At 39.3% G+C, this 144179-nt stretch overlaps 3 protein-coding genes across 3 annotated transcripts; 2 read left to right on the top strand and 1 right to left on the bottom strand.

The window, feature by feature from the left end:
- The first annotated feature begins 31692 nt into the window (after positions 1-31692).
- On the top strand, positions 31693-59760 carry ARC6 (Chaperone DnaJ-domain superfamily protein). Its single transcript, XM_077390347.1, has 8 exons — positions 31693-32100; positions 32547-32777; positions 33175-33399; positions 40302-40562; positions 49820-50453; positions 50737-51063; positions 52524-52648; positions 59169-59760. The coding sequence occupies exons 1-8, from the start codon at positions 31783-31785 to the stop codon at positions 59457-59459; spliced, it is 2412 nt and encodes an 803-aa protein (XP_077246462.1). The 5' UTR covers positions 31693-31782; the 3' UTR covers positions 59460-59760.
- A 2198-nt stretch (positions 59761-61958) lies between these two features.
- Positions 61959-93862, bottom strand: LOC143886390 (kinesin-like protein KIN-7F). The gene is made up of 13 exons (XM_077390346.1): positions 92987-93862; positions 92207-92296; positions 91994-92094; positions 91794-91907; positions 91625-91706; positions 91480-91547; positions 91311-91376; positions 91069-91193; positions 79819-80155; positions 77663-77767; positions 76641-77549; positions 63144-63475; positions 61959-62533 (listed from the first exon to the last, which is right to left on the bottom strand). Exons 1-13 carry the CDS (start codon positions 93222-93224, stop codon positions 62212-62214), a joined length of 2889 nt encoding a protein of 962 aa, XP_077246461.1. The 5' UTR covers positions 93225-93862; the 3' UTR covers positions 61959-62211.
- A 7645-nt stretch (positions 93863-101507) lies between these two features.
- LOC143886124 (calcium-transporting ATPase 12, plasma membrane-type-like) lies at positions 101508-105976 on the top strand. The gene is made up of 2 exons (XM_077390090.1): positions 101508-102669; positions 103601-105976. Exons 1-2 carry the CDS (start codon positions 101848-101850, stop codon positions 105881-105883), a joined length of 3105 nt encoding a protein of 1034 aa, XP_077246205.1. The 5' UTR covers positions 101508-101847; the 3' UTR covers positions 105884-105976.
- Positions 105977-144179: the final 38203 nt, after the last annotated feature.

Below are 144179 nucleotides of genomic sequence, written 5' to 3'. Positions count from 1 at the left end.
CCGAACTATGTCTGACCTGATCCCTTTCTATAGGGTACGTAGGCAACCTGATCAATTCAGGTTCGGTCAACCTTTGGAATAAAAGTCAAATTATTCCCTTTCAACCTTTGAGCTTAAAGCCAAATCATTCTGTTCCAAACCCCAGCGAACTACGCAGACCTGATCCTCCATTTTTTGAGTACTTAGGCAACCTGACCAATCCAGTTTCGGTCGAAACTTTGAAATCCAAAAGAAATATCCAACCCTTTTGAACCCAAGCCCGCCTAGAAAGTCCTTCTGGTAAACAAGCAGAGGTTCAAAGTCAAGAAGAAAAAACGATGGAGTTTGAAGATCCGTTAGGCTGAAAACCCGAGAGGGCGGTCTAGGCAAAATTTAGGGTCATTCACCCGCTAAGTTGACAACTGAAAAGTCGGCTTAGGCAAAAATTATGGTATCAAGCCCGCTAGATTGAAAACCCGAAAGGGCGAACCAGGCAAACGTTAGGGCAAGCGGTCCGTCAAATTGAAAACCTGAAAAGGCAATCTGGTCAATGGCAATGACTTCCAACAAAAAGCGAATCATTGAGATGGAGAAACAGTCTTCAACCAGGGTAAAATCTTGGAGTCCAAGTAGTGCCAGCAAGCTTACTTTGACATTCCTCTGAACTAGGGGCATTGAAATCGAGCAATCCGAAAGGGATAATAACCATAACATAAACACCGAAAAAGGAGAGTAGTGCCTCTTGACACGGTCTTTGAAATACTCTAAGAGTGGCTAAGTCATACCCTTAAAAAATGACGCATCAGATCCAAGAGTGAGTCGAAAGCGAGTCGAGTCCTTCGAACAATAAGAACTTTCTTTGATTGAGTCCTTGGAAATCTGATTTGTGTTCCCTTTCATTGCAAAGTCCAAACTGTCGGGTGCTGGAAGAATGGGAGTGTGTCCTCCAAAATGCGAAGAAAATTCAGAGTAAATCCTGGTTTAGGTATCAGAAGGGGCGAGAGATCTTGTTCAAACCTGCCTAAGACCTTAAGCCTCCAAAAGTGAGCAATGCGAAAGAAGGGATTTTCAGACTCAGCCATCATGGTGATTGTCCTACTCTCTCCATACAAAAAAAATTGTGCAACTTCAAGCCTTCATGAAACAATGCATCTTTCTTCAACCATCATTGTCCTGCCTCCTTAAAACTCTTGTCATGGAAACACAATATACTAGGGGCATCTTCTATGACTTGCGTCATAAAAGATGTCAAGCACACAAAGGCAATCAGTAATAATGTCTCCAGCAAGTTAAGATAAGAGGGGTACGAGCACATCTCAAGCCAAACCTCTAAACTCCTCAGTTGAGTCCACTCTTCAGAAGAGTCAATTCTCCAAGAAAATCAGTTTCCCCAGTGGAATCTAGAATTTGCTCCCACAACCTTCAATCCCCAGCAGAATTCAGTTCTCTCAGAAAAAATGATCTACTCAAAACCTCAGCAAGTTACTTGTGTCTGGTTCTCAGCAGAGATCGCGCACTCCTAAAGTTCTCGGCAAGAGATAATCAATCATGTAATGGAATCGATCAAAATCTCGGTTTCTTGAATCAAAATTGTTCCTTCTTGAGTTTCGTGTTCTTGATTAGTTTAGTGAGAAACTGTCTCACAATTTTAGTGCGTGCTTGGTGAGAGACTGTCTCACAAACTTGAGTGGTTGTATGATGAGCAACTGTCTTATCATTGCAATTTATGGTATGATAAAAAGCAAAAAAAAAATCTTTCAAAGCTGTTGAAAAGAAAAAGAAAAAACTTTCAAAAAAAAAATCTTTCAAAGCTGTTGAAAAGAAAAAGAAAAACTTTCAAAAAAATATCATTGAAACCCAAATTTCATGAAAGAAAGCTTGAATCTCTTCGAGTTTTGTTAAGACTCCTGTATTGGATGCGAAATTATACTCGGGGCAACTTCTATGTCCTGATGAAAGTCGGGCCATAAAAGATACCTAGCATGCGATGCTAGTTGAGATAGCAGTCTTAACAATTCAAGATTTGAGAAACTTGAGCGCGTTTTCCAAGTCAAATTTTCAGTTTAGGGATGATCACGATGATTGTCTAATCATTCCGCTTTGTTGATCTGTCAAGGTACTGTCTTCTCAGATCCTAATTTAGGTTTGATCATGATGACGGTCTAATCATTCCGCTTTGTCGATCTGTCAAGATGCTATCTTCTCAGATCCTAATTTAGGTATGATCATGATAACTGTCTAATCATTCCGCTTTGTCGATCTGTCAAGATGCTGTCTTCTCAGATCCTAATTTAGGTTTGATCATGATGACTGTCTAATCATTCCGCTTTGTTGATCTGTCAAGATGCCGTCTTCTCAGATCCTAATTTGGGTATGATCATGATAACTGTCTAATCATTCCGCTTTGTTGATCTGTCAAGATGCCGTCTTCTCAGATCCTAATTTAGGGATGATCATGATGCTGTCTAATCATTCCGCTGTGTTGATCTGTCAAGATGCTGTCTTCTCAGATCCTAATTTAGGTTTGATCATGATAACTGTCTAATCATTCCGCTTTGTCGATCTGTCAAGATGCTGTCTTCTCAGATCCTAATTTAGGTTTGATCATGATAATTGTCTAATCATTCCGTTTTGTCGTTCTGTCAAGATGATGTCTTCTCAGATCCTAATTTAGGTTTGATCATGATAACTGTCTAATCATTCCGCTTTGTCGATCTGTCAAGATGCTGTCTTCTTAGATCCTAATTTAGGTTTGATCATGATAATTGTCTAATCATTCTGCTTTGTTGATCTGTCAAGATGCCGTCTTCTCGGATCCTAGAGTGGTTTGGTCATGATGATTGTCTAATCATTCCGCTTTATAATCTCCAAATCCCTGAGTGGCTTAATTAGAGGCTGTCTAATCATTCCATTCTGCAATTTGTGAGAGTCTGTCTCACTATCCCTTGAGAGTCCATCTCAGTTTTCTGTTCGAGAATTTGTCTCGTCAGTTCATCTTATCATTCCTTCTCGATGAGAATCTGTCTCGTCGATCCATCTCGTCGCCCCCTTGCATCCCTTCCGTTTGAAGCCTTGGGCCAGTCAAAATGTGTTGTATGTTCGGCTTTGGCTTCCGTGCGACAAGCACACTCTGCCAAAGAGGGGCATCTGTAGACACCTCATTTTGACCGGACCCTAAAAATCCCAAAATCGAATAAGTTACCGAAAAAAGAAACCCGAATATTCAAGTAACCCAAGTTTTTAGAAGCTTACCTTGCTCATTGGTGCGTACAAGGATCCCGAAAAATCGTTATCATTCCAGGGAATGTACTCGCAAAATTTCGCGCAAATCGGACAATTTCGCCAAAAAGACAAGTTGAGTTGTGCAAATATCAAAATTTGGTGTGTTGATACCATTTTCCTTATTCAGGGCGAAAAGGGGATTTGCTATCTTTATATGGGGAATTTTGGAATTATGATATCACTTAAGGTGTAAGCAACCCCTATTGGCCTTTGGATCGACTTAGAAGGTTAGGATCATTTGAAGAGAAGAGAATTTTCGCCCTATCTTCTACCTGGGGCCCCCTTTTATAGATACAAGAGCAGTCATAAATCAAACCGTGGGGCTGTCCATGGAGGATGGGGGGGGAATTATTCATTCCCCTTTATATATGCATCGAATTAGGGCTTTGGAGAAGCCTCATTTTTTTGCAAGAGAAAAATCGAAGCAGAGAGAGGGAGGAGAAAGAAAGGCCGCCGGCCATCCATCTTTTCCGGCAACCCCCATCTTCCACCACCTCCACCTTGCCCTCATCATCCACCACCACCTTTTCCTCCTCATTTCTCCACCTCATCCATTTCCCCTAAACCCATTTCAGAAACCCACGGCCGCCACCTTCTTCCTCCCCTTTCATCTCTGCAACTCCGACCAACATCCATTGATTCCGGCAAAGACCATCGGAATCCGACCATTATCCACCTCCATTCAACTCTCTCTCTCAGCCACATCAAACCCACCCATTCATCATCATCTCCTTCTTCACAACCCACCTCTACCCAAAACCCATTTCTAAGACCAAACCCTCTTCTCCATCTCAGCCGTTCTCCCCAAAACCCATTTTCAAAAACCCATTCTCTCTTTCTTCACAACCCACCTCTACCCAAAACCCATTCGATTTCCACCACCACCACTAATTTCTCAACCTCCACTACCAAACCAATACCCCATCTCCGGTGAGCCATTTCCGACTCCCACTCCCTGCAACTCCAAACAGACCCTACAAATCTGAAGTTTTCTCACAGAGAGAGAGAGAGAGGAGAAGACCCTTCTTCTCCGGCAAGTTGTGCTGGAATCTCGCACCCATTCCGTCATTTTCGGACCCTAAACCTCTCAAACCCACTTCATTTTCTCCACCTCCTCTAACCATACATCCTATGCCAAACCCTAAGTCAAGAATATCTCTGCTCGGATTTATCCGTTACCAACTCGGGTGCGAGCATTGGGGATGTCAATTCCGATCATCTCCTCCTCATTTCCATCTTCTCCGATTTGAAGAGTAGTGGAATTTCTAACGTTTGGGAAAAGGTCGGAGTAAGTAAGGTTCTCAGATCTGGACAATTCTCTTATTCAGGTGAAATGCTTTACTTCATTTTCAAGTTCTCACAGAAATAAGTGACCTGATGTTTAGTGCTGTGATTTTATGACCCATGAAATTTGGCTTTCCATTTTTCTTGTTCTTACGAATTGTGCCATGATTACTCCAGATTAAGGTATGCAAATACAGATCACACATTAGGGTCATGTGTGCTAAAAGGGGATAGTGCTTGACTTAAAATAACAGGTTATCGTGGTCAATCATACTCTATGGTCATTGGCATTTGTCTGTTTATATCAACTTCTTTGAATGAATGATGTTTTTTTTTGTTACAAAAGAGACTGGGACCAAATAAGATACTTGTTGTTTAACTTCTCATCTATGCTGACATGCATGTGAGGCCTTCTATACAATTTACTCTTGTTGGGGTCATAGCATAAGTGTATGTAGGAGATTGAAATGAGTTAGGGAAATGGCCTTGTTTTGGCAGCTGATGCTTATAGTATCACCTTCTTGCATAGACATGCTTTAATTGTTATGTGATCTTAGGACTGTCGTTAATGTCAAAGCTTGATCAGATTTAAAAGCCCAAATTGGATTCTCTTTACAGTTGTTGCATGTTCTCCGCTTACTGCAATAAAGTAATTTTTGTACCTGCTGCATGTCCCCTATGAATTTGCTGATTCAGAATCTGTAACATATGGCTGAATGTGATAGTCATGGGCTCATTTCTTATTTTACATTGTGTAGTAGACAATAGCTATTTGTCTTCATTATTATTATTCGAACCTCATTTCGAATGTCTCAAATATTCTCTTGGTTCGGACAACGAAAGAGTCATCTTGAGCCCGCCCTTCTAGGAGACAGGCTAAGTCTCGTGTAGAAAAGGTCAAACCCTCCCGAGACAGGCCTTGTCTCATTGGTGATGAGTCAATCCATAGGAGACTACCTCAAGTCTCATAAGCCGCCCGCATTCTATCATTGCAAGGGCAATGATAAGGTTACTTGGAGCCCATCTCTGTGTTTAGGAGACTTGCTTAGTCTCAATGACACCCTTATTTGTCCTCTCAGAGTTTATGAGACAGGCCATGTCTCATAATCATCAGCTGTCAGTTTTCTTTTAGGAGACTAACCTAGTCTCATTAGCACTCCCCTCTTAGGGCTGTGCACTAAGAATCAGTCTTCCAAGAGTCTGTCCTATCATCATAGGGGTTAGGATTCTGTCCAACATCTCATCAAGTCATGTGATTTTTATCCGCTCCTGCAAGGTATAGGATGCTGTCCAACCCTTGCAGAGTCGTGATTCTGTTCATTTCCCCCGCAGAGTATAGGATGCTGTTCAACCTTTGCGGGATATCTGGAGTCTATCCTACCCTTATGATGATAGGATTCTATCCTCTTAAGTCAAAAACATCAAAAACATTTGAAAAACCAAAAATCTCAAAAATTCTTGAGTCATTAAGAGTGTAGTTAGGAAAATCTGGTCCGAACTACGGATGGCTTAATCCCTAGCTGAGGGGTACGTAGGCAGCTCAGGCGTGCAGCTGGCATCCTGAGTTCAGTCACAACTTTCACAACTTCAAAAACTTCCATAGCTTTAAAACCTTTAAAACCTTCAAAAAATACAAAAATCCTTCAAAATAACCTTGCAAATCATTTTCAAAAGATCTTCCCATAGAGTTAGGAATCTGTCCTAGGCGTTTGGGGTGTCTTAGAGTTAGGAATATGTCATGTTTGTGTTGATATGCTGAGTCTTGTCGTGTGAGTGTCCTCAGAGTTAGGAGGCCTCGAGTCGTGGTCGGTTAGACATTTAGTCGAGCCGATGGCTAGACTAGAATGCGCTTAGATAGCCCATGGGTTCTCTTAGGACGTACAGCCTAGTCACACATAGGTGTAGGGCCTACCTGCATTAGTTAGGGCATATAGGGAGTCCCAAAAATTACCGTTCACTTGAACTTAAGTAATGGTGCAAGAAGCTTTAAAAATTAGTCAGGTCTAGTTGATTGAGTCTAGGATAGCGGTCCAAGAGGGTTAAGCATTGTAGTTTAGCATAGGTCGCCGAACTACGTTGACTCTGATTCTTCCCGAGGCCAGAATATGTAGTGCAGGCGGGATGGACGGCCATCCTGGTCCGAGTCAATTATCGCATTAGAGTCTAGGATTTGTCATATTGTATGTTTTACTGTGTTTTCTTACTTTCATGTACAGATCCTATACTTTTAGCTGTAGCATGCATGTGTTTGTCCACCAGAACATAGACACCAATTAGGCATGACACTTATAACCTAGCTATTCTTAGGTGTCATGTCTTTCATTTCTTTTTTGTGTGTGCTTCTTATTCATCTCCGAGATATGCATGATTAGCTAGACGTTATCTCGGGGATATTCGTTCCCTTTTCGCATGATTTTCGCCCAAAACTCTTCAAAGTAAATAATAAATGGCATAAGAGACCAGGTGCTTGCACTTGGGCGAATTGGGGGCGCCTAACCCCTTCCCCATTCGTCATCAGGCACGGACCTTTTGTATCTCTGGTTATCTATTGCAACAGAGCACAGCATGGGATCCAAGGCCTACTTCCTTGGATGGCGACTCTTCCTTTGTTTAAGGTGCGTCTCGAATCCGGGCTAGTCCCCGAATCGAGAGGTATCTCACTTTACATCGCCACTCATGCTGTGAGGGGCACTCTTTCGAGAGTTCCTTGGCGGAGCTCTCCTTCATGTGGATGATCCTGAGACTCGCGTGGGGGCCCGTCCCCCCGCCTCTCTCGGATCGGGGTCCACAAAGGTCGACCGGCCACATGGCGGTCGCCCGGCGAGGGCTAACTGTTTGCTAAAAAATTTGGCTCATAAAACCTATCCCGGTCGACCGACCCACGGCGGTCGCCCGCCCAAACCATATAGGATTGTTCTGTTCTGAAACAGACACATATCCGCGGTCGCCCAAATTAACCCTTTCGACCAGCTCGATAAAATTCCAGATGGCCTAGATTTTCAGGTTCCATCCCGCGGTCACCCAACCTAGCCCGGTCGACCGGCCCTGGTAAAAATTCCATTTTAACTTTAAAGATCAGGGGCTTTTGGGCTATGGTCTTTGGGCTTAAGTCCAAGGTTTTCAAACACATTTTTGGGTGTGTTGATGGTTTTCAAAGATGTAAAATGTTAAGTATAAAAACCATTTGAAAACCTTTTGAAAGTGCATTTAAACATAAAATCAAGAGGACTCCAAATACATTCTAAAAATAAGAACCTTGAGTCTTCTTAGAATGTCTTAGCTCCGTTGCACTTTCTTGGACTTCTTCAGCTTGGGTGAACATCTTGTTCTTGTCTTGGCTCTAGTGACTTGTCCTTCAATCTTCAATGCATGTTGAGGTGTCACCATGGCATGTTCAACTCCAAGCCCCTTCTTGACACTTGCTTAGGAACTTGTGGGATCTTCATGTTGAGCTACTTTACTTGAGCATCTTCAAATGAGGATGACTCCGATGTAGGTGCAAGCTCTTGGTTTCTTTGATCCTTGATCCACAAGTCATGTGTTGTGAAAAGTTGTGTAATGACAATTATGACATTAAAATCCTGTATACAGCAAAACACCTCAAAGCGACACATCAGTCCATAAATGTTAATCAATTTAGTTTGCTAGCATCAAAACAAGAAGGTAAGGTGAATGATTAACCCATGAAAACCCTTGGGCTTACATTCTCCCCCTTTTCTATGATGGCAAACAAATTGATTAGGGAGGCAGGAGATATTTAAACAAATATATGAATGAGCATTTAAACAGTATAAATAATTAAGCAATGCTCCCCCTAACTATATGCACAAGTGTAATAAATGAATATAAAGCATCTAGTGCATTTACAATTGGACTACCTAATCAATTTTTAAAATTCTCCCCCTTTTGGCAACATAAAAAAGGTTGGGATATGCAAGTTTGAGTGTAAGTGGGGTGTCAATATGAAGAACAACTCATAAGAGTTATTCAAAGTGTATATGATGTGACAATGAAGCTCATATGATGCTTATCAAAATGAAGACAGAGTGAAATGCATGATAAGCAGAGTTTTTTTTTTTTTTTTTTTTTTTAAAGATATGTAAGTTAAGCACAATTATGGGGGCGGTAGACTATGTCAGCATATCACAATGGTCTATATAAATATGAAAAAGCAACCATTTAGCTCTCCCCCCTTTATTTGTCATTTGCCCTAGGTGAAACCTATGTGGTAGGGCATGACCAGGCAGAATTGTTTAAAAGGTGAGTGATTTAAACACTTGGGCTTCATTTGCAACTTGTAAGAAGATGAGTCTCTACCTTAGCAAGGATATACTCAAGTATTAGATATAACTTTCAAGTTCACAAGTTGCATTGTGTAGGAGATCTCTTGACAATAAGCAGACAAGTCTCTTCCAGAGCATTCATATGCTCTGAATTATAATATAATATTTTTGAGATGACTTATTTCTAGCTCATAAAGATTTACACATGTCAAAGTGAAAGCTCCCTCTGACTATGTGCATCTAATTTAAATGTAATAGTTCAAGGCACATACAACCCATGATTTAATTAATCACCTTTAACCATTCGGATTGTTCCATTCATAAACCAATCACACTTTTAATATGAATGGATGATTATTAGACATAGAATATGATAAGAGAATGAAATCAATGAGGTACGTATCCATGGCAACCAAAAGATCATGTATAAATAGATGAGAACCATAAAGCTCAATATACATGATCAAAATGGAAGATTAATACCACATTTCTTTTATTACTTCAAGAAGTGATAAAAGTGGTATTTGGAAATCTCCCGAAAGAAGTAAAACTAAACTTCTTTTCTTCTATCCATAACTCTTCTACTGATATATGTTTAGAAGAGCTTAGATCAATGCTTGACCCTTTCTTCCATGTAAGGGAGCATCATTTGACAAATCTTTTCAGATTGAGAGATTGGGTACTTGTTTTAAATCTTCTCCTTCAACAAAGGGTCATCCTTGAAAGGATGATCATGAAGTACACATGCCAGCCTTTAGACAGAGTCTTCAATTTTCTTAGTCTCTGTTCATCATTCACTGTGGAAGAATGTAGAGATAGACAGGGAAAAATTGAGTACATCTATCATCTTATTACATCTGGCACGATAGAAGGAGACAAGTACCATAAATAAGCTACGAAGGACATGATCTGAGTGGGGTCCTTCGAAGCTAAAATCTTGGAAGAGATGATGGGACATGACAAACTCAAAAATATTTAAATCATCCCTCTTCCAAGAAATTGTCATTGGCCTTAGATAATTCTTATAATGCAAGGCCTGACAATACACAATGGCTATAGATAAGAATGTAAAAGCACAGCCATTGGAACTTATCATGAAACAAGATGTTCTTAGGATTAAGAGGACATGATAAGAGATTACTTCATAGACAATGAGATGATCATCTCAGGCATTGTCCAATGGAGAAGGGTTCTAGAGATTTTTCAAACTCTAGAACAAGATACTTATCATTGGCACAATTCTATAGGACTTAGACATTATAAGAGGGATCAATAGAATTCCATGTCTAAGAGAGACATCCATGGCTCATCCAATGAGAGCATTCATGGATAGTCTACCATGTTTGGACACACGAATCATGGTCCAAACATCTATGCCTATATCCACAAACCACCATATAAAGATAGGGCATTTAAGCACAAAGCGCAAAAGGCCCATGAAAAATCAAGATGTGTGGGATAGAAGTGTTCCCATCACCATGTGTTACATGATAACCACTACAATGATAAACTGCCCAACAATGGTACTAGATTCCTATGACAATTTTAATTTTACTCAATTGAGTTTCATACATTGAATCTAGACTCATTTTCAATTCTCTACACAAACAAAGATATTCATGCAGGACTGTAGAGAATAATCCAAGGACTTCTAGAGAATGTCAAGTGATGAACACCTTGGAGACATGCATTCCAAAAACAACTACTATGACTAGCTAATTTTATCTTAGTTATGAGAGGATATTCATTTTAGGCATTTTTGGAATACATCAATTTAACCCATCAAGATTTCTTATGCATTTAATGATAATCATTAAGTGCATAATAAGGATTTAAAGGACAACTACGTGCATAAACATACTTACTCACCTAGAGTAAGAGATGTCTAAGAAAGGGTTTGAGCGGATTTTCTTAGACATGGCTTTTAACACTCAATTTTGCTAGAAATGATATTCTTTATAAGTTGAATATACAAAGATCTAGCAAATGCCAACATTGTCCTAAATAAAGTTCAAGAATGAAAGAAATGAACTTGAAGGATCAATTTGAACTCATGGGCAAAAATTATGGTTAATTTTCATGGAAGCACACATATGGTTTTCACATTTGAATTTTCTATTGTGGATTTCTTGTGGATGCTAAGTGCACAAGTGATTTTTATTTGCACTTAGATAGGCTTAATCAAGAAAGATATTCAATAATGCACAAAACTATAATCTATGACAAAATATATCATTGAATTATACTTAGATTATAGAAATACAAAGATGTGATCATTTAAGCTCAAATGAATATAGATACATTGCAAGTTAAAAGCATCACACATATGAGATCTATATTCATGGATAGAAGAATATGACAATTAAGCTCAAATAATCTAGATACAAAGAATGAATCAATGAATTGAAGCATCTAGAATGAATGTGAATGATATGACAATTTTAGCATAGCCCCTAAACTAACTCATTCACTAATTAGTTTAGAGGGAATCTTTTGGAACCTAAATCCCTTTGGTTTCATCCAAGTTTGTTTGTGGGAGTGTACCTTCTTATCCAAACAAATTTGTTAGATTTCACAATTCTAAGCTTACACTCAGAATTGTTATGCTCAACTCTACCACAATAATTATGATTGGTAGATGATGAGCAATTAGAATCATAAGACTTTGAAGTATGTTTATCTTTTTCTTCATGAAGTCTTTGATTCTTAATGGAGAGTTCTTCATTCATTTGTTCTTCATTTTCACAAACATGTTTATATTTTTCAACAAGTTCAATGTTTGTAATTTCAAGGCTTTTAATTTCTTTCTCAAAGGCATTGCATCTTTGAAATAAGTCAATATTTTTATTTATAAAAAATATGCTCAATTGACTTAATTTTTTATTTCTTTTCAAACATTCATTTATTTCCAATTTTAAATTTTCAATTTGAATTTCCAAATCATAAATTAAATGTTTGAAAGAGACTTCATTTGCAAAAGATTTTTCTGAAATCTCTTTTTGTCTAGAAATTGTATCATTTGAAAAGAGACAAACATTTTTCTCAAAAGTGTTTTCTAATGAAGTCCAAATATCTTTTGCATTGATGCAATTTGAAATATTGTTAAAAATATTTGGAGTTCAACCACAACACAATAAAATCATAGCCTTTGAGTTCAAGGAAAACAATTTAATATCACCTTCAGTGCATTTCCTTGAAAAAGAAATTCTCTCTTTAATGACATCTAAAATGTCATTATCTATGGATTTGAGATAGGCTTGCATTTGTGCTTTCCAAGCTCCATAATTCGTTCAATCAAAGAATGGAGGTAAGGTGGATCGGCCTTTCTCAAAATCCATAGGGATTGTCATAGATCTTTTCTTTTGTAGATTTTTAAAATTAAAAATCACTTTAAGAGCCTAAGCTTTGATACCAAATGAAATACATGTGTGACAATCCAAGAGGGGGGTGAATTGGTCTATTAGAAATTTTAGGCTTAATTAAGGGAGATTAAAAATTAATCTTCTAATTAAGCACTAATTAGTTTAACCCTTGTTCAAATAGGTATATCAATAAAATTTAGGGATTAAACTTTCTAATTATGCAAATTTAGCTAACCCTTGTTCAAATAGATATTATAATGCAATTTAGGGTTTAGACATTCAACTTAAGTGCATTCACTAACCCTTGTTCAATTAAAGCATAAACATAAGTAAGGCTAGAGATTACCAATCACAACACGTGCGAGAGAGAGAGAGAGAGAAGAGCAAGCATCCACAAGGTACAAGATTAATAGTGGTTCGGTCACAACTTGACCTACTCCACTCTTCCAAGTTTACCTCCTTGGGATCTCCACTAAAATGATAAAGCCGTACACCCGACTCCTTCATCTCCAAAGGGAACAAACCCCTGCTTTTCCATTCTCAAGGGCCAAAGGGAAGCCCCTCGCATGAAGCCTTGGCAAGGGAATCAAACCCTCACACATGATTCACCTTTCTTCACGGGCCGAATCGGAGACCATTTTCTTCACCGTTCTTTACGAGCTGAAGAGACGACCCTCACATGAAGAACAAATAAAATAAAAAATACTCAATTCCTCTTGATAGGTGGATTACAACTTTATAAGCTCACAATCACTCCCAAGAAATAGCAAAAAAAAGCCCTATGGAGTGCCTCTTGATAACATGTAGAAATAGAAGATCAAAGAGGTTTTTCCTTTTGAAATAAAACTTGAAGCTCAAAGAGAAATGGGATTTGATCTTTCTCAAATGTTCAAAAGCCTGTAGAGATAGGTTTTAATCATGTATATATAGAGTATTTGAAAATATGAACGTTTGGGGTAAAACTGTAAATTATTGGCTTGAAAAAGTCAAGAAGAAAACGCCCAACGGCTAGTTTGCTCGACTACGGCGGTCGACCGGGCTACGACGATTGCCCGACCCTATCGGGCACCCTATTCTATTTTCAAATTTCTTACCTTCGAGGTCGCCCGGCGAGGGCTAACTATTTGCTAAAAAATTTGGCTCATAAAACCTATCCCGGTCGACCGACCCACGGCGGTCGCCCGCCCAAACCATATAGAATTGTTCTGTTCTGAAACAGACACATATCCGCGGTCGCCCGGATTAACCCTTTCGACCAGCTCGATAAAATTTGAGATGGCCTAGATTTTCTGGTTCCATGCCGCGGTCGCCCAACCTAGCCCGGTCGACCGGCCCTGGTAAAAATTCCATTTTAACTTTAAAGATCAGGGGCTTTTGGGCTATGGTCTTTGGGCTTAAGTCCAAGGTTCTCAAACACATTTTTGGGTGTGTTGATGGTTTTCAAAGATGTAAAATGTTAAGTATAAAAACCATTTGAAAACCTTTTGAAAGTGCATTTAAACATAAAGTCAAGATGACTCCAAATACATTATAAAAATAAGAACCTTGAGTCTTCTTAGAATGTCTTGGCTCCGTTGCACTTTCTTGGACTTCTTCAGCTTGGGTGAATATCTTGTCCTTGTCTTGGCTCTTGTGACTTGTCCTCCAATCTTCAATGCATGTTGAGGTGTCACCATGGCATGTTCAACTCCAAGCCCCTTCTTGACACTTGTTTAGGAACTTGTGGGATCTTCATGTTGAGCTACTTTACTTGAGCATCTTCAAATGAGGATGACTCCGATGTAGGTGCAAGCTCTTGGTTTCTTTGATCATTAATCCACAAGTCATGTGTTGTGAAGAGTTGTGTAATGGCGATTATGACATGAAAATCCTGTTTACAACACAACACCTCAAAGCAACACATCAGTCCGTAAATGCTAATCAATTTAGTTTACTAGCATCAAAACAAGAAGGTAAGGTGAATGATTAACCCATGGAAACCCTTGGGCTTACAAGGCAACCCGGGGACACCTTTCTAGACTTGCTCAACATGCCCGAAGTGGGCCAAAGGTTTAGTGTATCCCTATTTTGGATGACGCTCACATCTCTCGAGAGTAACTGGTAGGCTTGCCTAACTCTAAGCTCAACATGCCCTGTCCGGACATGGTAAAATCTAAGTGAGTATATGCTGGGCTATGCAGGGGATGAAGGCTTGAAGGTTCCTCTTGCCAATGTGACTAAACAATCCCTTCCCAGTGTTCCCGGACGCGGCGGGAAGTTAATACATCATCGGTTTAACGCCACCACAAGGGTGACGTGCAAAGAGGAGGTGCTTTCACCTCAAATGGATGCATGACCAGCAGATTCGGGTGATGAAATCCCAAATACAACCGAATCCGTTCCAAGGGCTAGTCACTCCCGGGTAAATAGGTATGCAAGTGGGTGATGAAATCCCTTAAGGTGTGTGCGTGAAAAATAGAAAAAAGGGTAAGCCTAGGTGCCACCCAGGGCATTTTTGCACAATTTGGCGGCAATTTTGAGCATTGGCTCTTAGCAATCCCTGTAGAAGATGTGTAACAAGCTATAGTACTAGAAAGTAAGTCTAACACTTGTTTTATTTTGCTCGTCTGGAACGTTCGCAACTGTAGACACCCCCATTTTTGCTCCGCTTTAATCAACAAAAAAGTCAGTGTTTTTCTATCGGTTTTCTAGTGTCTCTCCCTTCTGCGTCTGTCTCTTACATTTTTGTCAATCTTTTCGGCCTCCATGTTTTGCATTTTTCCGTCAAGTGTTGAGAAGGGTTTATTCACAAGAATCCAAAGAAGGGAGAATTTGGACCCATTTCGTGCGCCATCATTGAATATTTTGATCAGATTTGGATCAAGCACGGAGCCCGCTGAGTGTTTTTAATGTAAAACTACAAGTATTGGGAAAATGTTCAAGTCTTATGAGGACCCCACCCATTTTGTTCCAGGCTCATTTACAATTTGTATCTCATATAAAATAGAGGAAAATGCTTTATCGTTTCAATGGTTTAGATTGCCCCAAGAATTAATTAAGGCGGCGGCGCACCCAATTTAATTTGACCTACCAAATGAATTGTTTCGATCATCATATGGATATAATTTAAGGGATGTGACCAAGTTACATTGCAGCTTGTCAAATTGAATAATTCGGATTATCCTATGGAGGCGATTTGCGGGGGCCTAACCTGTTTGCGCCGCGATCCAATAAATTGGATGGCTCGGATGAGCCTATGAAGGTGGCTTTGGAGGGATAACTAATTTATGTTGTGACGCCTCATTTGGGCCATTTGGATCTGCTCATAGGACTGATTGAGAGGGCACAACCCATTTACACTATGACCCAACAAATTGAACGGTTTAGTTCATCTCAAGAAGTGGGGCCACCCATGTTTTCTATACCACTTGGCTAATACTAATGGGATTATGCTACTTTGGGTTCAGTCAAAATTGGTGGGGTCTACAAGTGTTGAATAAAACACAAAGGATGGTATGTAGAAGGTTTGAAAGAATAATGAGATGGCTGCTTTGCATGGTGCATGGTTACTAATATGGGTTTCAAGTCACGTGAAAATGGGGTATTGAAGATGAGTCGGTTCATGTCATAGTAATTTCATATATAAAGATATTGGCTTTGGAAATTTAGAATTGATCTATTTTGATCAAAATAAATATGGAGATGTGTGGTGCATGTTTATCCGAATTCTAAGGAAAGAAAAGAGACATTACGTCACTCATAGAAAGAGAAGTTGGAATGAGACGAATATGGCAACTTTCTCTCTTTAATCCTTTTATGCTCTTATTTCAAATCCCATGGCTTTAATTTGAGAGATTTTTAAAGTATCCTTCGACCTCTCTTTCTAAAAATAATTTTGGCAACTTTCCATCACTGCTTTAAAAAAAAAATATATATATATATATATATACTTTCTTTCCCATGATATATAGTAGGAGTGCATGTTGAGAAGGTGGCAATATCCTCCTCCTCCAAGAAGAAAAAAAGAAAGATATGAGTCATATCCCTCAAATTTTGGCAACCCTTTTCCCACTAAGCAACAAACAGATCTCTTTTGCGTAGAATGAAGAACGCAATGATTTTTTTTTTTTTTTAAAGGAAAGAAATTAAGCATCTCACTATAAAAGAAGGAGGGACGTCCATTTTTAGGGGCTGGCAGATCTCACGTTTTTTTGGGACGTTTAACTCTCTCTTTCCTCTCTTTCCTCTGGTCCCTCTTGATCCTTCTACAGCAGCTCTCATCTCCCTCTCCACAAGCTCTTATCTCTATCTCTCCATCTCTCAAGCTCTCATCTCTCAAACTCTCCATCTCTCCCTCTTCATCCTTCTACAGCAGCTCTCATCTTCCTCTCCACAAGCTCTTATCTCTATCTCTCCATCTCTCAAGCTCTCATCTCTCAAACTCTCCATCTCTCAAGCTCTCATCTCTCAAACTCTCCAACTCTCAAGTTCTCCATCTCTCAAGCTCTTATCCCTATCTCTCCATCTCTCAAGCTCTCATCTCTCAAACTCTCCATCTCTCAAGCTCTCCATCTTTCAAGCTCTCATCCCTCACCCTCCCTACAAGCTCTTATCTCTATCTCTCATCTCTCAAGCTCTCTCTCACCTCTCTACAGCCCTCTCATCTCTCAAGCTCTCTCTCACCTTTCTACAGCCCTCTCATCTCTCATTCTCACCCTCTCTAAACACTACCTGTCTCTCGGATTCTCCACCCCTCTCATTCTCTATCTGTCTCTCTCATTCTCTCTATCTACTCTCAGTTATCTTTCTCTCTCAACTCTCTCTGTTATCTCTCGCTCCCCACTGCAACTCTCACGCTCAACGGAGCAGCGGCTCCTCTGTGGTGAAGAAAAAGAAAATAAAAAAGAGAAAGAAAGAAAGGGAATTGGATCGCATCGGCAAACTTTTTCAGATTCCTCGGCTCTCGGATTCGGCAAAGATCTTGACCAAAGGTAGGTGCACTATTCTCAGATTTTTCCAGAATTGTTCTGTATTTTTTTTTATATTTTTGCATGGTCTTAGCATTTATTTGTATTTAATTCAATATTATATGGGTATGCTCAAAATCATGTTTTACATGAGTGTTTCAAGTCTGATTCGTCTCGAAATTTAATACGCTGATCTATTTAAATAGACTAAAAGAACCATGGATCGGATCGGACATTGGATCAAAGGATTTTGAGAATTTGAGTAAAGAATGGAGTTTCATTTAAAACAATGACTGAGAAATTAAGAAATTGGAAAAAATAGCTATCTCAGGATGATCTATTTTTCGGAATATCAAAAAAAATTTATGTTCATCACATCAGACCAATGTTAAAGGGCATTTTCCAAAGTCATAGTTTTCTCGAAAATCATGTTTTAAAAATAGAAAACTCTTCAAAAACATCTTTTTGAAGAACAAAAATGGAAAATATACCAAATAGGTTCTAAAATTAATGAAATTTTGTAGAAAAATAATATGATACTGATATATTCTACCATGAATTTTTAATGATTTTAGGATTTTATTTGGTATATTATTTGATACTTTCTTTGGAAACAATCAGATTTTGTGAGATTTTTTATTAATATCAAATCATAATTAAAATTTTCAACCTTTTTACAGTAGTCTTATATTTCATATTTCATGCTGCTGTAAAATTTTCAAGTGATTTGGAATTTTTTTCCTAAGAGATGTAGTATACATTCATAATCTGGTCTGAAAATTAAACAATCCAAAATTGATAGTAAATAGTATCTACAATTCATGAAAATTTCACAGCGTACTATGATCAATCATATCTTATTACTATAGAAATTTCAATGAATTTAGATTTCTATTTCTAAAGGTTTCTTTGTTATTTTAACAATCTGGTCTCATTGTTATTAAATCAAATATTAATAGGAGATTAACATAAAAATCTGTGAACGTTTTCCAATAAGCTACATTCCTTCATATCTTGCTGCTGTAGAAATTTCAATTTATTTAGAATTTGTTTGCAATAAGTTCACTTGTAAAATCACTCAGGTAGTCTGAAATTGATAAAATCCATTAAAAATTAAAATTAATCAAAAATCATTATGAAATTTTTTTAAAGAACCTTAAATTTCTATCACATATTCACTCCTTAATCCATAGAAACAGAAATCTTAGGAGTCTTAGATTTCCCTTGTAAAATGGTCATAGCGTCCATAATCGTATCCCAATTGCAATCGATCCTTGACAATTTCAGTATTTAAGCTATAGCATGTTATTGGCTCCGAGGTTTACTGTCCACGGAAATCCTGAGAGATATGCCAGGCAATAAGGTGCTATAACTTAAGTATTAAATTGCACAAGGAAAGAGCGCACGATTCCCTTCCGTGGATGCTATTCGAGGCCGAAATTTGTGAACCTTAGAACCTTTGGTATTCCTTAAATGTCCAGAAACCGAAAATCCTTGAAATCTGAAATTCATTAACTTCAAGAACTTGAATCGATTTACCTCATGTCTTTCGGAACCGTTGGATTACGGTTCCCGTCACAAGAACCATTAGAGCCCTATTTAGGAACACTTACGCCGTGTCGTGTCCTAGGTTTTAGGGAGTCCTAGAGTTAGGAGTCCAGCCTCATCACGGACATTTGCTATGAATAGCAACTGTGCCATAGGTCTAGTTACACTAGTCACCCAATCTTTTCCTAGGATGTAGGTTAACCTGCATTAGTCTAAGGGACAACTTGTACTTAGATAGGATCATATAGCATCTTAGATGAAATCCTAGGATAATAAAATCTTCAACTTGAATTAAACAACTTCTTTTAAAACTGTTGAAACAGTCAATCCAGTCTAGATCGGTGTCTTAGATGAGTTAGGCATAAGTAGCTTAGCTTAGGTGCACCGAACTACGTCGACTCTGATCCCAGTGAGGCTTGGGTACGTAGGCAGCTTGGATGCTTGATGGCATACCAATAACGAGTCGGCTCCACACATAAGTGGGGTTTTGTACATTAAGCCTTAAATTAAAAGTAATTAAATCACTTAGGACTTTCCATGAAATTAGAAGTTTAGGAGAACTTTCACTTAGATTGAATTCAAACAAATTAAGAAAATCAAGATACGCATTTAGGAATTATATTGAAATTAGATCTTAGGATGCATGTCATATAGTTCGCACATTAATATAGAGTTAAATGAGCCATTTAAAAGAAATTCGAAAGAGTTAACTTTTGGAATTGAAGACCGATTAGCGGGCTGGAATGGTGCATGTGGTGGTAACTCCCCATACCTTCCATTCTCGTAACCAGGTAACGAGTCTAGATTTCTGGTCAATTATGGGTCCTAGATCCCACATCTAGGTGGCGACTCTGTCACTCTCTTTTGTGTGGAATTCGGATTGCCTTAGTGATCCCAAGTTCACATAAAAGATGAATTAAAATCAATAATAAAAGAGCACACGCCAATCGCGTGGGTACGAGAGACCATGAGAGAGCGTGGCGCCTCGCGCGCCCCACCCCTCTCGCGGGATCGGGTCCCACAACAACTTGCGACATGTTCGCAATTTGCGAATGCCCCATAAAGGCTACATCGGGTTAAGGATAAGCCTAATAAAGGAAAAAAAGCCAAATTATTTGATTTGAATTCTTCAAAAATGCCAAGTGAGTTATACAGAGTTATAACCTTCTTTATTTTTATAAGCAGTTCTGCTGAGAATGATTATCATCTTTTCAGAAATCCCCAGCAGAGTCGCCAGCTGTGGTATCCGGGTTTTTTCTGTGTTGCGCAAGACGACAGGGAATCACCACATCAGGTCTTTGCAGGAGTGTTATTTGATCTGAGCTAATTGCGGACTCGGGACCGTAGTCCCAACTTCGCAAGTTATAGAAACTCAGAGTCGCCACCTAGGTTAGGGCCTGGACCCGTATCTATTCTTCCAACGAAATGAGTAATGACTCGAATTTCGTTGGAAGAATAGTAATCAGGGGTTCCTTTGCTCTGGGCCTAGAACCTTATATTTTTGCTCTATTTGCATAAAGCCCGGTCCTTACAGATATCTGGGTAAGGGTTATGGTGACAACAGGGGAAGGTCTTAGGCACCCCTCTTGACCGGGTTAATCCGGTCTCTTAACTTGGATTGGCATTTTTCGAAGGATTTGAATCAGGATAATTTATCTTTTTATCCTTCATTTTTTGTTATGCTTAATCCAACCGTCCAATACCGGCAAGCTTCGGTATAGCCAACTAAAAGCAACTATATGAATCAGGAGCCTTCATTGGAGAAATTTGGTGCGGGAGTTCAAGGTCTAAAGCCCAACCGATTGCAAAGAAAAGCTCAAGTAAATTACTCATCTCTTCCTTCATTTAACATACATGGTAATGGGGTAAATTGTGCTTATTGTGATATATGTGTTTGACATTCATTTCGATTTCCATTGCAAGATTGTTGGGATCAGTTTCATGTGTGAGATAGCGTAGAAATTTAAAGGGTTTAGATCACATCCTAGGTCCAGATCTCTAAATTCCCATCTAGGAATTGTTGAAGAAACCCTCCTCTTCCTTGCTTTTGAGGATTGATTTCACCACAATCATAATTGATTCTTGCACAAACTCTGCTTGTCTTTTTCCTTCTTTGGACTAAGAATTACAAAGACTACGGATGATTACTGAAATGATCAAACTCAAGATGAATCAATTGTAGGCCTAAAAATAAGGCTATGGTGATATTATTCCCCTAAAGTAGATGTAGAGGACTGATAACTACACTACCATGTTTTGATGATGGTCATATATTGTCCGCCCCTTTGCAATTAGTATTTTAATGATAGTCTGAAATTAAATGTCTAAAGGGGAGAAGACATGATTAAGTTGGTATTACTATGGTTAAGGCATAGTAGTGTGGTTATCGGTAAGTGGTTGTTGATATTAGACTACCAAATTTTCATATTTGCATGAAACCAGCTTGTCTTCTTAACTTTAAATGGATTTTGTGATATTCCTTGTAGGAACTGTAATATTTCTTGATAACGGCCATCGTAATAAGAGACAAGAAGATTAGTGCGATTATCAAAATGGGTAGTACTCATATTACTAGTTGTTGTCTCACCTGTTTTAACTAATCAAAAATCATGTATTAACACTAGATAGGGTATTCGACTCAGTTTCTAGTTTGTTTCTCGTTGTATGCACTTTTATTCTCATTTTCATCAATAAGAAAATCATTCTTAAAAAAAATGTTTTAAAGCATGACTTTTTTTTCCTTTCTCTTTCTCTCCACTCTAGGGTTTGTGTCCATATTCGGATTTCGTTTTGGATTTCCAGAGCTTCCTCTTGTTTTCGAGATTTTTCATTGGAGTTTGGGGTTGTCCCTAGTTTTTTATACTGTCATCGATTTTGGGAACACATTGTCGGTGATAGCGATCGGCGATCTCTTAAGCCAAAACCCCCTTTCAATCAAAAGGGATTAAAAAACCATAAAAATTACAAAACACTTAAAAATCAAAACGCATGAAAATCATAAAAACAATAAAAAAACTCAAAAAAACAAAACGTTTTTCGAAAATGCTATTTTTGAACTACGCTGACTTGATCCCCTTCCACGGGGTACATAGGCAGCTTGAGGTCCTCACCTTAGGTCCATTCACCATTGTGTAAATATTTTTCATCATTTTTTAAATAAATAAACCAAAAATCTTTAAAAATCCTTAATAAATTCAAAACCCTAAAAAAAGTAAAAAACTCTTAAAAAATTAAATGTTTTTGAAAAGCTCTTCCCCTTAGATTCCAGGATGGTGTTAGAGGGGGTTTAGATTGTCTAGAGTCTTGTTTGGTCATGTTTGCTATGTCTCGTCGTGTGAGTGTCCATAGAGTTAAGACGCCTCGAGTCGTAGTTTGTTAGACACTTAGTCGAGCCGATGGCTAGATTAGGATGCACTTAGCCCACTTTCTAGGGTCTCAGCCTAGTTGCACATATGATGTAGGGCCTACCTGCATTAGACTAGGTTGACTTTCATTAGTTTAGGACCATATATGCATGTCTAAAATACTTAAACAACTTAAACATGAGTCGAGTCGTGTCGTGTCGAGTCTAGTGTGGTCTAGGCACATTTAGGCATCGTAGCTTAGAATAGGCCACCGAACTACATTCACTCTGATTCTTCCCGAGGCCGGGATATGTAGAGCAGCCAGGATGGCCATCCTGGTCCGAGTCAAACTTCACATTAGAGTCTAGGGTTTGTTGTGTCGTGTCGTATATGGTGCCGGGTCTTGTTGTGTATTTTGTTGTGTTTTCTTACTTTCCTGTACAGAGCTTTTACCTTTAGCTGTAGCATGCATGTGTTTGCCCACCAGAACTTAGACACAAATTAGGAATGACACTTATGACCTAGCTACGCTTAGATGATACTTCTTTCGTTTATTTTGTGTGTGCTTATTATTTCCATCATCGGGTCATGCATGATTAGGTAGACGTTTTCTCGGGGATGCCCGTTCCCATTTCACACAATTTTTACCAAAAATTCTTCAAAGTTAATAAAGATGGCATAAGAGACCGAGTGTGCTCGGGCGAGTTGGATGCCTAACACCTTCCCAACTCGTAATCAGGTACAGACCTAATTATCTCTGGATTTATCCATTGCACAGAGCATATTATTGGTTCCATGGCCGTATTCCATGGATAGCGACTCTTTACTATTTTTAGGTGCGTCTTAATTCCAGGCTCTGTCTCGGAATCAAGAGGTATCTCATATATCGCCACTTATGCTGTGAGGGCACTATTTCAAGAGTTCCTTAGTAGAGCTCTCTATTCATTGTGGAGATCCAAAGGATGGAGAGGGATCCATCCCCCGACATTCTCTGATCGGGGTCCACAGGCTGGCGACTCTACTGGGGAGTTCTTGAAACAATGCTTAACTCTATAAAAATGTCATTTTTACTAATTTTGAAGAAATTTGGGGCAAAATCAAATGAAATGGGAATTTTATCGTTAGAATCCAGGGGCACCAAGTAGGTGCGTAATAAAACAAGGGATTCACACACTTCACTTCATGTTTTATTTTATATATTTTTGTTTTTGATCTATATATATATATATATATATATTTATTTATTTATTTATTTATTTATTTGAGTCGGCCTCCGGATATAAGTACAGTCAGGCCTGGCAAGAGGTGATTACCTGTACGGGGCACTGGGTGAGACTTATATATAGGGCTATGCAGCCAATGAGTGTGATCCATTAACTCTGTGCATTGCTTAGATCATTTGTGATGTACAAGAGCATGGATGATAAGCATAGTTCACCCTTTTAGTGTATAATGGGGCCATATTTTGACACAAATAGATATATATATATATATATATATATATATATATATATATAGGACGTACATGTGCAACTAGCACATGTAAGCCTAGTTACAACCTGGCCTTGACCCATGTAGTATACTAGTAGTTCGCCTTATGTGGCTACTCGCCTCCGCTAGATTAGATTTAAGGCTGGTGCCCCTGGTTAGGATATATATGTATATATATGTATGCATATTTAGTTGCTGAGACCCTTCTAGTATAGTCGTCATACTGTCGGATTTTCTCTAAAAACCTTGAGCATAATCATTATCTTTTTGGGTTTGTTGACGAACCATGTGCTTACCTTACCACATCTCCTTGTACAACCGTTATGCTGCCGGATTTTATCAAAGGGAAGAATGTATTTGTACTATCTTTTGCAAACAACTTGCACATTACATTGCCATGTGATTACTTCTTATTGAGCCCTAGTGTTTGTGGTGTCCGTGACAGGAGTCTGACCTAGTCTGCCATCATATCTCCCAAAAAAGCTTCCATTTCTAAACTCGCTTGGTCTCACCAATTTTGCCTCACCGATTTCACCCTCAACCCACCCAGATGGCTGAGTCTCTTGAGAGTCTTGCTATGGCCGAAATAAGGGAGATGATGATGAGATCCAGGACCTGATAGACAGGGATCCCCTCATTCTTCTCGAACTCAAATGCTTCCAAAAACCCTGCACCTAACCATGTTGCACCTCTTTCACCCACCATGGGAACCATTCCACCCATTCAACCCTTCATAGATCTTACCACCTTTACCTGTACCAACCTGGGGCTGGAAAATGAATGGGAAGGAAAATGAAAGACGTCATAGCTTGAACTCCTTGAAAACATCATAACAGAGAAAGCCTTGCCATTATCAGGTGTTGAAAATCAGTTTGAGCCAAGTCAACAAGACATTATAGGGCCGTCCCTTCTAAGATTCTAACTCCATGGTCAATTTCTCCAGTCACAATGATCATTGAGGAAGGCGTGTCGCCCATGCTCTTTTAGTGTCACTTGACCTCTTTCACAAGATATCTTTTGTATTTAGTTTCAGTTCCATGCGATTTCAAGTTTGTCGTGTGTCATTTTTATACCAACTCCCTTGTCAAAGTTGGTAGGTCTAAATAATCATGTCAGTGTCAAGTCCAAGTATTTTGTGTCCGTTGTTCTCATGTCATTGTGAGTCAATGCTCAGTCCTTTGTTGCGTCTGATGTAGAGTCTTCTGGGGCGCGTTGAATATCATTGATGTATTTCAAACTTTCTATGAAGTGAACATGTGATTCCAGTGTTGTCAATATTCTTGTGTATTCGCTCTTGGATCTAATGTTAATAAACAAACAAAGAGACCCTCCTCGGATCAGGATGCCGACGAAATTTTCCTCGTGATCTAAAAGATAGTCAAACGAGAGGAAGAGCGTCGAGCAAAGCAACTTGAAGACGAAATCGAAACCGTGGATAAGTGTATCGAAATCCAAAACTCGAGAAATATGGATTGGCAAAACTTTATCTCCCGAAGAGCGCAAAGAACCGATAAACGTATTCAGAGGGTTCAATGAAGTTTTGCTCGGTCTTACGAAGATAAACCGGGAGCGTTCCTTGATATTGTTCAATATAAGTCTCCCTCAACTTTAAACATCAGGTTGGAAAGGCAAAAATTTCAAAGGAGGAACATTAGACATCAAGTGAAGATAATGAAAAGATTGAGAGAAGCTTTTCGTACAACAAAGTCATAAGCATAGAACATGAGCCTCAAAAAAAAAACTTAGGCCATGTATTCTGATGGAATTTCAAGTTAGCGCTCTCAAGGAGTAAGGGCCTTCCCGACATCCAAGCAAAAAAAAAGAAAAGAAAAAAGAAAAAGAACAAAAAAAAGATTGAATGCAGAGCAAAAAAGGAGAAGAGAACATGCCCCTGCATTAAATCCTTAGAAATATCGGAATCCTAAGAAGTAGAGTCGTTCTCAAATTGTCTTTAACATTCAGAGAAGACCCAAAGTCATAGAATCCTGAATATCAGTTCAAGATCCGAAAGACAAAGTGTGAATTCAATCAGACAAGCACGCGCATCACAATTGAAGTCTTGCCTGGAAATGCCGCCAGACTCCTTAAATAAAAGAGAGAGAAAAAGTTCAAAGATGTTGAACCTCAGTTACTAGAAGTTTTATGTCGGAATACCAGAAGGCCACCCTTGGCCGTTTGAACCTTCAAAACTAAAAATTCCAAGTTTGAAAAATCCTTTTGCAAACACCTTCGAGACTCAACAAAATCGAACATTCTTTTCAAACGCCCACACCAGGGGCATTTTTTGTTCTGAACTACGCAGACGTGATCCCTTTCTACAGGGTAGGTAGGCAGCTTGGTCTTCCAGGTTCGGTCAACCTTTGAGCTTAAAGCCAAATCATTATGTTCCAAACCCAAGCGAACTACGCTGACCTGATCCTCAATTATAGGGGTACGTAGGCAATCTGGCCAGACCAGATCCGGTCGAAATCCTAAGAACCAAAGAAATATCCAACCCTTTTGAACCCAAGCCCACCTAAAAAGTCCTTCTGGTGAACAAGCAAAGGTTCGAGGCAAAAACAAGAAGAAAGGAGAAAAATGATGGAGTCTGAAGACCTGCTAGGTTGAAAACCTGGAAGAGCGACCTAAGCAAAAGTTAGGATTATTTACCCGCTAAGACGACAACCAAAAAGTCGGCTTAGGCAAAAGTTAGGGTATCAAGCCCGCTGGACCGAAAACCCGAAAGGGCGATCTAAGCAAAAGATAGGGCAAGCGGTCCGCCAGATTGAAAACCCGGAAAGGCAATCTGGTCAATGGCAATGACTTCCCCAAGGAGCGAATCAATGAGATGGAGAAGGAGTTTTCAATCAGGGCAAAATCTTGGAGTCCAAGTAGTACTATCAAGCTTACTTTGACAATCCTCTAAACTAGGGGCATCGAAACCGAGCAATCCGAAAGAGGATAATACCATGACGGAAATACCGAAAGAGGAGATTGGTGCCTCTTGACACGATATTGGAAATACTCTAGGAGTGACTAGGCCCTACGCTTAACAGATAACACATAAGATCCAAGAGTGAAAAAAAATTAGTCGAGTCCCTAGAGCAATAGGAGTTTTCTTTGGTTGAGTCCTTTGAAATCTATTCCTCTTTTTTGTTCGTTTTTCTTTTCCTTCGAAGTCAAACTCGCTAGCGTTGGAAGAATGGAAACATCCTTTCCAAAAAAAAAAATCAAAGTAATTCTTGGTTTAGGTATCAGAAGGGGCAAGAGACATCCTGTTTAAACCTACCAGAGACATCAAAGCCTCAAACAGTGAGCAGCAACAGAAGGAGTTGTCAGTTTAAGCCTTCAGAGTGATTGTCCTACTCTCTCCATACAAAAAAAAAAACCTGTGCAACCTCAAGCCTTCACAGAGCAAAGCATCTTTTCATCAAACACCATTATTTTACCTCCCTAAGACTCTTGTCATGGAAGCACAATACACTAGGGGCATCTTTTATGACTTACGTCATAAAAGATGTCAAACACACTAAGGCAATCAGTGCCAATGTCTCCAGCAAGTTGAGATAAGAAGGGTACAAGCACATCTCGAGCCAAACTTCTATACTCCCCAACTGAGCCTACTCTACAATAGAGTCAACGCATCAAAAAAAAAAGTCCCCAGTGGAGTCTAGAGTCTACTTCCCAGAGAGTCTGTTGTCAACTGCTCAAAGCCTTCAATTCCCAGCAAAGCATTCAATTCTTTCAAAAATGATCAATACCCAAAATCCCAGCAAATCACTTGAGTTTGGTCCTCAGCAAAGACCTCACACTCTCAATTTTCTCAGCAAGAGACAAACAAATTCCCAAATGAATCAATCTAAATCAGTCAATCAATAATTCAAAATCAAGAAATTATCAATCTTTTCAAAAAAAATCACCAACCTTTGTTAGCGTGTGATGGTTCCGCGTAACTAATCAAGAATATTTTTTGAGTCCCCTATGGTGTCCAATATTTTGAATCCCCTGTGGTATCCAGTCATTTTGAGTCCCATGTGGCATCAAATCATTTTGAATCCCCCGTGGTATCCATCCAATATTTTGAATCCCATGTGGTATCCAGTCATTTTGAGTCCCCTGTGGCATCCGATAATTTTGAGTCCCCTGTGGCATCCAATATTTTGAATCCCCTGTGGTATCCAGTCATTTTGAGTCCCCTGTGGCATCCGATAATTTTGAGTCCCCCATGGCATCCAATATTTTGAATCCCCTGTGGTATCCAGTCAATTTTGAGTCCTCTGTGGCATCCGATACCATTGAGTCCCTCGTGGCATCCATTATTTTGAATCCCTTGTGGTATCCAAACATTTAGAGTCCCCTGTGGCATTCAGTTAGTTTTGAGTCCCTTGTGTCATCCGATAGTTTGAGTCCCCCGTGGCGTCCGAAATTTTGAATCCCCCATGGTATCCAGTCATTTTGAGTCCCCTGTGGCATCAAATCATTTTGAATCCCCCGTGGTATCCATCCAATATTTTGAATCCCCTGTGGTATCCAAACATTTAGAGTCCCCTATGGAATCCAGTTAGTTTTGAGTCCCTTATGGCATCCGATAGTTTGAGTCCCCAGTGGCGTCCGATATTTTGAATCCCCCATGGTATCCAGTCATGTTGAGTCCCCTGTGGCATCAAATCATTTTGAATCCCCTGTGGTATCCATCCAATATTTTGAATCCCCTGTGGTATCCAGTCGTTTTGAGTCCCCTGTGGCATCCGATAATTTTGAGTCCCCCGTGGCGTCCAATATTTCGAATCCCCTGTGGTATCCAGTCATTTTTAATCCCCCCATGGTATCCAATCATTTTGAATCCCCCGTGGTATCCAATCATTCTGAGTCCCCTGTGGTATCCAGTCATTTTTAATCCCGCCATGGTATCCATTCATTTTGAAACCCCTGTGGTATCCAATATTTTTCAATCCCCCGTAGTATCCAGTCATTTTGAAACCCCTGTGGTATCCAATAAGATAAAAAATCAAAATTCAGTCTTTTCACACCCATCGTCCAATATCTTGGGCCTATCAAAATGTGTTGTCTCTTCTGATTTGGCATTCGTGCGACGAACGCCCTCTGCCAAAGAGGGCCATCTGTAGACACCTCATTTTGGCCGGAACCTTTTCCCCAAAATTGAATAATTTCTAAAATCGAATAAAATCCCGAAAGTCCCAAAGTTGAGTCGAAGTCCTGAAATCGAATAAAAGTTCCGAAACTAATCCTGAAATTCCCGAAGAATCGAGCCCAAGCTTCTTTAACTTTCTCTATCTTTTTATCTTTAGGGTTTTTTATAACCAAAGGAGAAAGGAGGAGGGGTTCAAAAGGCTAAAAGGGTGTTATTATAAAAAAGGGGGTACTAAATGATGAAAGGGGTGTGATTATCAAAAGGGGGGAACCAGAGTAAAGTGAAAAGGCATGAAAATGAGAGGGAAATGGGATGAAAGAGGGATGCAAAATGAGGAGGGAGAGGGGTCCCTTTAATAGACTTTCCCCACAAAGTCGCAGCTTGCGACTTTTGTGGCTTTCCAAAGTCGTAGGCTACGACTTAAAGTCGTAGGATGCAACTTCGGGTGCTCCCAAAGTTGCAGGGTGGGTGGGTCCCACCTCCAAAAGTGGTTCTAGGTCTTCGGTTTGGGTTTCGAGGCACTGGGAATGGGTTTTGGATTTTCGGGAGCGGATTTTTTGCTTCGGGAATGCTTGTCAACTCCAAAGCAGTTGTTTTGGTGACCCAAACTGATCTCCAGTTGTCCGGAAGTGGTTCCGAGCAGTGAAAAAGTAACTTTTGGTTGTTACTTTATGGTTTTTGGTGACATAAACGCGGTCAATTACTCTGAGTTGATGGTAAGTGGTTTCTGATTTTCCAATGAATTATTGTTGATAGCCAAATGTGATCTTCGGTTCCTAAGGAGTATTTCTTGGTAATCGAGGGTGGTTCCCGATTTCTAGAAAGTAGTTTCTGGTGACCGAAAGTGGTTTCTGAGTCTTAAAAATGGGTTTCGGGTCCTTGGAAGTTGGTCCCGTGTTCTCGATTTTTTGTTTTGTGGGTTGCTTGAAAAGAGGTTATTGGTGCCAGGAAGGTTGTTCCTAGTAGACAAAAGGGGTTTCGGTTCTCGAAAGGTGGTTTCTGGTGACCCAAATGTGGTTCCGGTTCACAGAAATGTCTTCCGGTGGAGCTTTTGCTGAGTTTGGTGGTTGGAACTTCGGGATGTTGTGTTTGCTGTAAAAAGCAGGTGCCGAGCTATTAGGCTTTATCCTTGGGATATATGTTTGACCAATTCAAGGCTCTTTTGGAAGGTTTTGGTGAACTCGGATGGTTCTTGATGTTGGTTTGGTTGTCGGTTGTCTTGGGTATTGAGTGTCTGGATTGTTTGGGTGCCATTGTGTTTTTGAAAACCTTAGAGAAAATATTGAGAGATATAAAGGGAAAGACCTAAAAAAGCTTCGGGACTCTTCATAGGATTCATCAACGCAACAACCTATCATTAGTTTAGTCTTGACAAAATGGGGTGTCTACAGTTTATGACCAGCACCATACATAGAAAAACAAACATATCTCCGCTTAAACTAAGAATTACAGGTAGTTCTCTGGCCATGGTCAAAGTTGTTGGCGTTATTCTTTGGCGAAAAAATGGTTCGGCATAACTGGGGAGAGGCGTTGGTCGGTTTGTAGGTCAACGTCGCCTGATAAAGGGCTAGATTTGCAGGTTCGGTGGTCGATGATGTTTAGGTCTTGTGGGGGCGTCGTCTTGGGCTTATGTGAAATTGGACCATAAGAGAGGGAGCTGTGTAGATTTAGGCGCTTCTGCTGAGAGAGAGAGAGAGAGAGAGAGAGAGAGAGAGAGAGAGAGAGAGAGAGAGAGAGAGAGAGAGTGGGATTTTGGAATGGGTATGGTGGGAGGTGCCGTCCGAGATATGAAAGGATATGGTCGTGAGGACATTCGTTCCTTATTTTAGCTTATTTTTGGGAGAAAAATTTAGGGAACGAAATGTACTGGTTTTTTAGACAAAATGTGCCCATACGAAAGAGGTACGGGTTTTCTTTTTCTAGGGAGAAAAATCAGGGAATGAAATTTGCAGGATTTTTCTATTTGCTATCTAGATTTTTCAAGCTATGGGAGATTTGGGGATTTCATTTTTTTCTTTCTTATAATTTGCACTTAGGAATTGAGATGCCATGCATGAGGGAGGAAGGCTGTGCCACCTTAGAGTGCATAGTGAACCCTCATTCATCTTGATATGTATAATATAAATATAGATATGTGTGTGAGTCTACATTGTACATGTATATATAGAGAATTGCTAGCGTCCATCGCAAAAGGCATTTCACGGCTGGTCTGTCGCACGTCTGACCAGCCACTTCATACATGGAGACAAAAGCTGTTGTCTTCATTCACGAGATGGCTGGTCTGACATGCAACATACCATTCGCGAAATGCCTTCTACGATGGACCCTAGCAAATCCCGTATAAGGTGTGAAGATGTACTTTTTTTATTTTTAGAAGGGATGTGCTAGCCAATTTTGTGGAAAGCAAATTCACAGTTGGCTTTTGCACTTGAGAATTGCCACCTCAGATGAATTAAATGAATAAGACATCCTTTTTCACTTTGTCTACAACCATGGTTTTAAATTTCGACCGAAATCCGAAATTTCGGACAGAAATTTTGAAACGTACCGAAACCGAAATTTCCAAAATCTACAAAATTTCGTTCGAACTTTTGGAAATTTCGTCGAAATTCATAATAAAATAATATTTTCTCGAAATTTCGTCCCAAAAAAATTGGAATTTCCGTACGGAATTTCGGCTAAAATTTCGGTTTCAGATAAGTATGAAATTTTAGCCGAAACCGAAATTTAAAACCATGTCTGCAACTAATATCTATTTTTCATCAGTTTCTACCAACTAAATTCTACATAAAATAAGTAAACGAAAAATTACCGTTAAAAAAATATATATATAGTTGTTAAAATTTACTTTCTGTCGCCGAGACTTGAACCCGGGTCTCTCGGGTGAGAGCCGACTATCCTAACCAACTAGACTACAACGGATCTTAGTTTTCGGAATCAACATTTTACAAATTAAATTGATTATATATATATATATATATATATATATATATATATATATATATATATATATATATATATATATATATATATATATATAATCCAACAGCTGAACAGAATCACAAGGATACCCATCCATCATCATCATTGTCTTCCCTATTTTCTTCATCCTTTGTTTTCAGATGTATAGAAATGGAAGTGTTCCAACACCTCGGTATTGGTCTCTCCTCCCCAACATTGCTTCCACAGAGAAATTCCCTCTACAGACCCAATACCAAAACCACCAATTCTGACCATCACCGTCCATACAGTGGTAAAATAATATCATTCTCTAAAGGGGTTAGTAGTGCTCAAGATAGCAGCAACTCTAGCAAATGGGCCGATCGCCTTCTCGGCGATTTCTACTTCCTCCCCACCACTGATACCTTCTCTTCTTCCCCAACCCTACTTTCTTCTCCTCTCCCACAAACTCCTGAAAGAAAGATTCCTCTCCCCATTGATTTCTATCAGGTATTCTTTATTCTATTCTATATTGTTCTTTCTCATAATTGTTTGCACCTTCTCTGGGTGAGTTGAAAATTTTCTTATTCCAGGTATTGGGGGATGGAACCCACTTATATTTTAGGGTTAGGGTTTAGGTAAATGTATGCTCTCATCTTTCTTCTTTCTGATAAATGTATGCTCCTCCTCTTGGTGAGCTGATTTTTATTATTATTTTTTTCATTCCAGGTATTGGGGGATGAAACCCACTTATATTTTAGGGTTTAGGGTTTAGGTAGATGTATGCTCATCTTCTTGGTGAGGGGTTCTTTTTTTTTTTAGCCTTTTCTTTGTCATTGCAGGTATTGGGAGGTGAAACCCACTTCTGTTTTATATTGGGTTTTTGATAAATGCATTCTGCTCCCTTGTTGAGGTGTTTTTTTTTCTTTATTGTTTGCCTTTTTTTGTCATTGCAGGTATTGGGGGCTGAAACCCACTTCTTGGGTGATGGGATAAGGAGAGCTTATGATGCTAAGATTTCCAGACCACCCCAGGATGGATTCAGCCAAGAAGCTCTCATCAGCAGAAGGCAGATTCTTCAGGCTGCTTGCGACACCCTTTCCGATCCCCGCTCTAGAGGCGACTACAATCAGGGCCTCCTAGAAGATGAAGATGCCACTCTCTTGACCGACGTTCCTTGGGATAAGGTTCTCCTTTTGACATTCCAATTACATTCACATTTGTTAAAGTACAAAAGATTAAATAACGCCATCTCCAACGGCTTAAGCTTTTGGAGTAATTGGTTGTTTCTCATGGTATCAGAGCAAAGGACCAGGGTTCAGAACTCCTTGATATTAAAAATCCACATGTAATGGCCAACTCAAAAGAGTGGCCACATGTGCCATGTGTAGGCCAACCCTAAAAAGAGGGGCCACACGTGAGGGGGAGTGTTAAAGTATAAAAGATTAAATAATGTCATCTCCAACGGCTTAAGCTTTTGGAGTAATTGGTGTTTGTCAACATTCTCTGCTTCTTCTTTTTTTTCGAGCTTTTTGTAATGGGGAATCACATGGGTGGTTTTCTTTTCTTTTTCTGCATCTTCAGGTTCCCGGAGCTCTGTGTGTGCTCCAAGAAGCTGGGGAGATGGAAATGGTGCTTCAGATTGGTCAGGGCCTGTTGCGCGAGAGGCTTCCCAAATCATTTAAGCAAGATGTTGTATTGGCAATGGCACTTGCATATGTGGATCAATCGAGGGATGCAATGGCTTTGTCCCCGCCAGATTTCATTTGGAGCTGCGAAGTGCTGGAGAGGGCTCTGAAGCTTTTACAGGTAGTGTTAACGATCGTTTGGTATATACTTATATGATACCCAATTTGTAGAATTTGCCCTGCAATCTTTTCGGTAAATGTTCGTCTTGGTTTTAAATATTTCTAGAGTATGGAATGTAATACATATAATTCGTATTTCAGTTGTAACCATCTTTGCTCAGGCCACAACTGGTAACCAAAACAATGATTATTGCATTGGAGCTCAAAGTTGATTGATTTACCATCATCTATGATTTGCCTAGCTTTTTCTTGAACATCAGATAGGATATTTATCACGTCTCATGGCACATGGGAGTTGTTTTTTTGATAATTGGAGTTATACAAGTATCCTAGGAGGGAGTTGTTTTTTGATAATTGGAGTTATACAAGTATCCTAGGAGGGAGTTGTTTTTTGATAATTGGAGTTATACAAGTATCCTAGGAGGGAGTTGTTTTGAGTAACCTAGGATTTCTCCTATTTGGCTTTCGTGAATCTTTGACCATAGTGTATTTTATGACAACAAGATGTTAGCAAGTTATCTGTGAAAATGGTGTCATAAAAGCCCCTTTAACTATTATGCTGGAAAATCTCCAAACCTACCACGGTATTCTTTCTTTCGTTGTCATTGGATCACACATGGTTGCCCTAATTGTTTCAAACCTTTTTTCTTCTTGTGGAAATGAGAACATAGGCATGGGCTGGTAGATTGTAACACTATCTAGCATTTCTACTCTCCCACCTAATCAAAGCAACTTTGCATACCTAATGAATGTAACTTTGCATTCCATCCAATTATATGCAACACATCTATTGTACCGTGTTGATGAGTTGACTGATGTACTTTCTTTTGTATCTAATTAACAAGATATGGTACAATTCTGCCATATTCATTAAGGACCATTAATGCACTCCTTTTTTCCATATAACAGCCACAATATTCTCTTGACACTAATACAATGCAAAGTAACTCGAAGCAATACAAAGGAAATGGGAAAAATCACATTTTATTTTCAACATTAAAGCTAGAAAGAAAATCTTGAGAAAAAGGGTGTTTTCTGCTCACAATTACATATTGGCTAATTCTCCACTAATGTCACGTAAAAAAAGTAGATCTTGATGAGAGAAATCACCTAGAACTGGCGAAATTTGGTAATGTTGAGCAATTGTGCAGTAATCATAAAAATAATGATTCTACAAAACCTACCTCTCAAAACTCAATTCTATATATTTTCTCTTATGAACCTCTCATTTCCTTTTCCAATCTCGTAAAAGAAAGGCCCAAATTTCTACTAACAACCATAACATGGAAGTCCACAAGATCGCTAATTTCTTCCTACAATTTGTCTACAGCAAAGCTTCGATCATCATTCGACTCTATCCAATCCAACTGTCTGATTTTATCATCCATTGCTTTAACAATTGTTAAATCACTTAGATTCAAATCCCTACCTAAAGCTTTAGAGTCTATTTCTTGATTATTATAGCGGGCCACACTATTCTTCAAATTCGTATCCAACGCAGAGTCCAGAACAATAACATCTGGATCGAGGTGGTGAAGCGGGATGGTCCATTCTTTCTACCTAGACATCATGTCCACTTGTGCAAACTTTTGGTAACACAGAAACATGAGAACATCCAACCAAATTTGTACTAGAGTATATGCTTACTTGAGATGATTGAGGACCTAGAGGTGGTGGCTTTCTCCACGTTGGAGGTACAATGGGATGATAGCAATCTTCTATGGCTGTCGAGCCTCTAAGATGGGATCGCCTAGGTGTCGAGGTGCGTTTCTCCGTCTCAAAAGATGAACACTTGTTGGGGGTTAGGGGATCGTAAAGCTGTAATGGCAGAGAAAGGTGGAGGAAGACACACAGGTTCACTGCCACTCCCACAGACAATGAAAGGCACCTAGGTTCCAAAATAGGAAGTTGTAAAGGTCAACTAGGTCTGGGACCACTGTTTTTAGATGCCCCGTCCCCCCAATACGCACGGCCATAGTAGATTTAGTCCATGTCAGGCCAAAAGATAGTAAAACTTTGCTTGTCCAGGCCCAAACCCAGCAGAGGAACATGCCTCGGGTAGCTACGAACTGATCTAAACCACCACTGCATGAGGGAGTGGGGGTCTCTCGGGGCCACTTGACGATCATTGTGATCCTCCTGCCTGCGGTCGTAATTTAAAGTTGCCACAAATACACCGTCATGTGCAAAATGCGCCGACGAAGATAGTACTTGTAGGAGAAAACCAGACGAAAAGGCAGGAATCGGGTGTTGAGATATAAAATTTGAAATCAAGCGGTAGCCATCCTATACCAAAGGATCTCTGAATACACAGGACGCAATCGCCCCGTTCGTACCTTGATCATTATTCAAAGCAAAGGTGGTTGGACCCACCTGTTCCATGGTCTCATCCTCGATCAAAGAGTGACCCAACTTCATAACTATGGTCTTTGAGAGGGCCTCCCTTCCTTGGGCTGATTGATCTTCTTTCTCAACTTGTCCCTGCACAACCTCAACTAGCAACTATCGGCCATCTGTCGAAGGAAAATCTCTGAGGCAGCTATCTCTCCTACCCAAACCAGAACTCTCTAGGGCTTAAAGCAATGAAGATCGCGATCTTCGCCCAAACCCAGTTAGTCTCTTCGTTGACCCTTATTGGGAAAACCTGGTCGCTGGGGTAGAATTCAGAGGTTTTGGTACAGAGCCGACTGACCTCGAACCTGAAACCAAAGCTACATGATCGGTCGTGAGCCACCACTCTCCTGAATCTTGTGCCTCTCTTGGCAAAGGCTTCCAAATACCAAGCGTGAGGGACTCCCACCAAACATCTTTAATAAGGCCATCGTGTCTGTTCTTCTAGCTATCTAAAACTGCGAAAGGGAAATTAGGCTTTAGCTTCCCTAAGTTTATAACATCACACTAGTTGACGTCCCCCAGTATGTTAATGATCAGGTGATCCGACCTGGTGTATCCGAATGCTGAGAGACGTCGACCATTGATTTTCCAGAACATCCCAAATAGTTTCCTTGAAGCACTTTACATGCTTAATGCTCTGAGTGATCTTCGGTCCAATCGAGGGCAAGGTCGAGGGATTCGGTCTAACCGGAGGCCTATACGAGCTGTTATGGTCAACGATCTGAACCAAAGGGGGAATCCTCGGAGTGGGTTAGCACGGGAGATGGAAGAGAAGCCATAGTTGCTGTCGAGGTATCATCAAGGTTCATACCATTTCTCTAGGGATAGTTTTGGTCGGTGCTTGACCAGATCTTTCCGTAACACTAGCAGGCAACTCTCCTACAAAATTAAAAAAATCTGCACTTTGAGCATCGCCAATCTCCCAGAAGCATGTGATTCCTTTCCTCTACCTCCTTGAAAAACCTTCTATCCCTTCTGTTACGTTGAACATCCTATATTCTTTCTTCTTTCATCTTCTCCATACTTCTTGCATAATTTCATTAATTTACTTGCGATTATCTAATGTTTGGTTGGATTTACTTGGCCAATTTTTTATCTATTATTGGAGTTTCTTACTAATAACACGATCTTAACCATCTTGGATTCATGATTTCCGATCTGTACACAATGTGGGTGTCATTTAAGGATTGGATAGTAGTTTCTAAATCAATTGGAAAATTTTCTGCACTTTATCTAGGTGGAAGTCGAGAACAAGTTTACGCCAAATTTCCGGGTGGTTTAAATGCGGAATCACTTCCAATTACTGTGGGTTTTAAATCTGAATTCCATATCATCCTTTTATTGTGAAGTCCATATCTAGAATTCGAACTAGAGAGAAATCTATTAATACCTTGTTTGAGCATGGGAAAGGTTTGTCCTGAACAAGGATTCTTATTTATGAACGACAACTGAACATAAGAGATTGCTTGGATTCATCATGTGACAATGTGGATTATATTCCTGGATTTTGTGTGCAATAAGACTAGATCTCAGCAGCCTCTTTGATTCTCTATAATCGTCCTCAAATGGTCATAATATCGCAGTTCAAGTTTGTTGTTTATACTCGATAGCACAGTTGCCAATGTGGGAAGCGAGGGCACTCGGGAAGGGAAGAAGCGAGGAGCGTCAAGGGAAGTGACGGGGAAGCACAAGTGAGTAAAAAAATACAAAAAATGAAATAATTGTGAAAGTTTAGTGACACTTATAAATAAGTTTTAATAATTTATTTTCAATGTTTCTCAAATCTAAGAACAAGCAAATCTAGGTTCCAACCCCAAACAAATATAAGCAACTCGAATGCAACCAGCATATAAACCAATCCAAATTCCAACCAACATTAAATCCAAATTGCAAGCAACATATCCAAATTACATGCAAATCCTACTTCCAACCATAAATCAATTATCAAAGTTGATACAAAATGCTTCTCAAGTCTAGAAAAACTGAGTAGTACACTAGGTTTTATTGAAACATACTTTATTCTTGGTTTGAGTCGCCTAACTCCAATGTTTCTCACGGAAATATTTGAGATTTTCTAAGATCTAAACAGAAACTGCAATTTCACACGCTCAAAGGACTTCCGAAGGATTAGTCCTCTCAAAACCTAGCTCTACTGTTACAATATCTTCTCAAACGCTAGATTTGCAGGAACTTTCATTTCCCTTGACGCTTGTTGGTTTTCAAGATTAATCCAAACAAACCTTCATTTAGCATTCACTGACGCTTATTCTCAAACGAACTTTCATTTCCCGCAATCAAAGTCTAAATCTATAGTTACAATATCTACTCAAACATTATATTTGGAGTCTTTGATTCCAAGGTTTTAAATTTCGGTTTCGGTTTCAATTTCAATTTCGGACCCCACGGAAACCGAAACATTTTAGTCTTGGCTGGAAATGTTGTAAAATCAAGGAAGCATATGGAAACTGTTGTGCAAATGTCTAATATTTTGGCATTATATAAGACATTGATGGATTAATGTGCGTGACGTGCACATAGGTCGAGATGTGCAGTCAACTCGCTGGGGGTGCAGGGGGCCGTGTGCCCCTACCGGGGTTTCCGAGGCAGCGCCCCAGAAGGAAAATTTAATTTATGGTATTGCGCTAAAGGGTATTTCGGTAATATTCTGCATGTAGTGGCATTGAAATATAAGCTACGTGTTAGGGTTACGAGTAGCTAGGTTTTCTTTGTGTTTTCTTGGCCAAGAAGTTGTAACCCTAGATCGAAATAGTGAAAATCTTCTCATGTGGATGTGGGCATGCTGTCGAACCACGTAAATCATGTCTTCTCTTTGTGTGATTGTGTTTTCTTGCATTCTCTTTTTACATTTGGTGAAAATCATGTCTTCTCTTTGTGTGATTGTGTTTTCTTGCATTCTCTTTTGATGTTTGGTGCAAATTGTGCTTGATCCTTCTTCGAGAAGGCATTTGTTTTTCTACGGAAACATATGCAAATGATAGAACTTAAAGATGAAACTTTAGTAAATGCTAGATTAAGCTCAAACACCCACTTAGAAACCATCACATAAGCAAGACATCTATCCATAATGGTTTAAACCATTAAATACCTTCAGACATTCACTGTTGTGCTTGTCTGATAATTTAATGCATATCAAATTTCATAGATAACTCATATAAATATTTATACACAATACACACTACATTTTGCATGAAATTCATATAAATATAATTATGTAATTCATATTAATTTAGTGTATCACTATTGTACTAATGATTTTGGTTTATGCATTTCGGCCATTTTAGTGGGGATGGAAACAAAATTTTTTTGGCCATTTCATGTCGGTTTCGGTGGAAATTTAAAATGATGTTTGATACTGATTGGTCTTGAGAAAGCTTTAACAACCATCCCCGATCATGTCTGAGCACACCACGAATGCTGGAACAACTTACCTTAAACAATTAGGAGTTGAAGGAGCCCATGTACCCACCATTTTTCTCTTTACTTAAATGGCTCCTAGCAGTGTCCTTCCAATTACTGTGAATCTCCCAACTGATAAACCCCAAAATTCCATCATGATACCCCATTGCAAGGTTGCTAACTTTATATCGCGAGCCAAATGCCATGGACAAGAACTCTTTTCATCAAAGATCCTCTTGCTTTGGCCATTCCATAAGCTCCCAACAGCTTCCGTTGCAGTGATCTTACAAAGAAATCTTGTCACTTCCACCGCAGTCCAACATTCCATCCCATTAAAAAGCTCAAAATGGTCACCGGCATTACCCACACTATGCCAAAGCAACTGAGGAAAGAAAGACCACACCCTTCTCGCCTCTATTCAATGAATGAATAAGTGGTTTGCCAATTCCTCCTCTTTCCTGCAAATAAATCATGTGGATCTTACGATTCATTATTTTTCAAATGAAAAAGGTATTTTTGTAACGGGTGTGCACTGAATAAGCTGACCTTTTATGAAGGTATTTTCATGACTTTTAGGGAATCATCTAAGGTTTGATTACTTTGCAGGCCTTTTATAATCACGCATTCGTTTAAATGAATTGGATCAGCCTAATTTGTGTTTCCATCTTAGAAATCGGTGATGCTTTATAAAATCGAACCTGAGTATTAAACTTCTATCATTGGCTGGTGCAATTCCCAACAAGCTATCAAAATCCTGCTACAGAAGTTCAAAATAGATAAAAGTACCAATATCAAAGCAAGGGAGTGCGGGCATCATTTCTTTTCTGGAAACCTAGTTCTGCTAGATACATAACCATTTGAAACATTAAGTTATACATTCTTTGAGACTGGAAACACCAAGGGAAAGAGATGCAAAAGTTGGAAACTTTGGATTATATCTGATTTTGAAATTTCCAAGAGTGGTTGAATTTTTTCCATCTCACTGATTTACGTGTTTAATAAATATTCAACATTCTATGTTGTGTATTTCTTTATTCATATGAACTTTGTGACTTTTGTTCTTTTATGACTTCGAGGATCTTTCTCATACAGGAGGAAGGAGCCAGTAACCTTGCACCGGATCTACAAAAACAGATTGATGAAACACTGGAAGAGATCACCCCACGTTGTGTTCTCGAGCTTCTAGCTTTACCCCTTGACGAAGAGCACAGAATAAGACGAGAGGAGGGGCTTCAAGGTGTTCGCAACATATTGTGGGCTGTTGGAGGAGGAGGTGCTGCTGCAATTGCTGGAGGATTTACCCGTGAAGACTTTATGAATGAAGCCTTCTTACGTATGAGAGCTGCTGAGCAGGTCTGTAATGGGTTCTTCTAAACCAATGTCACAAATATCTCCGATATTTTCAAAATATCACATTTTTATCGCTACATTTTAATAAAACGACAAAATCACGAACTAATCCCTAGATTTAAAATTATAGCAATATTTTCGTTTTTGTCATAAAATATTGTGATATTCACCAATTAAAAGAAGAAAAGACTGCTGGCTAATGCAGGGCAAGGTGCGGAAGCGTCTCTTTAAGGTGGTTGGTGTGGATGTAATCGGCCAACATGACACAATTATAAGTAGTAAAACAGTGAAAGCCTCTGATCAAGCTAAAAACATCACCATGTTATTCAATTCACCAAATAATGAAGTGAGCTTACAACGATTCCAATAAAAGATTCTAATTGATACTAGGCTGCCAACAAACTTGATCTCAGTCAAAGCATCTAATGGTTAGCAATCTTCAAAATATCATACTCGAATTGTAGAACTTCACGGAAAGGGAAAAAAAAAAAAGCAGCTGCTTTCATAGCCATTTTATCAAACAACAAGCATGCAAAATCATATCAATCCTTAGGAGAGCTCATTTGCTTATCAAATCTCTGTATCTAACTAGCAGATTCCTAGAAAATGAACTGATCTGGACAAAGATAACACTAACAACCAGATCTATTCTTCTGTGTTAGCAAATTAAAGCATGAACAGATAACATATGAGGCTTGTAGTAGTTCATTCAGTCACACTAAATTCCAGCCCAAACAGCTCTCAAATCTTGAAATTTCGATCCAGATATGATAGATCTTACCAAATGTGGAGTTGATTGAAGATTAACGGAATGAAAATTTGCAAAAGTCCACTTGCCATGACAAAAACACACAAAAACAACACTAGGCACAAGTCAGCAGCTTGAGATCGGAATTTCCTTACAAAAACTCAGAAATCAAGCCTTGGATGGTGATGCTTGGCTTCATTGCACAACTACAAGATGATGAGCTGAAGATCCAGAGCTTATGCTTGAATAAATCAAGCTTTTGGGCTCCTTTTCTTGAACAAATTCAATCGAAGAAATTTTCCCCGAAAATTGGAGTTCCCTCCAAGAGCGTGAATCTCAGATCCCCAATTCTTATTTTCAAAATTCAATCGTCTGTTCTCTAACTAAAATGAACGTGGCTTTATATATCAGCCATTACAACATGAAAATTCCAAAATACCCCTAACTATTAGCAACTGTCTAATGACCCTATCAAGCCACTAAACTCATTATTGTCAAATGCAATCCAAATGAAATTTCCTACCAGCCGTTGATTGGACCACTAACATAGGTTCGAAGAGATGATGCCCAAGCCCTTGCATCACTCTCCCCTTCTTGGAAGAACTCGACCTCGAGTTCAAAGTCCACCATTTCAACTTTCTTTCTTACCCTCTTCTTAGCAAAACCCCTCTCAAACAATGTAAGGTGCCTTCTTGATGTTTTCTGCTCTTTAACCCTTTTCTTGGCATGGAAACAGTCGATAGAAGTAATATCCACATACACATCAGTCCTTCTGGACATCTTGTGCCAAGGAAATAAGGAACTCCTTTCCGGCAAGGGGTAAACTTCATATAAGTCATCAAGGAGCGCTCTAGTGCCCTTGGGAAGGATCCATAGACTCTCCCCTTCTTGGAAGAACTCGACCTCGAGTTCAAAGTCCACCATTTCAACTTTCTTTCTTACCCTCTTCTTAGCAAAACCCCTCTCAAACAATGTAAGGTGCCTTCTTGATGTTTTCTGCTCTTTAACCCTTTTCTTGGCATGGAAACAGTCGATAGAAGTAATATCCACATACACATCAGTCCTTCTGGACATCTTGTGCCAAGGAAATAAGGAACTCCTTTCCGGCAAGGGGTAAACTTCATATAAGTCATCAAGGAGCGCTCTAGTGCCCTTGGGAAGGATCCATAGACTCTCAAGTCTTTCTTCTTCAACTCTTTGTTCATTTAAATCAAAGAGTGCGCTCACTATTTGCATATCGATAAGCTTCTCCTTTAAGTCCACTTTATACTGATCTTCAATTTCAATGCTTTTGCTTGGAACTAGCACCTTCTTACTAGCATTAGAAACTTGCAATTCTTCCTTCACTTTCTCTCTAGAAAGTGTCACAATGCCTTTCATCTTTTCACTCGCACTATATCTCTATTCATTCTTAGAAGACACCAAAACAAATTTCTTATTATCAATGTGGAATGTGTAGGTGTTGCCAAATCCATCATAGATTGCCTGCCTATCATATTGCCACGGCCTTCCTAAAAGGAGATGGCATGCATCCATGGCTATGATATCACACCACACATTGTCTTCATATGCATTTCCCAATGAAAAAGACACCAAACATTGGTTAGAGACTTGTACCTCATCCGAGTTGTTGAGCCAAACCATAGAGTAAGGAGAAGGATGTGGAACGGCTTGCAAACCGAGCCGATGGACTGCATCATTGGTCACTACGTTGTTGCAACTCCCAGAATCAATTATAACCTTGCATAGCAGCCCACTGATAGTGCATTTAGTGGTCAAAATGTGGTGGCGAAGTGGTTCCTCTCCTCTTTGTTTTGAAGTCAAATACACCCGCCTTGTGACCAAACTAGGTCCCATTTCATCTGGTTCTAGTATGTATGTCTCCTCGGCTTCGATATCTTCTTCTTGTATATGTTTCCCATCATTTTCCTCAACCAAAATAGTCTCTTCTTGCATGTAGAGGTGCTGTTTTTTTTTTTTGGGCTCTCTCTCAAGTAGTGTCCAAGCTCACCACAACCAATGCACCTAACGGGTGGTCTAGGTGCTGAATTTTGCATCGGTATGCCTTGTGCGGCTTGGGAATGAGTGAAGGGACGATTGACACTCGTTGTAGCCGTAGGAACAGCAGTAGGTATATTTTGGGGCTGTAGAAGATGAAGGGACAGCTTGTTTTACCGGTGTGGCAGCCTCATAATTGGTAGAAGAGGAACTAGCTCTATATGGTTGCTTCTTTTGTGATCCTTCTAGCAGTTTAGCCTTGGAGAATACAGCTGAAACTGAGGTGAACTCAAACACTCGTAAAGTGTCAGATATCGAAGGCCAGTCCTCCCATATAGCGGTATAGTAGCTGCTCTTGTGTTTCTCTTAGGTTATTCCGTGCAACAAGCTTGTGAAAGTCATTTGTGTACTCAATCACTGTCTTGTTTCCTTGTTTTAGATTTTGGAGCTGATGATAGAAGTCCATTTGGAAATTAAATGGGAGAAATTCACGTTTCATTTCCCACTTTAAGTCATTCCAACTTGGAAAAATTGGCTCACCCATTTCCCGGCGGTGATGCTTCAACGATTGCCACCAACGCGCTGCCCTTCCCTTGAATCGTGGGGCACTAACGGCACTTGTTTATCATTGGGTACACCCTTAAAGTCAAACAATTGCTCAGCTGCATCTATCCAATCTAGAACCTCTTCGGCATCCATATTTCCATGAAATTCCGGAATTTCTAGCTTAATCCCAGCTTCCCAACGTCGATCATCATCAGGATGCATGTTTTGCCTTGGAGCTGCCCTCCTCGGCCATCTATTCTCATGTTCATTGTGCTCCCCTTGTTGGATGCCTTCTTCCACTATTTGTGGAGGAGGACTAGCTCGTTGGATGGTTATTTTTCCATCCTTTGTCCCAAATTCAAAATGGCTGCAAGTAGATCTTGCTGATTTTTCTGACTTTGCATCATAAACTCAAATTGATTTTTATCCACATATCTGGAAGTCTTAGAAGGACCGGTGGCTGCAGATTTGATCTCTTGATCTCTTCTAGGCGCCATGTTAAACCTCAACAAGAAAATGTCAGAAACTCACAAGAATGAAGCAATGCATTGATCAACAAAGTATTGGCAGCAACTAGCAAGTATAGCTTGTAATTTCTTGCTAACACCCTGCAAATAATTATTCCCGGATTTGTAGCACTGAGAAGCCCTACAAGTTAGCTCTGATACCAAGTTGATGCAGGGCAAGGCGCGGAAGCGTCTCTCTAAGGTGGTCGGTGTGGATGTAATCGGCCAACACGACACAATTATAAGTAGTAAAACAGTGAAAGCCTCCGATCAAGCTCAAAACATTACCACGTTATTCAATTCACCAAATAATGAAGTGAGCTTACAACGATTCCAATAACAGATTCTAATTGATACTAGGCTGCCAACAAACTTGATCTCAATCAAAGCATCTAATGGTTAGCAATCTTCAAAATATCATACTCGAATTGTAGAACTTCACGGAAAGGAGAAAAAAAAAACATAGCAGCTACTTTCATAGCCATTTTATCAAACAACAAGCATGCAAAATCATATCAATCCTTAGGAGAGCTCATTTTCTTATCAAATCTCTGTATCTAACTAGCAGAATTCCTAGAAAATGAACTGATCTGGACAAAGATAACACTAATAACTAGATCTATTCTTCTGTGTTAACAAATTAAAGCATGAACAGACAACATATGAAGCTTGTAGTAGTTCATTCAGTCACACTAAATTCCAGCCCAAACAGCTCTCAAATCTTGAAATTTCGATCCAGATATGATAGATCTTACCAAATGTGGAGTTGATTGAAGATTAACGGAATGAAAATTTGCAAAAGTCCACTTGCCATGACAAAAAACACACAAAAACAACACTAGGCACAAATCAGCAGCTTGAGATTGGAATTTCTTTACAAAAACTCAAGAATCAAGCCTTGCATGGTGATGCTTGGCTTCATTGCACAACTACAAGATGATGAGCTGAAGATCCAGAGCTTATGCTTGAAGAAATCAAGCTTTTGAGCTCCTTTTCTTGAACGAATTCATTCGAAGAAATTTTCCCCGAAAATTGTAGTTCCCCCCAAGAGCGTGAATCTCAGATCCCTAATTCTTATTTTCAAAATACAATCTTCTGTTCTCTAACTAAAATGAAAGTGGCTTTATATATCAGCCATTACAACATGAAAATTCCGAAATACCCCTAACCAATGAAGCACGGATACGGGTACGACACGATACGGGTACGTGGATACGTGATTTAAAAAAAAAAAAGGATACGGGTACGTTGGGGGTACGTTGAATATAATATATATTTTTATTTTATTATATATTTATAAAATAAAAAAAATAAATATTTTGTTAAAGAATTCAAACAATTTAATTGGAGAACAATTAAATAGCAATAACATTATCAAAATCTAATATTACTTCTAAGTTGTTAAGTTTTTAATTACGGGATATATATATATATATATATATATATATATATATATATATATATAATAGATATTTTGATATATTCAACCCCCCTTTTGTTAATTGCGACATCCCCTCTATTGTAAATCTGAAATTTTCGATTTAATTTGAACCGGGTGCGCACCCGATACGTACACAAACTCGGGTGCGTACCCGGTACGCACCCAAAGAGTACACAAGAGCACCCGCACCCGACACGGGTACGTGGTCCTCCGGAGAGTACCCGCGCTTCTTAGCCCCTAACTATTAGCAATTGTCTAATGACCCTATTAAGCCACTAAACTCATTATTGTCAGATGCAATCCAAATGAAATTTCCTACCAGCTGTTGATTGGACCACTAACATAGGTTCGAAGAGATGATGCCCAAGCCCTTGCATCACTGGCTTTGTCCAAATATCAAAATACAGTATTGAGATATACTCCGGCGACCGCTGTTTGAGGGCGAGGGGCTTGGTAGAGAGAGACTGTTAGAAAAAAAAAGGATGACTATTCAAGATGTTTTTAGAGGTCGTCAGATTCTTCCTCCGGCGACCGCTAGCTCTGGATTTTTGGGGGATCTATTATATGGTCGTGTGGTTCCAACCTTGATCACACAGTAGTCCATTTTCTTAACTTTATAGAGTCAGGATATCCCGCTTTAGAAGCCTTTGAATCTTTGGGGATACTCAACATTTGTTGTCGAAGGACTTTAAGTTTGGTTGGGCAAGGACATAAACTTGGGTCGGCCCCTATGGGCTTCCCCCAGATCCCACTCGGGGTCCCTGTGAAGTATCGAGGATAAGGACACTAGAGCAAGACGGTTGGAGTTCGGGGCTCGAAGAATCCCTGGTCGTCGTCCCACTGAGTCTAACAGACGCTTGCACTCCAATGGCAGCAATTGGATGTGCTTGAAATGTCAATACAAAAACTTCGGTTCGCAGGATGTCTGTAGAAAATGCTCGGAGCCTAAAGCCTAAAGCCGGCCCCTCTCAGGCAGATATTCATGTAGAACCTTTGGCACTTGAAGTCCCAATTACCCTGGTGGAGGAGAGAAAGAAGAGTCTTAAGAGATGTCTTATTGGGAGTTTGAAAACTGGATCATGGTTGTTAGAAGACGTATGGGAGTGGGCTAAAAAATGTTGGGGCATTCAGGATCTGCCAAAGCTTTACTCCATCAACTCAGTGGATAGCCTCTTTTGCTTTGAGACAAAGTTGCAGGCGTCCGCCATTTTTAGTCGTGGAGGTGATGCTTTTGGGGGGGGGGGGGAGGGGTATCTTTCCGCCCTTCAACCCTGGTTTCCGGCATATAACACGGGTGCTAGAACCATTAGGGTCAGATTTTATGATATCCCTCTTCACGCATGGTCTTTGACAACTCTGGAGACCCTTGGACAGCACATGGGCCAGGTGATTCAGTCTTAACTTTCGGGTAATTATGATCATTGTATGACCTATGCCTCGGCTCTGATCTTAACTTCACTTTGGAAATCTATCCCCTCATCCATTAACCTAAGAGTTGAATCTAGCATTTACTCTGTGGGAGTTAAGGCGATTACTGAGGATAGAATTAATAGTCAGGCAATGTCGGTAATGGGGAAGTCCAGCAGTAAGGATAATTTGGCTGTTTGTGAGGGCCCTGAGCAGAGTTCTGTTATTCGATCCCCGACGAGGGCGGTCCCACCAAAAATGTTGACGAACGCTAATCCCGAGGGTGGCGATACGGCCAGGGAGACGTTGGTGGGCCCATGTTTGAATTTTGAAAAACCCTTCCCTGGCCCTGCATCCATCATGTGGCCTAGAATGTCAGAAAGCAGAGTGGCTGCTGCGTCTGGAAGGTGGGATCAGCCTAAAAGCAAATAATCTCCGAAAACATTAAATGCTTCAGCTCGAGGCGTGAAAGGAAAGGCCCTTCGGAAAGATATCACTGACAGTTGTATACTAAATTCAGCTAAGGAGAAAAGAGCCCTAAAAATAAAAAAACATATTTAATTTTGGAAGTAAAAATTCTAAGGAGCAGTCCTCGCGTATAGGAAAAGGTAACCTACCGCATAAAAATACTATTTCGAAAGCTCGGGTGCTAGCCACTCGAGGTGGTCTTTCTGTTTTCACAAGAAAATTGAAAGGCATTTTTAGGAAAGAGGACCACAGAAAGAGGAGGCTTGTCGAAGACTCTCAGAAGCTTTTTCGAGATTTTGATAATATTTCTTCGCCTGCCATGACAACAAAGGGTCCGAGTCGGGGGGAGATACCCCCAATGCCGAGGAATTCTCTTTTGAGGCCAGAGCTATTGAGTTGTTGAAGGATCTGCGTTATAATGAAATGTTAGCTAGGAAGGAATCTCCCACCCCCTGCGAGGCTTCACTTAGCCCGCTAAAGAAGCGTTGGGCTACGCTAGGAAGGAATCTCCCACCCCCTGCGAGGCTTCACTTAGCCCGCTAAAGAAGCGTTGGGCTACGCTAGGAAGGAATCTCCCACCCCCTGCGAGGCTTCACTTAGCCCGCTAAAGAAGCGTTGGGCTACGCTAGGAAGGAATCTCCCACCCCCTGCGAGGCTTCACTTAGCCCGCTAAAGAAGCGTTGGGCTACGCTAAGGAGAACCTCTTCCAGTTCTGCCAGGATCGATCTTAATCACTTTGAATCGACGAGTGATATGGAATTGCACCTACCCCTCCTTGAGCTTCCCATGTTTAGCAAAAAACTAGAAAAGGAAAGGCGCACTTGTCGGCGCCTGTGGGAGGAGGGAAGAAGTTCTGTGATCAGGGACCTGGAGATCAGTCGGTCTCAAGCGGATCCTATCCCGGACTTTGTAGGGCAGGAAGAAGATCACCTCTCGGAGGAAGAACCTCAAGGGCTCGATGGGGTCTCAAAAGGTAAGGAAAAGCGGGTTGATGGTAATCCAGAAGAATTATTGAGTGAAGCACCAGTCCCAAATGAATTTGCTGATTTTTTTATCAATGGGAGATTTTTTGGGATTAATTATAATGAGAACTTGGAAGCAACCAAAGATATGTTTCTAGCAGTGGCGTCAAGAGATAAGGAAGAAAAGGAGATTAGAGAAAAAGAGGCGGGGAAGAAAGTTAGGGAAGAAGCATGAGTAGTAGCTATCGTATGAGGAGTGCTCAGGTTTACAAGGAGGATTACTGTTGTTTGGATCAGCTAGGATTTAAAGGAGGAATATAGGGGAGGGGGTAGAATTCGTCGAAAGATCCTAAGCATGGAAGGCCACTGATAAAATTCGAAGATGGCAAATCCTGTTAAGGAACATTATCTGCCTATTCCCAGAACAATATTCAATGGTCATGGCTTGAGAGATTCTATCTTTCGCTTAGACTTCCTTGTCTGGGTACCCTAGTTTTGTTAGTCCCTCCTGGAGGGTTGCGCTAGATCTAGAAGTTTAGAAGTTCAGGGTGCAACTTTGGTCCCTGGTAGAAAAGTTGTTTTACCCGTAAAGTTTAAAAAGATACTGATGTAACGGTACAAAATCATTATGAGAGTTGTAAAGACAAAAGGTGGTGGAAAGGAAGAGAGTAGTAGTTAGGTCATTTCAGTTTCTGTATTTCAAATTGGCTCGGGTATGCCTGGGTCGTTACTTGTTAATATTCTGTAAAGCAGGATGGGACTCCTGGTCCCGATATTTTTTCTTAAATTTTATATTTTTTAAATAATTTTATTTTTCCGTTTTTCCCGATATATACCCGAAAAATAAAGAAGTTTAATGTGTCCCGAGATTTTCCCTTGCCGAGAAATTCCCGAGATTGATATTTGTGACATATTCCTAAACATGGTGCCAGTTTTTGTCCTGCCTTTTTCTCTAAGCATTCTCTTTTCGGCCAAATTTCATTTTATTTTATTTTTTTAAAATTGTCACTTTTTGCCGAAATTTCAGTAAAAGCTGAATTTTTTTTAACTAATTTCGGTAGAAACCGAAAAAAAATCAGTTTCGGTTGTGGCCGAAACCAAAATTTCTTTCCACGCTCCTAAACATGGTTCCTGTTCTTGCCCTGCCTTGTTTTCTAAGCATTCTTTTTTTATATGCTGTGAAGGTGGATTTGTTTGCCGCAACACCAAATAATATACCAGCAGAAAGCTTTGAAGTCTATGGGGTGGCACTTGCTCTTGTTGCCCAGGCGTTCGTGGGTAAAAAGCCTCATCTAATCCAAGATGCCGATAATTTATTTCAGCAACTTCAACAAACAAAGGTAACGGCACTAGGCACGGTTTTGGATTACACCACAAGAGTGGACCGTGAGGTAGACTTTGCACTTGAGCGCGGGCTGTGTTCACTGCTTGTGGGAGAGCTCGACGATTGTCGCTCATGGTTAGGGTTAGACAACAATACCTCCCCTTACAGAGATCCATCTATCGTTGAATTTGTATTGGAAAATTCAATGGACGACAAGGATGATGATCTCCTTCCCGGACTTTGCAAATTATTGGAGACTTGGCTAATGGAAGTGGTATTTCCTAGGTTTAGAGATACCCAAGATATACAATTCAAGCTTGGAGATTATTACGATGACGCCACTGTTTTGAAGTATTTGGAAAGGTTGGAGGGTGGTGGTGGTTCCCCTTTAGCTGCGGCTGCGGCCATAGCTAGAATTGGGGCTGAGGCTACGGCGGCACTTGATAATGTAAAAACAAGTGCTATTAAGGCATTGCAGAAAGTTTTTCCATTAGGTAATGTGTAAACAACCACTTACTCCAAAAGCTTAAGCTGTTAGAGATGGTGTTATTTAGTCTTTTATACTTTATCACTCCCCCTCGTGGCCCCCTCTTTTTAGGGTTGGCCCACATGTGGCACATGTAGCCCCTTTTTTGTGTTGGCCATTACATGTGGATATTTAATATCAAGGAGTTTTGAACTCAGGACCTTGTGCTCTGATACCATGTAAAACAACCAATTACTCCAAAAACTTAAGCTGTTAGAGATGGCATTATTTAATCTTTTATACTTTAACAGGTAACAAGGAAGAAAGGGTAAGAATAGAGGAACATAGCAACACGGATAATTCTGTTTCAGTCATGGAAGTTGAGGATCATGCGGAGAAAACTGATAGAGATAACTCTGGTGCTTTGGCTGAGATATCTGGGAAGACTTATTCCGAAGAATCCAGTGACCAAGAACTGATGACGGAGAGAATAAAGGATTTAAGTCTCAAGATTATGTGTGGTGGTGTGATGGTTGGACTATTAACTTTGGCAGGGTTGAAGTACATGCCAACTGTCCGTGGGTTTTCATTTAAACCAAATGTAGGATCTGCAAGGGCTGCTAATGTCATTAATTTGGGTAAGATCAGATACTGATTATTATTATTATTATTTTGAATTGTAACAAATTTTATTCATATACCAAAAACAGAGATACATCAAAGGGGCAAGATGCCCCCATGGTAGCCTAGCTAAGGCTCTGTTCATTTAGGCCCTGTTCGTTTGAGATTATGACAACCGATTGCCACCCTAGTTCGATTATTGGACCCAAAATTAATGTGATTTGGGGTCGAATAATCAGATTGGAGGGTGGGAATTGGTTGACATAATCTCAAACGACCAGGGCATTAAGATTGTGACAACCGATTGTGACTACCAAACCGATCAATGGACTCAAAATTAAACATAATTTTGAGTCCAATAATCGGTTTGGCACTCACAATTGGTTGTCATAATCTTAAACAAACAGGGCCTAACAAAGATCAGATACTGATTTGTTTGTTTGCTTTTTTTAATTACTAGTTGAGTTGAGTTGTACTAAGCTCCACACACACACACACACACACACACACACACACAAAAGGAAAAGAAAGAGAAAACGGCTATATAATTACTACTCTTCGAAGTGAACAACTCTTTAGAAAAACCCACTGTAGGTTCCTTATCTGTTCTTAATCCCTAGATTCCAGCCATTGATCACCAATTCAGCATGCCCCTTCCTCTACTCGTGGCTCAACTCAACTCAACAAAGCCTTTGTCCCAAACTAGTTGGGGTTGGCTCCTCTACTCGTAGCTACGCTATGAAAAAAAGCTGTGTTCTATCACTGGGCTTGAAATTCGTCACTTTAGATCTCTGACCTTCCCTTGCTGTATCTATTAGTTTTTTTTTTCCCCTTCAGGTGCTGTATTTTGTGTTCTCACTGTGTTATTCGAAGACATGCAGAGAAATAGTTTTATTCATTTTTTGTGCAATCCATGGTATTATGTGAATGTGGGAGCTGATTGAGGAGTATTTTATTTCCTTTAATTTTATGGTGGATTGAAATATACTGGGCACTTGATGATGAGCTGGCATATCTATGTGAAATACGCATTCCTTTCTGTAGTTTATCTCTTTTCATTGTTCTTTCTTTCTTTTCGCAAAGGTTAGAGATGGTCATTGCTTTTTGGAATCTGAAGGCGGATAGGTATTTTAGGTCCATAGAGTGGAAGCATCTCTTGGTGAGTCACAGGTGTTCACGGTTCGTTGTGCTCCTGGAGATTTTGGGGTGGAGTTTTTGTTTTGTATAAAGAAAAAGTCAATTTATAGTATCTATAGATAAGAGGGGTTCTGGGGGTATTTTTTGTTTTGTTCTTTTGGTTTAGGGTTCACCCTGACCTATCATTCTATGTAAAAGCAAGCGGGGACGCCTGGTCCTCGGCGCCTAATGTAATTCTCATGGTATGAATACAATTGTCATATTTCCAAAAAAAAATTATTCTTTCTTTCTTTTGAAGTGATAGTTCAATATAACTCTTGCTGGCTATATGCTTCTGCAGATGAAAATTCTATGGAGGAAATACCCAGAATGGATGCAAGGTTTGCTGAAAATTTAGTTCGCAAGTGGCAGAACATAAAATCTCAGACTCTTGGACCTGATCATAGTGTTGCAAAATTGCCCGAGGTGAGTGTTTTTGGTATTTTTTTACTTTTAGTGCCTTTTTGGATCAAATGTGTGATTCTCTATTTAGGAAAATTGCAAAGGGAAAAATGTTTTTTGTTTTCCGGGTGTCGGTGGCTCTAATCCAATACAAGTGCTAGATGTTAATGAGGTATGGATTGCTTAATCCAGTGGGCGCCAATGTGAATGAGGCTGACTGGAGAGACCTTAAGAATGCGAACCTTTCTTGAGCATGAGTGTCAACAATGATTTTGTGTTAGAAAATAAAACTTTTTAATTAATGATCAAGGGTTTTATAGAACATATTTCTCCCTTCAAGCATGTTCTGACCTTTTTTTTTTGAAAGATGAGAAATTTCATTGATATTAGAGAAGCATTGGGGACCAGGAGTCCTGTTGATGCAGGATCGTGAAGAAAAGTTGAGAAAAGTGGAGAGAAATAGACGAATGGGGAGAGAAATAGAAGAATAAGGGAAGAAGAGACGAAAACAACTTGAAGAAGAGACGAATTTAGGGAGAGAAGAGAATAGACGAAGAGAGAAGAGACGAAATTAGAGGGAGGAGAAGAAATCAGAAGAGGGAAGAAGAAAACCAGAATTAGAGGGAGAATAATCTTTATTCAATATCAATCAAAGTTAATAATCTCTACTACATAAGGCCTATATATAGGCAATTAGAAGTCCTTAAAATAAGGAAACTGCCTAATTTAAGAATCCTTAAAAAGTAAATTTTGAAATAAAATTCCTAGAAACTAAAATAACATGGAAAATAAATTCCTAAACTAAATAACATGGAAATATAAATCCTAATGGGTAAATATGCCACTTATTGGCCTATTATCTGCATCATTTTCCCCCTGTTGAAAAGAACGCGCCCTCGAGTTCTCGTCCGCCTGGGTCAAATATGAAAATAATCCAATGAAGCAGAATGAGGCGCAATCCGTCTGAAGCAATCCTGATGGCTAATGCTCCAGACAGCAATGAAAGCGATCTGAAAGGCTGGCGGCGGAATATGGAAGAAAGCATCCATACAAAATCATCAAAATACATGCCTTTCGTGAGAATCAGGGAAGGTGGGAAGATGGCAATGTACTCGTCCTGGATTGGCGTGATCAGCAAAACAGCTATGGGTGGTATCAATCGGGGAACATCTTCCACATAATCAACATCAACTGGTAACTCAGTAGGCACAAGAGAATTTACATGGAAGTCATCCGCAATTATCTCATCAGGCTCAGTAGAATCAATGATAAAATCAGAGTCTAGGACTGAAGCTTGGGCAGTGATGTCAGGCTGATGGACCTCATGATCAATCTGCGGAACAAGTTCATTTGTGTCGGCACAAGTCTCGGCAATCTGATTAATCAGCGTAAATATAGGGCAATCCTCTGTAATATGCTCGCGATCATCTGTCTCAGGTAATAGATCAACAGTCATGTCACTCGACTCTGACTCAGGACGATGCTCGATCAACTCTGTTAAGGAAAAAGCCTCACATGGATCTACTACAATATCTGCCTTAGAAGTGTGAAGCTGTCTCTGCTCATGTATACGACGCACTGAATTTTCAGCTATAATTTTAGCTTCGCATATATAATGACGGTCTTCTTTTAGTTGTTCAAGGAGGGCTTCGACTTTACTTTCAACACTACACAATGCTCTATATTCTGGCTCACGATTCAAGCTCTGTTGATTAAAATAGTCGAGCGCATAAATATTCATAAACGCATCACGAACATCCTCTCAACTACAGATTGGCTGCTCACGTCTTCTACGACGGTTCGTTTCAATATGGCTCCATGAGCATCGGGCTTGTCGTCGCACAGTTTCTTTAGCCCAATGGATAGTCTGGCGGTGATCATGGCCATTGTACTTATGGTATGCGTCTAGAGCATCAATCCAACGTAAACATGCATCATCATAATAGCGAAAGTGAGTGCGGCCATTCCAATAGCTTTCGTCGTACCCATAAAAAAACGGTATAAATGGTGGAGTCATAGAGACCGATGAAACTGAAATCAACCGTCTGATTTGTTTGTCATGTCGAAAGGAATACAACGCCTGTCTCAGATCTCAAATCGGATGACAGAAAGGTTTTGAGGATGATGGCACGTAAGCGACACTGTGATTGCTCCTGAAACTGTGCTAAAAGTCACTGTCTGCTGCTGAAACTGATACGGGTGTGCTCTACTAATCAAGTACTTCAACTTTCGTGTTGAAGTCGCAGGCTAATTTCGAACGGAAATAGTCCGAATGAGGAGAGAAAAAGAAACTTTATTTCTTTTCTTTTTTTCATTTTTTCATTTTATTTGGGGGGGTGCCAAAAGGTTAAAGGAGGGGGGTTAAATTGGCTTGCACTAACTGGAGGGAGGGGGGGTGTCCAAGTAAAGAAGGGGTATTGGATAAGAGAAACAACTTATCTTTTCTTCTCTTTCCAAAGTGGTCACGTCACTTTCTTGCACCTTGCCTTTTTTAATTGTTATAGTACGTTTGCCACAATAAAAAAACAACTTTTTATCTTCTCAAAAAGCAACTTCTCCAAAAAAGTAACTTTGACTCACCAATTAGCAAAAATTAACTTTCTCTCTCTTTATAAAAGGCACTTTCCTTCTGCTAAAAGTAACTTAGCAAACTAAACTTTCCTTTTTTTTTTCTCTAAATAACTTTTAGGTAAAAAAAATCAGTGTACCTTTGCCTGTTCCAGTTGCTTGCCTTGAAAGGCAAGTATTAGATGTAACTTTCCAAGAATAACTTTACACAAAAGTAACTTTCTGTGTACGTTACTGAACTTGCCAATAGAGACACCCAATTACGCTTGCCTTTCCTAAGTTGACATGCAACGGAAACTCAGTGCGAAGTTTCCTTCTCCTTCGTGAAATCAGGAGATGGCGGGGATACGACTCGTGGCAAACAAGAAGTGGCCTGAGCAGGTTCGATTGGTGATGATTTCTCCGGCAAAGATTGATTTTCCTCTTTCTGTGGTTTTCTCCTCCGCTGATGTATTTGTTCTGGGCTTAGGAAAAAGGAGACTGAGATGGGTTAGGGCAAAAGGAAAGTTTTAGCGTGAAACTAGGGCTAGGGTTATTGTTTTCTGTGAGAACTAGGAGCAGGTTTGGAATGGGTTTGGATGGAACTAGATTAGGAAATTTCTAGGTTAGGCTACTTTCTGGGTTGACAGTTGTGGAAGCAAAGGACTGCTGATATGATGATTTTGAAGGAGGTAGAGGCTGATTTGGTAAGTGTCTGCAGCAAAGAAGATGATGTTATTCTCAGGCCTTTCTCTATTTGGATGAGAACACAGATCTTGGGGACTGAAACAATGGGTTATATGGGTGAGAGGACAGGATTTTAAGGGGGTGTAAGCAAGGTGTCTCGGTAGAGAAATAAGGGGGTTGCAACAAAAAGTTTTGACATTTGTTCTTGCGGTTTTATGTGCAAACCTGCAGCCTGGGACTGGTTTGGATCGAAGTTCTGCGTCACCGCTTCACAGGTGAACGGTGATGCCCTCTTTGCAAGATGCCTGGAAATATGCAGCACAATTGTTGTATGTGAAGCTTTGGACTGATGGAAAACGACTTGGACAACTTGGATCTTTGGCTCTGATACCAAATTGATGCAGCACCGTGAAGAGAAATTGAGGAAAGGGGAGAGACATAGATGAAAGGGGATAGAATTAGAAGAATAGAGGAAGAAAAGACGAAAATAACCTAAAGAAGAGACAAATTTAGGGAGAGAAGAGGGTAGACGAAGAGAGAAGAGAAGAAATTAGAGGGAGGAGAAGAAATCAGAAGAGGGAAGAAGAAAACCAGAATTAGAGGGAGAATAATCTTTATTCAATATCAATCAAAGTTAATAATTTCTACTACATAAGGCCTATATATAGGCAATTAGAAGTCCTTAAAATAAGGAAACTGCCTAATTTAAGAATCCCTAAAAAGTAAATATTGAAATAAAATTCCTTGAAACTAAAATATACATGGAAAATAAATTCCTAAACTAAATAACATGAAAATATAAATCCTAATGGGTAAATATGCCACTTATTGGTCTATTATCTGCCTCACCCGTCCTGTGTTACAAAATATCAATAAGACTGGACCGGGCATACCCAGAACCAGATAAGGTAAACCTAACAAAACAAACTCACTACCAAAACATTATCCTTTTCCTTCACCATACCACTGCCAGTCTTACCTATGGGTTCCCCAAAAAAATCCCTACGTCAGTCCTTTTTACAATCGAAATCCCACTCCTTTAGCACCAATATTAACAAGACACCAGAAATTCGTAGAACCAGAATCCAAAGCACCCAAAAAGGCTCCTTCTCCATCGATCCATACAAGGTCAAAGAAGACATAAAAACAGACTTCCTTAACCCAAACATTTCTCCAATTCCTCAAGAATGGATTTGATTTCATTGAGAACCGAATCTTCTTCCAATACTTGTTCTTCTTCATTTGAAGTCATATTCTCCGAAGCCTCCTCTCTTAAAATCCTATCCTCCAGCTTTCGAAGCCCAACTTCATTCTTCGCTTCTCAGTCCAGCCTCATTTCTTTTCTTTCGTCCATCATGAATTTGACAAAGAAAGGGTGTTTATGCATGGGCTTATGAGATTCTTTCACATTGTAAGTCCCAGTTAAGTTAAAGAAGACTTCCCTCCTAATGGCCTCTCTTTTAAAGAGAGTCCATTCCTTGTTAATGAATTCACCAATTCTCTCCCTGGGCGTTGGAGAGGATTTTGATGCCTGCTCTTCGTTGTAACTCAAGCCTCTAAGTCTTAAGAGAAGCTCCTCCCGAGCCAACTTGTCTGAAGGGTGTTTCCTTTTCCTACTAGGACCTACCGAGGAAGAGGGAGAGATTGGAGAAGATTGTTTCTGATCCATTCGCCTAACTGTCTGAGAGAACCGGCAAGATGCTTCCATGGTTCTTAAATCACAGAGGTAACCAAGGAGGTTTAGAACCCAGGTACTAAAACCAATAACCGCCCCCATAACACGTAGAACGAGGACGACAACCTGGAATTGAACTCATTTATGACGCCTGAAACCTTCCTGACTAAGGATTCTACCTTTTCATTTTCCAAGGGTAATAAGACAAAAATTCCTGAATTAATGTAAACATCGATAGAAGATTCCTAGCATGGACTCTGACATATTGCTAATCATCCCTTGACCTTTCCGATGATTAAAATCCAGGTGGGTAGCGCACATGTCTAGCTTACTTTTTCAGATCCCAAAAAACCAAAACCATCTAGAGTTCGTGAGAAACTCCTGCAGATATAGACCTCTGGGATTAGATATCCAAGCACGTAAGGGGCCCACAGACTTCCTTGAAGGATAGTTCGGCGGGAGCCCCTCCACTGATTAATTTGCCAAGACAGAAAAATGGGGACGAGATGGCAAGGCCAAAAAGGGAAACCAATTATGGGGTTTGAAATTTGAATTCAACCGAGAGAGGTCCACAAGATCACCCGAGTTTTTGCCCGTTGCCTTCTAGGTAGACAAATCCCGGAAACCACTCCCCTTGTGTAGAACCAAAGGCGACGACCCAGAACGATGGACGCTGGGGCGATTCAAGGGTGGCAATTCTAGAGAATTCGGTGATGAAATATGGGAGATCAAAGATTGTCCCTTGCAAAGTTCTATACCTATAGTAAAAACCTCATCCAAGACCCAGAGGAGGACAAATGAGGAGAATTTCCACCCGTGGGCAAGTATTTTAGCCGAGACAAAACTCATACACTGCCTATGTTCTCCTTCCATTCTAATATCCAAAACTTGACCAAAGATGATTCCCAAAGCTTCCACAGTTAACGTTGCCCATGCATGAAGGGGGATTCCATAAAAGTTGACCCAGGTTTTTTCAGCTCCCTGAATGAAATCCCGAGACCATGCTGAAAGGGAAAGTAATTGATTGCCACATGCCTCTCTTCCTTAAGCCAGGACTTAAGATGCCTGTTAAGCAGATTCGAAAATAAAGAGGATCTCATCCTCCGCTAGCAAACAGGGGCATGAAAGGGAAGGAATGTTCGAAAAGCTTTTTGCCCACGACCATAGTTCGTCTAGAGGCCCGCTTGGGACAGATCTTCTGCCGACCAAGCATGCTTTTAAGATATTCATTCGAGATGTCACTTCCTTCCCCGCTACCGATAAGGACAGGATCCCTTTTTCTCTCTGGAATGAGATTTCTGCGGCATCTGGCCATGGTTCCTTCTTATAGTTCTCGTTGGCCCAAGATTGGTTATACCCAGGAAAGAAGGGTTCCGATTTCTTTCTTTCTTTTTCGGTTGGGAACACCACCGGCAATTTGTACGCCATTTGAAATTATGATAGTGACAAATAAGAACAAGTCCAATCTCCCGGCCATCTTGAGCTCACCTTAGGGGTGGAAGGATTAGTTGAAGAATATTGTTTTTTCCCCCTCCGATTTCTTCCTCTACTCAGGACCCCTGAATCCTCCGTTCTTTTTCAATCCCATCATAGTTCTTTTTACAACGTTCCTAACCTTTGGTTACATTGGCCCAGGTTTTGGAGGGCCAGATGCTTAAGATTTGGACAGATCGTGCGGCCGAGATTGCACAACACGGTTGGTTCTGGGAGTACACCCTGTTGGGGTTGACCATTGACAGCGTGACAGTTTCTCTAGATGGACGCCGTGCCATGGTGGAGGCAACACTCGAGGAGGCAGCCCAATTGACGGATGTAGCTCAACCCGAGAATAATGATTCCTACAGTACTACATACACCACAAGGTATGAGATGTTTTGTTCCAAATCAGGGTGGAAGATTACAGAAGGAGCTGTCCTCAAATCTTAGATGGTTCATCCTTCTTGTAAAGTTGTAAGTACTTTTATTCCTTTAAATTCTGTTAATCCTTTTGTATGTTCTTTTAGAAGTTTCTGCTACCAGTTTTGATGATCTAGGATATTTAGTTCCATTGTGAATGGGTCATTCCATAGATATCTCATTGTTTAGATGATCCAATGTTTCTGATCAGTGACATGGAATCAGAATTGGATGGTTATGATCATTTGATTGGTGATACTTTTAGGTGGCTGCTCATTCATGATGGGCTCCGCCTGATTAATGATCGAGATTGATGCATTTTGTGGAGTTCTGCAAATGAATTGCACCTTGGTGAAAGGGCACCAAGTCCTGCTCCTACTGTGATTTCTCAACACCAGATTGTTGAAATGCTTTCTTACAAGTATACAATGAACCCTTCTTGTTCATGAGAAAATGACTCAAAATTGAGTTCTATTTGGGTTTTGTAGGGGCGAGTTTTTGTAAATGAATTTCTAGGGAAATAATCGTCTGCAATTCATTCACTATCATTATGGTGCAAACAAGGTGGTTTTTTCTACATGGATAATCAAATAATCAAGCTAGATCATCAATCCCATGGGACCTACCTTGGTTTTGCTATGGGGCCAAAGCTGATAAGATGATCCTAACCATGTATTTGCAACTCAAACAAACCCTTTCAGGCAAATGGTGTTCCAACAATTGAAATTAGGCATTTGCAGACAATGCAAAGATAGATTTAGGGGCCGTTTGGATATGCGAATTCAAAATTGTAGATGGGAGACGAGCGAAGAAAGAGACCGTCCTTCGTTCCGATAGCAAGAGAGCAGGAGATCGTCCCATGTCTCTAGGTTTTAGAAATCTCATGATGGAGAGATTTCTAAACCCTGGATTTCTTAAAATCCAAGAAATGACACCATACAACAGCTTGATCATGAACCCTCTTTTACTTTTACTATGTTTTCAAACTAAAACCTGGATTCTAAAATCCGTGTATCAAAATGGCCCCTTAAAGATGTTTATGCATGATGGCCCAATAATTCACAGTTTTGTCTTTCAAAAAAGAAAAGAAAAAAGAAAAAAGAATCTTAGAACGGTGATTATGTATGTTACCCGCTATCTGTCAGGTTCATTGAGGGGGTGATTTTGAATCCGACTCTAGAGTTTGCACTCACATTGTTTTGGTAGAATTCACACCTATGGGAGTAAAAGCGCATGCATATATTTCATCCTCTGTAAAATATTTAGGTGAAAAAGTAATTGAAAATTTGACCGGAGATGGTGAGAAAATGGAGATGAGACGCCGAGGGCTAAACTTTTAGGGGCTGTTTGGAAACACGGATTTTAGAATCCGGGATTTCTTCAAAATCGTAGCTAAGAGACAAGTGAAGAAGCGGACCAGCTGTTGTTTTTGACTTCTCCCTCTTATTTCTGTTAGCAAGAGAGTAGCAGATCCTCCTATATTTTCAGGTTTTAGAAATCTTAGGATGCAGGAGAGATCTTTAAAATCTGAATTTCTCACTTAAAATTCAAGAAATGTTGCGAGGACAGCATACAACAGCTTGATCATGAACCCTCTCTTACACTGTTTTCAAACTAAAAACCTCGATTAGTAGCTTATAAAATAGCATTTAAAGAGTGGTTTTATCCAGAAAATTATTGGTTTAAAACATGCAAAGAACACGTTTAATAAAGGACAGCATTTCTTCATTTTTAGTTTCTGAAGTTAGTGTGTGTTTGGAAGAATGGCTTTTTTAATGGCACTGGGATTAATGATGTTATGCTGGTTGTTTTTGGAAGAATTAAATTTGGTTTTTGAGGAGAAATCAAAGCTGAAAATGGTCTAGAAAACCATTAATAAATAGCTTGTTTACTGCCAAAAAAAATTAAAAAAAATCAATGTCAGAAGGCTGTTTTTCTGTGTTTAAAAACAGCACGTTGCCTCCTATGTTTTGTGTCATAATGATGTCACCTATTTTCAGAGGCAATTTTTTATATATTTTATAATGGCACCCGAGATCACTTTCCTTACAAAATTGACAATAAACACACACCACATTCTCTTTCTTCTCCCAGTTTCCCTCAACTCTGCTTTCCTTCTACTCTCCTTTCTTTGTTGCCACATTATTTACAAGGGATTCCACCCCATGGATAGCAGCCAAACGGAGCCGTAGTCGTTCCATGGTGGAATTCAGGTCTTGTAGCAACAGCTAAGCAATTTTCCATAGTAGCAGATAATAAAAGATGTAAGAATAATGGCTGATCCCAAGTTACTCAAATGCTGCTGTATCAGACACATGAATATTGACCAACTTATATGTTGAGGTAAAAATGTATCCATCCTGGCTATAAATTAAATTTCCCGTTTCTTACCCTTCTTCTATTGAGACTGCAATGCAATGAAAGAAAGGATAATTGAATTTAGACTGGAATTCACTAGACAACTGAAATGAAATAGAAAAAAAAAGTGATGAGATCTTGCTTGCAGAGATGAGAATGAGCCAAATACAATTAGAGAAAGGAGCCACAAGGGGCTTCTGGGCCATTTATTGATCAAATAAGGTACAATAAGATGAGCAGGAAACAATGTGGATAGCTAATCTGAGAAAATTTACAAACCTTTTACAACTCAATCAGAGTCAGAAGAATCACAATCAGAAATAATCCAAGTAGTTACTTTCATGTGCAATGGTGAAGACAGGCCAAGTAGGCTCCTCAAAACCTTTTTGAGCTTCCACCCCATAATTTTTCTATATTGGTGACCCTACAGAAGGGAAGACATGCCACTTTTCCAGCTGTAGGATCTCCGGTTAGTCCGTTGTGGCGTGAAGCTCAGGCCAAACATCTCCTTGCTGACCTGTCCTGGCGCTAAGAATCCAATGAGCTTTGCAACAACAGAGGCGCTCTCTCTAACATGTTCCATGTCATTTGTTTCAGTCCACAATCGACGGGATAGTTGTAGCCTCCTCTGCTTAGTTTCCAACCCAATCCCCCACTTCTTGTAAAGGCTTTCTCTTTCCTCAATTGTTAACTTCTTCTGCATTTGCTTGCTCAACATCTCCCTCTCCTTTCGGAGAGCCCTCGTACTTTATTTTTAGAATGAACGTGTTAGGATTCATAATCTATGTGAGAACTAATGAGCTACTAAAAAGCAACAAAAATATATGAGCCTTAAAAGTAAAATTGGTGGATTGTTGTTGGAATTAGTGCTTCAAAATTCAAACACAGAAAATTAGGCTATGGTAAAAGGGAGTCGATTAGGGTGGGCCAACGATTGAAGTGGTAAATTTTTCATTAACTCTGGAGATACGAAGGAGTCTAGATTGACTTGGTAGGAAAATGCTTGGATTTGGATGAGAACTCAGCCAAGGTAAAAGAGAAGCCAACTCGGGCAATTCGACAATTGACATGAGTTTTTAAACAGTTGTCGGAATACTGTTCTTTTCACTTAGAGGAACATTGTTGAGTTGAGTTGAGTCACTTAGAGGAACAAAACTGTCAGACAAGATGTGGGCACGTGATAGGTCAACCCACATGGCAATGGGTGAGTCCCACTGTATGGGATCAATCACATAGCTCTCATTTTTTAGGTCAGATGACTGACCATATTTCTCCTTAAAAACTAAAACAAGTGTCTGTAATTTTCCTAGATGGAAAAGAAAGAAAAAGTAAAGCAGCAAGGGCAAAAGAGAATACCTTGAAGCGGGTGTGACATTGCTACCATCTTCAATGGATGGTTTATCGGAGCTCCCCTGAGAGAATTTGTCCTTGAGAAAGGACCATCTCATCACCTCTACTTTCATGTAAATTGAATCCGTAGGATCACCCTTGAAGATAAGGAAAAAGTATGTTCTGTGGACCAAGGGAACATTGCAAGCATGCCAAAGCTCTGTTATCTCTCTTTGTTGCCTCTCAAATTCAAAGGGCCAGTGCGAAGGAGATTCCAAAGGATTTTGCATTGGATCTAGACCTACATCTTTTGAAGTCTTTTCGCTTCCGAAGCCTTCACTAGCATTGGGTTTTGTCTCCTGAATCATCCAAACAAAAAGAAACCATGTCAAATGAAAGAGGAAGCAAGATCCACAAAATGCAATGAAATAATATGGGGGATATGATCCGGGATGGTTTTAGGGACGATTCGTCGCTTGCCCTCTAATCTTTCTGGTATCAATAAAGTAAACTTTAAAAAAAATGTGGGATATGAATATATATTGTTGTCATGAAACTCACAAGACAATCTGACAAATATCTACCATGGAGGTGGCAACCATATATTAACTATGGGGGGATAAAAATGGGATTAATTGACATTCATATTGGCTAGTTTATACAGCACGGAGTCGCAAAATATCAAAAGAGAAATAGAGACTAGAATATCCTCATACACATAATATAGTAGATGAAATTTTCTAAAGGATTCATTAGCCGACCCCAACTAGTTTGGGACAAAGGCTTAGTTGAGTTGAGTTGAGTATACTAGATGTATTTAATATGAAAATACATTCAGGAGTTCTCAATCAAATCTATTTAGCTAGAATGTAGGTATGTTCATTATGCTCCAAATAATGAGTTTTAATGGGTCTGTGGTTGCCTTTTCCCTTACAAAGGTATAACCAATATGCTTTTGGTTCTCTCAAAACAAGCACCACTCATGTCCTAATGGAACATGTCTGTTTGGTTTGATTATTCCGTTTATAATTTCTTTAACAACTAATATATTCACGTAAGTTCATTGGCAATGGATGCTTTTGAGCTCTACTCTGGGTTCGCAATAATGCAGAGGCATTTTCCTACTTTATTCATACTTTTTTTTTATGACATAGGGTATCCCCTACCCCATTTTAGGGCGGGACTAATCCCTACGGATGCACGCAATCACCCGTAAACCACGTGCATCGGGTAAGTCCGGGGGGATTCGAACTAGAGTCTATGGGGAGCAAGGGTGTCCTACTTTTTGTTTTTCTCAAGAAACTAGGCCATTCCCAAGAAAGGTTCCATACATTAGTGAGCTGTATCGGGGACATGCATCGGCCATATTCAAGCATTATTACCTTTTTGCATTATTTTGACTCCAAAGGGGTATTCATTTTTCTTAAGGTTTATTCATTTAATTTTTTCTCTACATATTAGTATAATTTGGATTTGGATTAGGGAGTTAGCGTCTCTAGCATTCTCATTCTTTCCGTACATTCTCTCTTCTCTACCTTCGTTCTTCTCTGTTCTCCATTTTCTCGCATCAAATACTTATCTCACAAATCAAGTTGGTGTCAGAGCTTCTTCTACACGCTCTAAAGCACCAAAGCAAGCAATCAAAGAACTAAGGATCGACCCTAGGGCATTCATACAGGTACTATCATTAGCACTGAATGAACGCTAAAGTCAATAGGCACCGTCAGTGTCGTCGCTCCCTAGGGTTTGAATTGTCCCCTTGAGGGCAACACGCCTACATAGTTTCAACTGATTTGGAGCTTGTTTGCTAAGGTTTCACATCTGGAGCAAACCCACTTAAGTTTGGCGACAAAACCGGCTTGTTTTTACTCCAATTTCACATCTGGAGCAATCCAGAGTGTTTCAAATTGCAAAACTCAAGGGGTGGGGTCATTTTTGGATGGAGAACATCCTAGTATAAGCCTTATTTTGATTGGCTTTGTCATTTGGAGTTATGCGTTTTTTGTGTTGCCAAAGGAGGTTCCTATTTACGTTTTTTGTCTGTCCTGCTCCATATCTTTGTACAACCAGTTTAAGGACCTCTCAGCTGTGTTTCTTGTGATCTAATGTGGGTGTGCTTCTTTCCCTTGTTTTTTCCTTGATTTTTGAGTTTCTTTAGGACTATGGAGTTGATTATAACCATATTTGACGTAAGCTAAACCATTGAGAATCTCACTTGTCGGTTGGTTGGTTTTGCTTCCGCCTTGGTCATTACTTCTCTTTGGAAATCTCTCCCTCCTTTTATTAATCTCAGGGTAGATTCCAGGATTTACTCAGTGAGAGTTAAGGCAATATCTGATGATAGTATTAATAGTCTGGCACTATCGGTGGTGGGGGAATCGAGTGGTAAAGACATTCTGTCTCTTTTGAGGGTGTCAGAATACAGGCCTCCGACAAGGCGTCGCCGGTGATGGCTGCCCCACCGGAAAAGGTTGGAGTTGCTAATCCCGAGGGCAATGCTACTAGAAGCAGGGAGCCGTTGGTGGGTCCCCCTTTGAATTTTGAATCGCCTACTGTCACGCCTTTTGATTCAACAGTCAACAAGTCGCCTGGATTGTCAGATAACAGGAATGCTGCTGTGAGTGGGAAGTCGGATTGGCGTGGAAAAGGAGCAACGCAGAAATCCTTAAATGCGGAAGCATGTAGCGGGAGGGATAAGGCTTATCGAAAAGACCTTGTTGACAGCTTATGCTGAAGCCGACAAAAGAGAAACAAGTACTAAAGATAAAGAACAGGGTTCTACAATGGGAATAAAAGCAATTAAGACAAGTTGAGAAAATCGAGACTCAATGAGAACTAAGGAAAGGTGGCTGGTACTAATCAACCTTGGGCACAAAACGTTTACGTATTGGGAAAGGAAATGCATCGCATAGAGATACTAGGCCGGAGGCACAGTTGCTAGCCACTAGAAGTGGGCTCTCTGTTTTTAAAAGAAGACTCCGAGGCATTTTTAGGAAGAGGAAGCTCATATCGGATTCGAAACATATCCTTCAAAACTTTGATAATATTTCCAATCCTTCCATGGGAGAGGAAGGGAACAAGAGTAGGAAAAAAGAATTGCTCAAGATTTTACATTTGAAGCGGGAGACCTAGAACTCCTGAAGGATCTGGATTACAACGAAATGCTGGCAAGGAAGGAACTACCCACTCCAAGTGAAATTTCTCTGGGAAATTTGGAAAAGCAATGGGCTCAGTTAAGAGTGGAATCCAAAAACAACGAGGGGAGTCACCTTAGTTCACCTGGAAAGTCGGATGACAAGGAATTGCATGTTCCCCTCCTAAACTTCCCCCTTTTAGTAAAATTCTTGAAAAGGAAAGGCACTCCCATAGAAGTCGATGGGAGGAGGAAAAGAGGGCGGTAATTAGGAATCTGGAGCAGTTGCAGGTTGGTCCGACTGATGAGCCTATTACGCCCCGCGATTCACTGGGGTTGGAAGTCAGCTAGTTCGGGAGCGCCTAGGTACAGAAGTGGATACTAAAGGCAAGGGAAAAAAGGTGGAAGACAATTCAGGAAGATTTAAGGATCAAGGGTACCTCTCGGAAGAATTTGATGATTTGCTATCAATTGGGGATGTGTTTGGGATCGAATATTAGGAGGATTTGGGGATCACAAAAGAAATGTTCCTAGCTATGGCTGGAAGGGATCTGGAAGAAAAAAGAGAAAGAGGGAAAGAGGCTGAAAGAAGTCTGGGGAGGGGGGCCTTGGTAAATAATGGGTTCCCATCTTTGTTTCTTCCGGGCCCTTTAAGTCACTTCAATTTAGGTTGCATCGTTGGGTATTGGCATTTCTAGGGGTCTAGAGGTATTGCTGTTGTAGGGGAGACTACCTTAAGTGCTATGGCATAGGTAGATTGCAATCCCTTGTGAAAGTTGTGTCTTGGAATCGATTGCGTATCCGAGGAATTGCGGGGAAGGCTGGAGAATTTTAGGACGGAGGAGAGGTTCCTTTAGAAGTCCTCAGTTTCCGGGGTTTAAATTCAAAATTTGCGTGGAACTGTTAGCATGATCTTAGTAGTAACAGATGTAGCTTTATTATTGGGTTTGTATCCAGATGAATTACATTATAACCATTGAAGGCTGGAGAGACCATGGTATTAGGTCTTTTGCTTTCAGTGGCCCTTGGTCTGGATCTACACACCCTGCTATTTTAAGCCTCGGGATGAATATTTCAATAGGGATGATGGAATTTTGATAGGTCGTAGTGGGGAAATCATTGAGAAAAGGTAGGCATGGTGTAAGAAGATGGTATCATGGAAATCCTATGGGTCGCACTTGGTATTCTTCTTGTAGAATGGAGACCATAGGTTTGGGTATTGTATTTAAATTTGTTATTTAGCTTCCTGGTCTAGGGTATGCCCTGACCAGTACTTCACTTCTGATGCTTTGTCACACAGGATGGGACTACTGGTCCCCAATGTAACCTTAGTATCGATAAAAATCAATGAAAATTTGTCATCTTTCAAACAAAAAGATCACAATTGAGAAGATTGATGGCAGCAACTACTCGCAATGGTCATAGTTGGCTTAGTGTTTTTTGAAAAATTGAAGGAAAAATGGGGTATCTCAGTGGTAGAATTAAGGAACCTAAGCCTACAGATCATGCTTATGAATAGTGGGAAGTTGAGAAATCTACTTTTGTATCATGTGTCCTTCATTCAATAATTCCTTTAATCAATAAGAGCTACATGCATATGGAGACGATACCAGAAATTTGGGATGAATTAGCTTGTCACCAAGTACGGTACCTTTTAGGGCCTTCGGAAGGAAATAAGGAGATCAATCTGTGGCATCCTATTAGGGTACCTCTTAGGGCCTTCGGAAGGAAATGGACCACCGTGATGACTTTCTGGCCTATTGTTCTCTATATGAATCCAAGTTTCAAATAAAGGATTGAAAGGGAACTCATCATTGATTTATTACCTGGCTTGATTCCAGTGTTTGATCAGATATGTGTTCGGATTCTAGGTTAGCAACCTCATTCCATTGGAGATGAAAACAAGGGGGCTCGGGATATTTGTGCAGTGCCATGTTACCATCAATTCCTCGAGATAAGTGTTGGAAACTTCAGAGGTAGTGGCTCTAGGACGACTGGATGTAGGGGAGGTCGAACCGGTGGCACTGCAGCACTGCTAAGCCACAAGCTAATCAGTCCTTTGTTTCATACTCTACCCCTCCGTCACTTCTGTGACTATGCTTTCTCGATAAGACATCGGGGCCATTCGATGCTTGGTTGCTTAGCTAGATACTCCGTCTACCGGTCCATCTACTCCCTTTGCACATAGAGGTAACATAGCTATTTCCCCAAGTGCATCCTCCTCTCGCCCCAGGATCATTGTTCTGGGGCTTCCGATCATATGACAGGGTTTTCCTCTTTATTTTCCACATATAACATATGTTTAGGAAAACTTTTTAGAAAAGTTTTCATCTTTGTAAAATGTTTACAACACAAATATGGCTATGGTGTCGCCGGCTAGGACATTCGTCTTTTCTTTCTTTACAACATACTTTTCCGACTTTTTTTTTGTAGTTTTTATGCAACTAAACTTCGATGTGAGGTATGTGTACTTGCAAAACGCTATCATGTATCTTTTTCCCCTAGTTTACATAGAAATTCAGCTCCTTTTGCTATTATACTTACTGATGTGTGGGGATCCTTTAATGTTACGTCTATATTGGGTATGAGATGGTTTGTTACATTTATTGATGATTTTCTTGTATGACGTGTTTATCTCCTAAAGGAGAAGGGAGATGTTTGTTCATGCTTCAAAACTTCTCACCAAATGATCTGTACAGAATTTGAGGCTAAAGTGAAGGCTATTCCTTTTGACCATGGGGGTGAGTATATCTTTAGGAGTTTCCCATCATTCTACAGTAAGTATGGAATACCATATCAAACTACCTGTGTTGATACTCCACAACAAAATGGGGTCGCGGAGAGGAAGAATAGACACCTTTTAGAGGCTGCTCGGGCTCTTTTATTATATATATATGTTCCTAAACGTTATCGACAAGATGCAATTCTTAATACTGGCTACGTTATCGCCAAGATGCAATTCTTACTACTGGCTATGAAGATGCCACAAAGTGCATCTTCATAGGATGCTCACCCATTAAAAAAGGATATAGATGCTACCACCATCCTTAAATACTATGTGCCAATGGATGTAATCTTTTACGAAGATACACGCTACTATTCCTTTATGAAGACCTCACTTCAAGGGGAGTACAGGTTTGAACATATATCCTCTTTCCTTTTTCCTTCGCCGATTCCTACTCTATCATTTCCTTCTGATGTTTAGGAGATGCCAGCCTATGAAAAATCATTAAGAGCAAACAAGGAACTTCAAGTTTATTTGAGGTGGCCGAAGGATAAGACCATTGTTTTGTCTCGTTGTCATGAACCCTCCTCCCAAGATCACGGTAATTTCGACTCTATTGCTCATGTCCCTGCTAGTGATTCTATTTCTGATAATTCCAATCATCCCATTGCTATCTGAAAGGAGGCCAGGCCTTGCACCAAACACCCAATTGCTAACTTTGTTTCTTATCATCATCTCTCACCTTCTTATCATTCATTTGTATCCTATTTTTTGTGTGATTATGTTCCCCAGAGCTTGTAGGATGCACTTAAGAACTCGAAATGGAAAGCTGCCATGTGTGAAGAGATATGAGCCCTTCAGAAAAATAATACCTGGGATCTTGTTACATTGCCCCAATGACAGAAAACAGTTGGGGTGTAGATAGGTATTTACATTAAAGCATAGGGCAGATGGCCTAGTAGAGAGATACACAGCCAAACTTGTCGAAAAAGGCTTTAGCCATTTATATGGGATTGAATATTTGAGACTGCCCCAATTGCTAAGATGAACTCAATTCGGGTTCTCCTTCTTTGGCTGCCAACTTAGGCTTGTTGCTTCAACAGTTTTGTTACAAGCATAGTCAAGGATATCACACCTTGTTCATCAACTTGTTTATCAAACACTCACCTCAGGGGAAAGTAACTTCTCGTACTGTCTATGTGAACTGTCTATGTGAACGACATTGCTATGATAGATGAAGATACAAAAGAAATGGAAACTTAAAAGCTTAGCCGGCAAATGAGTTTGAAATCAAAGACCTAGATGCCCTCAAGTATTTTATGTGAGATGACAGCCATGCCTGCAGATAAAAATAGTGGGTTGTAACTGGGTGTACATGTTAAGGAGAAGGCAAATGATATTGTAGAGAGGTAAAAAGCCCGGCTCGCGTCCAAAGGGTTTTAAACAACAGTAACTTGATAACACCTGTAATCATATAAGAAAGATGACGAGTGATCCTACACGATTTTCCCCATCTTCCTTTCTCTCTTCCTCTCCTATCCTCCTCTTTTCCACTTTCTCACAAACTCTAAACCTCTACTTGGTATTAGAGCACTATCAAAGCTTAGGGTTCTTTTGAGGCGATTTTTGCCTCCAGGGAGGCCGTTAATCTCCCTCTCTCTCTCTCTCTCTCTCTCTCTCTCTCTCTCTCTGGTTTCTCTCCCTCTCTTCTCTCTCTCTCTCTCCTCTCTTTCTCTCCCTCTCTCTCTCTGCTAGTCTCTCTCTCTCCTCTGGTTTCTCTCCCTCTCTTCTCTTTCTATTCTCTCTCTTTCTCTCTCTCCCTCTGCTGGTTTCTATCTCTCTCTTCTCTCTCTCTCTCTCTCTCTCTCTCTCTCTCTCTCTCTCTCTCTCTCTCTCTCTCTCTCGGTCTTGCGCCTCTCTCTCTCTCCCTTGATGGGCAAGGGAGAAGTCGGTGGCCGAATGTTGCCCGAAGATGGGCAGATCTCTTAGGAATTGCAGAGATGGTGGTTGAAGGTGCGGATCGGCTGGATTTGGGTTCGAGAAGGCCAGATTTAATGGTGGAAGAGCCGTATCTAGTTAGGGTTGAAGGAGAAAGAGGGTTGGGGAGTTGTCGGAGGCTGCGGAGGTGGCAGGAGTAAGGAAAAGGGTGGCTGGAATTAGGGGTAAAGGAGGAGGTGTGATGTGGAGGTGAGGGAGGTTTAGACCTGGCAAACGGTGGGTCGGGCCAGGTTACCCGCCCGCATTCTTACGGGTTAGCACCCAGGTGAACCGTACCCAGTGCGGGTGGGTCGACCTGCGAATTACCCGCTTTTTTTTCCAAAACAGTGTTTTTTTTTTAGGCGGTGATAAATTCACCCCCTTCTATGTATGAATTGGGTTTATATCTAGGGTTTAAAAGGGGTTTGTACAGATGGGGATAGAGTTTAGAAGATGGTGGTCGGATTCCGGCAAGATTGCCGGAATCAATGGAGGCTTGGGTTGGATTTGATGGAGGAATTAAGAGATCTGGTAATGGAGGTGGCTGATTTGGTTTTTTTTAAGAGAAAAATGGGTTTCGAAGGTGAGATCTAGAGATTAGAAGAAGAAGAAGAAGATGAAGAAAATGAGGCCATGGAACCCGAGGGTAGATCGGAGCTCCGGGAATCTCATCGGAGAAGAAGATCAATCCCTCTCTCTCTCTCTAATTTCTTTTCTTGTCTCGATCTCTACTCTCTTCTCACTCTCTGTTACTCTCTCTCTCTGTGTGTATTTCTCAAATGAAGATGAAGGGGGGAGTCGGCAATGGATGGATTCCGGCCGGCGGCTCGGATGGTGGCTAGATCGTGGCGAATCTGGCGACGAAGGCGGCGGCCTACTCTCTTTTTGTTTTGGCTTCTTCAGTTCTTCTCAAACAGAAACAGTCAAACCCTAAGTCCCTAACTAAAAATATAAAAGTATAAAAGATTAGAAAGAATAAAACCCCTTTTGTTTTGGCTTTTAATCATATGATCTTAACCCTTGGTTTTTTCTCTTTTTAAATAAAAATAAAACTATTAAAAAAAATCCACAAAAGCTACGGGCACCCGCGGGTTAACCTGACCCGACCCATGTTTTGGCGGGTTGGGTGACCCGTCTATTTTCACGGGTCACTAAAACTCCAACCCGTACCTACAAATTTGTGGGTGGGTCGGGTCGACCCGCGGGCACGGGTCAGTTTTGCCAGGATTAGGGAGGTTGCGGATGGCGGCAATGAGACGCCTTTTTAGCCGTGTAGGGTTAGGGTTTGTAGGAGGAGGAGGAGGAGGGGAGTATTATGGTTGTTAGGGTATTACCGTCGTTAGGGTTATGGTTTGGAGTTTAGAGTTTGAAGGGGGAATTCATATTCGGTAGGGTTAGGGTGTGGAGATTAGGGTTTGAAGGGAGAATGATGAAGGGAGTATTATAGTCTTTAGGGTTAGGGTTTAGAGAGAAGATTTTGAAGGAAGAAGGATGAGGGGAGTATTAGGTGATCTGATTCTAGTGGGGAGGAGGATTTTTGCGTGATAAGAACAGGGGTAGAGGGTCACGTCTGAGAAAAAGCTATGGAGATTAGAAGGGAACAAGAAATAGCAATGGAGATTGGAAGGAGAAGATAGATGGGCTGAGTTGAAGCAGGAAATAGAGAGGATTGTGGAAGGAACAAAGATATTTTTAATGGGGATCCCCGGAGTTTGGTGGTGGTGCGAGGTGGAGACCGCTGGAGATCGGATGATGTTGATGGGTTGGCTATCGTGCACGGTTAGGGCGCACAATAGCTCTGGGCCTTTGAGCGGGATTTTTGAAAATCAAATTCGCCAGATGGAAAGTGGTGGAGAAGTCTATGTGACATGGCTGGTCACGATCTTGACTTGGTGGGGCCCACAAATATGGCACTTTTTGTTGGATTTGAAACAATTGAGGCTATTGGGTAATGTAAGGGGGAATGGGTTTTTCTTTTGGGCCAAGGAGAATGCTCCTGGGCAATTCATACTATGTAAATCTGGTGGGACTACTGGTCCCCATTGTAAATTTGCTGGTATGAATATAGTTGTCACTTTTCAAAAAAAAAAAAGAAGCTTAGGGTTCTTTTTCTCCCTTCTTCACATGCTTCTTGTATTGGATTATAGCTAGGAGGGAGGTTTCTTGCAATGTAGATTTGTCCGTGAAGCCACCAGTAATGTCAGATCTAGCTCTTTTTTTGAATGGTAAAAATTGTATTAAAAAAAGGCGGAAAATAACTAAATCCTCTCGCGAGACAACTTCCTTGGCCATCCTCTCAGTGTCAGCATTAGCTGATCTCTTTACATTAGAGAAAGGGATCAATGGACCTTGGATTTTGTCCTGAATTTCGTTGAACCATTGAGCAAACCTCCAAGGGACTGGGAGGCCACCCTTGATCCACTTGATAACATTGAGGGGATCCCCTTCAGCTACCACCTGGTCCAAGATATCAAAGGCTAACAATCTTAATCCCTAAAGCACTGCCCTCACCTCAGCCTCATTAGAATCTGCTATGCCAATTGGCTCTAAAAAAGCCCATATAATGTTTCCATATTCGTCCTTTAATACGCCCTCAATTCCGGCTGGTCCAATGTTGCCCATGCTAGAGCTGTGAAAGTTGAACTTTAGTAGTTTAGATGACGGGGGAGTATAAGATTGGTTTTGAATTGGTGCTACCTCTGAATAGCCACTGTTAGACGTATATGTGAGCCTAAAGGCATTATGGTCATTGTACTTGTCTCTCTTATATAAATATACATGTAAGGGGGAGCTAGTCTCCAACTCATTCATTCTCTTCTATCTCTTTCCTCAACATGGTATCAGAGCCCTAGGGCTAGTGAGCGAGCCCTAGGGGCCTCCATTGGAAACCCATCCCCTCCATCTTCTCCACCTCCTCCACCCATGCCCTAAGGCCGTCTCTCTCTCTCTCTCTCTCTCTCTCTCTCTCTCTCTCTCTCTCTCTCTCTCTCCATGCTCACCCGCCTCCCTCTTGCCCACCCATCCCTCCCTCTCTCTCTTTCTCTCGCCCCCCCTCTAGGCTCCCTCTCCTTTTCTCTTGCCCCCCTCTCTTGGCTCCCACCTCCCTCTCGCCCCTCCCCCCCATCTCTCTCTCTATCTCTCTCGGGTTTCCCGCCTCCCTTTCGCTTCTTCATATCTTCTCTCTCTCTCTTTTCGCCCTAATGACCTAGATTGCTCTTCTCTATTTTCTCTCTTGTTCATGGCTCTGCCTTGCTTGCACATGGACACCTTATCTCAATTTACCCCTGGTGCATGGGTTTTTCGGAGCCGCGTTGTGCATATTTTTCTCATCTAGTTATCTCTATCTTACCCTTTTTGAGCCAAGTTGTGGTCGGGGTTGTCTCTATTTTTTTTATCTCATTTGTCTTTATGGATCCTGGTATTGAGAATCCACCTACCGACACGACCCTTGGGGTACGTGGGACACCCTACCCTCCGGCTCCTTCGTCAGTCTCTGTGGATGGTTCATTCTCACAAATGACCTCTGTTAAACTAGATGGGACCAACTATGTTACTTGGAAGGTTACAATCGAGACCTACCTCGTTGCTCGGGGCAAGGCCCACATTATTCGCAGTGATCCTCCCCGCACCACGGATCACACTTATCATCGATGGGAACAGGAGGATGCGCTAGTCCGTACACTACTATGGCAGAGTATGACCTCTCAAATTGCTGCTCCCTGATGCTTCTTCCTACATCCAAGCAGGTCTGGGATCAGACTATACCCTTCTTTATTCCGAGATGGCCAACATCATCTGTATCTGTTCCACATATTCTGAGCGGATACGCCTTCACCGTGGTGACATGTCTATTGCCGCCCACTATAGTCAGTTTGTCTCCCTATACCAACAATTTGATGTTTTTATGCCTCTCACATCAGATATTACTGTGTGAGAGGGGTATGTCATTTTCTGGGGTCGTTCACGGGCTTTGTCATTTTCTGGTTACAAATATTTTATTGTGTTTGTGGATGATTTCTCTCGTGTTACTTGGTTGTATTAACTTAAAGATCGTTCACAAGTCTTTCCTGTTTTTTGCACATTTTATGCTAAAATATCTAACCAATACAATTGTAATATTATATGTTTGTGCACTGAGAACGCTAGGGAATACTTCTCTACTGATTTCCAGGAGTATTTATCTAGTCGTGGTATTGTCCACCAGTCCTCCTGCGCCCACAACTCACAGCAACATGCCGTAGCTGAGCGCAAACTGCGATATCTTCTTGACATTACCCCCTCTATGTTGATTCAGATGAGAGTTCCTAAGTCCTATTTGAGTGATGTAGTTAGATTAACTTGTGTTTAATTAGTAAAGTAATTTTAATAATCCATCTAATTAAGCCAATAATTTTTAATTAGCCAATTCACCCCCCCCCCCCTCTTGGGTTGTCACACTTGCATTTCAATATATGTGTATGTATGCATATATATTCACTAAAAATTTGTGGCCAGAGGGTTGAGGCGAGTCTTGTATTAAGAGAGTTGGAGGAAGGGGGTCAATGTTCGAGGGTCGAGGCGCTATGGTTTTTATTAAAAGAGTACGGGTTGTGCTTTCATATAAAAAAAAAGTTAAGAAGAAAATACGTTTGAAAGGAAAATATACAGGATTCACATTTCAAAAGAGACAACGATGAATCGGATTCGCCTATATGAACAGGATGCGTGAAGGACACGGCTACGACAAGAATTTGGGTGTGTCCCACGTGAATCCATGGCCGATTCGGATGCGGAGACGTGTCGACACGGATTCGGCATATGGGGGCAAAGAATCCATGCAACATAGTTCTCAATAAATGTGTCTGTTCATGCAGAAGGATTAGTATGACCTATCTAGACGTCTATTTCTACACTAATCTTTTTTTTCTTCTAAAGGATTCATTTAGCCGACCCCAACTAGTTTGGGACAAAGGCTTTGTTGAGTTGAGTTGCAAGCCACTGGTTGAACAATTGGATTGAGTAGTGCATTTTAGGCTGTTGCATCTATAGATGGACCCACAAGATTTCAATATCTCATTTTGATTCATGTGATAGCAACATTCTCCAACAGAAAATAAGGAAATAACACAAGTGTCTTCCACAAATCCACCCCAATCTTTCTGGAAACCAACCCAACAACCCAAAATCTTCAAACTGACCATAAAATCCAACAGAGGCATATATCACAATAACATAAAGACGAATAATAATCTTACCCAAAGAAAATAAGCAAATAAGATAAGTTTAAAAAACAAACAAAAAAAATTTCTTTATGTTAATTGCCAAACATGATTCTGATTCTAAAGAATCAAAATCCGAGTAAAAAACAGAATCAATATTTGAAATCAAAATCAAGAAACAGAATTAGAAATGTTGCCAAATGCGCCCTTATATTCTGCTCATGGAATACCTACTTAAAACAGTAATGGTAAGATTTGCTTGGAAACATACTCAAGAACGTTCAACTTTCAAGATTCTTACACAAAAGACAGAATCACATATCTTAGCCAAAATAGGCTTTAAACTTCAAACTTCAATGGCACCATAAGAAAAAAGAGGAAGATCATAATCTACATCTGATAGAATAAAATTTTGAGCAAAACCCATGATAATATCATGTGTGATAAATGCTAAAGGAGAATTAACAATTATCAAAGTAATATATTCTCACCGGGTCGTCAATGAGTTGTTTCTGGTACTGAAGTTTAGCCATCTCCTTAAGTCCGGCAACGAAAGTATGGACGCTGGTAATGTTCTCTTCAGCACCAGTCTTGATATTCTGTGCTTTTAGCACATCACTAGACGAACTCTGTTCAGAAGTCTGAGAGCCTTTTCTTGATAATGTTTCAATTTCAGCACCATAATTCAATGCACAAGGTCTCCTCTGAAAACCTCCGGGCCTTCTAGGGAAGTCTTTCTCAAAAACACCTGGCGGTGTATTCTCATTTTGTTCTGCCTCTTGAAACCAAGGATAAGATGAGCTAGTCATGAGCGTCGCTCTACAACTTCTACTTCTACATAAATGCAAGCTTTTGGAACTAGATAAATTTTTTGCTAATGGCCAAGGAGATAATTCATCGGGGTATGTTCTGACAAGATTATTGATGGTTTTCTTAACATCTTGGAGCTCCTCCTCCAATGGACTATACGTACTATCAGTACCAACATGTTTTGAAGGTGGCAACCTTATATTTTCTTCAGGCAACAAGACACCGGGCTCTTCATTTCTTCTAGAGCTTGAATGTTCCAGCTCAATACACCGAACTTCTTTACAAAGATCCTCAAAATTATCACCACCATCAAGAGTAATCTCGTCAGCACATTGCTCTGGATCTGATCCAATATACGTAGGACTACAAATTGAAAGTGGAGGAGATGTATCATCAGACACAATTTGGTCTTCCGGTTTTTCCAAAAACTGCTGGTTAGTGCTACTGCATTCTTTAGAATATTGAGATGCAAGGAACTTTGAGAAGCCAAAATCTAGGGTTTGATCAGCAACATTCGATGAAGCCGATATTGAGAGCTCATTTTCATGTGCATTTGGCACATGGGAAGCAGGAGGGGAACTGAACTCTGCCTGAAAAAGGAGAAGCCATATTTGTTAGAGCATAAACATCAACATATAATTGGGAAGTTAAAAATAACAATGCCAAATATCCATATTTAAAAAAAAAAAACAATGCCAAATACCCATAGCCTTGAAGCTTGGTCATCTCCTACTTCTCGAAGCAGATCCTCAAGCCGAGACTGAGCAAGATCTCGTTGCTGACTTAGCTCTTTTATCTCATTCACCATCTGCATAACACAATAGGCCAGGTGATCCTTGTTTAGAGCAAAAGATACTTCCACTATGAATATAGAAATAAATTCTATCACTTATGGAGTAATCCTTGTTTATACACTCACATATGTAATGTTTTGTTAATCTGAGCCTAGCTTATGCTAACAAATGAGCAAGATTAATAAAGATTCAATCAGTGTTTAATGGGAAAACGGTAATAACTAAGGTGGGTTTTAGTCATTTTTGTCATTTTACTTTGAGATTACAAGAAATTACACAAGTGCCATCAAAATTTGATGACAAAAGAATCCTCTACTCAAATCCATCATCCCATGATCAACACCATCCCTTTTAGAAATCTATTTTCACTTCCATTTCACCAATATGATGCTGAGATCCCATATCCTGAAGCTTCATCCCTCTCTCTAAATTTTCATATTGGTGACAGTGATAGCATGATTGCACTAAAACCCCAATTCAAAAGCAATCTTGACTGAATTTAGTCTTCAATTTAACTCGTTGCAAGGGTGACACGGTCATAAATCAACAGTCTGTTCGAGGATAAAAGCTATAACTCGAAGCGATCTTGAATGTATGGATGATAAAGTCACCAGATATACCAGCGAATTTGCCTTATAATTGGCTTTTTGATAATCAGAAGCAATGGATCTTTACCAGCTCTTGGTGTGGGGAGATAGAGAGGCAAGTGGAGTGGACTTTCATGATAAATCCTTTTTTTTTTTTTTGAAATGGCAAATAATAATGAAAAAAAGGGGGGGCCCCGAGAAGGGAAAACCCAAGAATACAGAAAGAAAAAAGAAACAGAAAAAAGAGCACAACGCAGAGGACACCTCAAGGAGGAAGATGATCAAACCATCTCAAAAAATCGCTCCCCCCCACCCCTCTCCTAGCCAACAAATCCGCCTTCTCATTTGCGGACCTCCAAACATGGTTCAATTCAATATTTGATTCCGTGATTGTTTCCTCCATTTCATCAAAAAGAGCCAAGAATCTCCAAGGAGGAACTACCTCACCCTTCAACCATCGGATCACATTTAGAGAATCCCCTTCAACAATTAAGTTCTTCAAACAATTAAGTTCTTCAAACTTTCATGATAAATCCTACTTTTCAATTGTTAGATATATAGAAAGGAAACCAATTCAATGTTGGTTTGTGAGAGAGAGAGCTTACAATTGGAAGAATACGAAAAGAACCCTCCTTGGGCGAAGGGTATTTTTTTAATCAAATTTGATGGCACTTCCGTACATTTTCAATAACCACAAAGTTAAAGTGACAAAATTACTAAAAGTAACCTTAATTATTACAGTTTTCCAGTAGTCAAAGTTAAATTTTTCTCATTTGGTAACATGAGCTACATTAGTCTCGTTAACAGAATCATAGATTATTTGTGTGTGTGTGTGTGTGTGTGTGTGTGTGTGTGTGTGTGTGTGTGTGTGTGTGTGTGTGTGTTTGTTAAATGCATTGATGCCTTCTTTCAAGTTAAATCTCATGGTTTGTTTAACAGTGTAAAGTGTGTACATGTATAGCAGACAGTTGTGATATGCCTGAATGCATATATGTAATGGTGCATATGAATGTGATTTCCGTTATATGTATCGCACACGGTTGTTATATGCATGAATGCATACATGTAATGGCGCATATGCATGGGTATTGAGTCTACATACAATTGTGCGGCACACTAATATATGTTCTAGCCAACCAACCTATGAAGGATTACATAAATGATATGATATAGTGCGCAGCATGTCCTAGCATATAATGCATGAATTGGTTTCTAAAGGTGCATGTATCCGTGTAAGCATGGTTTAAATTTTGACTGAAACCGAAACTAGCTGAAGCCGAAATTTCGGCTGAAATGTACTTTTTACCAAACCTTTGGCCGAAATTACCGAAATTTTGGCACAAGGTTGAAATTTGTTTTTTTTTACCATATTTTGGCTGAAATTTCAGTTTCGGCCATGTCCAAAACCGAAATTTTAAACCTCGTGTGTAAGCATGTGCATATGTATTCACAAGTTGAATAAGAAGCTAGTCCATAACCTTCTGAATTTGAACATCTTTCTCTCTCAATAATGCCTCAGAATCATTTGTGGCAGAAACTGCTCCTGGAGTTCTCAGTTCACTCTCCAGTCTAGCCAATTCTTTTTGCAAATGCTTTACCAATGCCTTATCAGACATTACTACGTTGACCTGTGCACTCGTAGCAACTTGTTTTGCACAACTTGCAAATAATAGCGTATTTCTGGATTGCTCGATATGGCTTCGGGCAGGGCTCATTGTGCATATGATGGCAGTTCTAGCATTGCCTCCAAGTGAAGGTTGCAGAATTCGTGTTAGCTTTGAATCTCTATAAGGAACATGTCCATTTCTTCCTTTGCTGCATCAAGTAATACAGTATATGAATATTGTAATAAATATCAACCAAGAGTTTGGACCATTAAAAAAAAAATCAACCAAGAGTTTGGAAAAACATAGTAATCGTTCCCATTTACTAAAAAGTTAAATGTGTATTGGAGAACAGAAAACGGAAACATAAAAATGATATTTGTTCAGTTAAAAAAAACAATATTTGCCAAACAGAAACACATTATTTTTACAGGGATCCATAAAATACATTATGAGATGAGGTCTTGCTCAATTTAATATGATAGCCTTCAATGCAGCCAACTACTTATGATAGACAAAATGGTGCCCCTAAAAACTTCACCAACTAGGAAGCATTAGATTTCATATCCTAAAACAAAGGTCCATATCAACAATGGTTTAGTTTATCTCCAGAATGTCCTGCTGTTAGCATACCATGGCTATATGGAGTGGAGGAAACACAGCTTCGGATAGTTCTGCCAATCATGGATTACATAGTTTCATTTTCAAGAAAAATTTGGTTTGCAGGGCCTTCCTCTCTTAATTTTATTAATTTTATTCTTATATTTTATTTGATATTAATGAATTATGATTGTTCAAAAACAGTCTGACTTCTTGATTGAAGTACTGGGGATGGCTAAAATGTAAAGCATGTAGTTGCAACACAATTGCAGGACAAACTAAGAAGGTGACATTATTCTCCATTCCTAAGTGTTGAAGTATAAAAGATTAAATAACGCCATCTCCAACAGCTTAAGCTTTTGAAGTAATTGCTTGTTTCACATGGTATCAGAGCCAAAGGTCCTGGGTTCAAACCTCCTGGATAGCAAAAATCCACATGCAATGGGCAAACACAAAAGACTGTCCACGTGTGCCACGTGTAGGCCAAACCCAAAAGAGGGCCACACATGAGGGGGAGTGTTTTTTAAGTATAAACGGTTAAATAACGCCATCTCCAACAGCTTAAGCTTTTGGAGCAATTGCTTGTTTCACACCAAGAATTAAATAGACCAAGTCCCATGCCATAGAAATTTTAAGGTCAAGTCGACTTGCAGGTACTTTGAATTTGTATTGGTAGTCTTGGACATATTCTCCTATCATTTTTGACAAACTTCACATGCTTTTTCTTTCCATATTTGATTACATCCATCCACTGCAAAGAAAGTTGGAGTGGCATCCATATCCTCTTTCCCTATTAAATTTCTTTCTTCTCCATTCATGAAGTAACAAGGTGGAAAACTGGAGAACATGTGAGTGGAAGTCTATGACCCATAGCATTAAGAATAACATATTTTTAACTTGTCAACAACTAGGCAGCTGCATCCTGGTGGATGAGAGGTCTGGTGCTTTTCCTGGGCATTAGGCATAGTTTTAAGTTACAACAAAAACCAACATGAAATGACGAAATAGGAAGTCTATGACCCAGAGCATTGAGAATGACATATTTTTAACTTGTAAGCAACTCGGCAACTGCTTCCTGGTGGATGGAGGTCTGGTGCTTTCCCTGGGCATTAGGCATAGTTTTAAATTACTGCAAAAACCAACACGAAATGACGAAATATTTTTGTTCCCATCCCCCATTGAAAAACATACCGAAATGGAAACGCATAGCAAAACAAAACGGTAATAGTGGTATACTATACCAGTATGTGTTATATAATTATATTTATATTAATTGCGTGTGAAATGTGGTATGTACTAAATTATTAGACATGTGAGACAACATATGCTACTCATTGTTGTTAAAATTGTACGATTTACGATTTGAATCGTACGATTCAAATTGAATCATGGGTTGAACGATCCAAATCTGAAGAAGAATCGTTTCTCGTAAAAATCGTACTATTCAAGTACGATTCGACATTGATTCATGCGATTTTTACGATTCTTTTTACAATTTTACGATTCTGTCTGTTTTGGGGCCTGGGGGGTATGTTGTGCTACCTGTGTGCTATCTTATTAATAGATTTATTATTCTTGTCATTTTCCTACCTCATCGTTTCACGTTCCTCCTCGTATCTTTAGATGTGCTTGTTTTTCTCAAGTGTTGAATCCACGTCTAGATAATCTATTTCCTCGTGCTATCAAATGTATTTTGCTTGGATATTCGCATACACGGGAGGGATGTGAGTGCTTTGGTCCAACTTTTCGTAAATTGCATATAAGTGCTGATGCCACTTTCTTTGAAAACAGACCTTATTTTTCTGTTGAAGGTGATGTTCTTGATACTGAGTTATTTTCTTTGTCATACACAACCTCATATCTTGTTCCACTATCAGTTGCTATTGAAGACTCTCCTGTTACTCCTACTAGTGCTAACAAACCACTTAAAGTGTGTACGGGCAGGATTATGACCAGCGAGGTACAAAATCCAGCAGTTCAACACTCTATGCTATTGCCAACCTCTGAAGAGCATTCTACTTCCCATTCTCTTCCTTGAGAGTTAGATTTGCATATTGTTGTTCGAAAAGATAAGCATACTTGTACCTGACACTCAATTGCATAGTTTGTTTCGTTTGATCATCCGTGTTCATTGTATCACAAGCATGGTTTAAATTTCGGTTTCGGTACCGGTTTCGGACCCCTGAAATTTCGAAATTTCAGTTGAAATCCAGTACAACAAAGAAAAGACTATTTTATTTAATATTAAATTTTGGTCGAAATTTCGGAGAAATATTAAATTAATTTTTAAAAAAAAACAGGTTTTTTGGGTGAAATTTCAGAAATATTGAAATTTCGGCCGAAATAAAATACCGTTTCGGGTTTTCGTCATTTCGGTGTCGGTCGAAATCCGAAATTTCGGTCCAAAATTTTGGGTTTCGGTCAAAATTTAAAACCATGATCACAAGTTCTCCTGGTCTCTTTTGTCCGTGTAAATTAATACAACCTGTTAGAGAATAAAATCAGATCTCTCAAGATCTTAGATTGATTAGTCATAGTTTAGGCAAACCGATTTGATTAGGTAACTAGATTAGATTATGTTTATCTCTTTCCCTTCTTATCACTATCTCTTTCTATGTTTATCCCTATGAGTGTTCTATATAAACACTCTTTGGGCTCTTTGTAATGTAACCAAGAATTAGTGAAACATCCTAAATTTGTCATGGTATCAGAGCGGGTCGATCTGACTCGGGCTTGAGCACAACACACGGAGTTCTTGTTCTCCGGCGGACGGCTGATCTCGCCGTCCGCCGGGCCGCTGTTAATCCCATCACAATCCTAGTCACGGCAGCAAATCCAAACCCCTGTTCTCTCACCTTCTTTTTTTTTACCTTCTCGTATCCCATCTCCAAGCGCATCTTCTTACATTTCTCCTTTGCCTGGCCGGACATAGCTTTTGTCTAAACTTCCACTGTTGTCATTCCCGGACACCATTGATCCACACACTTCTTCTGCCGCTGCACTACTTCAAGCCACAGTATTCTAACAACCGCTTTTGAAGGGTGCTATTCATTTGGGTGATGGTGATTGGAGATAAGATTTTACATGAGGCTATAAAGTGGTTGATGAGGCTATAAAGGGTGCTATTCATTTGAAAGTGGTTGGTGAGTAATTGGTTCTTGGGTCTTGGAACCCCCATTTGTGTCGGTGTCATTAGAGAAGAGGGTTGAAATTACTAACCCCCATTTTTATCTCCCCACACCCTTCTTCCATGTTTCGCCCAAAACAGCAACTCCCAAACTTGATCCCTACCCCCCTTTCTTCCATCTCAGGAAAAATAGCATCCCCGTCATCTTGATCCTAGTTAGCTTCCATACTTACCTTTATTTTATAGAATCCCTCTTACTTTGATCACCCCTACTTAGTCCTCAATGAAATATCTCATCTCCTTTTGATATTGGCACTCCTTGCTTCTATTTTTTTCAAAAGTGTCTTCCCTTTGCTTTTTCTTAGCCCCCATTGTTTTCTTGGAAACCATCTTAAAACCCCAAAATTGATAATCATAGCCTCATATTTGATATGTGCACACTCTTTTTCTCGTCTTGTTTAAAGTTTCGTTTTGTCGTTGCCGCCATGACATTAGTTGTTCGCTCATCTTAATTCTCTTTTCTTCCAAATCTTCATTTCTTATTTCAGTTGAGGTACCTCTTCGAGGTGCGTGCATGAAATTGATCGCTCTACTCAGTTGAGGGGCCTCGATTCTTTGAGGTTCGTGCCTGAGAGAGTTAAATTTCATGAGGATCGGTACTTGCCGACCCTTGATGTCTTGCCCATTGAGGCCCATTCTCGCCCATTGAGGCTTTCTTTTGCCCGCTGAGGCATTGGTCCATAGTGACCCACTCTTATAATGGTCGGTATTCCAAAACTGGCCTATGATGACTCGCCCATCGAGGCTTGAGTTCTGTTCCCACTTCGTGGCTCATCTTCCAAGCGACACATTCTTCGGCAAAAGGCATCGATCATCATCTTCACCATCAGCATTATACAACATCTTCAACGGACATCGGCCATTAATATTCAAAAGTGTGCATCAAATTGGGTTACTTATTGGGGAATTTTTTGGGAACTTTTATTGTAATCAAACATATGTCGATTTTTCAATCCACATATGTTTGAGGGGGCATGTTAGAGAATAAAATCAGATCTCTCAAGATCTTAGATTGATTAGTCATAGTTTAGGCAAACCGATTTGATTAGGTAACTAGATTAGATTATGTTTATCTCTTTCCCTTCTTATCACTATCTCTTTCTATGTTTATCCATATGAGTGTTCTATATAAACACCCACATATTCTAACATGCCCCCTCAAACGTATATGGATTGAAAATCGATATACGTTCAATCGATATACGTTTGACAACAATTAAAAAAATAATTCCCAATACAATAGAATTCCCCAAATTAAAAATGTAATCAAAATCAACCGATTTGATGCACACTTCCAAAAGTCTATGATGAAGATCCTCTGATGAAGACTGATGTTGCCGCTTTGATCATTGATGATGGTTGCGAAGAAGATGCCGCTTGTTGATGTGTCACGAAGAGGGCTTAAAAGCCAATAGATCATAGCCTCAAAGGGGGTAGATGATACTCAAGCCTTGATGGGCGAGTAGAAATGGGTCACTATGGACCAATGCCAGAATGGGCAAGAAATGGTGCCGGAATGGGCAAGAATGAGCCTCGATGGGTAAGATAGCATGGGTCGGCTTTGAATACCGATCCTCATGGAACTAAAAATCCTCCTTCAGGCACGCACTTCAAAATGAATGAAGCACCTCAACTGAAATGAGTCAATATTTCAGGCACGCACCTAAAGAAAGGTACCTCAACTGAAATAAGACAAAGAAGAAGGATAAAAAGAAAAGAAAAATGAAAATTAGCGACAACAAGCGACTTGAAAGCTAACGGCAAATATCAACAAGAAAAGTATGTCATCCGATTAGATTTTAAGAAGTGCAAGAAATGTTTTTCTTTCTTTCTTTTTTCTTTCTTTTTTTTTTTTTTTGGCTGGGGGTTTTGCAAATAAAAAATCGGGTGAGAGTTGCTTGAAGTGATGAGACAAGCCATGGGAGACATATTAAAAGAGGGGCGTCTCTATCAATTTTTGAGTTGGAAAAGGAGGTAGGTGGTGTACTGTTTTGATGAAGAAAGAAGAAAGGGTTGTGATGCTATAAATAACAGAGATTGAGTTTGCAATAAGACCAGAGTTGAAACTTTCCTCCAAATAATACCCATTGGTTATGTGTAGAGACCAACAGTATCGAGAATGAAAATAATGACTTTAGATGTAGATTCGAGGCGAGGATCGTGGCAGCCATGGGTGCTATGTAGAAAAATGAATCTGTAACTTGGGTTTAACAATCTACTTACTCGGTGAAATAAAGTAATAGATAGTAATAGATAAATCAAGCAAAAAGGATAGAAAAATATATATCAAGTCATCAAGAGATTGAAGGGGACCGGGCGGACGGCGGCTGCCGCCCGCCCCGCAACGAAATTGTAACTGTTGAGTCAAGCCAAAAGGTCGGATCAACCCGCTTTGATACCATGTCAAATTCTAGAGATTTCACTAAACTTGGATACATTTACAAGAGGATCAATGTGTGCTTATATAGAGCATGTTAACTTACCAACTTCTCCAATAGCTTAAGCTGTTAGAGAAAGGCGTTATTTATCTTTTGTACTTTAAAACTCCCCTGCACGTGTGGCCCACTTGGCAAACACGTGGCACATGTGCTCTCACTTTGGACCGACCATCGCATGTGGATTTTTGCTATTAGGGAGGTTTGAACTTGAGACCTTTGACTCTGATACCATGTTAACTTACCAACTTCTCCAGAAGCTTAAGTTATTGGAGAAAGTTGGTAAGTTAACATGGTATCAGAGCCAAAGGTCTCGAGTTCAAACCTCCCGGATAGCAAAAATCCACATGCGATGGTCAGCTCAAAGTGGGGCCACATGTGCCACGTGTTTGCCAAGTGGGCCACACGTGCGGGGGAGTGTTAAAGTATAAAAGATATATAACGCCTTTCTCCAATAGCTTAAGCTATTGGAGAAGTTGGTAAGTTAACATGGTTGCAGCAAGTTGCAATGTTTGCGGCTATGATTAGTGCATCTCTAGTGCATGTTGCTTTGCACAAAGGAACGGGATATGCTTTCTGTTGTGGCGGAGTTGGAAAGGGCTTGAATGTTAGCACACCAAGTTGGAAATGCTAAGTTGCGGATGTCTTTGAATCTAACACTTTGAAAGTCCATTAGTCAGCCGAAGAAGAGCTGAAATTGCGTGGGTATGTTCCTTTCGGTGGACTCTCCCTTATTCTACTTGAGTCGCGCAACAGAGGCGCGATGGCTTGGAAAGATTAGTACCATCAGTGTTTGTTCAAGCATTGCTCAATGGATTTGCTTGAAGCTTGATACAGTGTCAGAGCTGCAACCATCAGCGAACAGGTTGGCATCTTTCAGTGACCCACCGACATGTTAGATCGGAAGTGGCAGTTGGGGAGTTGTGAATGCTCCATTGCAGTGTTGGCTAAACATTGATATGTTAGCATATGGCCTTAAGGGCTTGCTATGACAAAGGGTTGGCTGCTGGCATAAGCCTTCCCCTATCAGATGAGGTGTTGAACGTGTCGGCACCAAAGCGCTCATCGAAGCGAATTTGCTTGCTCAGTGTGATGGCATAACCATTTTGACGAACCAGCAGACATGCTTAGGATGAAGAGCTGGTCAATGACTGAAGTACTTTTATGGCAGTTCACAATTACAATCGAGCATGCATGATGCTCTTCTCAAAAAGACCTTGGAACGAACGCCAAGGCCGCTTAGATTTGATAATGGGTTTGCTGTGCTGATATGGGACTGTGTGGTGAGCTCAGATGGCATATGGGCAGACTGTGTTGGTATGGGACGACATGGTATGTTTGTGTGTTTCTTGCTGCTTTAGAATCTCTTTGTTTGTCGAAACTGAAAGGACAACTCAATCTGAATGATGGAATATTTGGCTGGTTAGCAGTGTGAGTACTAGCCGCAAGTGCCAAGGAGACCATTTGTGGCATAAGGGTTGATTGTTTAAATCAAGTACTATGGTGTTGAACTGAAGCAGGCAAGACTAAGCGTCGCAGTTGGGAATGTGATCGGTTCCCCATATGATCATGCACCTGGAAGGGTAGCAGGTGCGTCACGTTGATTGATCCCAACAGGGGATTCTTGGCCTCAGGAGGAGGCGAGACTGATGTGGTGGTCTCTTTGCTTGGGAGTGCTTGTGGACTCCGTGGTTGGCTTGCACTTTGCGGGTGGCAAGTGCTGCACTTGGCCGAAAGTAGAAGTGGTGGCACGTTCAGGGAGAGAAGAAGGGGTGCAAGTTGGCCATTTCGGAAGACCACTCCAAAGGAAGCTCGAGTGTAGCTAAGGAGGAACTTGAGAGTTGCTTGAGGAAAGGATTCAAGTTTGGTCGCTCTGCCCTTATGGAGTTTGATGGAGTGCTCAGAACCATCATCACCGGTTGTAGGTGAGCCAAAACCTTCCGTGCCGAAAGTGACGGCACGCTATCCGGTTGTAGGTGAGCCAAAACCTTCCGTGCTGAAAGTGATGGTACGCTATCCGGTTGTAGGTGAGCCAAAACCTTCCGTGCCGAAAGTGATGGCACGCTATCCGGTTGTAAGTAAGCCAAAACCTTCCGTGCCGAAAGTGATGGCACGCTATCCGGTTGTAGGTTGTCCAAAATCTTCCACAGCGTTTGTAGGCACCGTCAGAAAACCTTCGCCTAGTTTGATGGAGTCCGAGAAAACCATCGTTGTTGAAGATAACTCCAGCAGAGCTATAAAGCAGTGATTGGCAGAACTTGAGGCAGTGTGGTATGCAGTAGAAGTCAGAATGCGCTGATTGTTGAAGTACCAGTAGTAGCTGTTTTCAAGATTGAGAAGTCATTGCTATTGTGGAACTGAGCTTCACAGAGCGCTCAGTGTCGACGAGGGCGTCGACGTTATCAGGTGGGGGAGTGTCATGGGGAAACAGTTCAGGACACAACCGGTATTAAAATCCAACGTCGCTCGTCTCGTTGCGTCTTGGAAAGTCGTTGTTTATAGCACCTTTGGTCGCCACTCGCCGCTAAGTGGGTTGGTTGGCCAAACTCTATAAGAGGAGTTGACCCCGGGACTTGCTGACTCCTCCCCCGTTAGGCCCAGCAGGTGTGGGCAGAAACCTTGGCGGCTTGCTCATGGGTTGCAAGAGGACTTGCTTGTGCATCTGTCGCACACAGCAGGAAATCATACTTCAACTCGTAGGCGTGCTCTGAGGGAGCTTTGGGTGCGGACTGCGAGCTATCCATAGGGATGCTCCAGTTTCTTTGGTCGAGGATGGGGGCCAAAGACAGTGCATGTTGGGTTGGGTTCCCACATGCATTGCGCGTACGGACCGGTGCAGGGGGCTACCTATACTGTTTGCCCTTCTGCACCGCGGTACGTCCGATGGGTAGGCCATTCTCTAGGTCTTCCATGGGTTCGTGCCGGGGCGACTTCGGTTGCCCTCGCGAGGTGTACACCTTGCGGATCAGTCCATGGGGCATCTTGCTCCTTGGATGACCAAGCCCCAGCACTTGGCGGATTGGTGCGTGGCATCGTCATGCCTCGTACTCGATGGACTTTGCATTAGGCCCCAAGGCCTTATGTTCGATGTACTCGTGATGCAGGCTGATCATGAGTGTGGGTATCTAGAAGCGCATGCCACGATCTGAGCCAAGTAGCCTGTTGAACAGCTTAGAGTTTGTGTGCACATTCGAAGCATCAAGGGGTGTTGGCGTGTAGGGCCTTTAAAGCCTTGCACGATTGAAAGCTTGCCCTAGCATTTGTGCATGTTGGGGAGCCGCACGGGTTATTCCGTTGCTCAAATATTTGGCCCGTGACAGTTGGTATCAGAGCTGGTTGTGAATCAAGAGTTTTTCAAGGAGCTCTGATACCATGTTAACTTACCAACTTCTCCAATAGCTTAAGCTTTTGGAGAAGTTGGTTAGTTAACAAAGCACTTACATGATAAACATGGAATGGAATCAAGATAATTCTAGAAGGAAATAATCCTAATCAAATCTACTTTCCTAATCTCTATTGCTTGCCTCTTCTAATCCACTTGCCTAATTTATCTAGTTGCCTCGTTTACCCAACTTACATAATCTACCTCCAAGATGATCCAACGGTGAGATCTTAACCCAATCTAACCGTTCGATCCCACATATTCTAACTCAACCTATTAGAAAGCTTTGTCCCATCCAGTATGGAAGAAGAGATAGAAGCAATATGCTTTCTTCATACTTGGGAGTTGACTTCACCAACTATGAGGACAGAGGTTGTTGGCTGCCGCTGGATGTTTGCAATCAAGTATCAACCTAATGACACTATAGAGCAGCTGAAGGAACAGTTGGTTGCAAAAGGGTTATACTTATACCCAAACCTATGGTGTGGATCTGTGGATTACTTCAAGATATACTCCCCAGTTGCTTGCTTAAACTAGGTCCAAGCAAGGTTTTAAATTTCAGTTTCGATATCGATTTCGGACCCCACTGAAATCTGAAATTTCGGGCCGAAATTTGGTATTTCGTCTCAAAATGTCGGACCGAATTTCCGAAATTTTGTAGCATTTCTTCCTTTTTTTAAAGAAAATGACATTTTCTCAAAATTTTGGACAAAAGTTATCGAAATTTCCGAAATTTCGGCAGAAATTTGGTATTTCGCGAAATTCCAAATTTCAGGAAATTTCGGTTTCGGTCCCCACCGAAATCCAAAATTTCGGATTTCGGCCGAAATTTAAAACCATGGGTCCGTGTACTTATATCAACTGAGTTAATAAGTATTGCTTGTTATTTTAGTTCCACATTAAAATGTGCTTTTGTAAGGAGATCTGAGTGAGGCTGTGTTTAAGGAGCAATCACTCGGGCCCAAAATCTTAATACGACACCGATTCAAGGTACTTGTACTTCCGGTGTCGGTCTCGGCCGAAATCTAAAATTTCCTATGATTTGTGGACACGGACACCGACCCCCCCCCTCCAAAAAAAAAAAAAAATAGAAACGGGGACACAGCTAAAATAGAAAGTACATATGATATAACAGCAAACGTTAGTTAAAGAAGATCTAAAAAAAAGTTATATAGAGTTGATAATAAAAGATATAAACACCATATGCAATAATAAAACATAATGTCACACTTGAGACCGCACAAAAACATGTCAACACGCCCCACTTTAAGTCTAACACTCATAGCAGTACATTTAAAAGTGTCCACCGGAGTGTCGACACGGGAGGACACGCGTGTCGTGTCGGATACGGCAGGACGCGTGTATCAGCAATAACTTCAAAGTGTCGGCTAAATCATAGGAAATTTCGAATTTCGGCCGAAATTTTAAACCTTGAATCCACAAATCACATTGTTCGCAAATTTTCTAATGGATGTTGACTTGAAAGTGTATACGTAAGAAAAAATAAAAAAGATTGGCACCTTAGCTTTCGAATAACAGTTCCCAGAGTGAGCAAACTGCGATTTATGTGGCAACCTTCTTTCAATCGTGTACCAGCCGATAAGGCTTGGGATGCACGCTCACTCCCTGCTAGATCAATGAAATTCTGTTGACAAAACCAACACAAGTTACTAAACATTTTCGTTTTCATTCAAGCCTAGAATCATCAGAAAAAAATTAATTTAATTTTCAACTCAAGGAAAAATAATTAGTTATTTCATACCACAGTAGCAGCAAGGGTGCTTGAGTTGTCCTTGCCCAAAAACTCACGAGCAGAACTTTCAATTGTCTGCAGGAATCCATCAATGAATGGCAAATAAGATGAAAGATTTCTCAATTGATGCTTTCAAAACTACATCAAAAGCAACCTTTCCAATTAAAGGGATACACACCAGTCGGAGAATTTGATGAGATCTGGAACTTGTTTCATTCAAGGAAGTCTCCCCTATCTGTCTTTGAGCTGCAAGAATACAGTATATATGGATAAATATAATGCCAACATCAACTAAAAGACGTGCTATTAAAGAAAATTTTCACCTTCACATATCGATAGGAGCTCCTTCAGATGGATGAAATCCCTGAGAGTTTCCTCTGTAAGTTTCTCTACAATAGTCCCTCTCTATCAACATGAATACCATCAGCAATGTAGCACGCAACAAAATACACTCCTCAAAAAGAAACAACATTAAGAACAATCAATATTAACCTCCGGGTCATCTAGAAGTCTGAGTGGAGTGCTGTCTGTACTGAGTAGATCCCTGACAGCCTCATTGTATATCTCCATTGCTGAGAACCTCAAAACAAATGCTCTTTCCTCGTGCTACAAGAGGAATGAAGTACTTGTTGGTAACACATGGTTCTTAGTGCAAATTGGCAAACAAGGGGATCTAAAACAATGTTGGTTACCCTCTGTATATAGTCATATATGTCTGCTACACTGTGCTCGGTTATTCCAGTCATGGTAAAGGTCTTTCCACTGCTAGTTTGCCCGTAAGCAAAAATGCTTGCTGCAGAATGAATTCATAGGTGAATGTGTACTTAACTTTTTTTTTCTCTTGTTAATGGAGTACTACTGAATGAAGTTCAATTAGAAGGCAGAGACAAGACCAGCACACTCACAATTAATACCACTGACGACTGAAATAGCAACTTCCTTGGCTGCCTCCTCATACACTTGTTTCGTGGAGCTCTCACACCGGAAAACTCTGTCTATCATAAAAAAAATGAAATAAAGATCAGAATGATTTCTAGAATTAGCTGAGAGCCAAACAGGATAACCATTATACAACACTTGAACAGTAACGTTGAAATCCAAAACCCACTAGATAAAGACTGGATCGATTACAAAAATCTGTAACTGATTGAACAGTCTTTACTAACTTAAATAAAGAAGAAATTTAGCACAAGTCCACAGCAACTGGCAGAGAATGGCGCACGATTATATTTGCAAGACTTGAAAAAAAAAGAAAAAATTGCAAAAATCTGTAACTGATTGAACAGTCTTTACTTAAATAATGAAGAGATTCAGCATAATTCCACACCAATTGGCAGACAAAGGCCCAAGATTGTATTTAGCAAAGCTTGAGAAAGGGTAAAAAAACCGAGAAAGGCGAAAAAACAGAGGAGGGTATGGCTCCTATGCAACATATAGAAAATCAAAAACCGTAGAAAAGTAAGACCCAGTTGTGGAAAAGGCTTGCCAAGCAAGAGAAACGCACTGTTTCGCTTTGTCAACTATTTGAAACACTAGATCAAGGGAATTATTGTCTCTACTATCATCAAAATTCCTCACAGAAATTCACATACATTAGGCAGAGAAAGATCTGAAATTCAGTTATCACACATTACAGAAAACAACCAAAAACTCAAAGATGATGCAAATAATACATCAACCCTCACCAAATGTATACGCTGTTGGGAACATGGAGCGCTCAGGGAGTCTGTTCCTGAATATAATTGTGTTATCATTGATGCATTCCCAATCCGAAACATCGTTCCTCGCAATCTCATTCTCATTAAGAGGCCTCAATCTAACAGAAACCAAAATCCTCTCCTCATTTGTGTTTGCATTTTCAGTCCCATTTGCCGCCTGCGTATTCTCCCATCGACCCAATTCGTCCCCACTAATCGCACCCATTTCTCACACAAATCCCCCCTAATTCCTCCAAAATTGATAAGGAAACAATGAAATCACACCATAGAAAACAGACATCTCTCTCTCTCTCTCTCTCTCTCTCTCTCTCTCTCTCTCTCTCTACCAAGAAAAAGGAGACAGTTTGGTTGTTAAAAACAAGGTTGCTGGTCTAATCATGGGTCTAATCATGGGTTAATGCTAATGATACGTAGCTAAAAAAATTAAAAACTAAAAAGCTAGATCGCCTGTCTTTTTCTATCCTATTTTAATTGATGGGCGGCGGTTTGGATGTCAGATTAACGGTGTTTTCTGTATTCTAATGGCGGTGAAGGTTTGGATTTTTCTAGAAAATGGTCCCCTCATTACAGACTGTCCCTTTCTCCCTTCTCTTAATCTGAAATCTCCACCAGTTTTGAAATGAAATGTCTCACTAAAGAAGCAAACAACATCAGAAAAGTCAAATTTTCTAGACTTTTTGTAAAAAAATTCTGAAAAAAAAAAAGTAGAAAGAATTTGAAATCTCTAGGTATTAAATAGGGCATTTAAATTAAAATAACCTCATGGATATTCTATTTGTAAATCTATGAATCTCAAGATCTTACGAAAAAAAAAAGAGAGTCGGAAGAAGAAAAATAACCGTCTCTCTGTCTCTCTCTCTCTAGAATTTTGGATTTAATTAGCTACAGCGTCAACATCTATCACGGGCGAGGTGGGTGTACCCGTTTCCTTTTCGAGTGAAGGAGAGCCCTTGGAATATAACTGCCCTTGACAATAATAGGGACAAAAGGGTAAAATTAATGGGGGGTGCTAATATCAAAACACGTGGATGAGGATATTCTCTTGTATTTTACTAATTCTTTTGTGAATATGCGCGACCATGTATACTTTATCGAGTTTAGCACTGATAACGGGATCCCGTTTTGTGGAAAACAACGGGCATCAACCATTAGTGCCACGTCGACTAAACGACAAAGTAAGAGGCTCTAATCCGTATGAATGGAACGGTTGAATGATGCTAAACTCTTCGATTCAATAAGTTTCCATTTAAAATCATCACATGGTTCTCATTTTGACGCACAGCCTATCTATAACAGGAGAATTTATATGGTGGATGACAATGCATGCACGTGCAGCCCAAAATACAGTGGGGCCACATTGTTTGGATGATCCAAACCATTCATTTGCTGGGCCTTGACGTTTAAAATTGACAGCACAGAAACAATGTGGGCCCCGGCTTCACTTGTATGCACGGTATAATTTCTGCTAAAACAAACCAAAAAAAAAATGAATATGCTCATAACCTGCCCTCATTTTTGGACAGTTCTCCTAATCAAACGGCTAGGATCATCTTATGGTCACTAGGTCACCAGACAATCATTGCCCAATTAGACTAATATATATTAATGTAATTACTAATAATTACATTCAATAACTGTATATGTAATAACTAAAGTCTGATTAGATTACGAGCATAATTATTTTGATATAAAACTTTAGTAAAGTTCGAAACACACATAATTACAAAGAGTAAACAGTTCATGCGCTCGAGCTCAGATAGCTTATCTGCGCTTAAGAAACAAGGGTGGACCCACATTTTTTGAGTGATCTTAAGCATTCATTTGAAATGCCCCATCATGGATGGGGTGTGTACCAAAACTCAGCTCCATTGTCAATTTGTGAGTGATAAAATGAACAGATATTGTTTGTCCATAAATCTACGCATTTTTTCAACCCCACAAATGAAAGGGTTAGGTTGATCCAATGGAACTGATTTTTGGTACACACCCCATACATGATGGGGCATTTCAAATGAATGCTTAGGATCATCCAAAAAATGGGGGCCCACCGAGTTCCCTGCACTTGAGCGCAGATAAGCTTATCTACGCTCGCTTATCTGCGCTCGTGTGCAGAAACCCTTTCCTCAATTACAAATTTTATTATGCCAAAAATCTTAAATTATGTTTATTCCATAGGTTGCATCTCACCGAGGCATCAAATCTGATTCCAATATGCACATCTAATGATGACGAGTAAAGAAGAGCATGCTTAGAAAATCATGAGAATGGATAAAGAATGTAGGCTTAGATGGTCACATTGTACTTGTTTGGACTGCACAAAGCATAATAGAAGAACTCTAAAAAAATTCAAGGAATAGGCTCTTATTAATTTTCGGGCTAACAGACGTCAAGTGGATGTAATCATCATCACCCACTTCCCACTTCCCACTGCCCAACCTTGATTGGATGATCTTATCCACTCGATCCATTATTAGGCCTCGGTTATTAGTGGTTGGTTTGTGTATTCTATTAGAAATTCATTCTCAAGAAAACAGGACCATGTCGGTCGACTGACTCGACTCTTGGCATTCCATCGTATTAATTGTTTCGGCTAGACCTATACGTCCCACCAACTTTGATCGTTAGGGTTCATTAGCTTGGGTCATTTTCGTTTTGGATTTTGAGAAAAAATTGATTATTGTGTTTAATTTTGAGTCAAATAATCACCTTTAGACAATGTTGGAAGTTTGGAACGTTGCCTTATTTCCACACATCCACTCTTCTAAAGCGCAGCCAATATTAGTAGTACACCAACGCAGAGCGGACAAAAATTACTAATATAAGGAAGAAAAGCAAACTCATAAGAAAAAATATCTGTCAAGAACCCAAAGTCCGAGTTTTAATTCAACCCAGTTTACATAACCATATAAGAAAAGAAAAGAAACATTAGATAAAAGGCAAAGGGAATCACGAATAAAACATGATGAAAATCCAAAACAGCTTATCATAAGTTGGATTTGGGTAAAACGCCTTTTTAACCGCCACATGAATGGCATTCTAATGTTTTTGAGGATGCCTGCAATAAACTAAGAACTAAATTAACTTGCTTCTCTTGGCTTAGCATCAGTGTATCTGATTTATACATATGCATTAGAAAAGCTGTTTTTCAATATTTTTCATAATTGCCATTCATATTTTACATGGTTGTTTAACTGTGTCTACTTGATATTAAGTAGACATTATCAAGATATAAAGGGCAGTAGTAAATCGACCCCCATCTCTCTCTCTCTGCACTACCCTGTATGGGGTCGATTTAAGATATCGGTCGGGGGGTTCGATTTATCACTGCGCGATATAAATAGTAGACATGTACCTATTGCAATAATCATAACTAGATGATTGAGAAGTCTAAAATTTTGGAATTTCTGTCCAGAATTTCGAACGGGAGTACCAAATTTCGACCGAAATTTCAATTTTCCGAATATTTGAAACGGTTACCGAAACCAAAATTTTAAACCATGCATCCGATCTTGTCCCTCTAACTCTGATGGTGGCTCATGGCAAACGGTTTTTAAGATAAAGGGAAAAGTGTTCCCTTTCCTCCCTACCATGCCCGGCCATAGATCTCCCTCCATCCTCAAAGGCCTCATCAATGGGAAATTTCATCCTCGATTAGGGCAAATTTCAATCCCTTTGTAATTGGTGTTTTTTTTTTTTGGGGGGGCTTAGTTAGTTGCTTGGCTAATGTCCTAGGCTAGTGGTTGTTTGTGCCCTGTTTTTTTTGGGCCTTTTTGCTGGTTTGTTTCCCCCTCATGTCATTTAGGAGGTTGCTTTCAAACTTCATGTATATCTTTTTTTTTATCAAATATATCTGGTAGGGGGGTCTTGCCTAACCCTAGCTTACCCATAAAAAAATAAAAATAAAAAGCTGCCTACATATAGTTCTTGGACTATTTCAGAAAATTAAATTGAGTTAACTACTACATTAGTTTAAATAGTCCATCCTCTTGCTGTGTCTTCTCTGGCAGAAATCCGTGTAAGCAACATCCTATTGAACAACATTTTTCATGTAACACTTTATATTAAATGTGGTGGATTTTTTTAAGCTATCTATTGGGGTAACAATCGGATTAACAGGCCGACATGTGGCGCCGAAGTGTTCGGAGGCCCATGGATACTTAAAGGCAGCCATAGCAGAGAGCTCATTTCACCCCTCTTCCAGGAGTCCTAAATCGAACCATAAAAGACAACTTTGCTGGCAGCAAGGAAAAATATGGAAACCGATTTCGTGGGGAAACCGGCCAATTACAAGGACTCCAAGAACAACAAGTTTCCTAAATTAGGAGGACTCTATGATGTGGATCACGGCTCACCTAGGCGTCCAGGATTGACAACAAAAGGCAAGAAGGAATGAGGTGCCGAAGTAGAAGATTGGCATGAATCAATGGTGAGGATTTGATCCGATGGTAAGAGAATCAAGGCATGAAGAGTGATAGTAGAAAAGTGGTAAATAGCTATGTGCAAGTTTGAGGGGACTATGTACATATGGAATGCTACGAGGCATGCCATGTGTCGAAGTGGGGGACCACATTGGTGGGCACTTGTCAACACCATAGAGGAGCACTAATAAGGAGGTGATAAGTGTCCTGATGTGGGGACCACTTTTTGAAGCTTCATGGCTTCCTCGACTCCCTATCTTTAGAGCATGAAAGAAAACTAGAAGGAGGATTGTGCCATTAAAGAACAACCTGAATTACCCAACAAGATTGGTCCTACTACTGGAAAGGAAGAGAAAATGTGCTTGATACCTACATTCTCCTTCCCCCGGACCTTACACTCGTCCTCAATCACTCAATACCCAGAAAGAACCCGTAGTTGAGCTTGGCAACTTAGTTATCCTCGCCATTATCTTGCTGTTTTATTTATCTGGTTGAGTTAGAACCTGACTTGGGTGTCGAAGTGGTTGTTCGGGACCAAGCCCGGACCCCCTGATCCCTTTTATTTGTGGTTGTAGATTTCCAGCGAAGATTCTCTACCAGCCGCACGATCACTAATCCCGATTTTAACATCATCAAGGATATGCACGGATCGAAGTATAATTCAAGATCATCTGATGGGAGCAGATTTTGGCACCAACAAGTGTTTGACGAGATTGACATACTCTGCCAAAGTTTATATCCTTTTTTTCTTGGCCAATGATGAAAATTCCATTTTATTGATTGAAGACCATGTTTCTTGCTTTCCTATGCTATAAATCCCATTTTTTGGTTGCTTCCTTTAGTTCTCCCGGCTCCCGGCCATTTACAGGCAATTCCTAAACTAGGAATTCCAGTTCCATCTCTGGTTAGAAGAATTGCGGAAGAGAATCAAGAAAGACAAACACCCCCGGCCTCCTGGTCCCGTAAGATTCCATTATTTGCAATCTTTTGTATTGCATTCAGGCTGTATACTCATACGTGCAGGCATTTGTTTTAAATAGACAGTGGGGCCGAAATCATTCTATGCCGAACCGTTCATTTGCTCAGCACCAACATAATAGTCCCTGCCCTGAAAATCATCTTAATAGGATGATCCTAACTCTCTAATCAGGCTACAATATGACATCCTTCTACAGATTGGAGGGTCAGGATCATTCTATAAAGATGATTTTCGAGGCACGACCTAATTGCATTGGGCCCAACAAATAAATGGTTTGGATCATTGAATAATGTGGGCCTCACTTTAAAATAAAAATAAAAATATGCGCATATATGAAAGATAGAGAATTTATATAGTTGACGGTGGTGCATGCGTGTGCGGGCCAAAAATGGGTCCAACATTAATTGGATGATCCAAACCATTCATTTGTTAGGACCTGACGTAGATAGGGTGTGCCCAGAAAATCTTCTTCATCGCATGTTCCTGACAGCCCGATCCATTGGTGTTTCTATAATATGCTGTCCATTTTAAACCTCCTGGAGGATGATCCTATGGAGAATTTTTTTTGGGGTAAACCTTATTTACATCGGGCCCAACAAATGAATAGTTAACTCAAATAATGTGGGCCCGCGGTATTTTTTGGGCACATGCGTGCACAGCCGTCCACATAATTTCTCATGAAAGAAATATGAAACCGTCCTAAGTGTGCCGCTTGAAATCAGTCCATTCACATTTGTGTGAATGTGTGAATGGCTGAGATTAAAAAGAACCTGTTCTATAGTCAGATGAATCTCAGCCATTCACCCTTAACTCCTCATTCAAGGGTATTGAAAGAGGAGTCTTCCCTAAAGTCTAAATCTAAACCTATCCTAGCCATCAATCATTAGGTCCCACACAGGGACATGTAAGTACAATCAAGACCGTTGATCTTGTAGAACATCATAAAGGAGCCCACTGTATACCTCTTTGGTATTCTTGAAGAAGAATAAACGTTGGAATTAACAAGAGAGGAAGAAGAACTGCTATGCAAAATATAAGAAATAGTAAAAGCACTGTAGAAACTGAAACACTATAGCAGAACAGCGGATGCACAAAGAAAACGTAAATAGGCACTCTGTGCAAAAGAAAACGTTGAAAGAAGCACTCTAATTCTTATTCACGTCAAAACCAGTATATATACAATTGCAGTTTGAATAATAGAATGACTTTAATTGGATACCTAATACTAGCTATCTCTAGTATTAGGACTAGCAACGGGGCGGGTCGGAACCGGATGTTGGGGTCCCCTACCCCTTCCCCTCTGCGGGGATGGTGGGGAATTCCCCTCCCCTCCCCGCGGGGAATATCTAATCCCCTTCCCCTCCCCGCATCCTTCGGGGACAAAATCCCCACCCCGCCCCAACATCACCCCCTCTTTAGTCATTGATACACTAATGCTGGGTGTTCCTAATCAACTTGATGCAATTTCAATATATAAAAATGTTATAAACTAACAATCGATAGGCTAGCTGTTAATTAAATTAGCAAGAGATTGGTATAAAGAGTTTGTCTTCTCTTCTTTATATATTGATTGAAATGCTGGGCAGCAACGAACGTCCAGATTTCATTTGTTTGCAGTGTTTTTTTACTTAAAGATTTAATAAGAGAGGGCAGATCCATATTCGGTATTTGTGTGTGGACGATGGATGGATGGACCCATTGGACCGACAGTAGCTGTTGTTGGATGATGGGATTTCCGCACATTGCTAATTGAATTCAATCCAACTTCAATTTTAGATCAAGTGGTATCATAGCCTGCCACTTAGAGTACCCAACATCCAAACCCCATTTTGGATTATTAATTTTGGGAAATGTTATGAGCACTACTGTATTCTGATGATCGCACTCCTGACTTTATTAAAAGTAAGGTATGGCCCGCACCATAGGATGATCCAAACCGTCCATTAGATGGTGCACACCCTAAATAAGTTGCGCCCAAAAAATCATTTCCTTAGGTTGATCCTAAGCCTCCGATCTGTAGAGGTACTGAATGATCCTATTCCTCTATAGATCGGAGGGTTAGGATCAACCTATGGAAATGATTTTTGGGGCACAACCTATTTAGGGTGTGCCCCATCTAATGGACGGTTTGGATCATCGTATGGGGCGGGCCATACCATACTTTAATAATAAAATGCAATTTATTTTGGTTACTGATGTTGGCACTACGATTTTTTTATAATTGCATACACTCACTCACTCAGCTTGTCTTTATTATTTCAACATCTGTCAAAAGGTTATTATAGTTCCCAAAATGCTCTCAGAAGCTAATTAAAAGGAAAAGACAAGCTAAGTCTATGTTTGGGGGAATCTTGTAGCTGATCCACAGAGTTTCTAGTAGTTTTCCTAAAAAAAAACACTTAAAAATATACAAAAAAATGGCATTGATTAACGGGGCGAGGCGGGGCGGGGCGGGGAGGGGACAACTCCATCCCCTTCCACTTCCCCTCCCCGCACCAGGAAATTTTTAAAATCCCCTTCCCCTTACCCTTCCCCTCTCAAATCGGGGAATCCCCGCTTTTTCGGGTGAAATTGCCAGCCCTATCTAGTATCCTATAAGAATAAAAACACTTCATTCAAATCTTAGAAACTCCATGTAAACACAAAACTCCTACTAGGCTATCCTAGTTGCTTTTAGATAAATCATAAAACAAACAAACTCTAAAACAAAAGGACTCTTTATAGTCGGTGGTGAATACTCGTTCACACCCACATGGTTCGAATCCCATTACAGAACGGACATCCCATCAATAAGATTAAAGCTCACAAAACTCAACAGTCCATGATCATCCGATCTGACTCGTGCTCTCCGATGAGAGATCCACCGAAACGCGTAGCACCTGTGAGATTAAAAAAACTCATTGATAGTTCCCATCACTTTCCTCCCAGTCAAAGGTCACATAAGATCGTACAAGAAGGTCCAAACATGTAGAACACGTCACTAGAAATTTCAAGATTTCTTTGTAAACCGACTCTTACGCCTTACCGACCTTCTTCCTTTAAATTTCACCAGTGGCTCTTTGGCGTAAAGTCATAGGTTCGCTCCCCAGTGACCAGCGTTCGAATCCACACCTTGTTTACCCGATGCGCATGGTTTCCGGGTGATTGCGCGCATCGTAGGGAAAAAGTCCTACCCCCTTCGGGGGTGGGGACACCCTTCGTTACCAAAAATAAAAATAAACGCATGCGTTTCATTAATTTGCCACGGACTTTCCCAACAAAGCAAACTTCAACTTAAAGTCATCTTTTCTATATAAAGCTTGTAGGGAATTGGCAAAGCTACAGTCCAAGAGTTAATAGCATTCCTTTTTCTTGCCATTGCAATATTGCTTTCTGTTGTGGGATTTTGTTTTAATAAACACACCACCCTTTTGTTCTTTCTTTATTCCCCCATGACAAATCCGACTGATTTATGTGCTGCATTCTTTCACAATATTGCTTCTACTACAACTGTTTCCACCACCAAATCACCCCACAAGCGATGGAGAACGGCTTTTGCTACTCTCTATTCCTACCGAGTTATGCTCCATTTGTTATTTGATAAGAAGAAACAAATTTTCTCTAGAAATTCTCGCAATCCATCTTACACTACTCTCAATATCCAAGCCTATGACTACGAAGATGACGATATAAATGGCGAAGGATCATTGGGTTCTATTACCCAAAAAACTCTCACCAAGATCATCAAGGAAAAGGACTTGAATTTTCTTCGTGGATTTGGGGGAGTTGAAGGAGTCACCGTGGCTTTGGAAACAGACGCAGAGAAAGGGATCTCTTGCGAGCCCACCGATCTTGATCGGAGACGCTATGTGTTTGGTTCAAACACGTACAAAAAGCCGCCTATAAAAGGCTTCTTCTTCTTTGCCTTCGAAGCTTTCAAAGATAGTATTATTCTCATCCTTTTAGGTTGTGCTACTCTCTCCCTTGTGTTTGGAATCAAGGAACATGGCTTGAAAGAAGGATGGTACGACGGAGGAAGCATATTTATCGCTGTCTTTTTAGTCGTGGCAGTCACCGGCATTAGTAATTACCGGCAAGCGAGGCAGTTCGATAAACTATCGAAGAAGAGTGATGATATTGGAGTGGATGTCATACGAAATGGCCGGCGGCAGCAGAGCTCGATCTTTGAAATAGTAGTGGGTGATGTGGTATGCTTAAAGATCGGTGATCAAATTCCGGCCGACGGATTGTTCTTGACTGGCCACTCCTTGCAGGTAATGTGAAACAACCAATCACTCCAAAGTTCAAGGCCTTGTTCGTTTACAACTATGGAAATCAACTATGAGTCCAAAAAATCAAAGTTAGGTTTGATTTCGAGCCCAATAATTGCTTTTTGACTCACAATCGGTTGCCATAATCTTAGGCCCCGATTGTTTGAGATTGTGAGTATTTTTTAGCCCAATAATTGGTTTTGGACTCGCATTCGGTTTCTATAAGTTTAGTCCCTGTTTGTTTGAGATTGTGAGTACAGAGTGAGCAGGCCTAAAACGATTACTGGACTCAAGATTACATTTAATTTTGAGTCCAATAATTGGTTCAGCCCGACAATTAATTTGTTGTCACATTCTCAAGCGAACAGGGCCAGAGTTGTTATTTAATTATTTATACTTCAACACGCCCTCGGGCCAGAGTTGTTATTTAATTATTTATACTTCAACGTGCCCTCACGTGTGGCCCATGAGTATAGAGTGTAGGGCCCAAACAAGATTTCTGGACTCATGATTACGTTTAATTTTGAGTCTAATAATCGGTAATCGGTTGTCACAATCTCAAACGTACAGGGCCAGAGTTGTTATTTAATTCTTTATACTTCAACACTCTCCCTCACCTGTCGCCCATGAGTACCGAGTGTGGGGCCCCAAAAAGATTACTGGACTCCAGATTACGTTTAATGTTGAGTCTAATTTTCGGTTTGGGCCCCACAATTGGTTGTCACAATCTCAAATGAACGGGGATCTATACTTCAACACTCTCCTTCACATGTGGCCCCTCTTATTGGGTTAGCCATACATGTAGATTTTTAATATTAAGGAGTTGTTGGGTTTTGAACCTAGGACTTGCCCTGAGGCAATGGCTATGTTATCATGTGAAACAAACAATTACTCCAAAATAGTTGGTGTAATTTAATCATTTATACTTCTACAGGTGGACGAATCGAGCATGACGGGGGAGAGCGATCATGTGATTGTCGATGCAGGACGGAATCCATTTCTGTTCTCTGGCACCAAGGTGGCTGACGGGTATGCCCAGATGCTTGTCCTCTCAGTCGGGATGAACACTACATGGGGCGAGATGATGAGTACAATAAGCTCTAATTCAGACGAGCAGACACCATTACAAGCTCGTCTTGATAAGCTCACTTCTTACATAGGAAAGGTTGGTTTAGCCGTCGCTTTTCTTGTTCTCAGTGTGTTGCTGGTTCGATACTTCACGGGAAACACAGAAGATGAGAATGGTAATCGGGAGTTCACTGCAAAAAATACGAAGATCAGCGATGTGATGAATTCGATGGGAAGTATTTTTGCTGCGGCAGTTACTATTGTAGTTGTGGCAATTCCTGAAGGTTTGCCATTGGCAGTTACTCTCACTCTTGCTTATTCGATGAAGAGAATGATGGCTGATCAGGCCATGGTTAGGAAACTCTCTGCTTGTGAAACCATGGGCTCTGCAACCACCATTTGTACTGACAAGACTGGAACACTAACAATGAACCAGATGAAGGTGACTAAGTTTTGGCTCGGTGAGGAATTAATCGAGGAAAAGCCGTCTCTAATAGACAGGATTGTTCTCGAATTGATGCACCAAGGAGTTGGTCTGAACACAACTGGTAGTGTTTATACACCTAATTCAGTTTCAGTGCCTGAGTTTTCTGGTAGTCCAACGGAGAAAGCGATTCTTTCTTGGGCTGTGTTGGACTTGGGCATGGATGTAGAGGATTTGAAGCGAGCTTCTACCATTTTACATGTTGAAGCCTTCAATTCAGAGAAGAAAAGGAGTGGCGTTTCGATTAGGAAGAACGGTGAGAACTTTACCCATGTGCATTGGAAAGGAGCCGCCGAGATGATACTTGCAATGTGTTCGAATTACTTTGACATTGACGGGTCTTTGAAAGGATTGGACAACCAGAAAAGGAGCAAATTTGAGCAAATCATCGAAGGTATGGCAGCGCAGAGTCTACGATGTATTGCTTTTGCTCATAAGAAGATCATAGAAGAAGAAGAAATTGAAGTTGAAGATGAAGGAAAGCTCAAAGAACTCCCAGAAAATGGCTTGACATTGTTAGGCCTAGTGGGCTTGAAGGACCCATGTCGGACCGGGGTGAGACAAGCGGTGGAAGCCTGCAGAAATGCCGGAGTTAGCATCAAAATGATAACTGGGGATAACATATTCACGGCGAGAGCCATAGCCGTTGAGTGTGGAATTCTCAACCATGATCAAGATTTAAATGGAGCAGTGGTGGAGGGACAAGAATTTCGAAACTACTCTGCGGAAAAGAGAATGGAAATGGTAGATAAGATATGCGTGATGGCGAGGTCCTCCCCCTTTGACAAGCTTCTCATGGTGCAATGCCTAAAACAAAAAGGAGAAGTAGTTGCCGTCACTGGAGATGGCACGAACGACGCCCTGGCATTGAAAGAAGCCGACATTGGGCTTTCAATGGGAATTCAGGGCACCGAAGTGGCCAAAGAGAGCTCGGACATTGTCATATTGGATGACAATTTTGCTTCAATTACCACAGTTTTAAGCTGGGGGAGGTGTATTTATAACAACATTCAAAAGTTTATCCAGTTCCAACTCACAGTCAATGTTGCAGCTCTGGTTATAAACTTCATCGCAGTCATTTTTTCAGGAAAAGTTCCTCTGACAGCAGTCCAACTTCTATGGGTGAACTTGATTATGGACACATTAGGAGCTCTAGCTCTAGCAACCGAGAGACCCACAAAAGATCTAATGGAGAAGAAACCAATTGGTAGAACAGAACCACTTATAACTAGTATCATGTGGAGGAACCTTATAGCTCAAGCTCTATATCAAATTGCAGTTCTACTGATTCTACAGTTCAAGGGAGGATCCATCTTTAATGTGGACAAAGGGGTTAATAACACGTTGATCTTCAACACGTTTGTTCTTTGCCAAATTTTCAATGAGTTCAATGCGAGGAAGCTTGAGAAGAAGAATGTATTTAAAGGGATTCATAAGAACAGATTGTTTCTTGGAATTATAGGGATAACTCTGGTTTTGCAAGTGGTGATGGTGGAGTTCTTGAAGAGGTTTGCTGATACAGAGAGATTGAGTTGGGGACAGTGGGGTGCTTGTATTGGACTTGCGGCAGTTTCTTGGCCAATTGGTTGGATTGTCAAGTTCATCCCAATCTCTGATAGACCGCTGTCTGACCTTCTAAAGCGTGTTAGAGATTCAAAATGCTAGTTAAGAGTAGATTCATTTCATTGTTATTTAGTTCTTTTAAAAAATGTATTTCAGTATTCCCTACAAATTCCATAATAAGTGCTTTTTTTTAGCTGCTCTATTTTGTCAATGTATTTACTAACTAGATATTAATGGATTATTTGATAAAAGATGTTGATGTAAATCATGGATTTTCCAATCTAATGCTGTATTAATTTATTCCCATTCTTAGGATTAGATTGGATTCCATAGTGATATATTCGCCCCTTTCAGAATTCTAGAGAAGAGAGGGATAATTGAGTTTCTGGTCTTTTATTCGTATTGTACATGAAGATTTTTTTAACATTCTTTTTATGCTCTCATGACTCCTCTTCCATTCTTTGAATATAAATTGTTTTCTCCATTTTATTTGATTTCCTTCACTAGCTCTTCCTACCACAAAGAGCATGACATTACCGGATTCACCTTTCTTTACGGGCCGAATCGTAGAGCCTCGATTACAATGAAGAACTAAGAATGAAGAAAGCTCAAAACCTCTTGATAGGTGGATTTTACAATGATGGAAGCTCACAATCTCTCTAAAATATTACAATGTAGAAGCCCTATTGAGATCTTCTTCAAAATGATATATGCAAATTCAAAGCTCTTCGAAGAAATTAGTGGATTTGAAAGTTTTGGCTCAAAGAAGATTTTTAATATTTCCAAAAGTCTTTGAATCCGTGATAAAACATCATATTTATAGGCCACAATGATTCCTCAATGTTTGGGGGTAGTTTGGGCAAGAAAAGATAAAAAAGAGGTAAAAAAACCAACGAGTCGTTATGCCCCAACGACTAGTTTCTCGCGCAATGGCTGTAGCTCATGGAGGGTTTGGTCGACCGCTGCATGGCTTCTGGAATTTTAAAAAACAGATCTTTTAGTGTCCCGGTCGATCGACCGCCAGCCGGTCTACCGCGGCTGCAACAAACAGTTTTTGGCCGCGATGTTATAAAATTCATATCTTACCCGTTTCTTATTGGATTTTAACGCTCTTATACTTGATTTGAATGGAAATGATGAGATCTATCTATTAAAAATATTTAAAAAAATATTTGAAAAAGTTTTGGATAAATTAAACTAAAAATAAGCTGTTGTCCACTATGTAAGTGCCAATTTTGATGTCATTCACTTTTCAACTTAACTTAGCACTTGAGATTTGGGTATTTAGGATATAGCCTTTTGTTTTAAGAATGTTTAGGACCTTTGAAAATAATTTTTCATGAAATACAATTGGGTCTCAAGGGTGGTTTTGAAAAAGGTATGAAAAACTCTTTGAAATGCAAAACCACATGAAAAAGATCTCCAATACAATCTAGAAAGTTAAACTAATTAGCACCTTGATCATATTGGCTTCAAAGGTCTTTCTTGGGCTCTTGGGCTTGGAAGAGAACACTTAAAGTGCTTTGATCCATGTCTCTCTCTTTCTTGAATGGATCTTCACTTTGAATGCATGAGTAGGTCACCAATGCTTGTTCATCTTCAAGCTTCTTTTGGCATTGTGCAAGGCATGCTTGTGGGATATTTAATTTAAGCTCTTGATTTGACATCTTCCAAGGATGATGTCATCGTTGTGTACAAGCTCTCTTAGTTCCTTTGTGCACGTTGATCCTTAAGCCATGTATTGTGTTGTATTGTGTTAATGGCGATATGACATGTGAAGTTACTATCTAAGGCACAACACTCTAAGGCAACACATTAGTCCATACAGACTAATCAATTTGAGTTTGCTAGTATCAAAATAACAAGGTAAAGCTGATTAGTTGAACCCATGGGCTAACAACCTCCCCCTTTTTCATGATGGCAAACCAAATTGATTAGGAGGCAGGAGACATCAAAAGAATAGACAAATAAGCATCAAATGATAGAAGCATTGAAGTATTACTCCCCCTCACTATATGCATAAGTGTAATATGATAATAAAAAGCAAACAATGCATATAGACTATGGACTACCTAATCAATTTCATAATTCTCTCCCTTTTGGCAACAACAAAAAATGAGGTTTTATAAGAGAAATCTCAAAATATAATGCCAAGATTTACAATGAGCACTCCCACTATCTATTTATCATGCATATAAGATGCTCAATATGAGAAATACATGATAAGAGTAAAGCAACCACGAAAATTTAAGCAATCACCCATTTTTTTATGTATGTAGAGATTTATAGTTTAGTGAAATGCAAGTGTGGCAACCCAAGATGGGAGGTGAATTGGTTAATTAGAAATTTTAGCTTAATTAGGTGTGAAGGTTAAAATCAATTTGCCAATTTTAAGCTATTTATATCAAACCCTAGTTCAAGTAATCAAGATAACACAATTATGATTTAGATATATCTTATCATTTATATTTTCTAACCCTTGTTCAATAAAAACATAAACACAAGAAATGTTAGAATTTATCAATCACCACAAAGAGGTAAGAGAAGAGGAAGGAGACCACACAAAGATTTATAGTGGTTCGGTCACTAACGGACCTACTACACTACCCAAGTACTTGGTCTTTCCTTGGAATTTCTCCACTAATGTTGAAAGCTTTACACATGCATTCTCTACCTCCGTGGGGACAAACCCTCTAGCTCTGGATTCACCTTTCTTAATGGGCCGAATCGAAGACCCTCTTACAATCAAGCTTCTTCTTAAGGCCGAAGCGGAAACCCCTCTCACAACTACTAGATTCACCTTTCTTATCAGGCCGAATCAGAGACCCTCAATACAAAGAAGAACAAATAAAGAAAAACTCTCTTTAGCCTCTTGACAGGCTTGATACAAAGATAATAGCTCTCAAAACTCTCCAAAAGATAACACAAATGAAAGCCCTATGGAGATCTTCTTCAAAATGAAATATGCAAGTTCAAAGCTCTTTGAAGAAATTAATGGATTTGAAGGTTTAAGCTCAAGTAAAGTTTTCAATAAGTCCAAAAGTCTCTTAATCCATGATAGAACAACATATTTATAGCCCACAATGATTCATGACCATTTGGGGGTAGTTTGGGCAAGAAAAGAAAAGAAAAGGGTAAAAAAAGCAACTAGCCGTTATGCCCCAACGGCTAGTTTCTTGCTCCGTGGCGGTCGACCTCTGAGTGTCATCTGGAATTCTAAAAAACCAAAAATTGACTGCGGCGGTCGACTGGCCCGATCGACCGCGGCTGCAAAAACAGTTTCTGGCCACGATCTTCTAAAATTCATATCTCACTCGTTTCTTATCGGATTTTGATGTTCTTATTATACTCTACGGACATGAGAAAAATGAGAGCTATCTGTTATAAATATTTTTAAAAATATTTGAAAATGTTTTGAACCATTTAAATCAGTTTTAAGCTGCTGTTTTCACAATTTAAGTGCTAATGTCATTCATTTTCATTTGTAAACTTTGGTTAACACTTGGGCTTTTGTTCTTGGGCTATGGACTTTTGTTTTAATAACATTAAGGACCTTTGAAAATAATTTTATGTGAAATAAAAATAGATTTCAAGGTTGGTTTTGAAAGAGGATTGAAAAACACTTTAAAGTGCAAAACCAATTGAAAAAGATCTCCAATACAATCTATAAAGTTAAACTATTTAGCACCTTGATCGTATTGGTTTCAAAGGTCTTTCTTGGGGTTTTAGCTTGTAAGTGAACACTTGAGAATGCTTTGGTATATGTGACTTCTCTTCTTGAATGAATCTTCACTTTTGAGGCATGAGAAAGTCACCAACACTTTGTTCAACTTCAAGCTCCTCTTGGCATGTGCTAGGCATGCTTGTGGGATCCTCAACTTGAGCTCTATGCTTGGACATCTTCCAAAGATGGTTCCTCCAATGTGTGCAAGCTCTTTGGTCTATTGTGCATGTTGATCCGCAAGCCATGTGTTGTGTTGAGTTGTGTAGTGGCGATATGACATGTCAAGTTCCTGTCTAAGGCACAACACTCAAAGACAACACATTAGTCCATAAAGACTAATCAATTTGGGTTTGCTAGCATCAAAAAAATAAAGAAAAGATGAATGATTGAACCCATGGGAACCATTGGGCTTACATTCTCCGCCTTTTTTATGATGGCAAATAAAAATCGATTAGGAGGCAGGAGATATCAAAATGATAAATAAATAGACATCAATTGATATAATAATAGAGCATAGCTCCCCCTCACTATATGCACATGTGTAATAAATAAATGTAAAGCAAGTGATGCATATAAGTTATGGACTGCCTAATCAATTCTAAAAATTCTCTCCCTTTTGGTAGCAGCAAAAAGGGAGGTTTCAATAGTGAAAGCTCAAACTAATATGCCAAGATGTGCAATAAGCACTCACCCTATCTACGTATCATGAATATGATGTGCTCAAACTGAATAATGCATGATAAGAATGAAAAATCATATGTAAGTAAGATATCCACCCCGTTTTTTTTTTTTTTTTTGAGGTATGCGAGTATAGAAAACTCAAGCACAACTAAAGGGTGTTGAGCAATATAACCATTCTAAACACAACCCTATGAAGTATATGAACACAAAAGATTTGACAGGTAAGCACTCCCCATAAATTTTACTATGCATGAAAATAGATCAATCATGGCATGGCATAACAAGTGAAGTGATTGAGAAGATATGACATTTGACAGTTCTATTAAGAAACTATAATGATTATAAGGTAATCAACTTGAATACACATGATAGGGATAAGGACAAGCAAAAAACATAGAGATATGATTGGAATTTGCAAGATAGTTCTATGTTTGGTCTTATGTAGAGCTATGCAGGATGGGCACAAGAAAATGGTAACAACAAAGTAACCTTGTGGCCCATGAATTATGAATGATATAACATTTTGATCTCTCCTAATACTCAAAGATTTAGCAAGAAGCATTGAGTACAGTGCATGACTAGCAGTTTTTTTTTTGTATTCAATCTAAAAGATTTACATTTTAGCACATCAAATAGGGCAATGGACATTGTGAGCACATCACTATGGTCCATATAAAGATGAGAATAAGACAATTTAGCTCTCCTCCTAAGTATTTGTCATTGGCCTTAGATGAAACGTATAAGGCAAGCACGAAAATACAAAATGGCTAAAGATATGACAATGAGGACATAGCCAAGGAAACTTATCATGAAGATTGGGTACAAATGACTTATAATGCACATGATAAGTAAGAATTCATATGAAACAAGATGATCAATTTGAGCGCAGTCCTATGAAGAAGAGTTCTAGAGAGTTTTCAAACTCTAGAACACGATACTTATCATTGGAAGTGATGATACCATATGAGTTCATCCAAGATAAGTCTAAAGCCTAAAAGGATATGACACTGACACTTAGGCTAAGGTTCTTGTCATAACTGAAAGATGATCTCAGAATGAAAGCATAGGACAAGACCCAACTACACCACAAACGGAGCAATGAGCCTCCAAATGAGTGCTCTTATCATATGGAATGTAATAACCATATCAACCCACATATGATAAGATGGAAGAAGGACAGATATGACATGTAAAGCTCCCCTTTTGTTAAAGACTCATATAGTGTATGAATCTAAATGGCTGTCCAAACTGAGTCACCAAGGGATTTGAAAGTGAACCTAGCAGACCATCCTCCCCCTAACTATGTGCATATATATATATATATATATATATATATATATATATATATATATATCATATGGAACCTAGCAGACCAAACTGAGTCACCAAGGGATTTGGAAGTGAATCTAACGGATCTGCCTTGAATGTGTGTCCATTGCGAACTGCCATTGCCTTGGGATTTGGCCCCACTAATTTTGCCGAATCAACTCTTAGGATCCTTGCATATGACAATACTCGCAAAAATGTGGTTGGGATCCTCATCACCAAGGTCATGTTAGGCGGCAAACAATTCGAGGTTGAATTCCAAGTCATTGATATCAAAGCCTCATTTAATATGCTTATGGGACGTCCCTGGCTACATAAGGAAGGCGTTGTTGCCTCGACTCTCCACCAGAAACTAAAATTTATCAGAAATGGAAAGTTGATCACTGTCAGAGGTGACGAATACCAGAAATAGGATAGATAACAGGAGAAACTTTGATCCTCCCAGTTGCAAAATCAGAAGACTACAACTTGAATGGTTTTGCATTCGACGTTGCTGCTATTTCTTATGAAGAGTCCTCTCATGAGGAGTTGTGTTTACCTTTTGCCATCAATCCTGTGGTTGCCAAGATAATGAGAAAAATGAATTACTTTCCTGGCATGAATCTGGGTTGTGATCCAAGCAAGGCGTCTCACCGGCCCCCAATCAAAGCAAACCATGGAACTTTTGGTCTTGGATATGTACCTACTAAGGAGGAGGAAGAAGCCATGGAAGAATTGTTAAAATTGAGGGAAGAAATCCGCCGCACCAGAGGGGTACTCCCAATGGCTTCATACTCCTTATCGATGAATGGACACTTTGTCAGGGAAGGCGAGACTTCACCATAGTATGGGTTTTTTGAACCATGGTATGACTCGGTGACAGGAATCATGGTGCCTGATCTCAAAATATTCAATGACCTTGCTCTCCCAGCAACAGAAACGTCGATACTTTGTGTTGGGAAAGCTGTGGAGGACTGGTTAGTTTATCTTGAGCCTGGTTTGCTGGATACCTTGTTTGTAGAACATGAACCTACAGTTAATTTGCAAAAGATACCGAGGTTAGAGTTTTCAGATGAAGATGATACAGACAGTGAAGAAGTTCTGGTTGCTGCTATTCAGAATGATTCCACCTTCGCCGAGCCTCAGAGTCATATTGCACCTGCAACAGAAAGTCTTACCAATTGGAGTTTTGATGTTATTCCCACTTATCTTATGTCAAGTCGTGTCAAGTCAGTGTCGGTGCCTGGTCCAGGCGAGTCATTTTCTGATTTTATTTATGATGTGAATCCTGAGCTTTTTCAGGATGAGTCTAGTAATGATGATGTAATTTCTTTCAAGTCAATGAAATCTAATTCTCAGTATGTCTCTGTGTTTGCTTCTGATTTTAATAATGATAACACTCCATCTTCAGACGAGGAAGAAGGGATCGACGAAACTCCCCTTGAGTTGCAGCATATGCTCAAACAAGAGGAGGAGCGCCGAGCCCAGCCTCTTAAAGATGAAATCGAAATCATAAACATTGGAACAGAAGATTTAATACAGGAAATACGAATTGGAAATACTCTATCTCCTGAAGAGCGCGACGAATTAATAAACCTACTTATGAAATATAAAGAAGTTTTTGCCTGGTCCTACAAAGATATGCCCGGATTGAGTGAAGACACCGTCCAACACAAGTTGTCTTTGTTACCAGGAATTAAACCTAAGAAGCAGAAACTAAGGCGAATGAAACCCGAGTGGATCTTGAAAATAGAGGAAGAAATTACTGAGCAGTTGACTGCTGGGTTTCTACAATTAGTGGAATATCCAGAATGGCTTGCAAACATAGTGCCTGTACCAAAGAAAGATGGGAAGGTAAGAATGTGTGTAGATTTCAGGGATTTAAACAAGGCAAGTCCAAAAGATGATTTCCCTCTATCACATATCGATATCCTGGTAGACAATACGGCCGGGCATGAATTACTATATTTCATGGATGTTTCTCCAGTTACAATCAGATTAAGATGGCACCCGACGACATGACTAAGACCTCGTTCATTACACAATGGGGGACCTATTGCTATCGAGTAATGCCATTTGGTCTCAAGAATGCCGGTGCAACATACCAAAGAGCAGCTACAGCCTTACTCCATGACATGATACATAGAGAAGTCGAAGTTTATGTCAATGATATTATTGTGAAAGCCAAGGAAATGAGCGATCATATCCCGAATCTCAAAAGGTTCTTTGAAAGAATACTCAAATATCAGTTGCGTCTGAATTCGAGCAAGTGTGTATTCGGGGTTACATCCGGTAAATTAATGAAATTTATGGTCAGCCAAAGGGGCATAGAGGTAGATCCTCAAAATATTAAGGCTATCCAGGAGATGCCACCACCTAAAACCGAGAAGAAAATTCGAGGATTCCTAGGAAGGATACAGTTCCTAAGACGATTCATTGCTCATTTTACATAAACTTGCGAACCTATCTTTAAGCTCTTAAAGAAAAATGCTTCCAAAGAATGGACAGAGGAATGTCAACAGGCCTTTGAGAAGATAAAGCAAAGTTTGTCTGAACCACCGATATTAGCACCAGTAATACCGGGGCACCCATTGTTGCTTTACTTGTCAGTAACAGAAACCACCATGGGTTGTATGTTAGCACGGCAAGATCCAGAAACCAAGCATGAAAATGCTGTGTATTATCTTGCAAGAAGATGTTGGAATATGAACAGAAGTACACTGTTCTAGAAAAAACCTGCTTAGCCTTGGTTTGAGCTACTTAGCGACTCAGACATTATCTTTTGTCACATAAGGTTCTCCTTTTGTCAAGGATGGATCCTTTGAAGTATCTCTTTGAAAAACCATCCCTGACAGGCAGGACCGCCAGATAGTTATTATTGTTGTCTGAGTTTGACATCACTCATGTAACCTAAAAATCGGTAAATGGACGAGCCATTGCTGAACAATTGGCAAAAGCACCTCGAGAAGAAAGTCAGCCCTTCAAGCTGATGTTCCAAGATGAAGAGATCATGATGATAGAAGATGAATATCCAGAAACTGGTTGGACCCTCTATTTTGATGGAGCAGCAAACCAAACAGGGCAGGGAGTAGGGGCATTGCTTTTGTCACCCCGAAATGAGCATATCCCCCTTGCCGTTAAATTACAATTTAATTGCACCAACAATATGGCAGAGTATGAAGCATGCATTGTTGGACTTGAGGCCGCACTGGCTTTAGGCATAGAGGATCTTGATGTATATGGAGATTCAAAGTTAATCATTAGCCAAACTCAGGGAGAGTGGAGAACCAGAGAAGAAAAGTTACAGCCGTATCATGAATAGTTGGACGTTCTTGTTCAACAATTCCGGTGCAACACTTTTAGTTATTTACCAAGGTTGAAGAATAGATTCGCCGATGCCTTAGCAACATTAGCTTCTATGATTGACATACCTCACAATATGAAGATGAGACCTATCACGGTTCAAGAGCAATGGACTCCTGCATATGTTGATGCTATAGAAATAGCTGCAAGATGTCCCAATGGTAAGCCATGGTATATGGACATAAAGAACTACATCTCAGGCCAGGGGCATCCCGACGAGACCTCGAATAAAGAAAGGAGGACTTTGCAGAGATTGGCAGCTAATTTTGTCATTTGTGGAGGGGAGTTGTATCGATGGTCTTTCGACGGAATTCAACTCTTATGTGTCACTAAAGATCAAGCAGAAGAAATTCTCGCAGATATTCATGAAGGGGTGTGTGGACCTCACATGAATGGAAAGGTGTTGGCAAGGAAGATTCTACTTCTGGGGTACTATTGGCCAACATTAGAAGCAGATTGTCACACGTTTGTGAAGAAATGCTATAAATGTCAGATACATTCGAATCTTATCCATGTACCACCCACCGAATTGAATTCTCTTACTTCTCCTTGGCCGTTTTCGGTGTGGGGAATTGACATTATTGGCAAGATTTATCCCAAGTCGTCTAATGGTCACGAGTACATAGTTGTTGTGATTGATTACTTCACCAAGTGGGTTGAGGCCGCTTCTTATGCAAAGCTTACATCCGCATCAGTTGCTAAATTCATACGCACCAATATCATATGCAGATATGGAATTTCCCATGAATTTATCTCAGATAATGGATCTCATTTCAAGAAGGAAGTAATCACTCTTTGCCAAGAGTTCAAGATTAGGCATCGTAAATCCTCACCTTATCGACCACAGACAAATGGAGCGATAGAAGCTACGAACAAAAATATCAAGGCTATCATTAGCAAAATGTCAGAAACTTATAAGGTTGGTCGAATAAGCTACCGTACGCCTTGTGGGCTTACAGAACATCAATTAGAACTTCAATTGGGGCAACCCCTTACTCTCTTGTTTATGGGATGGAGGCAATGCTACCTGTTGAGATCCGTGTACCTTCGCTCAGAGTGTTGACTGAGGCTAAGTTGCTAGAAAATGAATGGGCAGATGCCAGATATACAGAGTTGAACATGCTAGATGAGAAGAGATTAAAGGCACTTTCCCATGTACAGGGTTACCAGCGCAAAATAGCTCGGGCTTTTAGTAAAAAGGTTAAGATCAGAGATATAGAAGAAGGCAATCTTGTTCTGAAAGAGAACCGAGCACCAGTGTTTGACCCAAGGGGCAAGTTCAAACCTAATTGGTCAGGACCCTACATGGTGGACCAAATCTTACCCGGAAAAGCTATCAAATTCCTTAATTTAAATGGAGAAATATTACCAGAACCAACAAACCTTCATCAACTCAAGAGGTTCTATGCTTGAACACAAGAAGGCCATCTTTTGGCCGAATAAATCCCAAATTCATAACTCAAAATAAATAAATAAATAAATATATATATAACCTTTTGCGAACCCTTTTGAGCCTAAGCAATATTTTCCTTCGAAAACCCATCAAACTAGAGGCATTCGTCCTGAACTACGCAAGACCTGATCCCTGCACTAGAGTATGTAGGCAGCTCGGTCAAACCGAGTTCGGTCGTTTCAAAAGAAGAAATTCAATCATTCCAAAAGAAAGTCTTTCAAAAAAAAGAGAGAAAAAGAAACAAAAAGAGAGAAAGAACAAAAAGAAGAATAATTTACCTTCAAACTAGGGGTATTCGCTCTGAACTACGCATGACCTGATTCCTACACTGGGATACGTAAGCAACCTGGTCACAGGTTCGATCGAAATTTTTGCAAAACCTAAAGCCATTCTTTGAAAAGCCCTACCTCACCTATAAAGTCCTTTTGGTGTTCAAGTAAAGAAAAAAAGAAAAAAGAAAAAAAAGAAAAAAGAAATGGAGCTTGAAGATCCCCTACATTGAAAACCTGAAAAGGCGATCTAGGCAAAATTTAGGATCATTCCCCTGCTAAGTTGAAAACCTGAAAGGGCGGCTTAGGCAAAAGTTAAGGGGGCGGCCTGTTGAGTCGAAAACCTGAAAAGACGATTTAGGCAAAAGTCAAGGCCGAGCGGTCCATCAAGTTAAAAATTAAAAAAGAGAGACTTGGTCGTGGTAAGATTGGGTTCACACCAGAAGAATTACATGGATCTTTAAAATCACAGTAGGTCAGCCAAAAATATCAACAATTCTTGAAACTAGGAGCATTAATTTCTAGCAATCAGAAGGTTGATAGAAAAAATACAGACTGTCTTAAATAATAAGCGAGATGTTTATCAATGGAGAAACATTCTTTAAAAGAGGCTAGCCTAACCCAAAAGAAAATACTGATAAGTCAGAAGCATCATGAGATTACTTGAGTAGTCTTTCTAATTTTGTCATGTCTGTGGTTATATTTTTAGAATTTTTTTTTACAAATTCTATTTTAAGGATTGTTGTAGGGTGCAATCACTCTGAAAACAGGTTCATTAACAGGTTTTGAGAAACTAGGAAAAAGCAGGTCTGTCATGAATGACGAAAGATCTTTGAAGAATGCCTTCTGATAAAAGAATAGAGGAAGGTCAGAATGCCTCAAGCTGGGGCAGGTTGCTAATGAAGTGGCGTCCCAAATTCGGGCCTTGAAAGTCCTTTATTATTTGATATTATTAAATCCTTTGCTTCCAAAGTTATTAGATGGAGATGGAGATTTCTTTTCTGATAATTTCTGTCAAAACTCAAATTATTGTATCTCTTATTCTTTTGAGCATCATACAAATATGATGTCTCATTTCCTTGGAATCTGTATAAATACGGTATTTTATTTTTCCTTAGTCTATTCGAAAATGGTCTCTTATTCTCTTTGAGCACCATACAAATATGATGTCTCATTTCCTTGGAATCCGTATAAATACGGTGTTTCATGGTCTCTGAGTCCATTCGAAAATGGTCTCTTATTCTCTTAGAGTATCTTACAAATATGATGTCTCATTTCCTTAGAGTCCGTATAAATACGGTATTTCATTCTCTCTCAGTTCATTCGAAAATGGTCTCTTATTCTCTTCGAGTCCATACGACTATGGTCTCTCATCCCTTTCGATCCTGCATGAATACAGTATCTCGCTCTTTCTAAGCCCATTTGAAAATGATCTCTGAGCATCATATCAATATGATGTCTCATTTCATTAGAACTGTACAAATACAGTATCTCATCCTTTTTGATTCCATTAAAAAAATGGTCTCTTATTCCTTTTGGGATCCATACAAATATGGTATCTCATTTTCTTTGGGAACTGTACAAATACGGTATCTCATCCTTTCTCGGTCCATTAAAAAATGATCTCTTGTTTTCTCAATGCCATTCGAAAACGGCGTTGCGTCCCTTTCTGACTAGTGAAAATTTTGGCAGTCAGATTGAATCCACTTTTTCCATTATTCTGAACCACCAAACTCAGGGTGTTCAAAGTAAATGATTCTTTTAACTTTTAAATTCTAGGACTTCATCTAGGGTCTTGCATTAGGAAGCATTTAGGTTGCATTACAAGTAGTGAATATTTTTGTTGATTAAAGCTACGCAAAATGGTTCAGTCACTTTTGCTTTGGCATTTGATGACTACGTCATCTCTACCAAAGAGGGGCATCTGTAGACACCCCTATTTTTCTACACTTTAAAAAAGTAAAAGATTCGGTGGTTTGTCAAGTTTCGAGTCCGTATTTCACCAGGATTAGGCATCTGTGCATTTTAGGGTAGATTTCGCCTCATTGAAGGAATTCTGAAGTTGATTCGCGATCCTAAAGGTTTCTAGGGTGTCCTAATGGTATTTAGAAGATGAAAGTTCGAGTTTCCAAGCAAATGAAAAAAACTGTTATTTTTTAGAATTTTCAGTGTTGCCCTCATTTTTGCACTACAGGGGTATTTTAGTCATTCCCGATGTGTCCCGTTTGACCCCCAAGTTGTATTTGAGAAATCTTGAGTGATTTTACGAATTTTGAAAAAGCTGCTATTTTTAGAAACTCTCAGGGGTTTTCCCCAATTTGGGTATATTGGGGGTTGTGTTGGTCATTTCTAGTGTGCCTGAGACTATCTCTAAAGTATGACTGAAGAATCCTCGAAAATCTCAAGTGTTTTAGGAAATTTGGTAGTTTTAGAAATTCATGAGGCTGCCATATTTTCATCATCTTATGGATATTTCAATCATTTCTCATATATCCAAAATCATCTTGAGAGTACGATTGATGAATTATGAGTAATTTCGTAAGATTTGGGAAACCTGCTAAATTTAGATCTCTCAAGATTTTCTCTTAGTCTTGCACTTCGGGGCTATTTTAGACATTTCCAATATGTCATATTTGGTCCCTAAATTGTGTCTAAGAAATCGTGAGTCCGTTCATAAATTTTCAGAAATCTGCCATTTTTGGAATTTCTCAGGTTTTTCCCTAGTCTCACCAAATTCTTACACCTCGGGGTAATTTGGTCTTTTCCTGTGTATTTCTTGTAATTCTTTTGATCCCCGAAATGTGTCTGAGATATTATGAATGATTTCCTGAATTTTGAAAAACCTGCTAAATTTAGAATTTCTCAGGGGTTTCGCTTAATTTGGAAATCCGGTGTTGAGGGCATTTTGGATATTTTCATGGGATACCAAGTGATCCTGCTTGATATTGCTCACCGAAAGGACCCAACTTTAAAGTTTCTATTTTTGAAGTTTGACCACAAAGACTTTTCATTTTTAATTTTTCCCTTTAGGGGTGAACCAATTTGAGGGTATTTGGTCGCATTTGGATGTCTAACGGTCAAATATGAGCATTTTGGTCCGAAAAGTTGTTTTCCAAAAAAAGATGGTTCGATCATGTGTTAGGGATGCACCATAAATGTCAAATGGGTTGGGTCCATATATAGAATGTTGAATTTAGAAAGATTTTACTAAACTTTTACGGAAAAACCCGAAACCCGTGTGAAATGGCCCATTGGGCTAAAGCCCGCAAAGATGGAGCTCATGCGGGTTCACCCACATGGCTAACCCACATGAGTTGGGCACCCAACATTGATGATGTCACAATGATGACATCATATTTGTTAAAAGAAAAATAAAAAGAATAAAAAGAAAAGAAGAAAAGAAGGAAAAGAGGAATGATTGCTTAAAAAGGTTTTTTTTCTAGAGAAGCAATGTGGAATGGGAATAGCATGTCTTGATTGACAAGAAATTAAGATTGTAATCAAATCCAATTTGGAAACAAGAAAGAAAGAAAGCAAGAGGGAAAAATTGGAAACAAGCCAAAGATGTGAGCTCTCACATAGGAAACTACTATTTCTCTCTTAACCATAGCTTTTTGTATAAAAATAAGAGGAAACAACCTTAGGAAGGAGCTGAAAAATTCATCCACCCCCCTCTCCTCTCTCTCCAAGAAAAGAAAAACCCTCCCTTTCTCTAAGTGTGTTTGGTTCATCTCTCTCAAGTCCTCTACACAAAAGGTTCTTGAATTCTTCCTTCTTCTTCCACATATCATACATCAAGGATTATTGGGTCATTCTTTGGGTCTTCTTGAGCGTATAAAAGGGTTGGACAAAGCGTATATCTCTGATCATAAAGTTCGCAAAGATGGAGCTCATGCGGGTTCACCCACATGGCTGGCCCACATGAGTTGGGCGCCCAACCTTGATGATGTCACAATGGTGACATCATATTTATTAAAAGAAAAATAAAAAGAATAAAAAGAAAAGAAGGAAAGAAGGAAAGAAGGAAAAGATGAATGATTGCTTAAAAAGGTTTTTTTCCAGAGAAGCAATGTGGAATGGGAATAGCATGTCTTGATTGACAAGAAATTAAGATTGGAATTAAATCCAATTTGGAAACAAGAAAGAAAGAAAGAAAGCAAGAGGAAAAACTTTGAAACAAGCCAAAGATGGGAGCTCTCACATGGGAAACTACTATTTCTCTCTTAACCCTAGCTTTTTGTATAAAAATAAGAGGAAACAACCTTAGTAAGGAGCTGAAAAATTTGTCCACCCCTCTCTCCTCTCTGTCCAAGAAAAGAAAAACCCTCCATTTCTCTAAGTGTGTTTGGTTCATCTCTCTCAAGTGCTCTACACAAAGGGTTCTTGAATTATTCCTTCTTCTTCTTCTTCAACATATCATACATCAAGGATTATTGGGTCATTCTTTGGGTCTTCTTGAGCGTATAAAAGGGTTGGCCAAAGCGTATATCTCTGATCATCAACCCTAGAGATGAGGATTGCTATCAACGGTAAGGATTCCTCATCTTTGTGAAGTAGAAAAAAAAGCATGCTAGGGTTTTACTTTTGATATATCAAATCAATGAATTTTCCTTTGAAATTCCAGTATGTTATAATATAGATTATAAGTTTTCAAAATATAAAATTTCACCAAAAAATTAATTTTCCTCCATATAAATATTGATTTTCTGTCTTATTTTCTTTGATATGGATTTAAATTGAATTTTCAAAACAAGTGTTTGAAAACATGGGCTTTTTCAAAAACCAATATTTTTTTAGGTTAACAAAAATTTTAAAACTACTGGAAAGTAAGATACTGGACCATGGTTTGACCGCCTCAATTTCCGTTTTATTTTTCGAAAGATAACTTGGCAAAGGGTTATTTCTTGAAGAATAAAATTGAAAACGGGTAAAATCAAGCCCAAATTTCATGAATTTTTTTTTCCAAACCGATTTTAGGATTTTCAGTTCACCCTAAACTTGTCAGATTTTTTTGATATTTTTTAATCCGAATTTAAATTACTTTAAATTCGGCCTATTTTAATAAATACCAAAAGGTTTTGAAAATTGATGAAGCTTTTCAGATTTAAATTTTAAATATTAAGTGAATTTTTCATGGAACAAACTTTTGAAAAAGATGTTTTCTTTACTGTTTTCTAATCGGTTCTCCGTTTTACGTGCCGTAATTCTTTTTCGTATTAAATTAGTGAATTTTTGAAATTTTTCTTTACAAACCAGTAACCTAGGTTACTGGAATGTTAGATAAAAATGTTTAATTGGTTTTGCAAAGTTTTAATATGGGTTTGTAATTTATTTTAATAAATGGGTTTCAATTCCTAGGAAACAAATTCACTTTTTCTATTTACAAATCGATTTGATGGAGGATTTTTAATTTTTAGGTTTTGAAATTTTGGTAGAAAATTTTATAATCTATTATATATCTACTGAAATTTTTCTTTGATTTTAGGATACCATTAGGTTTGCCTTTTAATTATTATTTTTATTTCATCCGATTTGTGTGTGGCTTTTAGTTGGCATCAAATCATTATAAAAATCTTTGAAATTTTTACAGTAGCATAATATCATCATCAACCTTATACTATAAAAGGTTTAGATAATTTGAAGTTCATATGCTATAAGTTTCTTTGTTAATCCATAATCTGACTTGAATTTTGAAAATTCGGAAATTGATAGTAAAACTTAGTTACAATTCATGAAACTCTTCCAGTAAATTACAATCATCCATATCTTATTACTGGAAAAGTTTCAGCTGATTTGGAATTCGATTGCTTAGGATCTCTGTGTAATCCTGTCAATCTGGTCTTAATGTTAATAAATCACAACTTAATAGTAAATCAACACAAAAGTTAGTAAAAATCTCCAAAAAATCTTAACTTTTCATCATGAATTCAATCCCTAACTTATTTGAAACAGAAACCTTAGGGTTCATAGATCTCCCATGTAAATTCGCTATATCGCGATAGTTCAACTGCCGAAATCACATCCATAATCGTATACTAATTGTGATCGATCCTGCATAATTTGAACATGTAAATTATAATATGTTGTTGGCTCCAAGGTCCACTGTTTATGAAAATCCTGAGAAACATGCCAGGCAATAATATACTATAACTTATGTGTTAAATTATATAAGGGTTGAGAGTACTATTCCCTTCCATGGATGCAATCCAAGGCTGAAACTAATCAAGTCCTAGAGCCTTTGGTATTCCATAGAACTTAGGAATCAAATTTTTTTAAAGAATTGAAAATTATTAACTTCGGCAAACTGAATTGATTTAATCCTTGTCCTTGGGACCGTTGGATTACGGTTTCCCATCATAAGAACCTTCAGGGCCCCTTAGGAACATTTACGTCACGTTGTGTCCTAGGTTTTAGAGAGTCCTAGAGTTAGGAGTTCAGCCTCATCACGGCCGTTTGATATGGATAGCAACCGTACCATAGATCTAGTTACACTAGTAACCCAATTTTCCCATAAGACAGGCCTAGTTACCTAGGATGTAGGTTCACCTGCATTAGTCTAAGAGATGTCTTGCACTTAGATAAGATCATATAGTATCTTAGATGATGTTCTAGGATAATAAAATCTTCAACTTGAACTAAATAATCTCTCTTAAACTGTTGAAACAGTCAATCCAGTCTAGATCGGTGTCCTAGATGAGTTAGGCATAAGTATCTTAGTTTAGGTGCACCGAACTACGTCGACTCTGATCCCAGTGAGGCTTGGGTACGTAGGCAACTTGGATGCTTGATGGCATACCAATCACAAGTCGGCCCCACACACAAATGGTGGGGTTTTATATATTAGTTCTTTATAAATTCTTAATTAAAATATGTAGGATTTTCCTCAAATTACCATTTTAGGAGGATATTCACATAGATTGAATCCAAATAAATTAAGAAAATCAAGATAGACATTAGGGAATACATTGAAAATTAGATTTTAGGATGCATGTCACATAGTTCGCACATTAATAAAGAGTTAAATGAGCAATTTTAAAGAAATCCAAGAGAGTTAACTTTTGGAATTGAAGACCGGATTATCGGGCAAGAATGGTGCTCGTGGTGGTAACTCCCCATACCTTCCATTCTCGTAATTAGGTAACGAATCTAAATATCTAGGTGGCGACTCTGTCATTCTCTTTTGCGTGGAATTCGGATTGCTTTAGTAATCCTAAGTTCACGGAGAAGACGAATTAAATCAATAATAAACGGCACACGCCAACCGCGTGGGTACGAGAGACCAAGAGAGAGGGAGGCGGCTCACGGGCCATTCCCCTCTCTCGGGATCGGGTCCCACAAAGCTAAACTAATCTCTGACCCAAAGTCCAAATCCAAAGCTAAGCGTCCTGTTCCTCGTTAACCTCACGAGGGTCAAGACTTAAAAATATCATATAACCACAGTCAGTTGAAAAGCTCAGTACATAATAAAGCACTACTATAAGTACAATCTACGCTTGCCAAGGTTCAATATGGTTCAGATAACAGAATCAAAGCTGAATACTAAGGTCTCAACTGAATGAACAGGTACAAAGCAGATATAAGTGCATGTCAAACAAGGTTCTAAATCAAAAGTGCAGCAAGGCAATTCAATGACTGAGTTTTGTTCAAAGTTAAAGGTTTTCAGGATTCAAATACACTTCAGAGTCATCGGAATGGTCCAGAAGACATGTTATTGCTCATACACCGACAATCCACGGTGTTGGAACTAGTTCCTCAAGTTCAGATACAAGATGACAGGGCCAGCGTTTTATCCCACTGACGGGCCAGAAGTTCTAGTGTACTACCCCCATGATGGGTCCGGAGTTGCCAATTGTTTTACCCCCATATGGCAGGGTCCAGAAATAATCCAAGTCTCCACAAAAGTGTTCAAGGTTCATATTCAAATAGTTCTAAGTATTCAAAATTCAAACTGATAGTTTCAATGGTTCGGAGTTCAAAACAGAGATTCTTAACAGTTATTTCTAAGGCTCATAATAGTAGTGGTAAAACACTAGATAGGCCAAACAGAAATAAGCATGCTAGACCAAGGCTAATTCAGAAGTTCAAAGGTATCAATATAGGTTTCAAAACTCAACAGTGATCCAGAGTGAAGAGGGTTTACAAATACCCAAAATAGTATGTAACGTACCTCAATGACAAAAAATTTTCCTTTATCTTAATCACCTTAGTTTCTTATAATTAACAATATGGATATTCTCCGTGAGTTTTATTATTAATTTCTCTCATATCGGACATATATGTTCTCATACTGACATAAGACACCCTTTGGTGTCCCTTCAGAAACGAATCGGTAAACCATCCTAGGGTTCTTTTAGTATTTTTAAATTTTTTATCATTTATGAGTGTTTAAACCTTTTTGAAACTATTTTTAACAGAAAGTACTCGTTTCTGGCATATCCGTAGTGTACAAAAGCGTCGAAAACGGATAAGAAACGAATAAGTTATGAATTTTCGAAGTTTGAACTACTAGGAGAAAATTGTCTCTCCGGACGTCCGGAAACTTTTCGGACGTCCGGGAATCTCTCGGTTTACTTGACTAGGTACAGACGGACGTCTGCAATTTTTGCCGGACGTCCGTCCCATGTGCAGACCCAATTTTTCGTTGAAATGCGATTTTTCACCGTTTTTTACACTAAAACGACCATAACTCATTCGTTTGACATCCGATTCACGCGTGGTTGGATTCGTTGGACTCGTATCGACGAGAGGAATCCATCTAATCCAATTTCATGCTCGAAAATTCTCAGATCTAATTATCAAAAACTAATCGAATCTTTTTAGGGATCGATTTGAACCCTAACCATAGTTCTAAAATCAAAGTTCTCTTAGGGATTCATGAATTCATCCCTTAGATCAATCATACACCAAAATCTAATCGATTTAAACTTTATCAAAATCTACCAATCTTGTTTTTAGTTTGTATCAAACGAAGAATACTCAAAGTTCTTACCCGGATTCACGGTCGAAGGCTCTGAGATTGCGATCTCCTTGCTCTTCTCCTTCTCTTCCTCTGATTTCTTTCTCTAGGGCTGAACAAAACGTTTAGGGTTTGTTTAGACGCAAAACGATATATTTATTGGCTTTCTTAGGAAGCCCTAATCAGAGTCAAACACAAACAAACAAAAATGCCCCTCTTTAAAAGAGGGGGACAAAAATTTAAAGCTGGGTATTTTTGGGTATTTACAGTTTATGAAGTGATTGGTTGAAAAAAACTGTTGGGCTACAATCACATGTTTGCTAAGGATAATAAAATGATATCAAGTGAGGTGGCGAGACATCCTGGCAACACATGCTCCCCCTGAATAATTGCACACACACACACACACACACACACACACACATATATATATATATATATACATGTACACCATGTTAAAGCACATAAAAGTGGTTAAGGTTTATATGCTGGCATATAGTCGAATGATTAGATGTTTTAATTAAGGTGATGGTACCGTTCCTTCAAAAGAAGGCATAAGCACCTATTGAATAGCTTTCAACTTTGAGGTTTAATATCTTTGCCATCCTGCTAATATCAATCAAGGGGTGATATCACATATGTAGAGTGTTATTCTTTTATCAAATGAATCACACACCTAGGAAAGTGAATTCGAGCATCTAAGCGTGCTATCCTAGGACAAGCAACTCTATCACAGTGTGAGCACAACTAGTTCTTTTAAGATTTCCTATAGGGAAGCCTAGTTTGCATCTAAGTAGAGAGAATATCCAGTCATTTTCTAAGGTTTGAGTTCAATTTCATCAATCCCTCACAAAGCTTTTAAATATATTTTGATGAATTAACTCTAATTAAATGATCAAGCACGATTGTCAAAGCAAATTTTATTACAAATTTTCCTTTTAAGGCCAATTCTATCCATATCTCAATTTTGAGCACATTTTTGGCTTTTTAAGCATAATCTTCTGATTTTGATGATGTCCACAATTTGCAATGAACTCAAGAGATACAAGTTTGAGTGTCTTTAAATTTCTCATATTATCAAATCACTCTATAGCAATCTATCCCAAGAATATTTGGATATTAATATACATAGATCACATATATAGGCATAATGTGTGTATATCTCACTTTAAATCATATGCCTCTAACTAATGGGGTTTTGATGATTATCTTATTTAATGATCCCTCTTTAGTTTGAAGTTCACAAGCATTTGTATCTTTCAAGTTCAATAATTCTTGTTAACAAATCAACGTCATATGGATGATATATATATATATATATATATATATATATATGGATGATATATATATATATATATATATAAGCCCAAACATCATGTACACTCCATAGAGACCATGCATTCAAATCTATACACTTATGTAGACCTATCATCTTTTCCTTTCTCTAGTGCACTATACTAATTGGGAATGGTGTATGATGATTCAAAGATTCTTAATATTTCCCTTTGACTAATGAGTTAATTTTCACTTGTTTGTTTGAGGTTTAACTTAGGGTTCTTTATAACAAGTGATTCTTTCATATGGTTTGCATGTCAAAGATGAATGGTGAAGCTTATGAACATGCTACATATGACTTAGTTCAATCAAGATAGATTATTGAACTAAGTTACATTTGCAACTTATCTTATTAAGAATGAAACTTTAAGATCAAGGGAATGTTCTTAAGGGCCAAGGATTTTCAAGAATGATCACTAAAGAGTAAGACCTTGGGCAAATGCAATCGTTTTGACTTATGAACTCCGTAAGATTTTTACCAAATGTAGGGAGATTCATTAAGTTTTATGTTTAGATCCATTTTTGTTTCAGTTTTGCTAAACAGAATGTGATAGACTAGGTGAACACCTTAGGATCTAGCAAATATTAAATTTGACCTACTTGGATTCAAGTTTTTAAAATATCTACATTTAGAAACACTATGGGTCTATGAAGATACTAAGTGCATGAATAAGTTTCAAGTGAGAAACTAAACACTTAGAGTTAAGTACATGGTCATACTATTATAAGTGAATGTGTTCTTCTAGACACAATTACATGAATTTATAAGATTAATCACACAATATGAGTCATGTCACAAATGGTATGAACACTACTTTATAGATACATAAGGAGGATCAAGCAAGCTTGGCATATTTATATCTATAATTCATCTTCAAAAGATCAATGAGACACATATAACTAGATACAAAGAGATTAATCTACTTTAAAAGTATAGCATCTACATACAAAATTACAAAAGATATAACTACTCATGCACAACCTAGATACAAGATGATTAATCAAGATTTGTAAGTTGTATTTAGCAATCAATTTTTTTTAAATTTAATATTTAAGCACAAATCCCTAAATCTAAAATATAAACATGATTGAGATTTATGTGAAGGTTTTGGAACCCAAACCAACTTGGGTCCAACCTAATTTGTTCCATATAATACATCTTTTCTAATCCGTACAAACTTGCTAGCTTTCATAAATCTAAACCTACATCTAGATTTGTGATGTCCTAATCTACCACAATAAGTACAAGAAGAAGAATTATTATATGAGGAGCAAATAGAACCACAAGAATGCAAATGAGGACAAACATGTTTATCTCTTTCTTCTTGTAGTCTTTAGTTTTTCAATAAGAGTTCTTCATTTACTAATTTCATGTCTTCTACTTTATCTTCTAAATAATCTATTTCATGAGATGAATTAGTTCTTAGTTCTTCTTCATCTTCTTTTAAGAACTTGTATTTTTTATTTAGTTCGTGGTTTGTTGTTTCCAAGTTCTTATTCAATTCAAGCAACTTCTTTTCTTTGATTTTTAGTTCATTTAAATTTTCTTCAAGAGAATTACCATTACGTGTTGTTGTTCTTATAGAATTCTTCAAGTTTGTTCCATAATTCCTTAGCACTTTTGCATGATGAAATATGTTCATAAATATTAGTGTTTAGTGCACAACATAGTGTAATTAGTGCTTTAGAGTGCAAACTGAAATTCTTAATTTCTTTTTCATTTGGCTTTTTAGTGTTGGGAAAAGTATATCATTTTTCTATTATTTTTCAAACACCAAAATCTAAACTCTTAAGATATGTCATCATACGGATCGACCAAGATCCATAATCCGAATCATCAAATATGGGTAGATGCTATTGGTTGCCTTGGATCGTTTACTCTTGGAGGTTTTCAAATGAAAGCCTATATAAGAGCCTTAGCTCTGATACCGATTGAAATCCCAAGTGGGAAACCAAGAGGGGGTGAATTGGTTCCCTTTAAAAAATTTGCTCTTTTTAAATCGCTTTTAAGATTCACCCTTGATCTAATCTTGTGCTAATCAAGTTTTAGCTTAGTTGTGTGGATTAAAGATCTTGAAGCACTTTTAAGATTTTAGTTACTAGATTACACTAGATGATTTCCTAGTTAGTTAATATAATATAACAAAGATGATTATGAACTAACTAGAGATAAAGAGGCATTCATAGAGAAGAGATAGAGGGGATAGAGAAAATACCACACATGAATCACACATGATTTTATAGTGGTTCAGTCTTCAACTAGACTTACTCTACTCTTCCAAGTTTGTCTCCTTGGGCACTTCACTAAGGTGGGATTTCACTATACCCAAATCCCCGGTCTGTACAAGAACCTTCTCCCCCTCTGAGGGAACAAACTCTCTTTGCAAACCATCTCCAAGAGAACAAACCATCTTTGCACTACAATACTGGATTCACCTTTCTTTACGGCCCGAATCGTAGACCCTCTATTACAGTGAAGAAAGCTCATAGCCTCTTGATAGGCGGATTTTACACTGATGGAAGATTACAATCTCTCTAAAACATTACAATGTAGAAGCCTTATGGAGATCTTGTTCAACATGATATATGCAAATTTAAAGCTCTTTGAAGAAATTAGTGGATTTAAAAGTTTTGGCTCAAAGAAGATTTTTAATATTTCCAAAAGTCTTTGAATCCATGATAAAACATCATATTTATAGCCCACAATGATTCCTCAATGTTTGGGCGTAGTTTGGGCAAGAAAAGATAAAAAACGTGTTAAAAAATCAACTACCCATTATGCCCCAACTGCTAGTTTCTTGCACAGTGGCGGTAGCCCGCGGGGGGGGGGGTTCGGTCGACCACCGCATGGCTTCTAGAATTTAGAAAAATATTTTTTTTAGTGTCGTGGTTGACCGGGGTGTTACGATCGACCGCGGCTGCAAAAAACAGTGTTTGGCCGTGATGTTATAAAATTAATATCTCACTTGTTTCTTATCGGATTTTGATATTCTTATACTTGATTTGAATGGAAATGATGAGATATATCTGTTAAAAGTATTTTAAAAAATATTTTAAAATGTTTTGGACAAATTAAAGTGAAAATAAGATCCTTTCCACTATGCAAGTGCAAATTTTGATGTCATTCACTTTTCAACTTAACTTAGCACTTGAGATTTGGGTCCTTGGGATATGGACTTTTGTTTTAAGAATGTTTAGGACTTTTGAAAATGAATTTTCATGAAATACAGTTGGGTCTCAATGGTGGAAGAGAACACTTGAATTGCTTTGGTCCATGTGATTCTATCTCTCTTGAATGGATCTTCACTTTGAATGCATCAGTAGATCACCAATGCTTTTTCGTCTTCAAGCTCCTTTTGGCATTGTGCAAGGCATGTATAAGCCCAAGGGTTCCCATGGGTTAGTCATTTACCTTACCTGCTTGTTTTGATGCTAGCAAATCAAATTGATTATCATTTATGGATTGATGTATTGCTTTGAGGTGTTGTGTTATTTACATGATTTCATGTCAATATCGCCATTACACAACTCTTCACAACACATGGTTTGTGAATCAAGGAGCAAAGGAACTAAGAGCTTGCACTTACAGTGAAGACATCCTCATTTGAAGATGTTCAAATCAAGAAGCTCATCATGAAGATTCGACAAGTTCCCAACAAGTGTCAAGAAAGAGCTTGGAGTTGAACATGCCATGGTGACACCTCATGTACCTCAACTTGCATTGAAGATTGGAGGACAAGTCACAAGACCAAGACAAGTTGAAGATGTTCACCTCAAGCTAAAGAAGTCCAAGGAAGGGCAAATGAGCGAATACATTCTAAGAAGACTCAACGGTATCACTTTTATAATGTATTTAGAATCCTCTTGATTTTATGTAAAATTGCACTTTCAAAAATGTTTTCAAATGGTTTTCATACTTAACCTTTTACATCTTTGAAAACCATTAACACACCCGGAAATGTGTTTTGAAAACCTAGGACTCAAGCCCAAAGACCATGGCCCAAAGTCCCTGAATTTTAAAGTTACAAAATGGAATTTTACACAGGGCAGGTCGACTGGGCTATGCCGGGCGACCGCGAGATGATACCTGGAATTCCAGGACATCTCGAAAATTATTGGGCCGGTCGACCGGATCAAGCCGGGCTACCGCAGATATGTGTCTGTTTCAAATAGAACGTTCTGACATGGGTTTGGGTAGGCGACCGCCGCGGGTCGGTCGACCGCGGATAGGTTTTTGAGCTTAAAATTTGAGCGAACAGGTGCCCTCGCCAGGCAATTGCCATGGGGCAGGTTGACTGCGAAGGTAAGGAAATTGAAAATAAAAAGGGCACCCGATAGGGGCGGGTGACCGCGGTGGCTTGGTCGACCGCGACGGTCGGGCAAACTAGTCGTTGGGACTTTTGCAGGTTGACTTTTTCAACCCAGTTTTTACGATTTTACCCCTAAACGGTCATATTTTCAATTACACTATATAAACATGATTAAAACCTATCTAAACAAGCTTTTGAACATTTTAGAAAGATCAAAAACTATTTTCCTTGAGCAAAAAGTTTCCTATCAAAAGCTAAACCTCTTTGATCTTGCATTTGCACATTCTATCAAGAGGTACTCCATAGGCTTTACATTTTACCTTTCCTTGGAGTGTTGGTGAGCTATCAAAGTTTGTAATCGCCTATCTTAGAGCATTGAGAGTTTTTCATTTATTTTCTTCATTGTACTTGAGGGTCTTCTCTTCGGCCCGGTAACAAAGGTGAAGACGTTGTGAAGGTCTACTCTTCGGCCCGTTAAGAAAGGAGAAGACATTGTAAGAGGGTGTGTTCCCTCTCAAGGCTTTGTGCATAAAGGGTTTGTTCCCTTTGGAGTTTGAGAAGTCGGGTGTACGGCTTGGAGATTCGCCCGTTGAAGAATCTCATCATTTTAGTGGAGATCCCAAGGAGGTAAACTTGGAAGAGTGGAGTAAGTCTTGTGATAGACCGAACCACTATAAATCTTGTGCCTTGTGAATTGATTCTTCTTCTCTTCTCATTTGCACATTGGTGATTGGTAAACTCTATCCTTCTTATTTTTATGCTTATTGTTTATTGAACAAGGGTTAGGGCATATAAACATAAAGTTGTATCTAAACCCTAGATTGTTTATATTGCTTATCTAAACAAGGGTTAGATCAAAGAGTGCTTAATTAGTAAATTAATTTTAATTACTCACCTAATTAAGCCCAAAAGTTTTAATTGACCAATTCACTCTCCCTCTTGGGTTGTCACACCTGTATTTCATTTGGTATCAGAGCTTAGGTCTTAAAGAGATTTTTAAATTTAGAAATCTACAAGAGAAAGATCCGTGGCAATCCAAATGAATTTCGAGTTTGGCCAATCAACTCAAATTCCTCCATTCTTCGATGGAACGAATTTTAGAGCTTGGAAAATTAAAATGCTAGCCTATCTCTAATCCATAGATTATAACATATTAGATGTCATTGAAAGGGGATTTTCTATTCCAAAAAAATGTACTAAAAATGATGCAAGATTATTTTCATTAAATTCAAAAGCTATTATTATAATATGTTGTGGACTATGTCCCAATACTTTTGAGAAAATTTCATCATGTACAAATGTAAAAGATATTTGGATCAATCTGTAGACACCCTATTTTGACCGAACCCTAAATAGGTGTGTGTGAATAAAAACCCTATCAAAATAGCATTTTAAAGTCCCATATTATACCCTAGGATAGTCTAGGATCCCAATTTGGTTCCCTTCAAATTTCGTTGAAATCCGGCGGAGTTTGCTTAATTAAATGAGTTTATTTTGCAAATTTTTGAAAAAATAGGGCAGAAGGGGGATGAATTAGTCAAGTCAGGGCGTGCCGTTAGCATGCAAGAGTCAGTGTAATAAACTAGAAAAGGGGGTTGTCCATGCAAAAAATGAGGCAAATATATCATTTTTGCATAAAATAGGGGTGAATTATCCTATCTGAATCCCATCTCATTTCACGTGCTCATAAGTTTCGTGCAGCCATTAATAAGAGTAGTGCCAAGAGTAATAACCTCTATTTGGTATATATAAAAAAATCAATGAAAAATCAAAGGGCGGTGTTCTCATTTTCGTTTAAAACAGAGAGAGAGAGAGAGACAGACAGAGAGAGAAGAAAATGTAAAACCTAGCTATTTTTTCCAACTTCTCCGACCGGAATTCCGACCTCCTCCGGCCAAATTCTAGTAAGGATTTCGGTTCATCACTCTATTGTTTCGATTGATCTATTCTTTCTTATCATTTCAGATTGGAAACCCTTATTTTTTCCCCAATTTGATCAATGTTCTCTTCTCCGGTTGATTTCCGACCGTTTTTCGGCAACCACTTCAACTAGCTTTCTTTTTTCCTTGCATCTTGTCTTGCTTATCATTCTCTGTGCCTAGATCTCTTGAAACCCTAACCCCAGATCTCACCGATCTTCATCTTCTCCGGCAATCCATGCCGGAATCCGGCAATTAGATCTATTTTCCAGTCAACATCTTTGTTTGTTTCTTTTCTTCCTCTGCTTCATTTCTTGATGGAGCTCCTCGACCCGCAAAATCTTTTGTCAAGCGGCAAAACTCCATCATTTCCTGATGACCGCAAACCGTGGTTTGAGCAAATGAAGAGAAAGTCTCAAGATAATCACAACCAGCAATGTACAATGATGGGTCAGAATATATTGAGCCCGGTCTCCATAGGTTAGGAAATCAAAGTGGCCACAACACATGGGGCTTATAATAGGGGCAATTTTACTTCAAAAAATATCAAGGAGCTACAAAATCCTATGGTATTCAAATACAATCAGTTAACGGCTACACCTAAGCAAGCGCTCAAGAAGGAATTTACCCCTCTCTCATTTCCACCATCAGTCATTTTACAGCAAGGGTTAGCTTCAGGTCACATTACCCTACCCGGCATTAGGGCTCCTCATAATCCTTTACCAGCAAATTGGAGAATGGACCAGTATTGTGAATACCATAGAGGCCCTGGCCACCTTACTGATAATTGCATTGCCTTAAAATTTAGGATCCAAAAGTTGATTGATGAAAGAAATTAGCCTACCCGAATCATGCAGTACTGCTGCCAGCCGATCGCAATGCTTAGATAACTAAGGGTTCAAAGAAGCACAGGTCTGGTTGCAATGAAAAGAATCAGAAGTTGAAAGTACCATTTATGAGCCAGCTTTCGCCGAGCCTCCAAAGCCGGATAGTTGCAGCAGTCTTAGTCCTTTTGTTATTTTAATTAAGTCCAGTTATCGAGTGCAGTCTTCTAAAAGTTTGAATAAATTCCTAGTCCAGTTGAGTTTTTTCGTACTTTTATTTTTGAGTCAAGAATGTGAATCCTGAGTCTGTTCAGGATAAGTCTTATCAAATTTATTCATTTTCAATTCAATGAAATTTGCTTTTTTCTATACATTCCAATGTGTGCTTCTGACTTTAATAAACAATGAGAATAATACTCCCTCCTCGAATGAGGAAAGATGTCGACGAAACTCCTCTTGAGTTGCAGCCTATGCTCAAACAAGAGGAGGAGCGCCGAGCCCAGCCTCTCAAAGATGAAATTGAAGTGGTAAACACTGGCACCGAAACTTTGATTCAGTGAATGCCGATTGAAAATACATTACCCTCTGAAGAATGTGAGGAATTGATAAACCTATTTCGATAATAAAGAGATGGTCCAGTAAGCGCTACCATTAATGCCAGGAGAAAGACCCAGATTGTGGGACCCGATCCCGCGAGAGGGTCGTGAGCGCGCGAGCCGCCACGCTCTCTCTCTCTCTCTCTCTCTTGGTCTCTCGTACCCACGCGAATGGCGTGTGCTTTTTATTATTGATTTTAATTACCCAACCAAGCAGGCATCAACCAAGCCATAGGGTGCAAACAAACATGCAACCCAGTACCCATAAGGGCAGGGGTAAGCCGCCAAGCCTAGCAAGGTGTGATTTAATTCATCTTTTTCGTGAACTTGGGATCACTAAGGCAATTCGAATTTCACGCAAAAGAGAGTGACAGAGTCGCCACCTAGATGAGGGATCTAGGACCCATAATTGACCAGAAATCTAGACTCGTTACCTGGTTACGAGAATTGAAGGTATGGGGAGTTACCACCACATGCACCATTCCTGCCCGATAATCGGTCTTTAATTCTAAAAGTTAACTCTTTTGAATTTCTTTTAAATGGCTCATTTAACTCTATATTAATGTGCGAACTACATGACATGCATCCTAAGATCTAATTTCAGTGTAATTCCTAAATGTGTATCTTGATTTTCTTAATTTGTTTGAATTCAATCTACGTGAAAGTTCTCCTAAAATTCTAATTTCATGGAAAATCCTAAGTGATTTAATTACTTATAATTTAAGGATTAATGTACAAAACCCCACCACTTATGTGTGGAGCCGACTCGAGCTTGGTATGCCACTCAAGTATCCAAGTTGCCTACGTATCCCAGCCTCACTGGAATCAGAGTCGATCGTAGTTCGGTGCACCTGAACTAAGCTACTTATGCCTAACTCATCTAGGACACCGACCTAGACTGGATTGACTGTTTTAACAGTTTAAGAGAAATTATTTAATTAAAGTTGAAGATTTTATTATCCTAGGATTTCATCTAAGATGCTACATGGTCCTATCTAAGTACAAGACATCCTTTAGACTAATGCAGGTGAAGCTACATCTTAGGTAACTAGGCTTGTTCTCTGAGAAAAGTGAGGTGACTAGTGTAACTAGATCTATGGCACGGTTGCTATCCATAGCAAACGCCTGTGATGAGGCCGGACTCCTAACTCTAGGACTCCCTAAAACTTAGGACACAACGTGACGTAAGTGTTCCTAAGGGGCCCTAAAGGTTCCTACGATAGGAGAGCGTAATCCAACGGATCCTAAGACGCGGATGGAGTTAATTCGATTTGTTGAACTTAAGGATTTTCGATCTTTGAGAATTTTTGATTCCTAAACATCTAAGGAATACCAAAGGCTCTATGCTTCGCAAGTTTCGGCCTCGAATCGCAACCATGGAAGGGAATCGTGCTCTCAACCATTGTATAATTTAGCACGTAAGTTATAGTATCTTATTGCCTGGCATGTTTCTCAGGATTTTCGTGGACAGTGGACCTCGGAGCCATTAATATACTATAATTTACGCACTGCAATTATGCTGGATCGATCGTAATTAGTATACAATTATGATTACGATATCGGCAGTTAAATTATCACAGCACAGCCAATTTACAAAGGCAATCTATGAACCCTAAGGTTTCTGTTTCAAAAAGTTAGGGATTGAATTTATAATGAAGAGTTAAGGTTTTTTAGAGATTTTTACTGACCTTTGTATTGATTTGCTATTAAATTGTGATTTAATATCATTAAAACCAGATTGCTAGGATTACACAGTAACCCTAATCAATCGAACTCCAAATTAGTTGAAACGTTTCCAGTAACAAGATATGGATGATTGTGGCGTACTGGAAAATTTTCATGAATTATTATTAAGATTTGTTATCAATTTCTGATTTTTCAAAATTCAAATCATATTATAGATTAACACAGCAACTTATATCATATCAATTTTAAATTACTCCAAAATCTCACAGAATAGAGATATAGATGATTAGAGCTTACTGAAAAATCAACTTATAGATTAACAAAGCAACCTATAGCATATCAATTTCAAATCAACTCCAACTCTTACAGTATAAAGATAATCATAAGATTAGACTACTGTATGACTGTCATGGATGTTTATTACGATTTGATGCCCATTTAAATTCACACAAAAATCAGATGAAACCAAAGAATTACTTAAAAAGCAAACCTAATGGTATCCTAAAATCAAATAAAAAACTCTAGTAGATATATAATAGATTATAAATTTTTTTATCAAAATCTCGAAACTTAAAAATTAAATCTCTTCCATAAAATTGGTTTTTAAATATAAGAGATCAATTTGTTTCCTAAGCGTTAAAACCCGTTTATTAAAATAAATTGTAAAACCTTATCAAATCTTTGCAAAATCAATTGAAAATATTTCTGTAACATTCCAGCAACCTAAGTTAGTGGTTTGTAAAGAAAATTTTTGAAAATTTATTAATTTAATAAGAAAAAGAATTATGGCACGTAAAACGGGAAAGCGATTAGAAAACAGTGAAAACCATATTTGTTTAAAATATGTTTCAATGGAAAACCTCCATTTATTATTAAGCTGTAATTCTGGATAGTTTCATCACTTTTTAAAACTATTTGGTATTTATTAAAAATGGCCGAAATTTAAAATAATTAATAATCCAATTAAATAAACTCCAAAAAATATGAAAATTTTTGGGTGATCTAAAAACCTTGTAAAACTACTGGAGGCAAACTTTCACTAAATTTGGACATAATTTGATATACTTTTGGCTCCATTCATCAAGAAATAACCCTTTTCGGGGTTATTCTTTGAAAAATAGAATGAAAAATAAAACGGCCGAACCGCGGTTGAAAATTAAGTTTCCAGTAGTTTTGTATTTTATATAAAATCCAGAAAATATCAGTTTTTTAAAGAGAACCATGTTTTCAAACACTTGGTTTGATAATTTAATTTAAATTCATATTGAATAAAAACAAAAGAAAACCATTTTTAAATGGAGGAAAATTAATTTTTGGATCAAATTTTGGATTTTGAAAACTCATAATCTATATTATAACATACTGGAATTTCAAAGAAAAACTCGTTGATTTGATCCGTCAAAATTAAAACCCTAGCATGCTTTTTCTACTTCACAAAGATGAGGAATCCTACCGTTAATCGCGATCCTTGTCTCTAGGGTTTGTGATCCAAGATATACGCTTTGTCGAACCCTTTTATACGCTAAAAAAGATCCAAAGAACACTCCAATAATCCTTGATTGTGTGATGCCTTGGAGAAGAAGAAGGGATTCAAGAATTTCTTTTGTGAAGAACACTTGAGAGAGAGATGAACACACTTCAAGAGAGAGGAGGTTTTTTTCTCTTTTTTTTTCTTGGGAGGAGAGAGAAAAAGGACGAATTTGGATTTTTTTGGATCATTCATATGATTGTTTGCTTTGATTTTTATACAAAAAGCTAGGGTTAAGAGACAAATAGTAGTTTCCAATGTGAGAGCTCCCATTTTGGCTTGTTTCCAATTTTCCCCTCTTGCTCTCTTTCTTTCTTGTTTCCAAATTTGATTTGATTCCAATCTTAATTTCGTGTCAATCAAGACATGCTATTCTCATTCCACATTGCTTCTTTGGAAGAAAATATTTTTAAGCAATCATTCATCTTTTCCTTTTTCCTTTTTTTTTATTCTTTTTTTTTCTTTTAACAAATATGATGTCACCATTGTGACATCATCAAGGTTGGGTGCTCAACTCATGTGGGTTAGCCATGTGGGGTGCCCACCATGGTGGTCGACCCATATGGATGAACCCACATGAGCTCCATCTTTGCGGGCTTTAGCCCAATGGGCCATTTCACACGGGTTTCGGGTTTTTCCGAAAAAAATTCAATAAAATCTTTCTAAATTCAACATTCTATATATGGACCCAACCCATTTGACATTTATGGTGGATCCCTCACACATGACTGGACCATCATTTTTGAAAAACAACTTTTCGGACCAAAATGCCCCTATTTGACTGTTAGACATCCAAATGCGACCAAAATACCCTCAGATTGGTTCAGCCCTAAAGGGAAAAATTAAAAATGGAAAGTCTTTGTGGTCAAACTTCAAAAATAGAAACTTTCAAAATTGAGTCCTTTCGGTGAGCAATATTAAACAGGATCATTTGGTATCTTCTGAAAATTCCCAAAATGCCCTCAACACTTAGAATTTCCAAATTAAGCGAAACCCCTGAGAAATTCTAAATTTAGCAGGTTTTTCAAAAATCATTCATAATCTCTCAGACATATTTCAAGGATCAAAAGAATTACACAGCAAAAGACCAAATTACCCCGAGGTGCTAGAATTTGGCGAGACTAGGGAAAACCTGAGAAATTCCAAAAATAGCAGATTTTTGAAAATTTATGAACGGACTCAAGATTTCTTAGACACAACTTAGGGACCAAATATGATATATTAAAAATGTCTAAAATACCCCCGAAGTGCAAGACTAAGAGAAAATCTTGATAGATCTAAATTTAGCAGGTTTCCCAAATCTTACGAAAACACTCCTAATCCATCAACCGTACCCTCGAGACGGTGTTGGATACATGAGAAATGATTGAAACATCCGTAAGATGATGAAAATGTGGAAGCCACATGAGTTTCTAAAAATGATAGCTTTTTCAAAATTCATGTAATCGCTCAAGATCTCTCGGACACAGCTCGGGGTTCAAACGGGACACATCAGGAATGACCAAAATACCCCTGTAGTGCAAAATGGGCAACAATGAGGGAAACCCTGAAAATTCTAAAAAATAGCAGGTTTTTTCACTTGCTTGGAAACTTGATTTTACATCTTCCGGAGGCCAAATGAACCCCTATAGACCTTTAGGATCGCGAATCAACTTCAAAACTCCTATAATGAGGTGAAATCTACCCTAAAATGCATGGATGCCTAATCTAATGCTGAATACGGACTCAAGACTCGATGATACTACCGAATCTTTCGCTTTTTAAAGCGTAGCAAAATGGGGGTGTCTACACAGATAGAAGGTTCAAGAAAGAATGAAGTGAATATCACATGCTATACAAGGGGCATGGATTCGAAACAACTTCCATATCTCCAGTCAATGGCCCCGGTCACAGGTTTCACCAGTGACAATGTAAAGCCATCAAATTCAATATGAAAAGTGCAAGAGCAATCATCTCAGAGCGATCATCAAAATATCAAGGGCCACCGATTCAAGGATGAAATGATGTCCAAAAACCAGTATGCACTCTTAAAGTCAAATTACTTATCAATATCCAGAAGGAAGAAGAATCATTATCTCTTACCGGGAAATGCCGTCAAACTCCGTGAAAAAAAAGAAAAATAAATAAATAATCAGTACCAGAGGGACTCAAGTAACCTAGATCGATTCCCAATCTGAACATCGAAAGGCCTCCTTTGGCCGAATAAATCCCAAAATCATAACCCAGCGTGAAAAGAATACCGGTTTGCAAACCCTTCGAGCCTGACTGAATTTTTCTTGAAAACCCATCAAACTAGGGGCATCCGCCCGGAACTACGCTAAGCCTGATCCCTACATTGGGGTACGTAGGCAGCTCGGTAAAACCGAGTTCGGTCATTTCAAAAGAAAAGATTCAATAGTTCCAGAACCGAAAAAAGGAAGGGACAAGGTTCCAAAGGGAAAAGGGAAAAATCCCATTTACCTTCAAACTAGGGGCATCCGCCCTGAACTACGCACGACCTGATTCCTACACTAGCATACGTAGGCAACCTGTTTATAGGTTCGGTCGAAATTTTTTGCAAAGCCATTAGCCTTTTCTTGAAAAGCCCTACCCCACCTATGAAGTCTCTCCGGTGTTCAGAATTAAGGATCTAGGTCCCAAAAAAAAATATATGAAAAAAAGGAAAAAAAGAACGGAGTTTGTAATCACTCCTTGAGGCTTTGCTGTTTTAAAGAAGAAGTCTAGTGTTTATCAATTGAGAAACTACTCTTTGAAAGGCTAGACTTACCAAACAAAATGTTAATTAAGTCAGGAGCATCATTGTGTATCAGTCCAGTCAATCCATTATTGTTCGTTTTAGCTCATTCTTTCAGAAACTTTCCGTTCCTCAAATAGTGTCTTTACCATTTTTTCCTTTTGGGTAGAGTCGATCATTGTCCAGTTAGTCAAATGTTTCGACTGTCTTAGTGAAAGAGGCCCGGTGTAGCTAGCTCCCTGTAACTACGCCGGAGTCATGCTAATCCTGAGGGAAGGACTTCAGGAATCAAGTGAAAATGATCCAATTTAAGCAAAAATCAATTCAGAAAGAGTCCAAAAGCAGAAACATCAGTAAGAAGAAGATCGTATCCTAGAAAGGCACCATAAGCTTGGAAGAGCCTTGGATGCAATGGTGGTTGAGCCGGTGAGACTTTCTCTGTACTTGTCAAAAGAAGAATACAGTATTCCAGTTCCAGTATCCAGTATTCTAGTATTCCAGTTCCAGTATCCAGTATTCTAGTATTCCAGTTCCAGCATCCAGTATTCAGTTTCAATTCCAGTATTCCAGTTCCAGCATCCAGTATTCAGTTTCAATTCCAGTATTCTAGTTCCAGCATCCAACATCCAGTTTCAATTCCAGTATTCCAGTATTTCGCTATGCCAGTTCTAGTCTCTAGTTCCAGTATCCAATATTCCAGTATCACAGTTCTAGTGTCCAGTATCCCTATCACCAGTATTCTAGTGTTCCATTTTCCAGTACTCGTATTCATGTTCCCAGTATTTCGATACTCCAATTCCAACACCCAGTTCCAGTGTCCGACAATCCAGTGTTTCAGTACTATAATTCTAGTATCCGGTATATCTTCGTTTTAGATTCCCGGTTCCCGATGTTTAGATCAAGATTCTAGTTTTCAGTTTTCAGTTTCCAGTCCTAACATCCAGTGATCAAATTCCAATCCCAATTGAATTAATCAAAATGTCAATCCAATCTAATCCCCAGTTTACAAATGATCAATTTTCGACTCTCCAGTTTTCCAGTAATCAAGTTCTACAATTCCTAGTGAACTAGCTCTTTCACTTCTCAGTTCTTTAATTCTTCAGTTATCCGACTATTGAGTCCCTTAATCATCCAATTCTCCAATTTTCAGCTCTGCAAATATCCAGTCCCTAAATTTTCTACTTCTCCAGTTTTCCAATTCTTCAGTTTATCAAATCTTCAATTCTCCAGTTTCAAGTTATCCAGTCTTCCAATTCTCCGGTTCACCCATTGTTTGATTATTCGGTTTCTCAGTTCTCCGGTTCTCAAGTCCTTAAGCCTCTAATTCTCCGGTAATCTAGTCCTCTAGTTTTTAAATTGTCATTTACAGTCTCATTCTCAATTGTCAAATTCGATCTTAAATCCATTAGCCCCCGTCTCACTCGCGAATAGGCTAATTCTCTGATTTCTCTGAGCCCGTTCAGGGAACGGTGCCTCCTTCCGTCGTTGCCCGTTTGAAAACAGTGCCACGTCATAATTATCTTTCGTTCTAGGTTGCGTGATTTTTACACCCAGATTGAATCCAGTTCTTATTATTCTGAACCACCAAGTTACAGTGTTTAGAGTAAATGATCTTGATTATGTTCTAGGATTTCATCTAGGGTCTTGCATTAGGTTAGGTTGCATTGTCTAGTGAATCCATTGTTGATTAAAGCTACGCAAAATGGTCGTGTCACTTCTGCTTTGGTATTCGATGACTACGTCATCTCTACGAAAGTGGGGCATCTGTAGACACCCCTATTTTGCTTCGCTTTAAAAATCAAAAGATTTGGTAGTGTCATCGAGTCTTGAGTCCGTATTCCGCATTAGATTAGGCATCCATTCATTTTAGGGTAGATTTTATCTCGTTATATGAGTTTTGAAGTTGATTCGCGATCCTAAAGGTCTCTAGGGGGTTCCGTGGACCTCCGAAAGATGTAAAATCAAGTTTTCAAGCAAGTGAAAAAACCTGCTATTTTTGGGATTTTTAATGTTTCCTTCATTTTCGCCCATATTTGCACTACAGGGGTATTTTGGACATGTGTCTGAGAAATCTTGAGCGATTCCATGAATTTTGAATAAGCTGCTATTTTTAGAATTTCTCAGGGTTTTTCCTAGTTTCACCAAATTCTATACCTCGGGGGTAATCTGGTCATTTCCAATATGTTTCATTTGACATCTAAGGTGTATCTAAGGAATCTTAGATCATTTCATGAATTTTGAAAAGCTTGCTAAATTTAGAATTTCTCACGGGTTTCGCTTGACTTGAAAATTTTATATGTCAAGGGCATTTTGGATATTTTCAGGGGGTACCAAATCATCCTGTTTGATATGCTCACCAAAAAGACCCAACTTTAAAAGTTTCTATTTTTGAAGTTTGATCACAAAGACTTTCCATTTTTAACTTTTCCCTTTAGGGGTGAACCAATTTAAGGGTATTTTGGTCACATTTGGATGTGTAGAGTTTGAAAAATCTCTAGAACTCTTCTTCATTGGACAGTGCTTGAGATGATCATCTCATTGTCTATGAAGTAATCTCTTATCATGTGGATTTGAAGGAAAATATATCTTTCTACATGATAAGATCCTATGGCTATGCTTTCACATGATTATATCTACAGCCATTCTATATTGGCATGCCTTACCTCATAGGTTTTATTAAAAGCCACTGACAATCTCTTGGGAAAGAGAATTGATTCTCTAAGCTTGTCTTGTCCCATCATCTCTTCCAAGATTTTAGCTTCGAAGGACTCAAGTTGATTGATTTCAAATAATCAGTCATTCGCAGCTTGTCTATGGTACTTGTCTCCTTCTATCATGCCAAATGTAATAAGATGGTAAATGTACTCAATTTTTCTCTGTCAAACTCTACATTCTTCCACGTGAAGGATGAACAAAGACTAAGGAAATTGAAGATTCATAACTAAAGGTTGGCATGTGCACTTCATGTTCATCCTCTCAAAGATGACCTTTTGATGAAGGGGAAGAGTTAAAACAAGTACCCAATCTCTCAATCCGGAAAGAATTTTTAGAGATGCTGTCCTTACATGGAAGAAAGGGTTAAGCATTGATCTAAGCTATTCTAAAAGATTTTCGGATAGATTCTTTTGAGAGATTTTCATATACCACTTTTATCATTTCAAGAGATATTAGTTGAAATGTGGTATCAATCTTCCATCTTTGGTTCATGTATATGGAGCTCTATCTTTGTTTCATCAATATATATATATACATGTCCCATTATTTGCCAAGGATATGTACCTCATTGGTTTGATTTCTATATCAATGTGTTTATTAGACTACTTTCTTCAAGATCATATCCTTTGTCTAATAATCATCCATTCCAATTCAATCTATGATTATCATTTGAATGGAGCAAAGATTCTGAATGGTTAAAGGTGATTAAATGTGAATCAAGGGCCTATGTGCTTAGAACTCTAACAATTAGATTAGATGCACAAAGTCAGTGGGAGCTTTCACTTTGATATGTGTAAATCTCTATGAGCAAGAAACAAGTCATCTCAAAAAGGTTATATTATAGTTCTGAGCATACCAATGATCTGGAAGAGACTTGTCTGGTCACTGTCTAGAGAACCCCGTCTTGAAGCAACTTGTAAACCTAAATGGTTGTGTCATAGATCTGAGCACATCCTTGCTTAGGTAGATATTTACATGATTAAAAAGATGCTCATGGAGC

This window comes from Tasmannia lanceolata, unplaced genomic scaffold (genome assembly GCF_043159265.1).
Source record: "Tasmannia lanceolata isolate RefF3 unplaced genomic scaffold, GAP_Taslan_0.1 ptg000011l, whole genome shotgun sequence".
Taxonomy (NCBI): Eukaryota; Viridiplantae; Streptophyta; class Magnoliopsida; order Canellales; family Winteraceae; genus Tasmannia; species Tasmannia lanceolata.
This window is presented reverse-complemented; position numbering and strand designations above follow the sequence as displayed.

Coding starts and splice junctions, on each gene's coding strand:
- LOC143886390 (XM_077390346.1), bottom strand. CDS start 93,224: ATGGGTGCGATTAGTGGGGACGAATTGGGTCGATGGGAGAATACGCAG. Junction 91,908..91,993: donor TATATGACTATATACAGAGG/GTAACCAACATT, acceptor TTCCTCTTGTAG/CACGAGGAAAGAGCATTTGT. Junction 62,534..63,143: donor AATGTCACACCCGCTTCAAG/GTATTCTCTTTT, acceptor CTAAAAATAAAG/TACGAGGGCTCTCCGAAAGG.
- LOC143886124 (XM_077390090.1), top strand. CDS start 101,848: ATGACAAATCCGACTGATTTATGTGCTGCATTCTTTCACAATATTGCT. Junction 102,670..103,600: donor TGACTGGCCACTCCTTGCAG/GTAATGTGAAAC, acceptor ATACTTCTACAG/GTGGACGAATCGAGCATGAC.
- ARC6 (XM_077390347.1), top strand. CDS start 31,783: ATGGAAGTGTTCCAACACCTCGGTATTGGTCTCTCCTCCCCAACATTG. Junction 32,101..32,546: donor TCCCCATTGATTTCTATCAG/GTATTCTTTATT, acceptor TTGTCATTGCAG/GTATTGGGGGCTGAAACCCA. Junction 50,454..50,736: donor GCAGAAAGTTTTTCCATTAG/GTAATGTGTAAA, acceptor ATACTTTAACAG/GTAACAAGGAAGAAAGGGTA.